Source organism: Drosophila innubila, assembly GCF_004354385.1.
Source record: "Drosophila innubila isolate TH190305 chromosome 2R unlocalized genomic scaffold, UK_Dinn_1.0 1_C_2R, whole genome shotgun sequence".
In the NCBI taxonomy this organism is placed as follows: domain Eukaryota; kingdom Metazoa; phylum Arthropoda; class Insecta; order Diptera; family Drosophilidae; genus Drosophila; species Drosophila innubila.
Genome location: NW_022995374.1, coordinates 7,869,353 through 7,977,699, shown reverse-complemented (window position 1 = coordinate 7,977,699; position 108,347 = coordinate 7,869,353). Strand labels below are relative to the sequence as shown.

General features: G+C 38.5%; 13 protein-coding genes and 3 non-coding genes across 17 annotated transcripts; 5 read left to right on the top strand and 11 right to left on the bottom strand.

Moving 5' to 3' along the window:
* Nucleotides 1-27,844: 27,844 nt before the first annotated feature.
* On the bottom strand, nt 27,845-30,204 carry LOC117782799 (lysyl oxidase homolog 2). Its single transcript, XM_034619840.1, has 4 exons — nt 30,024-30,204; nt 29,011-29,956; nt 28,793-28,950; nt 27,845-28,731 (listed from the first exon to the last, which is right to left on the bottom strand). Exons 1-4 carry the CDS (start codon nt 30,202-30,204, stop codon nt 28,514-28,516), a joined length of 1,503 nt encoding a protein of 500 aa, XP_034475731.1. The 3' UTR covers nt 27,845-28,513.
* Nucleotides 30,205-36,114: 5,910 nt separating this feature from the next.
* Nucleotides 36,115-36,593, top strand: LOC117784196. Its single transcript, XM_034621861.1, has 2 exons — nt 36,115-36,277; nt 36,338-36,593. The coding sequence occupies exons 1-2, from the start codon at nt 36,152-36,154 to the stop codon at nt 36,461-36,463; spliced, it is 252 nt and encodes an 83-aa protein (XP_034477752.1). The 5' UTR covers nt 36,115-36,151; the 3' UTR covers nt 36,464-36,593.
* Nucleotides 36,594-37,168: 575 nt separating this feature from the next.
* Nucleotides 37,169-42,910, bottom strand: LOC117784628 (protein cutoff-like). The gene is made up of 5 exons (XM_034622423.1): nt 42,854-42,910; nt 42,262-42,727; nt 38,071-38,203; nt 37,802-38,003; nt 37,169-37,744 (listed from the first exon to the last, which is right to left on the bottom strand). The coding sequence occupies exons 2-5, from the start codon at nt 42,719-42,721 to the stop codon at nt 37,523-37,525; spliced, it is 1,017 nt and encodes a 338-aa protein (XP_034478314.1). The 5' UTR covers nt 42,722-42,727; nt 42,854-42,910; the 3' UTR covers nt 37,169-37,522.
* An 812-nt stretch (nt 42,911-43,722) lies between these two features.
* On the bottom strand, nt 43,723-44,868 carry LOC117785219 (trypsin-1). The gene has a single exon (XM_034623136.1). It carries the CDS (start codon nt 44,851-44,853, stop codon nt 43,771-43,773), a length of 1,083 nt encoding a protein of 360 aa, XP_034479027.1. The 5' UTR covers nt 44,854-44,868; the 3' UTR covers nt 43,723-43,770.
* Nucleotides 44,869-45,246: 378 nt separating this feature from the next.
* LOC117782798 (trypsin) lies at nt 45,247-46,656 on the bottom strand. Its single transcript, XM_034619839.1, has 2 exons — nt 45,838-46,656; nt 45,247-45,775 (listed from the first exon to the last, which is right to left on the bottom strand). Exons 1-2 carry the CDS (start codon nt 46,654-46,656, stop codon nt 45,458-45,460), a joined length of 1,137 nt encoding a protein of 378 aa, XP_034475730.1. The 3' UTR covers nt 45,247-45,457.
* An 11,299-nt stretch (nt 46,657-57,955) lies between these two features.
* LOC117784672 (serine/threonine-protein phosphatase PP1-like) lies at nt 57,956-59,053 on the top strand. Its single transcript, XM_034622474.1, has one exon. The coding sequence runs from the start codon at nt 57,980-57,982 to the stop codon at nt 58,934-58,936; it is 957 nt and encodes a 318-aa protein (XP_034478365.1). The 5' UTR covers nt 57,956-57,979; the 3' UTR covers nt 58,937-59,053.
* A 461-nt stretch (nt 59,054-59,514) lies between these two features.
* Nucleotides 59,515-60,816, top strand: LOC117784739 (serine/threonine-protein phosphatase alpha-2 isoform-like). The gene has a single exon (XM_034622547.1). The coding sequence runs from the start codon at nt 59,666-59,668 to the stop codon at nt 60,632-60,634; it is 969 nt and encodes a 322-aa protein (XP_034478438.1). The 5' UTR covers nt 59,515-59,665; the 3' UTR covers nt 60,635-60,816.
* Nucleotides 60,817-60,975: 159 nt separating this feature from the next.
* Nucleotides 60,976-62,152, top strand: LOC117782794 (serine/threonine-protein phosphatase alpha-3 isoform-like). The gene has a single exon (XM_034619834.1). It carries the CDS (start codon nt 60,976-60,978, stop codon nt 62,146-62,148), a length of 1,173 nt encoding a protein of 390 aa, XP_034475725.1. The 3' UTR covers nt 62,149-62,152.
* Nucleotides 62,153-62,188: 36 nt separating this feature from the next.
* Nucleotides 62,189-63,532, top strand: LOC117783333 (serine/threonine-protein phosphatase alpha-2 isoform-like). Its single transcript, XM_034620708.1, has one exon. It carries the CDS (start codon nt 62,345-62,347, stop codon nt 63,305-63,307), a length of 963 nt encoding a protein of 320 aa, XP_034476599.1. The 5' UTR covers nt 62,189-62,344; the 3' UTR covers nt 63,308-63,532.
* Nucleotides 63,533-66,077: 2,545 nt separating this feature from the next.
* LOC117785539 lies at nt 66,078-78,084 on the bottom strand. The gene is made up of 7 exons (XM_034623616.1): nt 77,928-78,084; nt 75,420-76,420; nt 73,529-74,672; nt 71,894-73,156; nt 68,042-71,827; nt 67,848-67,963; nt 66,078-67,781 (listed from the first exon to the last, which is right to left on the bottom strand). Exons 1-7 carry the CDS (start codon nt 77,989-77,991, stop codon nt 66,222-66,224), a joined length of 8,934 nt encoding a protein of 2,977 aa, XP_034479507.1. The 5' UTR covers nt 77,992-78,084; the 3' UTR covers nt 66,078-66,221.
* A 1,069-nt stretch (nt 78,085-79,153) lies between these two features.
* LOC117785540 (uncharacterized protein DDB_G0271670) lies at nt 79,154-80,131 on the bottom strand. 2 transcript variants are annotated; one of them, XM_034623618.1, is made up of 3 exons: nt 79,759-80,131; nt 79,423-79,697; nt 79,154-79,392 (listed from the first exon to the last, which is right to left on the bottom strand). In XM_034623618.1, exons 1-3 carry the CDS (start codon nt 80,119-80,121, stop codon nt 79,191-79,193), a joined length of 840 nt encoding a protein of 279 aa, XP_034479509.1. In that variant the 5' UTR covers nt 80,122-80,131; the 3' UTR covers nt 79,154-79,190. The 2 variants fall into 2 exon arrangements, with proteins under 2 accessions (XP_034479509.1, XP_034479508.1); XM_034623617.1 differs by having other exon boundaries at nt 79,154-79,697.
* A 1,022-nt stretch (nt 80,132-81,153) lies between these two features.
* On the bottom strand, nt 81,154-81,979 carry LOC117783460. The gene is made up of 3 exons (XM_034620868.1): nt 81,781-81,979; nt 81,565-81,722; nt 81,154-81,502 (listed from the first exon to the last, which is right to left on the bottom strand). Exons 1-3 carry the CDS (start codon nt 81,959-81,961, stop codon nt 81,236-81,238), a joined length of 606 nt encoding a protein of 201 aa, XP_034476759.1. The 5' UTR covers nt 81,962-81,979; the 3' UTR covers nt 81,154-81,235.
* Nucleotides 81,980-82,835: 856 nt separating this feature from the next.
* LOC117783347 lies at nt 82,836-83,719 on the bottom strand. The gene is made up of 3 exons (XM_034620723.1): nt 83,485-83,719; nt 83,274-83,428; nt 82,836-83,212 (listed from the first exon to the last, which is right to left on the bottom strand). The coding sequence occupies exons 1-3, from the start codon at nt 83,690-83,692 to the stop codon at nt 82,901-82,903; spliced, it is 675 nt and encodes a 224-aa protein (XP_034476614.1). The 5' UTR covers nt 83,693-83,719; the 3' UTR covers nt 82,836-82,900.
* A 3,201-nt stretch (nt 83,720-86,920) lies between these two features.
* On the bottom strand, nt 86,921-86,992 carry Trnag-ucc. The gene has a single exon. It is a non-coding gene; the product is annotated as a tRNA-Gly (tRNA).
* A 2,792-nt stretch (nt 86,993-89,784) lies between these two features.
* Trnag-ucc lies at nt 89,785-89,856 on the bottom strand. The gene has a single exon. It is a non-coding gene; the product is annotated as a tRNA-Gly (tRNA).
* A 5,726-nt stretch (nt 89,857-95,582) lies between these two features.
* Nucleotides 95,583-95,654, bottom strand: Trnag-ucc. The gene has a single exon. It is a non-coding gene; the product is annotated as a tRNA-Gly (tRNA).
* Nucleotides 95,655-108,347: the final 12,693 nt, after the last annotated feature.

Genomic DNA, 108,347 nt, shown 5'->3' with positions numbered 1-108,347 from the left:
ATAGTCACAGCAACAACAACAACAACAACTCAGGCAAGTTACAATGTCACGCACACATATTTCCTGTCATTCTGGCGTTTATTTCCTCACTACGCTTTATTTTTCTTTTTATCGCATCCTTGTTAACACGTGCGTTACCATGTTGTTGTTGTTGTTGTTGTAATTACTAGTGTTGTTGTTGTTGTATGTTGCAGTGTGTCCATGTGACCATGTGCCCCGGGACATTCAAGTTTATCAAGCCAACGATCTCATTTATATGACCAAGGGGAGGCATATCGGGCCACTCGGGTTACCTATCAGAGCCCATTGGGTGGAAATGGAGAGACGAGTGTTAAACAAAAGAAATACAATAATAATATAATTATATGCTGCCATGACATGTTACGTGCGAATGTCGTTTTGAAGAATTTGACGTTCAAGTGCCTCTGGCAAATTGGATTCTTCTAGGCGGTGGAAGAGCAGCTGAAGGTGTATTAGTCGTAATATGAACAGGAAACGATAAATGTGGGTTTTAGTTCTTATTGGAATTATTAGCTATTTTTTGGAATAAACAGCAGCTTAGTTCTTTAGAAATTAAATAAAAAATCTGTAAAAACTGTCTATTATTCAAGTTGTTAATTAAATGAGCTTTCGAAATGTTCTCAGTAAATAAATTATTTTTAATTAAATTCAATTCAATTTGCGTATAAAACAAAACGGAATATAAATCGATTAGTTAAAGCAAAAACTCATATACGAAATGGATTAGCCATAAATTTCGACTTGCATAACAAAGGCAATAAATTTGTAGCCACAATTGCTGTGTTGGCTAAAACTAACCAGCATTTTGTTAGCCCATCCTTCGACGCACCACGCGATAAGTATCATATTCCTAGCACTCATCCCGAAAGCAATTTTACTCCCTATCCATGAAACTAATTTGATACCTTGTGATAGCTTTTTGGGAAAACTTTTGACTTTGAGGCCATTAATCAATTAATTAAGCATTTTATGAATATTTCAGCCACAAAGCGGGAAATTGGCATTATAATCGTTCCAGACTCAAGCTCACCAGTTCCAGGTCCACGAGGAGTTACCTTTCGCGGGCCACTTAGCAATGCACATGAATATTTTACGCAAATGGCGAATATCTAAAAGTTATGTGGCTTGGGGTTGGGTTTGCCTTTGGCCTGTGGGGAACTGAGCTTGGCAGGAGTTGTGGGAGGAGGAGGAGGAGGCTGTCCCTGCTTGGAGCCGGGTACTGGCATAATCGACCGTATGATGACGAGCTGCCGTTGACGCCGGATAATAAGCAGAAGCTGAGCACAGAAAGGGATAATGACTTGCTTCCAACTCCTTTCCCTACTCCTTCTCGCAGCATTTCGATGCTCAAGAACTTGATGAAATCGCCGGTCGCAGGCGAGCTACCAACTTTCTAAGGAAGAACAAAACTTTATGACTAATTAATTAAATGCGCTATAAAAATGTTTGCCGTTGCCTTCACTCCATGGCAAAGTTTATGCATTTTCGAACCAAGATAAAATTCTCTGCCACCCAGAAAAATAATTATTTAAATAAAGAGCAGGGAAAACAAGAGAAGAAAATTTACGGAGCGTAGAACGACAAACACGTTTGAGTTATGTGAAAAACAGGTTCAAAATGTTTGCCATCATCGCTGACAAAGTGTTGGCCAAATATGCAGGTGTGTGAACCGAGTGGAACTGTGTATGGCATTTCTCAGCTTCTTTTCTTTTACGTTTTACTTAATTTTTAGCTTGGAAAAAAGTTTTAATGAGTTTGCTAAATGCTGCGAAATGTGCAGTCAACTTGTTCGCAATTGGTTCAGAGTCTTTATGTTCGAGTTATGTCAATAATATTCTTCAAGAATGTGCAAATTTTATGCATCTAGAAAGACTTTGAATATTGCTAAATTCTTTAGTCGAAAATGTTTTAATAAATGTTCTTTTTATAAAAAGGTGAATTTAATTGTCGAACAGAGACAGCAGAATATCAATTCTCAAAAAAGAGTATTATAATATTTGGTGATGCTAAAATCCACCGAAAAATCGAAAACTTGATTATTGTTAAATTTTTAATTGACGATCAATCGAGTGTACAAAATCGACATTCATAATAGATCGACAACTCAACTCTATTTTGACTCATCATAAAAAATGGAAAATTAACTACATTTTCATCAGTGTAAATTTTGTCCATATTTTTGCCTTGACGCTTAAAAGTTCAAACAGACATAACTTTGTCAAATCTGAGCCGATTTTAATGAGGAATGTCAATTTATTAATTAATTGACATATATTTTGATTCTGCATCAAAATTGGAAAATTTAATTTTTTTCCATCACTGTCCATTTTTCATACTTTTTTCCCCTTGACACTTTAAAAAAAAATAGTGATTTCGTTAAACTAGATATTGGTAATTCGATGTATTATTTGCCGATTGATCCACATTTTGAAATTAAGCTTGATTTACAGCCATGGCTTACATCACTAGTAATATTCGCTAGATGTTCATCAATTATCATGTCCTTTGACCCATCAATTGATTCCAGCACCTGTCCTGTCACCGTCACTCACATGTCAACAACATTCACAAGCGCTGAAGCAGTAGGAAATTTATGGTATTCACGATATTATTCAATATATGTGAATAGTAGTCGTAACTGCCCATTGCTAAACTGATTTACACAAACACACACACACACGCACACACGGACAATCACACCCATTAATGGTCAATTTCATTTCGATTTGATTGTATGTGCGGTTCTCGTCTGGGACCTTCATCGTCTGGGCTGGACTCGCAATTACGACAGCCTCCTGTGGTGCACGTTAAGTGCGCGTCTGTTCAAGGGCCGCTCCATCAAGTAGAATTCGTGTTCACATATGTACACTGAAAAAAAAGGATTAAATAAAAGCAAAAATTCTTTTAAATTGAAAAAAGAATATCTTCATTGTAAGAACACTTATTTTTTTAAATTTTTTATATTTTTCTAACAGTGTGAAAGGCTAAAGTCGAGATCCAGACCATTACTTACTTATTTCTATATATATAAAAGTACTTTAAAGAAATTACTACCTAATAAAAGCTACTGCATACTTTTAGGCGAAATAATAGCTTAATTAATAACTTTGGTAAGCTATTACTCCAGTTCTACTTATCCGATCTTGCTGCGGTTAAGTGATAATATAGATAATATTAATAGAAAACGATAATTGTCATAAAAACTGTATTATCTTAAAAACTGTGGGTGTGGTGACTTCTCGCGATTTGCAGGGGCAAAATTGGTATCTCTATCTCTTGTAGTCTCTGAGATCTAGGCGCTCACACGGACGGACAGAAGGACTTTTTACTCATTTTTTAAGTAACAGGTATTAAAATATAATTAAGATTAATCTACATTTTTTTCAGTGCATGCATATGGTAGGGGTATTCGTGTTTGTTACTCCAAGGACCTCATGTGGGTTTGTCAAATTAGCGCATCGTTTGTTGTTCAGGGCCAAAGGCATCTCCTTAATGGCACGCATGGAAATTTGTTAATTTTTGAGTCAAGTTTCCGCTGGCCATTCCAACAAAGCTTAAGCTGACTCACATCAGTTCACGCAGTTCACCATGGGATGCCTCCCGGCCTCAAATTGAAATGAGTTTTGCACAGTTGCCCGGCTGCTAATCACAAATTCATTAATTTCTCAAACTGCGATGGTCATGCAAATTAAACAATTAACATCTTTGCATCTATATTTACATTGTACAACAAGAAAATACAATAGTCAAGTGCCTGAGGAGGAAATGTAAACTACCTATGATTACGAGTCTGTCTTAGGTATGAAAATAATCTTGCATTTTTATTAAGAAATCGGTAAATCGAATTATTGAGTGATTAATGTTAAGCTTCTGCACATTTTTCGGCTTGAGCTGTGTGTCCATAATATTCACGCCCGGAAACCGGAAGCCGGAAACGGATCGTCGCCAACAGTGCCAAACGATTGCACTTGTCGTTTGTCATTGCGTTTCTGGTCTATCGGCAAATCGAGTTTAGTGTGGAGTGTGGAGTCTATTTACAGACGATGCCCGAAACCAATGAGCCCTGCACTGGCTGTGCCCCATCCCAAATCCTCTCCAGCAACGCTCCGGTTCTGTTTCAGGCGGGGTAAACAAGTCAAAGTCGTAACCGCCGACATTTTGCCATTCGACAGGGCATATTCCAGAGTTGGCCACATCCATTCACAACCCACAATCCACAGTTGGGGACTCAACCACAGACGCGTCTTTTGTTTGCTCTAACTCATTGTCGTTGTTGTTGTTAATGTTGTTATGGTGTGTGTGTGTGTGTGTGTGTGTGTGTGTGTGTGTATTGAGTCTGGTTAGCTGTTTGCCATTGTGGCTGCAGATTTGCTCACTGAGGCACTAAACTTTTATTTCTTAAATCCAAAATCGTTTGTGCCCCTCGCACAAAGTCAATATGCGGGCACATTCCGAGAGTGAGTGAGTGAGTGAGTGAGTGACTGAAGGGGGGGCTGATTGAGTGGGTGGTTGAGGGGAGGGGACGCCTCATAAGGGTGTTGGGGTTGCATGTCTGTCAACGGCAATGTAGCTGCTGTTGCTTCCTGTTTCTGAAAATCGGTTTTTGTTGATTTGAGCGCGCCAGTTGTTTAGTTCCCGAAAACATGGAACAAACGACAAACGACATCCATATCCAACATTCAAACAACCAACCAAACAACCAATGTCCACCAACTGGCGACTGACGACTGCCGACTGACGACTGGCAACTGAAGTGGAGTTTTGTTTGTTGTCCGTTTGTCAATTACAAAGTTTTATTGCAATTTACTTTTGTTTCAGGCTCGCAGCAGTCATTCGCTTCCATGTGGACACACTTTGAGGTCGTTTCATTGTTGGGGCATGCAACCTAGCAGTGCCTCCTTTCCCCCGCCCCCGTAACCCGCTCTTTGTGTGTCTCCTGTGTCTGGTCCTGAGCCTGATCCGACTGCGCCTGACGCTGTCGGCCATTTGTGGCATGTCCGTGTTTTACGTTCAAGTATTTAATATTGTTTTCGATGAAGTAATATCCATTTGTTGTTTGATGAATTGTAACGGTTGCCTCTGCCATCAAATAACGATTGCCCTATTGGAATTCCATTGATGTTTGGGCAACTCAACATTTGGCAATGGTCATGGCTATCGCCATCATTTGGCCGTTGTTTGATTTGATTGCTCTTGTCCAAAAATTTCGGTTGTTTATGTTTTTGTTGTTGTTTTTGATGTTGATATTAACATGCAAAGCCTGTCGGACAACTCTCAGTGTGAAGTAGAAGTGTTGAATATTTATATTCGTTTTGGTCCTACATCAAGGCTAACTCATGTGACAGTTGTAAAGTCAATTTAATATTTATTGCTTTTCCATTGGGCAGTGAAAAGTGACTTGATAGTCTTTACAAGTCTATACACATATGGCAAATAATTATAGTTCCTATGGTAACCTGATTCTGTGAGCTAAAATCGCAATATTAATTTAAATACATTTTAAATTAATTTTATACATATGTTACTTACTGCTAAGAATGGCTTAAAATTTAATTAAGTTATATTTTAAATTATGTTCTGAAATAAAAAAAGGTACATATTAAGCTCGTTTGAAATTGGCACTCTTAACTTTTAATTTAAGAATATATGCAAGGAAAGCTCAGTTTTTTAAATAGAGTATTTTAGTAAATATACTTTCCTTTATTAAATATATTTATATTTATATAATTTTACCTTATATTTGTCACTTTTTTTCCATCTCTTAACAGCTATTCTTTTACTAGATCTCGTCCTTCTGAGCTTTTAGCACACTCGACCTAAGCTACTGCTATAAATATTTGAACTTTAACACTTCCACACAAGATGTTATGAAAATGCAATTTAAAACAATTTGTCAGCTACACTATAATCGGACACACACACACACACACACACACACAGACATAGCATATAGCAAGAGCAGAAGAAGGGGAAAATGTGAAAATGAAAATAATAATGAAAGCGAGTAAGAAAATGAATTATGAAGTATACGCTGCGAACTTGGGACTGAAACGGAAGTGACTTCCTCGATCTGTAAAGCGGCAACTGTGTACGTGAGGGGCAAGCAAATGGCATAAAAATGATTGTGTATATATATGTATATATGTTTGTGTCTGTGTATGTGTGTGTTAAGTTTGGCACGCGCCACGCCTACAATAAACCGCAAATGTGTCGCTTGTCTGGGCAGAAATGTATGCAACATATTTCACAGTTCGAGCCTGGGCCTTTGGCCAGAAAGGACAAAACAGACCCAAGGGACAGAGTTGCTGAGCAACTGAGCAACTGAGCAACTACAACGCCTACACTTAATGCGTGGCAGTAGCAACAACAACATGCCCCTTCCACTCGACATGTCACTGTGAAATTTTGACTTATGTGCGCTCAGGGCGTAAGTTATACTTTACTACAGGCCACAGAAGTTCGCGCTCTGGGCCATGTTTATTGCGATTTCATGTGCCATTAAACCAAGTCAACCAACTAAAAGAGAGAGTAAGAGAGAGAGAGAGAGAGAGAGAGAGCGCTATACATCTTATATGTTAAGGCATCATGTCTGGAACAGCCTGCTAATCTGTTGATAAATAAACAAAATGCACAACTTGATAGCTTCATTCAAAAAACGGCAAAAAAAAAAAATGAAAAAGTGCGGAAACACGGGAAAAACTGTGTAAGCGTCGTTGATAAATGCCAAACATTTTTACCTGTGGCAATGGTGACACTTTTTCAACATTTTCCACGCATTTCCTCTCCCCAAATATTTCTCTTACTTTTCTCTGTGTTTTTCTCGGTTCCGCATGCGACTCACGTCGCGGCACGCAAATGTGACCAGGAGCAAATGTTGTTATTGTTGTTGCTGTCATTCATCACGGCCATGAATTCCAGCGAGCACAGGATGTCGGCTATATGTAAATAAAGAATTGTCACTTTGACACGTTTGATGCGTGCCAAATGGTTGGCAATTTTTACATACTATATACTTCCATTCACTTGGAGAAAACGGAAAATCTATGGCACAATTCAACAAAGACTCTTACCTTTTCAACATTGAAGTGTGAAAGTAATGCAGCTTGAATTTCAAAACATTGAAAATTTGGATAAGGTATGCATTTTATAATCAGTAATTAAGTTTTAAAATCAGGGATCGTAACCGGTAATTTTTATTTAGAAAATGCCAAATAATAATGAATTTTTATTTTTTTTTTTTAATTAATCCGTATTTTAATTTTTTAAATCAGCAATTGTAGCTGTTACAAGTTTAAAAATAGAAAATGAAATTTTTATTTAGAAAATGCAAACAACAATTGAATTTTAATTTTTATTTAAATGTATTAACATTTATAAAAGATAAAGATAAAAATATTAAGAATAGTAGACACTGAATCAATGAATTAAATAATTAGTGTTAAAAATGGTTGAAAGAGTTGGCAAATGTCGGAAAAGAATCATTAAAATAAAATAATTATTATTAATTAATTACATTCTATTTGTCTATCATATTATTAGAAAATGCCAAATAATAATAAAATTTCAACTTTTATTTTTTTTTTTATATAATCCGTAATTTATTTTTTAAATCAGCAATCGTAACAGTTACAAGTTTAAAAATAGAAATTGAAATTTTTACTTAGAAAATGTAAAACAACAATTAAATTTTAATTTTTATTTTAATAAATTAACATTTATTTTTGATTTTTCCAATAAAGATAAATATTATGAGTATAGTAGATACTGAATCAATGAATTAAATAATTAATATTAAATATGGTTGAAATAGTTGGCAAATGTTGGAAAGAAATCATTTAAATAAAATAATTATTATTAAAAATAGAAAGTCTTACATTCTATTTGTCTAACATATATATCATTCTATTATTTCTACTACTTTTCTTTGCTCTTTGTGTGAATTTGTTCAATCAGAGCCGCGTGTCTAGCAATGCAAATTCGTTTATAATTTTATGTAAATTATTTTGTGATTATGCTGTCAGGTGCAGCAAGAGAAGTGTAACAACGTTTTATTATAATGTCATTCAGTTTATGTTGTTATTATGTTTAATCTTTTCAATTTTGAGAGCATGCAAATGAATTGTTTAATCAATTGCATGTTTATACAAATGGGAAGTGCAATAATAAGGGCTACTTTTGACATCATATATTTACGAATACGAGTAACTCGTATAATTTATCTTGATTTGCAATTAAACTCTTGCAGATATTAAAGTGCGGCAAGTTTTAAATGCATCGTAATTCAATTGCAATTTGGAAGTTAAATTAAAATCTCGGCATGGCCGTCATTATCATGCAATGGCAACTGGCAGGCAGGCAGGCTGGCAAGCCGCATCCGGCAAATACATGTACACAAATGCGGGCAACAAGCAATGGGTGAGGAAGGGAGGGGGGTGGGGGAGGCCAAAAATATCTAACACATTGCAGCTGGAAGACAATGCGAAGGCAGCCACCAAATCAACGCAGCCGGCAACGGAAGCCAAAATGTTTATGCGCATAATGAACAAGCGCCATGTGCGAGGGATTGGATGGATTTGAAACAGGGATTGCGGGTGCGAAGCGGAATCAAAGGAATGGAAGGCTGAATGCCTCACTGTGTGCTCCACTGCCCCCTAAAACGTTTTGCTGTACATGCAATGAAATCTGTTTGCTGCCAGGCACAGACTGTGGCTCCGGCTCAGGCTTTGGCTCCGGCTCCTGCTCCGACTCCGACACTGGCAAATGCAATTGCAATCAGAAATTCATCGGAATTATGCACGAGAATTATGTGTGTGAAAGCGAAAATTTCGGCAATTGCAAATGGCGAATGACATAAACACACACGCAAATGGATAAACAGTTGGCCAACATGGTGGCCCAGTGCATGAATAACACGTATACGCACTGTGTTGCCCGTGTGGCATATATAAATGACAATTGCGAACATCTATTTATTTGGCCAGCTTTCCATTGTGAGGGTTGTTGTTCTATACTATATGTACGATAAGTTTGCCAGACAATTAAATGAATAATTGATTTTCTTTTTTTTCATGTCATTTATTCCATTTCATTTCTCAAAGCGTACGCTTTCGTAAATATATTTACAAGGCGTGCTAACCCAATTTGGGAGTTGCATTAAAATATCATTCAGGATTTCATTTGTATGCATTTCCCTTGTGTGCATTTTCTCAATCATTTATCAAGTGAGTTTTCATAAAATGACACGCACTGCAAAAATGTTCCGCGTTGGCAGCTTATAAAAATGATGCTCCTACTTCTGCTTCTGCTCAGCTCATAAGTCAGTACGACAATGAAAAAAAAAAGAAAATTGCAACTCTGTAAGTCCTCTTTCTGATGTGTGTGTGTGTGTATGTGTGTGTGACATGACAAAATCCTAGTGCAAGGAAAAAAATGGTTTGCAATGACTAAGAGCATCAAACAAAAGGATTCTGCAGGCGATGTTGGCAACTTAAAGCTGATTTCGTCTAGTAACTCATATTTGACAATATTACTTTGTAGCGTAAGACAGCAGTTGCACACACACACACGCACACATATACACATATGTGAGTATGTGTGCCTTACAGCCAATAAGTTGACAGCAGCCGTTGCCATTGCAGTAAAATCTTGTCGCAGGACATTCATGTGCCTGTGTGCGTAAATTTTGTGTGTGTGTGTGTGTGTGTGAGTGTGTGTTTGTGTGAGTGTGTGTCTGTGTGCTTATGCACTTCAGTTACAACTTAAAGCTTTTAATAAAAATGTCAACTGCATTGAAGTGAAAAAGTTCAATTGTGAACATAACGAAAAGTGAGATAATAAAAGGTTTGTTTTTACTTAAAGCGATGATGTAGAGGGAAGTAGATGAAAAAGATCAATTTATTAAGTACATATATGAGCACATATGCTGCGAAAATGGGCTTAAGTTCAATCAATTATTAATTTCTTTAAATGTTGAGTATTCTTTAAGAAACTGAGCTTTTTTTATTTTTTACACAAAAATTATATGACAGTTGATAATTTTTTAAAGCAGCTAACTTAAGAATTTAATTGATTATTTTATGAATTTAAAATTGTGTTCTTAATTAATGGCGTTTGCAATCTTTATCCTTTCTCTTCACAGTTTGTGTATCGATAATTTACTGTTTATTAATTTTTTGTTCGAATATTTAACATTTCAACATATGCCAAGCCCTTGGATACATTTTCTAAAGACTATTGAACCATGGATCTATTACATAAGACCAGTTAGCTATAGCCTTTAGCATATGAGTATTAAAGCCGTTCTTCACTTTGATTTTTCACGTCAAATAAATGCCAGCCTGGTCCTCGTGATTTGTCGTTGCATTGGCATTTCCCCACATTTGTTTCACACGACTTGCGTTCACTGGCCACCATCAAAGTTACCCAGGAGGAGTCCTCCAATTGCACATTGTGGGTCAGAGACAAACGTCAAAGTCAGTCAGCTAGAAAAAGGTATGCAAACGTGTTTGCAAATTCTATATGCCACATGCCACCCCGTTGCACTGTTCAACTGCCTTGCAACTGTCCTGCAACTGCAACTTGGATGACAATTTTATTGACAGCTTGACATTTAGATTGATTGCAGTTGTTGAAACAGTTTTCTATTTTTTCCCTTTCTCCCCGATAACAATACGTTGTATATTTTAGTCTTTTTTTTGTTGTTGCTGTACTATTGAACAGATTCTTAATTAAAAGTTTTGCTAAAATTGCAGACTTTGGTCAAAGAACAGCACAGAATAAAAAAAAATATGTACGTGTCTGTCAGTGCATTTTTCAGCTTTACAAATTTCTTTTTCTTCAGTTTGCTAAACTATTTCAATTTTGGCAACACTTGTTCCTAATTTTTCTTATGCAAAAGGAGTTTTTGAAGTATTTTTGCCAAATTTAATGCTGATGCTGTATTGATCATAGTGGATCAGAAGATCTGCAATAAATATTTCAACTTGTTTATTCTCTCAATTAAGTTCAATGCAATAAATGCAATTAAGTCAAACTGTCAATATATGAGTAGACTGATTGCCGATTGCAAATCTATTGTCAAGTCTGGAATAAACTCATCAATAGTTAAACAATCTTTTCAGAGAGCCTGTACAACAGAATAAACAATATCAACTGTCAATCAAAACCGAGCTAAAAAGCAAACACAAAACACATAGAACACACACACACACACACACACTCGCACACACACACTTTGTTTTATATGTTTGAAAAGCCTGCTGACAATTGGAAATGGAAACTCTCCGCTCGTATCCAATCCCAGGGAAGCGTCGTAGTGTGTCCGTAAATTATGCATACAAATTAGAGAACGGTATTGTGTGTCGGAGATGACGTGAACATAGAAATGTGGAATAATAACATTAATGAAAACACGTTGATGACATGGAAAAGACGGATGGACAGTTGGAGAGAAGTGGCGAGAGGAAGACTCGAAGGAAGGGAGAGGGGAAAACAGCTGCAGGATACGGCGACAAGTAGAAAATTAAACAGAACAAAGCAAAAGCGAAGCAGATGGCGAGAGGATAAACACGCACACTCAGACATTCACACACACACACACACACTCACACACACACGCCATACACGGAAGCACAGCAGCTTTGACAACAATCACAGTGAGCGCCAAAACAAAACAACCAAATAACAACAACAACAATAACAACAATAACAACAACAACAACAGGAGTCAGAAACAATACACATATGCTGCCGGCATTATAAATTTGCTGCCGCTTAGCAACTTTACATCAAAAAGGACAAAATCCTGGTACCAGCTTTTGATATCCTTCTGTCTCTCTGTGGAGAAGCTGCTGCTAAGTAATATTTGCCTGACGGAGTAAAAAATAAATAACTGACAACCCACAGAAATCTTTATTTTTTCTGGCTCTTTTATCACATACAAAACAACAGTGATAGATGCTATTATATAGTATTCAAAGAGACGGTACCCTGTAACAAAAGTTAAGTTGAGATTAAGCAACTTAATTAGACATATCGTTTTAATACCTTTTTTTTAAATATTTTTTTTTGGATATTTGGAAACCTATCATTTTATTAGAAACTTGCTGATATCGAGAAAGTTTCTACTACACTACTTTAAATGCCTTTTTTTGTTTGCTTACATCTTTTACTCCCTATTAAAAGATGACTTGTATAGGGTATAAAAAGTAGCCAGCGTCAAATACAATGAAGAATTAAATCTACGTATTTTTGTTCTAAACGAGTGTTGTATTTTCATGTGTTATTTACCAGTGCAAAATCCAGAGATTGCTTTTATGCTACGCTTTTGTCAAAGATACTTTCGCAATATATTTTGTTTGCCATGCAAAGCGTATAATCTGTCAAGGTAACGTGTGAGTTTTTCCCATTGCAGAGTAAATTCGGTGAAATTAATAGAGAATCATACAAAGAGAGTACAAATAAAAAAAATAAAATAAGCAAGTTGGTTAAACAATGAAATATATAAGCGAGTAAAGCTTATAAACATGGCAAATGAAAATGGTATAAGCTTAGATTATAAAAGATGATTTTAGCACAAAGCATACTCAAATTAAAAGGTGTATAAAAAAAATACATAGTTCCAAATGTTTGAGATGGAAAAATGGAAAAATGTTAAGAGAGTCAACCAAAAGTATAACGATATTCTTAAGGATAAACTTAATCATAAAATGAGTTTAAATCCATGGGATACTCTTTTAGCCCCAATCAAAGTTGCCCTTGGGTCCCGTTTCAGGTGAAAACAAGTAAAACGAGAAAAAGATAAAACGCTTTCTCATTGCCACCGCAAATCTTTATATTTCTGTTTGACTTTGGCATGACTTTTACTTTGGTGTACACTGTACACCTCTACCGGAAAAACATGAAATGACCAAAAATGTTGAGCAATTTTGATATTAGGCTGGCGGTTCAGTCTGCTCTGGTGCGGTTCTATTAGGTGAGCTGGCATTTTGGTTGCAGCTTTGAAAAGTTTTTTAATTAATTAAGAAAAAGTCTTACTAAAAAGTTGCGACAATTAAATGAAAGTTAAAGTCGGAAATGCGAAAAGAAATTGCCCGAAGTTTTTTGGGTGTACGCACTGTGATCAGGGCCAAAAAGCCAACCACATCTAAAACAAATTTCATGAATTATGTTGCCGAGCAGAAAAATTTAATAAATCCCCGCAGAGCGAGTAGAATGGTGGGGAAAAACGCACTTTCATGACGCAGTCACGTGCCACTCAAGACTAATGCGTGCTGCGGCACATCCTTACGGAGATAACCACATTCCTCCTAAATACATATGATATGCGTATGTATATGTATTTATGTATATGTATTTAGAGTATTCTTACACTTGCTCTACAAATATGCGCCTAATAATGCGCAGCCTCTTCCCTCTGTCGCCTTGAAGGAGCGAGCTGTTGCCATAAAGGCTTAAAATATTTGCACGTAAAATGTTCGAGGGGAAATCTCAACGGAAATACAGACTGTCATACACATACGGTCACACATTGGCTTGGCAGGCCACAGCTGTTGCGCCTGTTCTGTTGTTCTGCTGTTACGCTGTTGTACGCGGCGTATGCGTAATATGCCTTCAAAACGCCATCAGCATGTGTCTTTAATGACATCATTTAGGGCGACTTTGCGCCATGAAAATGGCTGCAAAGTGTCAAAAGTTGATGTTTTTATTGTTTTATTATTGTATTTTAAAAATTAAAATGCAAATGAGAATTTCAAATAAAGAAAAATACATTAAAACGGTTTAATGTTAAACTTTAAGCTTTACACTTTTATACAACATTTCTTTCCTATTAAATAAATAATCATAAACAATTTTTTGTTAAATAAATTTCATGTTAAATTCCAACACATATTCGAATATTTTCTCTTTACTTTTAATCAACAGACTTAATTAAGTTAAAGTTAGTTGATTTGGCATGCCTAAGCAAACAGTCGGAGCAGCAAACTGAAAGATTGCCTCCTAAATGTATTCGACTTCCCTCGGCACATCTTTATGTTCATGTTCTTGTTCTTGTTCTTGTTCATTGGCGTCTTCAGCCTCACAATCCAGTGGCAAGTCGCAACGAGCGCTCTCATTAGTATGCAACATTGCGGCAGCTTACATTAATTGGGCGTTGCAACTGATTTGAATATCCAGCAACAACAAAAAATCAGGAATGTTTGCAAAAGCTCCCAAACGAAAGTGGCAGTTACTCGTAGATGGCATCGAATGCAGTCTGTCCAATAGCCAACTATGTCGAAGTTCGTTTGTCTGTTGTCCATGATGGACACTCGCTTTAATTGCTGAGCTCGTTGGCCGGATGGCTGTTGACTTATGGAAATTGCCGTCTATATCGGTTAATACCAAAGCACGCGGCTCGCATAATAACGAGAACTGTCTTGCCAAGCATAATTTGTGGTCCTCCCAAGGACATGTGACCAGTCAACCCGACAACTGCAATGGGCAACCTGGTAACTGGCAACGTATGTGTCTATTTATTTTAATTAAGCACAGGTAAACGTAGCTGCCTGTTTGCACTTGGGGCGTGTTTTGTTTGTCGGCATAATTAAAATGCGACACTTTGTTTTTCCGTTTTCCTTACCTATATATATATATATATATATTTTTTTTTTTTCGTTTTCCTTTTGTTTTTAAACGAAGCAGCGAAAGTTACGCTCAACAACAATAGCAACAATGAGAGCAAACAAACTGCCTGCACTAACGAATCACTAATTAATAAATAAGGTAAGTAAAGGTAAGGTAAGTCTGTGAGTCTGGTACTCATGTTGCCTTGCCAGCATAATTATGCTGATTAATTTAGTAAAGCTCTTAGCAGCATACACGCAAAGCAAATTTGCCCACTGTCCTTGTGGGCGGAAGCACAGGCCACATTTGTATTGTCAGCCAAGGAAGTTATTGTTGCTATTCATAGGGAGAGAAGCCTGTACGAGTCACTTGAGGCACACTCGGATTTATTATAATGCAGTTGCTTTGCTAATAAGACGTTGGTTCACTCTTAAAGCGAACTGGTAACTTAGATATTTAATGTAAAAAATATTTTCCACGCAATTTATATTTATTTTTATAGAAATTTTTATAATCAACTTTAGTCTAAAGTCATTGCCAATTAAGCTGTTCATTTGCAATTAAAGCTGAAGCATTTAAGTAATGACAGCATATATTGTTGTCACAAATGATAAAGTAATGTCATTAAATATTACGCATACGCCAGAGTGGCTGCCATAGTAGTAGCTCAATTTCAAAAACTTTTGACTCGCAGGCAAAAAGAAATAAAACTAAGAACTCACACACACACACACTGAGAGCATTGAAACAGATTTACACATACTAATGAAACTTTAAGATGGCGCCGCCGGAAACAACAGAGCAAACTTATCCCACCCACACACACATACATACATATGATGCATAAGTCTATGTAGCGCAAAGTAAGTTTTTCTGAATTGGATGGCAAAGGGATTATGCCATGTTAAGAAACATGGAAACATGTGAAGTTATTCAAGAGTGGGTGAACTTCAACCCATGACACGACACGAGGAACACGATACGACACGACACGACACGACAAACAAAAGATTAGTGAGGGTTGCAATCGCTTTCGAGTGTCTTACATTTGTCGAAATTAAACAATGTAAACTTTTGGTTTGCTCAACAAGCCAAAGAGAAGCAAACTTTGTCCCCATGTTTGGAAATGGCAACTTATGTGGGTGGACATATATACAGTAAATATATATAGACGCATTCGAGTACAACTGAGTATGTAACTCAATTAGTTTTTGGCCCCCAAAAACTTTATGTGTAATACATAGTTGTAGCATTCGGTTTGGCGCCAGTTCAGTTCACGTTCTTGGCCATTTCTCTTAAGCATTTCAATTATGGCTACGTTCGTTGTGAGTGGTTTGACTTGAAGCACGAATAGAAGCACTTCAGGGGCCCAGTCACATATAAATTTCAAGTAATTGCTTAGCAAGTCAAAGTCCTTTTGGTTGCTCCCCTTCAACAAAAAGTCAACGCAAAGTCGTCGACCAAGTCGGACAAGTCCTGTTAGTTGTTGTAAGTAATTGCCGTCTAATTGCTTATTGAAATTATTCCCTTTTTCTCTGTTTGACTGGCAATCGAAGCTCGTCCTTTTGGATTAATGCCTGTGGTTGTTGCGAGTGCAATCACAAGGAAAAATGAAAAGCGTTCATGGTACTTTGACATATCGAAACTGATTTGACTAATTAACTTTAAGAGGAAAGGGAAATCTATCTGATTACAGATATGTAATTGTACAATCTAATTATAGAATTCTTATATAAGAGAAAGCAGTCTTTATGTAAACCTTCTTTTTGTCTTTCAATAAATTAAAATAAATTTATCAACTCGTTTGCCCTTCTTAGCTTGACAAATGTTGCCCTTTTAATTTTATTAAAAAAGGGTAAAGGACAACAAACGACATTTGAAGCTGCCCCATTGAGCGTATATTCTTAAAGTTATTGATGAGTTGCCCGAGCAAGCCATAGATTGACTTTATTGATTTGCCAGGCTTAAAGTGAGTGAAGAATTTAAAGAAAAAGCCCTGCTAAAACCCTCATGAAACTCCGCCGAGTGGGGCAAGAAAGATTGATGGCTTCACTGGCGACACTTAATGCTCAGTTGTTGGCGCCAAAGGAGGATGCCAAAAAGCTTCTCCATTCAAGCGAAAATCACACAAAGATTTGTCCATATAAATGTCTACTAGACTTTGGTTCTCGCTTTATTATTTGTTGCTTTTGCTGCTGCTGTTGCTGACCACATTAACCGGAAGTGCCTGGAAGCAAACTTATGCAAACCAAGCGGTAGATAGCGGCAGAAAAGTTGGCCACAGAAAATGGCAACTAAGAGGCAAGATCCCAAGACAATGTCCAAGTTTTTATGCCAGCGGCAGGGCAAGAAAAAAAGGCGTTGAAAATGTGCAAAGCTCCCATCCTCAGGCGCCTTATTGTACAAAGTGTTGACTTTATATCCTTCATTTAGTGGACATAAAAAGGATATTATTAAAAGCTTAGGAAAGTAGCCATTTCCTTGGAAGTCAACGATGTTCTCAACGTCTCCTCTCACTTGCTTTTTGTCATTGCAGGCTCACAAAATACATAAAATATTAGATGCCTTCAAAAGGAATACAATACAAACTGATTTCACTCTATAGTCCCCCTATCTCCACCTCTTTCTGCCCTCTTCGGCCACGCCCACATCGCAATCAGCCAGTTGACCAAAGTCATGTAGACAATGAGAACTCGGTTACAGTTTTTTCTTATATTTTTTCAGAATTCTCCTCTTTTCTTATTTTTTTGCGGCTCATTTGTCTTTTATGATGTTGGCTCTTTTCTGTTATTAGAATAAAAAAATAAAAAATGTTGGCCTAAAAGCCACATTGAGGGCGTTTTTATGAAAGCACAGTGCAAAAAGTCCATGCCAAAATATTCGTAAAAAAAAATCCATTATAATTATAAATGAGTTGAGCACCCAAAATACATTTCATTCCAAATTTTTTTATACTTTGTGTTATTGTCAAATGCGACGAGGGATATCTCTATTGGGGAGTTTATTATGGTTCTTTGTCAAATTGACTGCCATATTTTAATGAGCAGTAAAAATTTGGAGCAGTCATGAAAACAGTAAGGCAGTCCACTGAGAATGTAGCTGGATCAGGTCATAATTTGACATAGAAATCAAAAATGTTATATTTTCTTTGAGTTTGACTTTTGTTTTTCCTGCCATTCATAGATAAATGACACAAAAGAAACTCGTTATAATTATTTGAAAGGATTTCCCTGTACATATTTATTGGGTAGCCTAATTTCTTTCAAATTCAAATAAAAGAAAATGAGATTGCTTTATCATTGCAATGATTTGTTTTCTTTTGTTTTCTCAGTTAATTCATTGGATTTGGGTTAACAAAAAAATACAATTAAATATGCAATGTATACATTTGTTTTATTTTATTTTTGGAAAACTAGAAAAAGGGATTCATGTTTATATTAACTAATATTCTTATTATATTAATTTGATTTTTGAACATGTTAACATTTGGTTTTTATGTCAAATGCTTCTATTTTTTTATTCTTCATTATAGAAATTGTATTTTGTGTATAGTCCTATGTCTATCGATTTTACACCATTCGTTTATCGAGCCGTTCCTCGTCGTGAGCTGAGCTCCCACAATATATTTTTTAGTTCCTCATGTTTTCACGGCTGTTGTGGGCGTATTGTCTGCCTGCTTCTCTCGGAGATGAGGCTGTGGCAGCAATGCGTATATAATTGCACAGACAATGAGCAATTGTTTTTCACATTTTCACATTTTTTATTTGTAAATTTTTCTTTTCACATTTTTGCCTTTATTTGGTGCGATGTGTTTGTTTGTGCGTCTGTTGATGATGTTCTTGTTGTTTTTTTTTCTTTTGGAGAACATTTTTCACATTGTTTGCATACATTGTGCAGTCAGTGTGTATTTGTTATGCAAAAAGGCCTCAAAGCGTTGTTTTCGATATGTGCGCCCTGTTCAAGCAAATTAGTTTACAAAGGACACATACCCTGTATTTTGTATTTTGGGCTCATAAATTGAAAATGCATTTTAAAGCAGCTGTCGGCGCAGAAATGGCCGCGGGCTAGAAATTATTTTATATACACATCGCATTGTGCTGCTGTGCCCCAGACATTGGCACATTGGGAGGGGTGGACCAACGGAAGTGGACAGGATATTGCACACATACGTGTGAGTACTCATATATGTATGTATGTAGTCCTTCTCCCAACTGTTTGGCCAGCCACAAAAGTTTGTTTGCCTTTTCATAATTAAGCGCGAAAATTGGGCTCGTGGCCTGCGGTTGAGTTTTGGATGAAGAGCAACAGCCGTAATATATATATATATACAAAAGTATCTCGCACTTCATTTCTCTGGCCACCCACAGACGATTGCAATTAGTTGGCTATGCATAAGGCTATAAGGCTATTAAAACAGCTTAAATATAAACTACAGTCGTCTGTATCTCAAATTAGTTGCAGTTTCTATAAACGCCCACGTAGCGTTCCAATCAAGCGCCATTTTATGACTCAATACGAGTGCGTCTTTATGAACTCCAGACATTCGAAATATCGGGACGGGACGGGGACAGGAAGCAACCGTTGAGTGGCCTACTACAATTCTGCACTAATTTTGTAGCTATAAAAATTCAGTTGCATGCCATTAATGTCGACGGCAGGCGACAAAGTCGTTGGCCAAGTTGCGTGTTTCATTAAATGAGCGAAATATGAGTGGCTCGTCAAATTCCCCAGTGCCCCCCTTACTCGTCCTGCAGTCTCTGTGTGTGTATTGTGACAAATTTGGTTTTATTTCTGTGCGGCAGACAGACACAATAAAACATACAAATGAGGCACAGTCGCAGTCGGAGTCTCAGTCTCAGATGTGGCAACGTTGCGAATATTCGTATCGTCTTGTGAAATGTTGAATGGGTGTGGCAAGTTTAATTATGTTTGCGTTTTGTATTCTACTGCACATTAATTCTTTTCCGTGTTTTGGCAGCACTTTGGCCAAGTGGCAGGGGCAAGGACTGAACACTGACTAAAATTATAATGTGCAACACGCTATGAACTGTATTTCTAATGCTTTAATAACGCAAACATTTTCGCTATACATTTTTTTAATTATGAAAAAATGTTGATAAAATATTTTTAATGCATATTATCAAGTATTTAATTTAAATAGTTTTCCTTTGAATAATCTGAATGCAAAGAATAATTTTTGTATGTTTGAAATACAAATTTAAGATTATCACTATATATAAAGTTGAATAATTTTTCCAATAAATTATTTAAAAATAGTTAATTTTGCCTTACAGTCAAAATAACCTCATTTAGAAATTTGTGTAATCATTTTTTATTTATTGTAATGCAATTATTATAAAATATTACCAAGGAAGGACCCTTTATTAAAAAAGCTGATATTTATTCAATACAAAAAAATTTTTATAGAACGTGAGTTTTAGGATCTGCAACTCTTACATGTTAGAATTAACTTTAAGTATTTTTTCAGTGCATTTTACCGTTGCATATGCATTTCTCAGTAAGATGCAACAAAGTCAACGTCATGCCCCATGCTGTGGCAAATCCCCGAGTCTTAGATGCTGCTCCTGCATCATCAACACCAAATTGTTTCTCATGTTGCTCCTTTCCACTGCAGTTCATGTCGTCGTTGTCGTCGTCATCATCTTCATCTTCTTCACGGGCGTATCAAATGTGACAGCCAGAAAAGAAGTCATTGCTATAGACTTTGAGACCTAGACATCTCGTACACACACTTTTGAAGACTTGAGCATACACAGGGAAGAGTCCAAATATTTCTAGCATTGAAGTTGCATTCACTTTGGATTCTGTCTGTGCCTCAGCATGTCAACCTGCCGTCTCGTTGCCCTTCTGCCTTCTGTCTTCTGTCTTTGGCCTGTCTTTGAGTCTGTTCAAAATGACGACAACTATATCCAGAGCGACTTTGCTTTTGTCTGACTAGATCCCTGGGTCTCTCGCCCTTTAGCCAGTCTCATATGCGGGCTGCAAGAGCAACAATTTGACTTGATGTTGATGTTTCTTTGTTAATTTCCATGCCGTGTCATTTTCTTTTTGTTTCTCTGTTGACTTTTTCTTTACTTTCCTATTTTTTTTGCTTGTTTTTGTATCTTGCGTAAATGTTTAGTACGTGTGACAAATGTTGAACTTGTACAATTGTCTCAGAGTAAAAGTTGCCATGGCACACGGGGGCTAAGATTTGTATTAACTTGGAAGGTATTGCATAAGGCTTAGAGAGAGAGAGAGAGAGTGCCTGAGGTGTGAGGTGTGAGGGGAAGCAAGCAGTTCAAGAAACGTTTATCTTTGAGTTACACGACATTTGCTGTCTGCAATTAATTTGAAAAGGCTTTACAACCAGTTGTTGTTTTCGGTTCTTAAAAGATGTGTTGTGCATTGACATAAAAGAAAAGTAGAAGAAGTTATAAGAAACTCATGTTACCTGTGGCATATTTGAAAACTCTTCAGCAACTTAAATAATATAATGTATAAGAAACAGAGTAAGCCAAATAAAAAAAAATATTAAAAACAAAAATGAAAATTCCTAATTACTATATTTTTAATAAATTAAATATTTGGCAAATCTTACGTAAATTGTGGTGTCATAAATATATGTTCTGTTTTGTCTTCATAATATGTATTAAACTTGAACTTATTCGCTTAAATAAAAGTACATTTATTTTAAATATGATTATACAACCAAGCCCAAAAAGAAAAGCCTTCAGTTTTAATTACATAATTTGAAAACTAAATGTATGAATGTGAGCACGTGCTAAGCTTCATTAAAGTTCACTTGTAGCAATTGCTACCATCAAGATATCAAGACTTTTATTGCTCTCTTCAAAAACTTTTACATAGTGTTATTTCAGAATCTTTGCATTAATTGGATGCTCTATTCCCTTAGGTTACTCATTTCGCATTATAACCTGCAGCGAATTTTGGTTTGAATATTTCAAAAACTCGTAACGTAAATTCTATGCTCAGCATTTCCCGCTGAAATGCCCCTGTTCCTTAGGGCACAGCACGCCCCTCACTTAATTACGATTAACATGGGCGTGGGGGGAAGGGAATGGGCAGGGCATAAAGAATAATACCTGACTTGGTGGGGGTCACATCTTTTTTCGATTAAAAAGTTTCACTGCCACTGAGAGAAACGAAAACTTGAAATGCAAAGTGCGAAATGAGAGCGGCGGCAATTGTCAGACTTGCACTTAACTTGACGGCGGGATTTCTAACGTAAATTTTACGACAGATTAACGAACGATTAACGGTGTAACGTGGCGCTGTCTCGGTACGTGCTCACGTGCCAAATCCCCTCCAGTTTCCCCATTCCCAGAACTGTTTCTGTGCGGCGAGCAGATGTCGTTTTTTGCTAGGAATTTATATTTTGTAGGTGATTTGTCGCATAAAATTCAAATAATTCATAAGGCGAGTGCCGAGAGCGAAATATAACGAGCAGCCCACAATACCCGCAGTGTTCTCGTTCCCGTTCCCCGCAACCGCCAACCGCCAACTGCCAAGCGCCAAAAAGTATGCTGCAAAGTGTGGTGATGGCAACGCGTCGTATGCGTGCTGAAAACTTTTTTGTCAGCTCAAAAGTTGCCGAGTTGGCTTAGAAGAGGACAATGGTTGCTGAAAGAACACACTCTGCTACTCCAACTCTCCCGATCTGATCCCTAGAAAGTTTGTCATTTTCAAACGTTTGCTCCGCCTACCTTAAAATCTAAATATTTTTCTCACATTTCGCCAGCATTTCTGTTGCCTCTAACAATGCGAAAACTGCTCCTTAGGAGGAATGTGGCAAGTTTCTTGTATCTGATGCTTTTGTAACTGTTTTTGCGGTTGCTCTACGACCCATTTCTAGTTCCTGGTTGTAAGATTTCCTAACACTGTTTAAGCTGTTGTGTGAAAAAGGTTTCCAATCGAGGACTTTAGCTGCAGGATTATATCAAATAAGAGTAAGGATACCTTTACAGTATATATATGTAAATAAATTCCCAGAATTTAACTTGATAGTATTTGTCAGTTCAGCTTAATTCCATGACATATGCAGATCGTTTATAAGGATATTTAGCAATCTATGCAAACGTTTTATTTTTTTTCTTATTTTCAGCAACATTTTTATCTCAATTTTCGTTTTGTTCCCTCACCGTTTTTTGTGAAACATTTTTCTGGCTTGTCGCTTGGCATTTTGACCCGCAATTAAGATTGTTCAGTCATACTCGGAAATCTCTGTCATGCGATATGCGAGTTGAATTTGTTGCGGTTGCCGCTGGCAGCGCTGCTGGCGGCATTGTTGCCCTTTCATTTGCATGCTTATCGTGGCGCCTCCTGCCACGTTAAATGTTGCATGTTGCCACCATGAAAGTTTTTCTCGCATGTATTTTTTTTTTTTTTTTTGCTATGATTTTAGAATTTTTTTTCTTGTGTTTATCTTTTGTCACATGTGCGAGGCAGCATCAGATGGTCGGAGGTTGCCATTTTTTTTATTCATTTCTTGTTTTGCAGTTGTTGATTTTTGATATATGGGTCCCAATGGTGTCGTTGTTGTTGTTGTTGTTGTTGTTGGATGTCTGTCTGTGACTGCGACTCATTGCTGGCTGTCGCGTTTCAATGCGTTTGACTTTTTTGCGCGGTTTGATAAGTGCGCTTAAGTGTGTCAAGTGGTGGCACAAAGTGGCAGCAAGGGGCGGGAATTTGTGAAGTTTGCTGTGCAATCAGCAGCGGGCAGGAAATGTGCGTAGCTATGCGAGTTTTGTTGCCACAGGCGAGTCAAAGCACAAAACAAATTGCTCTGCACGCTGAAGTGTTGACATTTGAAAAGTGTCGCAGAAATGCTTGTAAATGATATGATACGATAGAGTAATGATTGCAGCTTATTTCTGTATCCAAAGGCAACAGAGAAGACTTTAATTTTGCTGTGACACTCTCTATCTATATTATGAGTTGAATATTCATTTTATGTTTCCTGTTTAACGCCCAGCTGTGCAATTAACCCATTAGGATACCTACATATTCATACACTGACAATTAACCCACTTCCGCTGTAAGTTGCCACACAAAAATCTTTGAAGTGTTGTATGAAATTAATTGTAATTAAAAATTAAAATGAATTTAACATTTTTAATTACGCCATTTGCATTCATAATAATTAAAACAAATGTTTGGCTGAATGCCTGACAAACAACAAAGCCCAACACACACACACACCAATGAGCCAACATCCTTCTCTGTCTCTCTTACTGCCACACTCTTGCTCTCTCGCTCTGTTTACTGCCAACTCTTTTGGTATTTTCGCATGTCGCGTCAACCATGAAAATGATAACAAGCCAAACTGCCGTTTGGTGGGGACTTGCAGGGGTCTAGAGGGGAAGTGGGTCTCTTTCAATTTGGCAAAAGATGCCACCAAATGTTGCCCAATTTGTGCGGGCTTCGCTTGGGTGTGTTCAGTGTTCTGAGGGGAAGTTTGACAATTGGTGCCTGTGTCGTTGTCATCTAATGAGTTTATTCGCAATTAGCTGCGTTTTAAATGCAAATGCTTTGAATGTGTCTGACAACGGGAATAACGAAGCCCAAAACGAAACGACAACAATGACATGGCCGTGAGAAGCTTATCATATGAGCATTTGGCTATATAAACCAAAACCATGCTGGTTATCAAAAGCTTCTCATATTAGCAATTCTACTTAACATATTACTTTTTATGAAATACACTAACATACAGAGAACATAATAAATTAGATTATCATTAACCATAGGGTCAATAGATATCAGCATTTTGGTTGAGGGACTCTAATCATTATAAGTTTTATTAGAAAAATCTGAATATTATATTGATAATTTTTTATTTTTATTGATTAACTTACAATAAATTGACTAATTTTTGTTAATGATAAAATATAATAATAATTATTTATTTCTATTGATTAACTTACAATAAATTGACTAATTTTTGCTAACGATTATTTCTTGAGCTTACTTTTCCCTTCAAAAATAAATAAAAATTTTGATCAAAAATAAAAATAAAATTTACGAGTATTTTATTTTCATAATTATATTAATTTTTATTTAAGTTTTAAAGTTTGGCTGAAAATTACGCGTTATTTGGCTATCTACGCGTATTTCCTGACAGACTTTCAGTCGAGTTAGAATATTTAGTTACTTTTCAGCACCTTTTAAAAAGCCTACAAATAAAAATGACTATATAGATAATGTGTTGGAATTCATTACTTTGCTCAGTTATCCTCTAAGCGACAACAATGTAATCTGCAAGCTATCAGCAACTTTTACAACTGTAACAACTAGCACTACTATTACAGTTATAAAATATGACCAGCTTCAAGCTCAACATGCAACATGCAACTTGCAACTTGCATAACAATTGCAATTTGCATTTGTTGCCATAGCTGCCAGGCAATCTTTTAAGTGCCAGCAAATAAAATTTAAACCAAATTTAAACAGATAAAAACGCCTTTAAAAACTCTCATAAAAATGACAGCAAAACGCAATAACAAATAACAAACAAATTTCAAGAGATACCCTTGCTAAGTATTCCACAAAAATAAGATAAAGAGAGAGAAGTTAAGAATTGAATTAAATTTATAAATTAAAAAAGCACTAAGATTATTTTTGTATATTAGATTTTTCTTGTTCTGAATATGTTATACCCTTTTAAGATATTTTATTACAGGGCATCTAAGCAACAATAATAGAAATCTGGACAATGGCAATGCAATGAAGTGCAAGGCAAATGCATTGGCCATATGGAAAACTTTCAGATACACTACATGTAATGCTCTATATATGTATGTGTGTGTGTGTGTGTGTGTGTGTGTGTGTGTGTGTGTGTGTGTGTGTGTGTGTGTGTGTGTGTGTGTGTGTGTGTGTGTTTCTTAAACGCTGCACTTTGGTCAACAATTTCATTTGTCGACGCTGCAAGGACACTTCGATTGCATTTGTTGCCTTACAGTTGGCAGGACTTGAAAACTCATTCCCATTTCCATTCCCATTCCCAATCCAATTCCCGGCTGTCCATATGTGTGTCAATGTGTGTGTTCTTGTGTCGTTTTAGTGAAATTGCACAAAATTGTTTTCCGTTTCGTTTCATTTCGTTGTCGTTGTTGTTGACGTTGAAGTTGTTGCTTCTTCATTGGAAATGTGCATTTAAAATTTATTGCAGGCAAAGCACAAAATTAACTGCATACAGAATGTTGGGCGTATGGGCAGTGCCACGCCCCTAGATCCTCTGCAGTGCCTGCTGACAATTGAAATAACAATTTGGTGCCTTCCGCCTGCCTCTGAGCACTTTTGTTTAAGCTCTAACCCATTCGATTTGGCAAGTTGGCCAACGTTTTGTAAACATTACGTTACTGTAAATAGTTGCAACTAGGCCTTGGCTTGAATCGGTTGCATGTTAAAAGACCAGTGCTTTACATGCTTGGCATCTTAGAGTTAATAAAATGTTAAACAATTGCTCAGATATTTACAAATTGTAGACAGAGTTTCTCTTGCTGTGTTGTGGATTTTAAATTACTTTCTACATTCAGCTTAATCTTTCTCTATTTACACATTTATCTTGTTCAGCGTTTTTGTCATTTAAAAGTGATGACCTAGCTCATCAATATGCAGGAAACTACCCCACTAGGGAGGAGGTAAAATAAAGCAGTCTTAAGCCTTTCCAGCTAGCCCAAAATTAATGCCAAGGCACAAATTTAAATGGGTTTCTACTTAACACTTTGGCGAGAGGCAAAACAAAACATAAACAAACAAACAAGTCGAAGGATTCTAGCAATTGATTGATTGTGCCAAAAACACTCTTAACTTGAGCACAAAAAAAGGAGAAAACCCATTTGCCAAAATTTAATTAACATAAGCGGTTTATGGCTACACCAAATTGTGGCTAGAGCAAAGACAATGAATTTGTATTCTCTGGTGATAAATAAATTAGTTTGAGCATGCAAAGGTGTTGGAATGTAAGCAACAGTCAGATTGACAATGTTCTGACTTCTCCTCTCCTCTCCTTTCAGTTGAACGCGCTCAACTATCTGCAAATCTGTCAAAGTCTGATTCTGAGCTGCTTTCAGCTGTGCAATTTGCAGCTTGCTGCGTGTCCGGGAGCTAAAAAAATGATAACTGTGCGCAGTCAAGTGTTATCACCCGCCTCTCACCACCCACCACCCACCTCCCACTTTCATTCTCGTATCGCACGTGCACACATGAGCCAGGATGAGGAACACGCCTCTAAACCTTCGCTCTGCTCCACAAGCTGAGCAGACAAACAAGCATATAAATAATTGAAATGTTCAGCGAACCACCCACAACCACCCACAACCATCCGAACCACCCGAACCACCCCCACAGTGCTGGCACTTTGGCAGAATTGCAGCACTTTTGAAGTGGTTCCATGCGTCGACTGGTTGGCTCTTTGGTGGTGCTGTCCTCCCGCTGACCGGGCATTAAGCAATCAAACATTTGATTTTCATTTATCGTGTAATCAAGCGTAAAAATAGCTTCGTGACCAAAGTGACTCATCATCGTTGCCCTCAATCCTGTCACAGTTCCTACATTCTGCTCCTTTTCCCCATCCTGATTGTGTGTGTGTGTGTGTGTGTGTGTCCACTTATGGATGGTGTTGATGACATTACGGCCATTTGATTGCTTCATTTTTTTGCCACGTGCATCCATCAAGTTGTCGCTTCTGTCTTCTTCTTTCACTGTATAAAAAATGCTGTTGATTTCCTCTCAGGAATAAACTATGCGTCCGAATCTTTATTGAACCATTAATTGCATGGCTCAAAGCTGAAGTTGTTAGCGAAATTGATGCCTGGTGCTCTTAGCTGATTGAGTGCGTAGTTTGAGCATATTTCATGTCTTTGTTCTTATCATTGCGAACGCGAGTGTACCATTCTATTCGCAGTTGAATGATATAAAGTCAAAAAGAACTCTGCGAACTTAAGCAACTGTGCCAGAAATTACATGAATGATATCCACAACTTAGAAATTCAGAAAATAAAAGAACTGTTCCATAAGATTGTTACATAAGTAGAAATTAGAATCATTCCATTTGTGTTTCTCAATCTCATGAACTAAAAAAGGTTAATACTCCAAATTTATTATTTAATTATTATATTTAATATATATTTAATTAATGTCGACTCTTATGTTTAATTGGATAATTCTTTCTGTATAATAAATAACAAATTCGCGGTTTGATTTCATAGTTTATTTATCAAATTTTAACTAAACTTATTGCATTGATCTTTAGATTAAGTTGAACATCCACCATAAAAATACTATTAATATAATCAGCATATTATTATATTATTGTCAGTAATTACTTCAGTTTTTAACATCGTATTGTGTGTTCTTATCATTCGTTCTTAAGTTTAGTTCCAGTTCAAAAAACGCCTCTCAGTAATAATGATATTGAAACTTATTCTCAGACAAAATGTGATACCTTAAAGAATGCTTTTGATGTAAGTACTCGTATTTGCAGTGATTATTTCAGGTCTCACCATCATATTGTATACTTATGTCTTTGTCTACCCTTCAGTTCCAGTTCAACACCCACCTTTGAACAACAACAACAACAACAACAGCAATATCTGTGGAAGCTGCAGCTATTGACACTTGATAAATGCTTCGCTGGCGACAACAATGTCGTTGATGTCTCTGACAGGTTTACACTTGAGTGACTTTCAAGTTCATCGTTTAGTATAAGTATTTGGCAAACGACCTCGAATTGTGCAGTTTTATTTTAGGTACAAAAAATTGTATAAAATAAGATGTTTGTATCTTAAGGCTTTACGCTTTGGTGTTTCCTAATATTTGGCACTGTTCAACTGAATAGTTATTCAGAGATGCAGACAGAGCTGCTTTAAGGTCGCGTCAGACGACAATTGTCAACACGAGCATTATTTTCAGTGTAGAAAAGGTCACAGATGGCAGCATTGTTGTCGTAGCTCATTTCGGCCACCTTGAACTCTGGATTAATGGCAATTTTGAGAATGTAGGAGCCACGAGGCAGCTCGGTTATATCCACCCATTGGCAGTCCAGATTGTAGAGATACACGTCGGAGCAGTTGACGGAGATGCCTTATGAAGCGGTTTAAGAAATGGTTTAAAATATGTGGAGTTAAACTTAAATTGTTGTTACCTTGATCACCAAAGTTGGCGCAGTTGTATTTCCTGTGAACGCCGGGCAGACAGCTGCTGTCCTCCAGGCAGAAGGACGCCTTGTGACCTTGGGCGACCTTGCGACCCTGCAGATCGAATATGTCAAAGGTGGCAAACACTTCCATGCTGTGATAGTGCCTGCAGAGTATTGCAAGTGTAAGTTGAGTGTGAATATTGATTACTCACGAGTCCTCTTACATGTGACACATGTGCCACTCCCACTGGCTCTTCTCCTTGAAGGGCCTGAAGTCCGTGTTGCCCGCATTGATCGCCGCTGCGGTGAACTTGAGTAGACGTCGCGTCTGGTAACGCCAGTTGGGATCATCCCGTTGGATTTGATAGGCCTCGTTGGAGACACAGTTCTCCTCCATGGCGCACTGCATTAGCAGCATTGGACGATCCTCGAGATGAGCCGTCTGCTCGATTTCATAATAGTCCACTACCAAATCGGGGGATAGATGATCACAGATGACAGCAGCCACATGTTGCCTGCTGCCATGACACCGGACAATGCCATGAAGATGATCATGATGCAGGCAATCGGCGAGTTCAGTTTCATTGCCATAACACTCACTGCCGCTGAGCATGGGACGGGAGACATTGGCTCCCCCAAAGTAGTCCGTCTGGAAGGCGTCGCTGGCATAGCCCAAGCCCAGCTGACGACAGACCACATTCGCCTCCAACATGCCCCAACCATCTGCACAGATGCTGCCCCAGTGTTGACCATCAATGCGCACCTCGACACGTCCCTCGTTCCTGGAGCGACCGCCGCGTAGTCTCACATACAGCCGGGAACTTGGGTGTATGGGATACTTGGGCAATAGGCGATCATCTGGCAGAGCTATGGCTACAGGTATAACAGCATCTCTGGGCGGATAGCAAATGACACCAGCTGCCTCGCTGGGATCACAGTCATTGGTGCCCCAGTCCTCAAAGTGGCATTGGCTCAGCTCCGCTTCGTGTCCCTCGCAGAACAGATTGTCCATCCAAAAGCGACGTCGAGCGGGTCCAAAGTAGCCACTGTGCGTGTGGCGATGCAGCCCTGGAAAGCCCAATTGACGGCACACAATTTCACCCTCAGCTGCATCCCATTCGTCATCGCAAACTGCTCCCCATTTGTTGTTGTGCAGCACCTCAATGTTGCCTAGGAATTAGAAAGAAGAAAGTCTGAAGAAGGGTTTAAGATGAACTGCATCCCTGATCTGTACTACCTTCATACTCGGCATCGCCGCCAACTAGACGTATGGCACCCTCTTCCTTATTCAGAGTCTTGATGTAACGCTGCACAAGTTGTTGCTGCTCCTGTCGAGCATCCTGCAACGTTTGATGCAACACAGCTGCCACCAAGTGCAGCCCAATCACAATTAACCATAGTACGCGTAAGGAAAACATCTTTCAGAATATTTTAATATATTTAATTAATTTTTTTTTTTTAAGCTCCGTTTGCTGTTCACTGTTGTCCGCCTCGACGTCCGCTCGAGAACTAAAACTGAACCGTATAGTCAGCGAAGTTCAAACGAAAATTAAATGGCAAATGAAATCATTTAACTATGAACTTCAGGTAAGCTCAGTGCCCGCTCTGGTGGCATCAACTTAGATGTATCTACACCTCTACACATGTATCTGTTGCGGTTCAGAAGCTCGCTCAAAAATCTCTCAGTGTTCAGTTTTCAGTGCTCAGCTGACGTCAGTTGTTGGCTGGCCGACAAGGGCGGAGGTTGAGAGCGTCTATAGCCATATGAATCGCATGATTCCGAGACAGATTTGGTCATGTTAATGCATTGACAGCCCAGCTGAGTCCGACTGTGGAATGCATGTTGCTTAATGACTTTTCCAGCTAAGATTCTGATGAGATGCTGACAATCAAAGCTGTTGTCTCTGAACCAATTGTTAAATCTAGATCATTCCGAGGCGGATGTGTCTCTCAAGATGCCAAATTGCAATTTGCCTAGGCCACAATCAAAATGTGTTGATGCACTTAGAGAAACAAACAAGATCTTAAAAAAAAACACTCATTAAAATTGAATTAAACTTTGCTTAAAATCAGTCATAACAATTAACAAGAACTACTTATATCTAAGTACTGTATAGTTTCTCTCAGTGTATGTCGAAACTAGGCAAACAAATGTTGCTCCATAAACAATTTTGATGGAAGCAAACTGAAAATTGTTTATTATACTTATATCGTGCATGGAATAATAATAATCATCATCATTTTGGCATAACAACAATTATAAACTATTTCTGTCTCACACATTTCAAGAACCTTGTTGCATGCCCCTTGCTGCACGGCCTTCCCCTCCCCCACCACTTGACACTTGAACGAATTTCCTACGACATTGCAAAATCTGAAAACTAACAAAACTGAAATATGGAAAACTGAGCCATAATTCATTCACTGAACACAATACTCATGTCTATGAGTTGTAGTTTCAATGTTGCTCTTGTTGTTGTTGTTGTTGTTGCCACGATTATCTCTATCTGCATACATATGTATGTATTCAGCTTGCAAAGTTATTAAGGGAAACCCATTATATGAACATATATTTGGCATGCAGCCATTTGTAACGCCGCAAAAAGCAAACGAAACATGCAACATTGAGAGCTGAACTTGACACTGAAACAACTACGACTAACAGCAACAACAACAGCAACAGCAACAACAAACGGAAAACAAAAACATGCGGTAATGACGTTTGGAATTGTCTCGCTTGTCAGTTGCATGTGTGGGTTACTTTGTATAGGTGTGTGTGTGGGTGTTGGGTGTGTGTGTGTGTTGGGTGTGCTCATTAGCAAAAGTGCCAGCATAGTCGAAATTACAAATCTAACCAGATTAGGTCAGCGGAAGAGAGCAAGCAACGAGGCTAGAACAAGAGAGAGAGAGAACAACTATAGAGGCTGCTCGACTGGAAAATGCCCTCTATTTTTTTAACCTTTTTAATTTAAACAAATAAACCCAAGTGAGTTAGCAATTACTTAAATTAATGGTAATGTTATATTTTAGACCTCTTTGACGAACATAATTTTCCACATTTTACAAGCTCAATGAATATTGAAAAAAAAAAGTCGCTCATTCAGATGTTAAGTACCCTACTACTTAGTTTTATCTTGCTCAACAGCATGGAAAATGATTTTCTCAATATCTTTACAATTTAATGACGGGTTGTTATGAAATATTCAGCATTTCTAAGATGGTACGCTAGACATTCAAACATTTCCAGAATATAGGGTATAAAAAAATAGCAACAAGTTTCAAATTCATTGAAGCGTGCCCCATATTGGACGTTGGATACATTTTCAAGATCAATGCGACTTATCGGACGAGTAAATGAGTCGAATGTTAAGTATTCCATGATGCGATGATATGCGAAATAATAAACTACCTTGTTTGTATGATTGACAGTGATAGGCAATGGCAAATATACTTATGAACCACCCAGAAATTAATATTTAAGCTCTCCTTCCTCATTAAGAGAGTTTGTTTTATGACCTACAGCATTGACCGAAAAGCGATCTACTACTCGCATCCTAGCACGAACTGGCCATAAATATTACTGGTCAAAATTAATTGGATAAACGTTTTACGATATTGAATTATGATGTCCGAGGTCGGGGTCAGTGCAAGAAACTTTGCTCCGAAATTCCCACACAATTCAAACGGGCCAATTTTATGAGTGCGTACATTCCAATGGCAGCTGCCAAAGGCGTAAGGACAACGAAAGCACAATCCTTGCGCTTTCCTAGAAGGAGAAGGAGCAGCAAGACGGCAGCGGTAGAGGAAGCAACGTCATGCACAAAGGTAATAAAATTGGATATAAAATCGTGTAATAAAATCATTACTGGCCTTTGGTCTGTAGCAGGCACTAAAATCAAACTGGTCTGGCAACGCCAGCGGCGGGGCAGAAAAACGTGCAGGCGGCTCTGAATATGACCCAGTCTGAATCCCTGCACCAATCCCAGTCCGATACCCAAACCCAATCCCAATCCCAAGCCGTGTGCCAAGCTTAACACATAAAAATGGCAACGTGTGCCGGCGGCTAAGCGAAGCGACAAGTTAAAAGAGCAGCAACCAGAGCCGCAGTCATCTTAGTCCTCCTCTCAAGGCGGAGGAGCTGTAAAAAAATCAGATGAAACCAGCGCGAAAATAATTTGTGTGGGTTCCTCATTCATTCCCTTCCAAACGGCTCGAGGGCCTCGCGTAGGAAGTGCAATAATAGGAGCTAAAAAGGCAAAAACTGCTTAAAGGATATTGAAAAGCGATAAATTGCTTTATTACTTAAGTGAGCCAGATGATTAGGTCGGCGTTGTAGTCGCCCTGTGGCTCATTAAAGGGCTGTTAACTAAAACAAGCAGGGAAACTAAAAGTAAGTAAAGAAACCCGATTAGACAACAGTTTTTTACTGTACACAAAATAAATTATGACTTGAAATTGATGAACAACTATAATGTATAGGATTTAACGTTTTTATAATTTTTGCCAATTAACTAAAATTAACAATTAAAACACAACCTGTATGAGATAAATCGCTTGCATTACCATTTTTTTTTTTGATAGCTTTCATAGATTATTTACAACTTTTAATTGAGGCAGCTAAGGTGGTTTTAATAAATATTATATGTAAGCTGGCTAACAAGCAATAAACTAGCTCAAATTTCATGCTCTCGACAAGCATATAAAATCTTCTTAAAAATCTTTATATAGCTGCTTTAAGTTTGAGTATATAACTCTCAATTGGCACACACAAACACACACAGACAGAAGGAGGCCATAAGTTCATTTCGTACAAAGCCCCAAGTAACGACATTAAAAGCTGTGATATCTCTTTATAATGATATCATATATGGGCGCTCATTTGAACATTAATAAAATTGCATGCCGCTGACAGCATAAATGTCACCAAAATGCTATTAAAACTAAATTATAGCCGACATAACCATGATTCATTAGGACAAACCGAGAAGACGCTGAACAGAAATCATAAAAAAGAAAAAAGCAAAAATACAAAATGTAGCAATAACTCGCAATTTGTAGCTAGCTTAAATAGGAACGAAAAAAATTGTTTATTAATTCGAAAGAAGAAGAGTAGCAAAAAAAGCCCAAAAAAATGCGGCAAGGCGTGTTCGGCGTTGAAAAAATGCCAAAAAATAAAATATAAAAAAAAAAAACTCACAATCAGCGAGAGCTTCTGCTTTAATACCCTTTTTGTGCGAATTTCAATGGAAAATGGGGCTGGGACTGGGTCGGGTAGCGGAACGTGCTGAGTTACCAAATAAAATAATGAAATTAAAATGCGCCTTTTGCTTTGGTAAAGTCAGTCACTTGGACACACGAAAGTACAAAGCAATAAAAACAATAATGAAATCAAAAGAATGGAAACAAGAGAGAGACAAGCACAGAATGAAACTAAAGGGAAGGGCATTGAATTGGATCGGTTCTTGTTCGGAATTATAATGAGCTTTATTTTCGAATTTTATTTCTTCCATCTTATATTTCATAGTTTATTTCTGAAAATATATTTATGGGAATAATTTCTTTGTTCTCAACTCAAATTAAATTTCAAGTGAAACAAACTTGTAAAGTTTTGCAATATTTTTGTGTGAAAATGTTATAGCATGTTTTATAGTATTGTGATTTAGTAAAATTTTAATTTGTGCAATTTATTTATTGAAGCATTTCAATACGCTTGAATTTACGGACAAGCTGTCAATTTGTGATATGTCAGTTCCAAAGTCAATCCACCCTCATTGCATTCACATACATATTCATGACAATATTGAGGTATTGCATACAAATAACAGGTGGCATTTCCGGGCTTGTGCATCATTGGCCACACAATATCAATGTTGCAATGCAGATGTTATTTTTATTACAATAAATACAAAATTCTCGAACAATAAGAGGTAAATATTTCACATAGTAAATTTCTGTTTAAGCTCAAACATTGCAAATAAACTTGGATTTTTTTATAGACTCAGCATATTATGAATTCCCTTACTGCAGGGGTCTATTGAATATCTTCAGCAATTGACTGTTAAATGTCGTTCTATCATTTTAAATATATTTTAAAAATCTATAAAAAATTTGATTTATCTTCAATGCTTTAAAATCAACCCAAATTGTAAGAAAAGTAATTTAAGTAGTTCAACTTGTCAATTACAAAGGGATGCTGTGGTAAAAATTACAGAGTATCTTTATGGCTATCACTCCTTGGAACGAGCATTTTTGCTGGTTTTAATTTTGTTGTGCCCTTTTCTGTCTATCGAATGCCTGCGGCTGATCCGTCTAAGGGATTTGCGACAAAACTTTCCGCTTATTTTGCTGTCTGTCTCCAGACGAAGATGACGACGACGACGACAACGACAACGTGGTTTGAACTTATGTGTGCAAATATTTATTTTAGGATTCTTATAAAGTTGGCGAAAAAAAAGAAATCAGAAGCAGAAACCGGAAAATCGCCGTGTTGCGTCTTTGTTAATAAAACTCAACTTAGGCAAAGAATCAGACTGTTTGCCATCAGAGTCAAAAGCCGTGGAGTGCCTTTTAAATGCTTTTTAAATTAGTTGAAAAAAAAATATATATTTAAACAGAAAGTGAATATAAAAATCAATTAAATTGCTTGTTTGTTTTTTCCTCTTTTACTGCCAGTATGCAGCTAATTGAATTTTTCATAATATAAATAAGCTATGCTGTGCATTAAAGCTCTAAAAAAAACATACTCATACACAACTCTATTGTTGTGGCGCTTGAATTGAGTGTGGTACACACAAACAAACAGGCTATCAGGGAAATTGTCCCTGGTGCGGAGTACATAAATGAATTATGTAACATGTCTAGCCATTTAGTGCCATAATTCAGAACAATCTATGCCAACAGACACATCAAACGAGCCTAGTTTGTGGCCTCATCGGGACGATGCGAGGGGGCCTAAATTGCTCGGCAGCGAGACAAATTGCATTTGCATAGGATAATTGGAATTGCATATTGAAAAAAGTTGGAGCATTGCAATGGAATGGCGAAAACAAAAATAGCGAATTTACAAAAAAGAGCTATTGCAAACTATAATTTGTTGGCGGTTTTGTGGCCTCACTGTGGCAATCAGCTTTGGCTTATTTATCTACTTCTTATATGCAAATACAAAATGGATTTTAACAAGTTATGTAAAGAGAGAGATATCCTTTATTAGTATCTACATATTTTAAGCCAAAATCATTTTAAATGTGCTAAATTAACAACATACATATCTAGTTTTAACCTGTCAGTCTATATATACTAATTTTGATCCTCGTTAAAATTCTCTGTAAATTTAAAAATACCCAACAAATAGTTAATGCATTGAGGATGCCTGTTGCCGTTCGTTTGGTGGAAGCCTTGGCCTTAGTCACACTGATGGCTCTCATAACTTGTGTCTCCCTTGGAGTTGTCATTGCACAGCGGACGTTAAGTCTTACCATAACATTCATTGAGGTGGCTTTGAACATATCTCCTGTGCTATTTCGATGCTTTAAAGTCTATCCATTTCCTTAGCCGGCAGCAAACATTCTCGATGTGGTGCTGATCATGGCCGAGAAAATGCTTGTGGGTGCACTTGTATGCACCGTCACATTAATCAACACTGTGAGCAGTGCCTTGCATATGATTGGAATCTCCTGACGAGTCAGCCGAATGTGTAAGACTCTTAGCTGATCTGTTTGTACCTATAATAAATGGGTTGCATGTCGAGATGTTGCATGTTGAGTTGCTCAATGTGATAAACAAATAAATATCTTAACATTTTGTGGATAACTTTACAAAGTCTTTTCTATTTATTAATATGTTTTAATTATAGCAGACAATTCTGAGCTATTGCACTTTATTTACTATTTTATTTTTTAGTTTATTTTTTAAAAATTAATTTACAGTTTATCGAGAAAACAGTTGACAGATCTGGTAAATGTTAATATTCAGCTATTTAACCTTAATTTGTGCCAAAGAAAAACCAAGGCATCCTTTCCTTTTGTTAATTTTACTAAGCTTCACTTTAAAGCCTCAACTTGCAGTTGCAGTTTAAATGTCGGCTTTGGTCTTTTAACAAGCCAACGAAAGAGAAAGCCAAAAACGAATTTATAAAGGCACCGCACTAATATTCAATCAAACAATTTTACGCCCCAATAAATATTTCTAACCCGCAGGCAGCCAAACAACAAAATGCGCTCAATTGCAGCAAATTTGCGCCTTGCCTGCAAAAAAGATGCTGAAAAATAAATATTTTTTGCCACAATATAAAAACTTTGCTCGAGGATGGGCATAATTTCAGTACCTCTCTCGTTCTTTACCATCCGTCTCGCTCTGTGGAGGAGCATTAAATATATTTCTCACTTTAAGCCGACTTTAATTTTTGTTACACCTTTTGTGCAGTTTATTCTATTATTTAGTTATTTATCAATGTTACCAGGATCGTTGTCCCAATGGGAAATACAAGTATCTACACAGTGTGTAGGAGTTGTTGGACTCGTTGCTGCTGTGGTTGGTGTAATTCATGTTTTGATTTAGTGGCAATTTCGAGCACAAAAATTGAGCAACGCCTTGGGGGAAAAACTTGAAAACAAGCAGATTACAGGCGGAAATTGAAGCGACTTGAGATGCCAGTTAACAAGACAGAAAACAAAAACAATTCAGCCACCTGGGGGTCAGATCGAGTCCAACACCTTTGTAAGCAGGATTGCTGCAGACTCATTGTTGAGTTATTCTCTCTTTCAAGATTCGGCGATACCAATCTGAAATAAATGTGTTCTCACTGCGCTCATAACAGGCTTTGAATACAAGATTACTTGAGTCGGAGTCGTAGTCGAATTGATAGACCGCATCAGGACAGTTCACTGTCATCGCATTGCATATCTGTCGCAAAATATAGATCATGCAGTTGTTGCACTCCTCTTCCGACCACTTTTCGGACTGCAAGTGAATTAAGTACATCATCAGTTAATCTTTTAGTTTACATTAATTACTTACATTATTTGTCACAAGTGACGCTGAGCGAATCGTCTCAATGGCATCGACATGGCCAGATGCTGTTGGACGTGCTACGCGAATCTCTTCAACACCATTTAGAGAGCATTCCGACCACCACGATAATTCCAAATCTGATTGTGAGATTCCGCTTGCTTCATGGGTTGAATACCGTGGAGGAATCACCTTGCAATCCGTAAATGAGCTGAAGTGAGAGGGATACAGATAAAGATAGATAGTGATAGAGACTGAGACAGATAAACATGACTAACTTTTCTTCTCGATAGCATCTGGCACCCATTGGAGATTCATAGACCACGGTTAATTCGTCCATTTTTAATTGAAACACCCTATAAAAGTGCCCGCCGTCAAGCTTGGAACTCAAATATTGCTTCTTGGGAGTATCTGCAAGTAAAATAATTTCACATTACAAAATTAATATCTATAAAGATTCGGTCTCTTAAAGCTTGATTCTTGAAAATTGAACAAAAATTTTGACTTGTAAAGTTACTAGATCCAATGTCTGACCAACTTTAATACGTTATAACTTTGTCAAAACTAATCCGATTTTCAAGCGGAATGTCATTTTGATCATGGTTTGGCCTATAAATTCATTTTGCATTTAAACTTTATTAATTTTTAAAAAAAATTATTTTGGCTAGAATTCGATTTTATGGCATAAGTCCCCTTTAAAATTTTGAAAATTCAAAATTTTAAATCTTAAGATTTTACTTTAATCAACTCCTTATATCACAATTAGTATAAAACAACACTTAAAACTTGATTCTGAGACGGTTTATTTTCTTGTCAAAAATCATGGGAAATTGAACAAAAATTTTGACTTGTAAAGTCACTAGATCCAATGTCTGACCAACTTTAATACGTTATAACTTTGTCAAAACTAATCCGATTTTCAAGCGGAATGTCATTTTGATCATGGTTTGGCCTATAAATTCATTTTGCATTTAAACTTTATTAACTTTTTAAAAAAAATTATTTTGGCTAGAATTCGATTTTATATATATCCTCCCTTTAAAATTTTGAAAATTCAAAATTTTAAATCTTAAGTTTTACTTTTAATCAACTCCTTATATCACAATTAGTATAAAACAACACTTAAAACTTGATTCTGAGACGGTTTATTTTCTTGTCAAAAATCATGGAAATTTAACAAAATTTTGACTTGTAAAGTTTGATCCAATGTCTGACCAACTTTAATACGTTATAACTTTGTCAAAACTAATCCGATTTTCAAGCGGAATGTCATTTTGATCATGGTTTGGCCTATAAATTCATTTTGCATTTAAACTTTATTAACTTTTAAAAAAAATTATTTTGGCTAGAATTCGATTTTATGGCATAGGGTCCTAAAATTTTGAAAATTCAAAATTTAAATCTTAAGTTTTTACTTTTAATCAACTCCTTATATCACAATTAGTATAAAACAACACTTAAAACTTGATTCTGAGACGGTTTATTTTCTTGTCAAAAATCATGGGAAATTGAACAAAAATTTTGACTTGTAAGTCACTAGATCCAATGTCGACCAACTTAATACGTTATAACTTTGTCAAAACTAATCCGATTTTCAAGCGGAATGTCATTTTGATCATGGTTTGGCCTATAAATTCATTTTGCATTTAAACTTTATTAACTTTTTAAAAAAAATTATTTTTGGCTAGAATTCGATTTTATGGCATAGGGTCCCCCCTTTAAAATTTTGAAAATTCAAAATTTTAAATCTTAAGTTTTTACTTTTAATCAACTCCTTATATCACAATTAGTATAAAACAACACTTAAAACTTGATTCTGAGACGGTTTTATTTTCTTGTCAAAATCATGGAAATTTAACAAAAATTTTGACTTGTAAAGTCACTTGATCCAATGTCTGACCAACTTTAATACGTTATAACTTTGTCAAAACTAATCCGATTTTCAAGCGGAATGTCATTTTGATCATGGTTTGGCCTATAAATTCATTTTGCATTTAAACTTTATTAACTTTTAAAAAAATTATTTTGGCTAGGAATTCGATTTTATGTATATAGGGTCCCCTTTAAAATTTTGAAAATTCAAAATTTTAAATCTTAAGTTTTACTTTAATCAACTCCTTATATCACAATTAGTATAAAACAACACTTAAAACTTGATTCTGAGACGGTTTATTTTCTTGTCAAAATCATGGAAATTGAACAAAAATTTTGACTTGTAAAGTCACTAGATCCAATGTCTGACCAACTTTAATACGTTATACCTTTGTCAAAACTAATCCGATTTTCAAGCGGAATGTCATTTTGATCATGGTTTGGCCTATAAATTCATTTTGCATTTAAACTTTATTAACTTTTTAAAAAAAATTATTTTTGGCTAGAATTCGATTTTATGGCATAGGGTCCCCCCTTTAAAATTTTGAAAATTCAAAATTTTAAATCTTAAGTTTTTACTTTTAATCAACTCCTTATATCACAATTAGTATAAAACAACACTTAAAACTTGATTCTGAGACGGTTTATTTTCTTGTCAAAAATCATGGGAAATTGAACAAAAATTTTGACTTGTAAAGTCACTAGATCCAATGTCTGACCAACTTTAATACGTTATAACTTTGTCAAAACTAATCCGATTTTCAAGCGGAATGTCATTTTGATCATGGTTTGGCCTATAAATTCATTTTGCATTTAAACTTTATTAACTTTTTAAAAAAAATTATTTTTGGCTAGAATTGATTTTATGGCATAGGTTCCCTTTAAAATTTGAAAATTAAAATTTTAAATCTTAAGTTTTTACTTTAATCAACCTTATATCACAATTAGTATAAAACAACACTTAAAACTTGATTCTGAGACGGTTTATTTTCTTGTCAAAATCATGGAAATTGAACAAAAATTTTGACTTGTAAAGTCACTAGATCCAATGTCTGACCAACTTTAATACGTTATAACTTTGTCAAAACTAACTGATTTTCAAGGAATGTCATTTTGATCATGGTTTGGCCTATAAATTCATTTTGCATTTAAACTTTATTAACTTTTTTAAAAAAAATTATTTTTGGCTAGAATTCGATTTTATGGCATATTCCTTTAAAATTTTGAAAATTCAAAATTTTAAATCTTAAGTTTTACTTTTAATCAACTCCTTATATCACAATTAGTATAAAACAACACTTAAAACTTGATTCTGAGACGGTTTATTTTCTTGTCAAAAATCATGGGAAATTGAACAAAAATTTTGACTTGTAAAGTCACTAGATCCAATGTCTGACCAACTTTAATACGTTATAACTTTGTCAAAACTAATCCGATTTTCAAGCGGAATGTCATTTTGATCATGGTTTGGCCTATAAATTCATTTTGCATTTAAACTTTATTAACTTTTTAAAAAAATTATTTTTGGCTAGAATTCGATTTTATGGCATAGGTCCCCTTTAAAATTTTGAAAATTCAAAATTTTAATCTAAGTTTTACTTTTAATCAACTCTTATATCACAATTAGTATAAAACAACACTTAAAACTTGATTCTGAGACGGTTTATTTTCTTGTCAAAAAAATGGGAAATTGAACAAAATTTTGACTTGTAAAGTCACTAGATCCAATGTCTGACCAACTTTAATACGTTATAACTTTGTCAAAACTAACTGATTTTCAAGCGGAATGTCATTTGATCATGGTTTGGCCTATAAATTCATTTTGCATTTAAACTTTATTAACTTTTAAAAAAAATTATTTTTTGGCTAGAAGAATCGATTTTATGGCATAGGTTCCCCTTTAAAATTTTGAAAATTCAAAATTTTAAATCTAAGTTTTTACTTTTAATCAACTCTTATATCACAATTAGTATAAAACAACACTTAAAACTTGATTCTGAGACGGTTTATTTTCTTGTCAAAAATCATGGGAAATTGAACAAAATTTTGACTTGTAAAGTCACTAGATCCAATGTCTGACCAACTTTAATACGTTATACCTTTGTCAAAACTAATCCGATTTTCAAGGAATGTCATTTTGATCATGGTTTCCTATAAATTCATTTTGCATTTAAACTTTATTAACTTTTTAAAAAAAATTATTTTTGGCTAGAATTCGATTTTATGGCATAGGGTCCCCCCTTTAAAATTTTGAAAATTCAAAATTTTAAATCTTAAGTTTTTACTTTTAATCAACTCCTTATATCACAATTAGTATAAAACAACACTTAAAACTTGATTCTGAGACGGTTTATTTTCTTGTCAAAAATCATGGGAAATTGAACAAAAATTTTGACTTGTAAAGTCACTAGATCCAATGTCTGACCAACTTTAATACGTTATACCTTTGTCAAAACTAATCCGATTTTCAAATTATATTGTTCTGGATCTCGATATTTATGTCGATTTCATAATTTTTATATAACAACTAATACCGAAGTCGAAGGAAATAGTTGTTTCGATGCCGGTTTGATTCATTGATTACGATGCACGTTTACCTGAATATAAAAATAGCTTTAGTTTTGTCTCCAAAATCTGACAAATTTTTTGCATCTGCGACGTCTCATGGGTTGGTTCCGCGAGACATAAGTAATTAGTATTTAGGAACTTGGTACCAAGAATTCTCCAATTGCGTTTCGTATAGATGGTGCATTTTAGAGCTTGCAGCACGTCGCTATTTGTGATAATATCACACTTAGCTTTAATTGTACGTTTTGAAGTCCTCGCAAGCATTAACTCTTTGTTATCCCTTATGAAGTATAGCATATTGTCCAAATATTGAGGAGAGATGTCAGCTTCCTTAAGCTTTACGTATTGCTTTTTGAGATCCAATGGAAAGCTATCTGGCATTAAAAGGAACTTTAATTCACTTTTGTCGCGTCTATAGATGCGCTCCCTGCTGAGACTAAAGTGTCCAATTGCCATGGGCCTTGAGAGCTGGTACTTTTTGTTAGTCATCTCTGCCTGGTGTTCAACAAGATTAAATAAGATTTTAGAATTAGAAATCATTTTTTCACACAAATTCAATCTTTGCTGCGACAACTTCGTGAATTAAATGACAGCTTCTGTCATAGTTTTGGCAATGCTTACTTGTCATACAAATTCCACAGGAGTAAAAGAAAAACTATCGATGGGCGCAAGGCGAATTTAATGTAGGTGGCGCTGCCACCACATCTGGTCTCTATCGAGGTCCCCTAAGTTTGACAGTTTGCAGGAAATCGTCGTTTGCTATCTCATGTTAGTGCTTGTCGAAAGAGCGAGATGGCAATAGTTCGGCGGACCGCAGCATGTCGTTGACATCGGAGGAAGTTACCTATATATATATTTACCTTGCTGTGGACAGACGCACATTTACACTAGAGCTGGGAGTTTCGAAATATTTTTGGAATCGATTCAAACCGATTTTTAATCACTTTAAATCGACTAAAAATCGATTTTTAAAGAAAATTTGCACTAGTTAAATTTGTTCATAATTTAAATTACATTTCATTTAACATTTTCTTTTCTTCACATTTTTTATAATATTTTATTAAAACTTTCAATTTTGTTGCATACATATGATTAATTTCTGTACATATATTTAATTCATTTCAAAATAATAAATGGCAACTCAAAATATAACTTAATAAAAAAACCAACAATTCAGCTCAGACTTGAAAAATTAAAAAATTCCTTCTACCACTAAGCAAATAAATAATAGATTATAATAGATTATCAAATAAATAATAGATTATTTGCTTAGTGCTACGACTCTGCGTGTTCAAACTAGTTCAAGCCAAATCGATTTTTTTAAACCAAATTGATATACACAAAAAATATTTTGAATTGCTTAATCGATTACAAATCGAATCGATTTACAGCTCTAATTTACAACAACTTATAAAAAGAAGAAGAAAACCAAAACTAAACTAATTTCGAATTTTTATTTTATTAAAAAAGAAAATAATTTTCAAATGGTGTAGAGTGAATGTTTTATGGCATTGCCTTTATTTGAACTGATTTATCATCTAGATTAAAAGATCAGTAACCGGATCTGCCTCCGTCGATTCGCCAGATGATCCCGTCTCCTCCGTGGGCAACTCGGGCTGCTCCGTTGTGGTGCTGATAGCTTCAGGAGCTGGCGGCTCAGCTGCCTCTGGCTGACTGCAGGCACAGGAATCGCGAGTGTTTGCGGTGATCCACTCGTTGAAGTTGCTGACACGTGTGTAAACGCCGGGTGATCCTGGCTTGGCACAGCCCTCGCCCCAAGACACAATGCCCGCCAGCTGATAGGTTTGTCCGGCGCCAATGACATGCATGGGTCCACCGCTGTCACCCTGGCAAGAGTCCTTGCCGCCCTCCTCCACGTAGCCGGCACAGATCATGTTGTCCGTAATCTTGGAGATACCATAGTTGCTGTCACGGCACTCCTGCTGCGAGAGTATCGGCACCTCCACCTCCTGCAGTGTGTCGGACACGGGTCCGCCCTCACTCAAAGCACCCCAGCCCGTGACCACAGCCGTCTGGCCAGCGTAGGATTCGGTTGGCGTGGGCAGGCACACGGGATGCATGTCGATGCCCAGACGCACTGGCTCATTGAACCGGATGAGGGCGATGTCGCTGTCGAAGTTGCGTGTGCTGTAGTTGGGATGCACCAGGACACGAACAACGCGTCTGTCCACAATCTTCACATTCGAGTCCTGACGATTGTGCTCGAGTAGGCGAACGGTAATCAGACGATGGTAGAAGCCATTGACGCAGTGCGCCGCAGTCAGCGCGTATTGATCGTTGACCAGAGAAGCACCACAATAGAAGCTACCGAACCACATCAGCATGGCCATCCATGGATACTCGTGCACCTCCGTCTCCTGGCCGCCCACAATGCGATGCCGTGTATTGATGTTGCCACAACCACAAGCCGCACACTCCCGCTTGGCCGGCACACTTGTGTCCGTATAGTCCGGCCCCAATATGGAGACGATCCAGTCGAGGAAGCTATTCTGACGCAAATTGCTCAGCGACTCCAGAATCTTGGCTGGCTCAGAGGCGCCACGTAGACTGGGCGTGGCCAGGCAGAGGCCCAGCAATGAAAGCAGGCAAATGTATCTCATTTCTGTAACGAACTTTTCCGGCCAACTGGCAATTGGCAACTGAGCTGGCTAGGATGCGCCATTGGCAGCAAGAATCCAAAACGAGAACCCTGAAATAGAACTTCGAACCTGAACTGAGAACTGGATAGACCAGCCTGTAAACCGGACCCAACAAAGGTTGTTGCCATCGGATTGCACCGATTGGAATGCAGAACCTTTAAGCAAACTACACTATCCAACTTGGCAGTAGTTTTTTATTTTCATCAATAAATAAACGAATCAAGACTATTAACGAATCCTTAATACACTTTGCAGACTTGAAATTTGATCAATAATATAATAATATAATAAATAATCATGTTAACAAAACTATAGAAAATAATCATGTTTTTTATATGCAATAAAAACTGAATTTTCCATCGATTTTGTGTATTTTTTTAATCTTTCGAACGATGTTCAACGAAACAAAAAGTTTTCGCTAGCAAAAACTGTAATTTCGTTCAATCGTTGCTATAGATTATATAGATATGTTGGTTGAAGTATTGATCAAATGGGTGCAATGAGTTCTTAGAGTATATTTCTGCCTGTGTGTGCCTTACAATTAGAAAGTTGAGTTCAGTGCGAGCTACTTGATCTTCTTGGTCTCTTGATGGCACAGACAAGCCTGCTTGGTGAGATTCTTGATCCAGGTGCCGTAGCGATTGACTCGGGCATAGACGCCTGGATAACCGGCCTTGGCACAGCCCTCGCCCCAGGAGACAACGCCGGCTATTTGATACTCCCGCGTGCCATTGGGCACAATGTGCAGGGGACCGCCGCTGTCGCCCTGGCAGGAATCCTTGCCGCCCTCATCGTAGCCACCGCAGAGCATGTTGTCCGTGATCTTGTTGCCGTAGCGACTCTTGCGGCATTCGTCCTGTGATAGAATGGGCACCTGCACCTCCTGGAAGAGTTCGAAAAGAGTGCTGGGAGTTACTTTACAACAATGCCATGCTGGTCACTTACCTGCAGGGTATCAGAGGTGGGGCCACCTACTTTAAGGGCACCCCAGCCGGTGACAATGGCCGTCTCGCCCTTGAAACTGCGTCCAGGTGTGGGCATGCACACGGGATGCAGTACCTCATTGAACTCCACTGGCTCATCCAGCTTGATGATGGCAATGTCGTTGTCATAGTTGCGTGCATTGTACTTTGGATGCGTGATGACCTCCGCGACCTTGCGATCAATCTTCTGCAGATGCGACATCTTGCGATCGTGCTCCAGCAAACGCACCGAAATACGCTCCTTGCGGAAGCCATAGACACAGTGCGAGGCCGTCAGCAGAAACTGATCGTTGAGCAGGGAGCCGGCACAGTAGAAGCGTCCGCCGTACAGCAGCATGGCAACCCAGGGATACTGATGCACCTCGGTCTCCTGACCACCAACAATGCGCTTCTGAATGTTGGCCACTCCGCAGACACAATCACTGCAATTCCGCGGTGGATTCAAGGTTGGCGGTGCGGGTGTTGTAGCCCTGCGAGTGGTGCTGGTACTCACAGAGGGTGCTGCGGTGGTGCTTGTGGTGGAGGATGCAATCGCTGGCTTCTCAGTGGCTGCTGTGGCCGAGCTGCTCAGTGTGGCCAACGTGGCGGTTTCTGTGGCAGCTCCCGGTCGCTGTGGCAACAACGACAGAACCCATTGCACGAACGTATTCTGCGACTGTTTCAGCAGCTGCGATGCTGGCGTTGTGCCCGTCGTGGACTGCTCCGATGCAGATGCAGATGCAGCTGATCCGAGTAGCAGCAGCCATAGCAGCAGGCAGATCGTATGGCAGCTCCAAGACATTTCCAGATAGTGTATTTTGTATTGAGTGTAGGCTTTCTCTACGCTTAGGCGACACCACACACAGGTTGTGTGGCTCGTTGCAAACTGAAAAGCCAGCCATGAATTTGAAAGCCAGCGACAAACATTTCACCCAAATTCACAGACGGACCGACGGACAGACGCACCGACGGACAGACGGACCGATCAACCAACCGGGCAGAAATAAAAGCTGTTCTTGCCTGTGGCACGTCCACTTTGCCAATCTACTCATAAGAGTGTGTAAGTGTGTGTGTGTGTGAGTGTGTACGTGTGTGTGTCTTGTCTTTTGTATTTGTATTCTGCGCATGCGTGGGCTACGCCGGCTTGACCATGATAATGATGCTTCACACAAAACAACATTCAAGCTGAACGAGTTCAATTCAACGGCTATTGATACACTACTAAATGGATCAGTTTCTTGTATTGAATGGCAATCCAAGAAAAGTATTTCAGATATCAGACAAAACAGTTTATGAAAATACAAATCATAAAAATACAAATATTTAAAAAATTTAATTGAAAAATTATAGGAAATAACATCAAATTCATTATGCTTTTCAAATGGCATACATATTAATTAAATAAAATATTTTGTATTTGTAATTATAGTTATATTTTATATTTGCACTACTTATGAATACAAAGTATCTCAGATGTAAAACAAAAATTTGTTGAAAATAAGTGTATTTTATAAATATACATTCATTCTGAATTAGTTATATATAAATATATTTATGAAGGAAATAACACAAATTATATTTCACATTTATAGCTGCTAATAATTTTTAAGAGCATTCGGTCTTCGTTGTGCTGTAGTTAATAATTTTCGCTTTTACATTAATTAATGTTTTTGCCACTGAAGTAGCGAAAGTTTTTTTCTCGCTTGTGATTTTATTGAAATCAATTTTTGTTTGTTTGTACATTGTTTATATGTATGTACGGATGTGTGCGAGTATATCTTTGCAGTTTGATCGCTCGACGCGTCGTAATTTTACTTTCTTTTGATTTATTTTATTGGATGACTCTTTTTATGTGTTCGCTTAACACACTATCAAATGAGTGTGTGTGTGTGTGTGTGTGTGTGTGTGTGTGCGTGTGTTTCGGTGTTTCTAGGCTTTATTCAAAGTTTATTATGTCGCGTTTTTAGTATTGGTCAAAAAGCGATGCGGCATGTTAATAAAAATATGAATCTATCGATACTATCGATAGTGCTATTGATGTTTTGTAACCTCTAGCGATGACACTGTAAACTGTAATCGTAAACTTAACGGCTCTTGTTAATACAGGGTGTTTGAGTAAGTTCATATATAACATGGTCAACTTTAGATACTCATTTGTAAGTCATTATTTTAAGTATCTGTAGATCCTCCCAAGTTTATGCTCGTAAAACTTTAAGTGCTCTTAAGAAGTTAAAACCTCTTTGGGCCAGTGTAACGCCCCATTAACGTCAACCTGTTAAGACTTCTCTCCAGGTCTGTAGACGACAATTGTCAGGCAGGATTAATGGTGACTCGCTAACTATGCGTCATATGTATGTATAGATATATATACATATAGCTGGGAATGTTGCCCTGGACATTGCATGAGGTTGGGAGGGAGAGGAAGAGAGAGATCTGCTGCGCCTGCGCCGTTTTGTCGGGCAGTTGAACAATTATTGATAGATGACCACAGTTGACAGATGAGTCCGGCATAAGTCAAATGCAGATGCAGTTGTAGTTGCAGATGTGGAGGCCACAGCAAAAAGTCATTAGTATGCGCACACATAACACTTGGCATATTAATTGTGCGCGTAATGTGGCCAAGGGAACAATGAGAGAGAGAAACAGAGAGAGAGAGTGAAGGGACTGATAGAAATGTTGATGACAAACTAATGTCGGACTCAGCCTCAGTCTCAGCTTCAGCCATCAGGGCAACAGGCCAACCGCAGTGCGTTGTTAAAACAAAGTGCCATTTGCATAATAGCCATGCTAGACAAAAAGCCAAACAACACATACATATATGTACATATGTACATATATTTTAAAAATGGGTGTGTGTCTGTGTGTGTGTGTTTGTTTGGGTCTATGTTGGTTGGATTATTTATGTGATGAGGCAGTAGAACTGCAGACCTGCACTTGGCGGCGCAATTATGCAAGGCTGTCTCGTTGCGGGCTTCGAAACGTGACCACCAACAAAGTCAGACTCTGGCTGATTGGTGGCCAGAGCATCGTCAGGGTTTTTGTTGTTAAACACGTTGGCAAATATGTTAATAGGTTTTGTAATATGCACATTAGATGCTACTACAACTACAGCCATTAAATTCGCTGCGGGCCAGCAATTAGAGTTAGTAACTATGGCGAATATTTACTTGACTCTACATTGAAGTATTATGATAAGATTTAGACAGAAAAGGGAATTTAGTAATCAAGAAATAATAGCCCAGAAAATAAATTGTTACAAGCTTTGAAGTGCTGTAGTTTGTAATATAAACTTAGCTCAAGTATCTTTCAAGAAAATTGATTGTTTTTTTAATGAAATATATTCAATTCTTAATATTTTAGAAATTGCTTGCTATGCATGGTTATATTGAAGATCCGACTTTGTATGTACCAGAGTTATTTGTAACTGCTAAAAAAAAGTAGCCACAGGCTACAGACTGAAATTTAAATTACTCACTTTGAATATTGCCCGAAAAAACCTCAAAAAACAATTAAAAACGTGTTGCTGTGACCCTTCAGCTCGGTCCTTTTTGGAAAGTGGCAAGCTCAAAAGTTTGGGAAATGAAACTGGAGTTGGTGCTGAACATGCCGCTCTACATGTAAATGAAATTTTCACAGACAGTTTGGCTGGCGAGTGTAAAAATTTCACTTTTGATTTATGCAAGCGGTGGGTGAGGAAAGGTATAGGTATAGGTATATAAAAGGATATGGGGGTGGCTCTATTAAAGCCAACAACAATTGAGTGGCAACAAAGATATTGCAACGTATTTGCATAGACAACCTTTATGGGCAACAATTACAACGCATAGATAATGTTTAGCAATGCGCACTGTGAGTTAGCATAAAATTTTATAAGCCAAGTTAATTAAACTGGCAGTTGGCAGTTTGCAGTTGGTAGCTGGCATTGGTAGTTAACAGTTAACTGCCAGAACCGTCTGAATGCTGGCAAAGGAGAACAGCTCAGTTTGTGGTATTACCGGCAACTTTGTTCATTTGCAGTCGAAAATTTAATTAGTTATTCCATTTGCGCTTTCAGTCTTTTATATATTTATATTTTCCTTTTTTTTCATTTGAGCCGCATTCATACAAATTAAACCAACGTGCTTTTTGGTATTTCGGTGAAAGGTGTGCGGTTGCCCAAAGAATTCTGGGCGTGGTAGGTTCGTTTGAGCTTTAAATGAAATGTGCATGCTGATTTTAATACTGCAGTAGGAGATCTGAATAGAGCAGCGACTGCTGCTAAAGGTGATATTTAGCTGAGGCAACTGAAAGACACAATAGCTGTTAAAGGAATTTCCACACCTGAATCGAAAATTGCAATACATCAAAGGGCACGCAAGTCGCTCCGAGCTTATGTAGCCACTTCAACAAGCTGCCTAATGATGGTGGTGCCGCCTTTTTAAGTGGGGAGGAGTGTGGCAGACTGCCATGAAGGTCAAAAAACAGACTGCAACTTTGCTTGGCATGCAACGTTAGCACCAACTTGCCACCGAGTCCAGAAGGCAGCCAAAAAGTTTCGAGTTTCGAGTTGCAGCAAAAACTTGTAGCGCTTGTAAGTTGAGTTGTAGCACGCGATATTTGTCGATTATGACTTGTAGTACTTGCAGCTGGAGGATACAATTTTGGGACATGCTCAGCTTGCAATAATGTGCATGCAACCACTCTGTTGTAAAAGTGGCATGCTTTGAAAGTGCCTCACGCAATCCATATAATAGATTAATTACGGTATAATGCAAAACTGAAGCCGGCAAAAGAAAAGATATGCGAAAAAGTGTTAGACGGAATCCAGAACAATCGATAGTTGCACTTCCCATTCGCAAAATGCTCCCACAGATCACACAACTACAATAACTCTAATCAAAAATGTACAAAAAAAAATAAGTAATCACTGAATTTATTAAATCTCAGATAAAATTTATATTTTCCATCAGTTGTTAATGTATTTTTAAACATGATGCCAAATCAATGAATTAATATTCTATTTTCTTAAACATAAAGCAATTTCTTTACGGATTTTCGTACGTTACTCAGTTCGGAAAATTGTGTCATTAAACTGCAAAAACGAAATTTAAATTGCGAATTGCTGTTAAAGTCTTTGACGATGTTACACACTATTTAAAGTGGACTGTGATAAGTTTGTGATTTTTTTTTCTGCAGGGATGACAAATTTTATTCCATGGTCGTCATCGGCTATAATTTCATTTGCGCTATTTTTGTTGCTGCCACTTCCGCCGGCAATAAAATTAACTGCGGATTTAATTAATTGCGGTTTGCACTTTTCGCCTTTTAACCGTTTGCACTGCAGTTACATTATATTTCTCAATGGTTTGATTTTTTGATTCTGCTTTTTATACCCTATTTCCATTGCCAGTACGCAGAAAGGAGTATAGCAGGCATAAAAAGATAATTGACAGTCGACAAGTATATACATAAGTTCTTTATAAATTTTGCTAAGCTAAAACTCAGAATATATTTCCCTTAATTAACATTATTTGAAGATGGTTTTCAAGAGTTTCCGTAGGGTAACCACATTTTAATTTGCACATCTGTTAGTCATGGGTATTTTAACGTCTAGCAGTCCAGATTAAAATAGTCTTACTTATTTATTTTTGCCTTGTCGACTTTTGCTGATTGCATTTTCATAGGAAATCAGTTTTTAATGAAATTTTCATGGACCACAGCGAAAAGCAAAAAATAAATTATTGAATAAACTGTACAAACCAACAATAGGCGCATTAAAAAATAGCACACGAGTGCCAGATAAAAAAAATAGTATTTAATTGATTTTCTAAAAAAAATTATCGAAATCGAAGTAAAAATAAATTCAATATCACTCCATTACAAATCAGTTACGTATTTCGTTTTTACACCAAACTATTTATTTTAAGGTAACTGAATTGAATCTAAATTTTAGATAAAATTAGAATAATATAACAATAACTTAACAGCAATCTGCAAAATCGACAAACCAAATTTTATACTCATCCCAGCGTGTTTATTTATCGATTATGAATCAATTATCGACAGGCAGCATTTTATGGCACTTTTTATTGTCTAATAACAGGTCAGTTTGTTGTTTTTGATATCGACACCATGTCCATAGATTTAATGAGTCTTTATGGGATATAAAATGCCCCATTGATGGGAACAAGGGAACGGCTTGACAAACAAATAGCAAAGAAATTCCAATCACCTGTCGACAATATTGAATTCGTTTCGATTTTTATGCTCTGTTTTCGCCTTCTATTCGTGACAATCGATGGGCAGCGACGAGTGCAAAAAACTGAAACGAAGCGAAGAAATATTCAACCTTATGTGGTCCATAATTTTTCTGCTCACCTTCTTCTCTCTTTCCCTGTCTCTCAAGCTCTCACTCTCTCTTTCTATATTTATAACGCTTCTCAAGCGTTCTGCTTTTTTGTTCAAATTGTTTGGTCTTTTTTTACCGGGGATTTCGATTTTTATGGCTGTCAACAAGCGCTTAAAGTGGCTTAGCGTGTAACAGTGCCTCGAATTCTCTGGTCTTCAAATCGACTGTCAACCGGCTCTAAAGTCGCGTGGCTAATTGGAACAGCATTTGATTGGACTGAACGAGCTTTGAGGCGCCGTTCTTTTCTTTCTATTTTTTATTTGACAGTTCCGAGTATTGGCAAAGTTACATTCTCAGTCAGATAGAGCAGTTAAAGTAATTAAATAGACATAAAATTAGTGCTAAAATATGTATATTTCACAATCAGAAGATTGTTTTACGTATTTTGGCATGTTTCCTAACAAAATATGTACACAGAGTAATCTTGAATTCGAAGAGCTAAGGAATAGTTTTATTTAAACTGTGTAAATATAGTATAGAGTTAACTAGTAAGCTACTATGCTCAATTAATAGTTAATAGTCTAATTAAAAACAAATTTATTTTAAAAATATTCTGCAACTAAGACTGTAGCATCTTTACTTATTTTCTATACTTCCTCTTAAAGATAACTTAATAAATGTTAGACATAATTAAATGATTAAATACCTATCAATTTTCTTATGCAAATTTGAAACTGACCTAATTTAATGGAAATTATTGCTTTCATGTTTAAATAAAACATATTAAATTGGCTGCTTAATGAGGGCAATTATATAAATGAATGCTACTTATAAATTATGTCTTTGCAGTTGACAAATCAAGTTATTGGCCAGCTGAAATAGTCGAATTGTTTGGCCAAGACCAGAAATGGTATTCGAAATTGATTATGTTATTTCTCTTGAGGCGTCAATTTGCATTTGCAATTTTCTAGTTAACTCGAATTAAACTAGTTAAAATATAATCATGTGGAATATTTTGATAATGGAAAATGCATTACAGCTGCTCAGTTGACTAGTTAGTGGCAAATGGACAAACTGTCTGCAAACAAATTCGAGTTGAGACTAATGACATTTGACGCAAATAATGCAAAATGCAGCCAGGCAGATGTTGTTGTTGTTGCTGTTGTTGTTGTTGCGGTTGCATGCTGACTGTTGCATGTACATTTTCTTCATCAATGATTAATTGTTTTGACAATTTCGGTCTGGCAGACATCACTTTCAAATTCCTAGCCATGTCTGACAGTGCCCAAAACGAGTGCGTTGAAAATTTCGCGGCAATATGCAAACTGCAAAACCAAAAACTGTGCAACTATGCAACTATGCAACTGCCGTGCAGCATTCATGCTCACATCAGTTGCGGCATTTGTTATCGTTGCAACTGGACACAATTTTTGGGGGAAAGAGTCTGACTTCCTCTCCTCATCCATGTCTCCCTTTGGGGCATGATATTTCTGTTGCCTCGCTGACGAATGTAGCAAAATTTATGTATGATTTTGGCAGTGGCAAAGCTGCCACATCGTGGCAACAGTAGCGAAGTGACACACACACACACACACAACATGCCGACACTGTCAGATAGTTGAAGATTTATAATATGGTTTTTATCTGTGCACAGATTGAAATGAATTTTCGCTTAAATGCTGCCAAATTTAAGTTAGATTTTAGTATGCAATACAAATTGAGAATTTTATAAATATTTCTCTGCTTTGGTTATTATAAATTTAAAGACAAGACCACAATACTTTACTGGCAACCCAGCTTAGCCATTATCCAATACAAAATAAAAACATTTATTTCTCCATCCATTCTAGTCCCAAATCGAAGCTGTCAGTGGCAGTACAAGGAGCCACAACTTTCACCAGGTGAGAAACTTTCACTAGATAAATCTCTGGCTGCCTTTTATCAGCGTTAGTTTCCTCTTTCCTCCTGCTCTTCCAATCCACCTAAACCAATTTCCTTTTAGCAGGCAAACGAATTAAACTTAAAATAAACAACAGCAACAACAAATACAAATACAAACAACACATTAAATAGCTTTAGTTTAAATGCAGCTGAGAGCTCGTAAAACTTTCGCTTGACCCTTGTCAGAGTACTCCACCCACTTGGCAGCAACACCACCACCAGGCAACAAAGGGTGGCAAGTGCAGACAACGACAACGTTGTCGTGTAATCAACAGAAAATTGGCACCAGTCGATGTCCAAGTGCTGTCTGTGTCAGCATCGTTTACTCTTAACTTGTCCAATGGGGATGGCTCTCCCACCAGCTGACCAGCTGACCAACTGACCGACTGACTTAAGGGTTGTTTGTACTTTGAAACAGACCGTTATTTACTCATACTTAACCCAATAAATCGTCGTCTTAGTCGCTTAGTTGTTGTCTAGCTTTAGGCATTTACACTAATTTTCGTTGACCATTATCACCGAAATGTGGGGAACATTACGTTAGATGGACTCATGTAATCGCAGCTCCATTTACTTTATCATTTTGGGCCATAAATTATGGGCTTAGGTCTCGGTGCCTTTTTGGAGATGCCAACTGCATTTTACTGACCGAAACGTGCGTGTTTTGCATTTAATTAATTTACTATGTATGCACTGCACTTTAATGCTAATTACCTGGGCCAGTTTCAATTCCAGTTTTCGACCCTAACAGGCGTCACATGCCAAATATTTGCACCGCCAGCTGGTCAAGTGCTACGTGCGGGATAATTAAGCGGCCATCTGAATTCATTCCATGCAGAAGTGAATGAAGGCAGTTAAGGTACCAGGTTAATATTCACATTTAAATAGTTATGTCTCCTTTACGTGCAGCAGTTAGCAGGTGACACTTACAGCTACTCTGTTGCAAGCTGTCTGCAGACTGGAATGCAACCTGAAGCTGGATACACACTTTACGTGACTCAACTGCGGAGCAGCTCATTATGAATGTGATTGGAAATGGGAAAATCTTTGAAGGGCTTATGAATTCAAATTAGGAGCAACTCCTCATTTCCCCTCAACTCCTGTTCGATGTTTCTCCCCCTTCTTGATATCCGATTAATGCTGCCCCAAGTCAGCTGTCAGCATTTGACCAAGAACAACTCTTTAAAGCGACTGCTAACACATATTTCGACCTTCTAACACTTGGCCATTATTTATATTTCTTGACTGTGTTATATTTCTGCTGACCATTGAAACACTTTTTCCGGGCAACATGCACAATTTTCGCCAACGTTGCACAATTTTCTTCTTTTACTCTTTTTGCAGTCATGTATTTCACTTCCTATTTACATTTATTTGCCGTAGCGCCATTTCTATTTATTTGTGCAACACGCTAAAGTCACGAGTGAATTTAATGGTAAATATGAAGCGCCAGGGTTGTTGCCCCATAGGCGTCACATAGACGGCAACCCTGGCGCCAACAAAACTCGATCCGCATTGCGTTGACCGTTTTTATATGATTTTTAATTTATTTGTATATCTACTAGTATTTCCTTTTTTTATGATTCTTCTTTGTTTGGCTGACCAAATGGTGCCAACTAGACGCTGCGCCAAATTTGTTAACGGTTTGCCAAGTAAATGTAAATTGCATACAAGGCACGACAGTGCGTATGCGTGATATTCGTCGGATATGCAGTTAAATGCATAAAAATGTTAAATCTAAGGAAACGACTGAATAATCGCATTGCTGTTGGATAAAAATATGTTGTAACTGTTATTAGAGCATGTATTTTTGGCAACTTTGCAACTCTTTTAAATCACAAAATTATTTAATATATTTTGAACTTAGCCGCAGATTATAATTATAATAATAAAGTTAGGAGTTTGTTTTATTTTTTGACAAAAGTATTACAACTTTGAATTTTCGTTAACAAAAAAATTAAGAACAGGAAAATGAACCTGATATTTGTGTCGGTTTGCCTTTGTGATCCTAAAAAACGTACATCTTTTAAAAGATTTGAGAATAGCTGAACGATTTGAAAATGCCGAGAAATATACAATGCGCTTATCCATAAATCATTCAACGCAAATCCCAGTTACAAATTTTATGCATGCAAATCAATTGCTCAATTGTTTCTATTGAAGCGCAGCGAATACAATAAAATATACCCTTATACCTTTCAAATCCCAGAGACCCGCGACATAGTTCCCATGCAGAACGCAGCAGGCACAACAAACAAGTTGTTGGCCATAAATAAATATCGTATAAGCCCAGTGAAGCTTACAGTAAAAAAGTGCCCGAAGACTAAAAAAATAAAAAGTGAAACAATAATCGCACATAGAATATAAATTTCTGTGTGCTGTAACACAATAAATTTAATTTGCAAATTCAATTTAAATAATACCACACACTGAGCAATGCTGAAAAAATAGATATTCTTCTGCACATACGTGTGAGTATGTATGTCATTCATATATGTGTGTAGACTATATTGTTTTTGTATCGCAAATTTGCAGTTGGTCGTCTGAACAGCGAACATCACCGCAGCAAATTCAATTGTCCGGATTTAGTTTTGTACCAGCTGGCTTTTTTATATGCTTGCTCGAAGGATTAAATTTGTTTAACTGGCCAAAATTGATTGGATTGGATTTGAGTTCTATTGGCTATGATATACTTTCAAACGGAATAGGTGAAAATGTAAATATACGAATACAACAGTTACATAATGGCCGGGAAATATTAATTCACTCATTGCATATTCATGCACCATTTCTGCATTTTCTTTATTCAATGCATGACTCTGAATAATTAAATAGTCAAATCATTTGATTGCAATTCGCTTGACGAAGATGTGAACAATTGAATTGATAAATATGACGCTAGTAATATATTATTTTTAAAAATAATCGGGTTGAGTTCTTTATTTTGATTGCAGTTAAAATAACTTCATTTATCCTTAGTCACAGAATATTTATTTAACTGTTTTTAGATCAGAGGACAAATTTTCACTTTAAAAATCTTATATTCGGATCGTTGGACTAAATGTAATTTACTTAAAATGGATTATGCTTGTAAGTAATATGAGTTTTTAATATAAATAACTTTTCGTTTCTCACATGAAGTCAACTTTTTGCAGCTGCGAAAAAGAAATTGAATTTAATGCTTGAATTATTTTAATTTCCTTTGGAGACCAACCGTGTCCAACACAAACTAATAAACGACAAAGGCACGTACGCACCTCTGACGATAAACTGACATGGCTTCGGCCACGGCTGCTCCGGTTTTACCGATGACAACGACGCCACGAAGGAGAAGCGGGAGGAGGATGTTGTTGCACTGACTGCCATGATGCCGACACATGTGTTGGGATCTTTGCACAAATTGAAGTGACAGTCGGTCGCGTTGGTTGTACGGATCCAAACGGACATTACAGTGTCTCAAATTAAATGAAAACCACCTCGAAAACTTTGAACTCAAAAGGTGTCAATGCTGGCCCGTGGCTTAGCCGACCTATCACTGGGTTCGAACCCTGGCATGTTAAAAATCTGTAACTTACCTGTTCTGTTAGTTCTTGAAATTGCACTAAAAATGCTTTAAGTAGCATGCTCATAATATTAATAAAACGTAAAAAAAAGAGTGTTTTTAGCACTATAAGTAGAAGTCTTGTAAAATGAGTATACAGGGTATATCCAGCATGTAGATTTCAAACATATCCTATTGGTATTGTACAGATGGCATTCACAGTCTATATTACTTACTTGTCATTTAGTGCTTATTTAAAAGCATGTCTGCTTATAAACTATTTTATTTTCTTTTGTTTTTTATTTTGGAAATCAAATGCTGCCAAAACATCTGGATGATCTAATCGCGTCGCTACTTAAATGGAAGACAGACAAGCGTATTCATCTACCCGAGATGGATATCGTAAAGCTTCTGCAATCGGCACGTGGTGTTTTGATAGACGAACCCATGCTACTAAGGATACATGCGCCGATGAATGTCCTGGGCGACATACATGGTCAGTTCTCGGATATGCTGCGATACTTCGAGTCTGCGGGCTATCCGCCGAAGACCAACTATCTCTTTCTGGGCGATTACGTCGATCGTGGAAAGTATTCCGTTGAAACGCTGACACTATTGCTAGCCTTCAAAGTCAAGTTCCCCTATTCGGTATTCCTGCTACGCGGCAATCACGAGTCGTCCAGCATTAATCAGGTATATGGCTTCTACGATGAGTGCAAGCGACGCTTCACTGTGCGTCTGTGGAGATGCTTTGTGGATACCTACAATTGTATGCCTGTTGCTGCGATCATTTCCGATCGGATCTTTTGTTGTCACGGCGGTCTGAGTCCGTTGCTGCATGAAATGGACGACATACTCAACCTGCCGCGACCATGTGAGGTCAAGACAAATGGATTACTCTGTGATCTGCTCTGGTCTGATCCCGATCCAGTTATCGCGGGCTGGGCCAAGAACTCGCGAGGTGTCAGCTTCACCTTTGGGGCGGACATCGTTCTACAGTTCCTGGCCCGCTTCAATTTCGATTTGGTCTGTCGGGCTCATCAGGTAGTCGAGGATGGTTACGAATTCTTTGCCAAGCGCCAGCTCATCACCATCTTCTCGGCGGTCAACTACTGTGGCGAATATGACAATGCCGGTGGTATGATGTGCGTTGATGAACATCTAAATATCACAATGGTTGTGATAAAGCCAAAAAAACGCGAAGCAGACAACGTCAAATTCGCAGCTCTTATCGAGAAAGCACCAGAGATCCTAAACAGAGCTCAGCACTAGATTTGTAAAAGTTTAGCTAATTAAGCATTTCAGTTTGATAAGCATGTACCGATTTTATTGTTATAATGCATGTAAGATCTTCAATAAGAGACAAATGAAATCGGTACTTTAATTTGACATTGCTTATTTATTTCTAAACTTGTACTTCGCTTACAGCGTTATAGGTTACAGGTTATATGCAACAAACAACAGAAGAACTCTCCAAACCTATAATATATGTTAAGTTTGTGCATCTGGGTCTCATTTAGCAACGAGTAACGAACAATGAGAGATAAAAACGTCACATTTGCTAATAAGTTGCTAGAATCTGTATATATAAAGCAGTTTGTTCAACTGACTAAGCATTGTACAGGCCAAACGGCTTAAGCTACGACCTTGAAACTTGTGCTCAATATACTTAAGATAATTTCATAGTGGGATAAGAAGGCGTTTTGCAAAATTTGGCCTGCAAGTGCTTCAAAATCGAGGTCAGCGTTTGGTCAGCCAGCGGGCTTATCGAAGCGGGCTAATTGCGTTTTTCGATTGTAAAAGAATTCTACCTATCGCTGATTCTATCAGTTTATTTCATCACAGGAGCTGGTTATCTTCTTGTCGGATTAATCAAAGTACTTGAAAAATTCGACAGGCTCTTCTAAAAAATAAAAATTATAAAAAATAAAAAAAAAAACATATATAAATAAACAAAAAACAAATCGGATTGGGGCATAACACTGTTAAGATATATCGCACATGTACGAAGCAAATGTTGATGAGCTTATACGATTACTCGAGACTGGAGGTCGGCAAACCAATGGCATTATCCCCATGGAAAAAAGGGACATTCAGGCGATTTGCCGTAATGCTCGTCAAGTGTTTCTGGATGAGAACATGTGCCTAGCGGTCAGTGCTCCCGTTTGCGTGGTCGGAGATGTGCACGGACAGTTTGAGGATCTGTTGCGCATCTTCAAAATTAAGGGATTCCCGCCAGAGCAACGTTATCTATTTCTGGGCGATTACGTGGATCGTGGCAAGCACTCGCTTGAGACTCTTACTCTGTTGTTCTGCTACAAGATTAGGTATCCCGACTGTGTGTTTCTGTTGCGTGGCAATCACGAGAGTCCGTGTCTTAACCAGATCTACGGCTTCTACGATGAATGCAAGCGCCGCTACTCGTCCAAGCTCTGGAAGACCTTCGTGGACTGTTACAGTTGCATGCCTGTGGCGGCCGTTGTCTCCAATCGGGTATTTTGCTGTCACGGCGGATTGAGTCCGAGCCTGACCAGCATCGAAGACATAAACAATCTGCCTCGACCCACTGATATACCAATTTCCGGGCTGCTTTGTGATCTGCTGTGGTCTGATCCCGATCGCAGCTTTGGCTGGAATAAGAGTACTCGTGGCGTCTCCTGGGTATTTGGTAGCGATATCGTTGAGCGTTTTCTAATTCGTCATGACTTTGACTTGATCTGTCGTGGCCATCAGGTCGTTGAGGATGGCTATGAGTTATTTGCCAAACGGCAGCTGATCACCATCTTCTCGGCTCCAAACTATTGTGGGGTCTTTGACAATGCCGGGGCCACAATGTACATTGATGACAATCTGATGATTACGTTTGACATCTACAAATCCAGGGCTATTACCAATACTAATACTGCTAACACGAGTGTTAAACGCGTTACTGAGACTCTTCAGCAGACTGTTTTTGGTAAAAGCATTTAGACTTTAATTATAATTACTGCAAATATGGATACAGATATATTTAAATAATTGTTAAAAACAGATGTAGGGTAAAAATTTCTGATTGTCTACTGATATGTCAATATTACAATGTGTCTCAGTAAAGCATTCGTTGTCTTAATGTGATTAAAGTGAATAAATTGTATGAATTCCAGCTGTGTAAACATAAGTGTCCTTTCTTTCAATTTAAAATGTGTTTTAATCTTGAGACTTTGGAATTGTTCTTAATTGGTAATTGAGATTTCATTTTTCTTGTTTGAACACCATTGTAAAACTTGTTATTTTCATGTTAATATATATATATATATACAAAAAATTAGATTATGTTTATTTATAAAGAAACATGCAAAACAATACAATCTGCGGTTGAGCTAGACATTGGACAGAAAAATGAGTTTATTATCGGCACACACCAAAGGAATCAAACACCCGCCGAAACACCACAACAAGTGATCGAAAGTTCCGATGCCGCTAACCAAGAAAATGGACCTGGTGTGGTGAACTCCCCGAGGACCTCCAATCTATCGGATTCGGGACTAAATTTGACCGAATTAATCGGCAAGCTGAAGGCATTCCGAGGCAGCAAAGTGCAGCGTATTCAACTTTATGAGCCTGACATCCTCCATTTATGCTTCCAGGCGAGGGAGATCTTCATGCAGGAATCTATGCTGCTCGAGTTGTCAGCCCCTTTGAGAGTTGTGGGAGACATTCATGGGCAGTTCAATGATTTGCTGAGGATAATGGAGCATGCCGGGTATCCGCCCAATGTGAACTATTTATTCCTGGGCGACTATGTGGATCGGGGCAAGAACTCAGTGGAGACGATAACACTTCTACTGGCGCTTAAGGTAAAATATCCGCAGCATGTGTATCTACTACGTGGCAACCATGAGTCGCAGTCGATAAATCGCGTCTACGGCTTCTTCGATGAATGCAAGCGACGTTACACGATCAAGCTGTGGAAGACATTTGTCGACTGTTATAATTGCATGCCGGTAGCAGCTACTGTGGCCAAACGAATCTTCTGCTGTCACGGCGGTCTGAGCCAGAAGCTGAAGGATTTGAATGACATCAGGATATTGCCTCGACCCACCGATGTGCCCGATGAGGGGCTGCTGTGCGATCTATTGTGGAGTGATCCCGATCGATTTGGCTTCGGCTTTTCGCCGAGTGATCGTGGCGTTAGTTTTCTATATGGTCGAGATGTGCTTGAGAGGTTCCTGCGTAAGTATGACTTTGATTTGCTGTGTCGGGCCCATCAGGTGGTTGAGGATGGCTACGAGTTCTTTGCCAAACGCCAGCTGGTCACAATCTTCTCCGCACCCAATTACTGTGGCCTCTATGACAACGCGGGTGCCTCCATGGCCATTGACAAGGATTTGGTGATTACGTTCGATGTGCTACGTCCATCAGACACTCGAAAGGTTCGAATGCGCACCAGTCACTCCAAATCGAGTTCAAATTCAAACGCGAACATAAATCCAAATTCGAATTGAGACTGAGCCTGGCACCAATTGTCAACACATATCACAACATCAACAAGTCTGTCAACCTTATCTATTTACATAGATGCTGCTGATTTTATATGATTCAACTATTCAATTTTGTGCTTCCTGCTGAAATTCACTTTTGCATGCCGCACGTGCCGCTCGATTCTCGATTCTCGCATCGGATCTATCGACGCAATCCAAAATGTCTAGAATGTCCAGAGCATCACAGCCACGACTATCGAATGTGAACGAGACGGCAAACATCGATCAGATCATCCTAAGTATCATCGATGTGCGGAAGATCAAGACTCTTCATCTCACCGAGACGGACATCAGAACACTCTGCGTGCGTTGTCGGGAGGTCCTGCTGACGCAGCCGATGCTCCTGGAGATATCGGCACCCGTCAAGATCCTCGGCGACCTACATGGTCAATTTACAGACTTGCTACGAATGTTTGACTACGGCGGTTATCCGCCCGCCTCGAACTATCTCTTCCTGGGCGACTATGTGGATCGCGGCAAGCAATCCATTGAGACACTTTGTCTACTGCTGGCCTACAAGATCAAGTTTCCCCAGAATTTCTTTGTCCTGCGCGGCAATCACGAGAGTTCGGGCATCAATCGGATCTACGGCTTCTACGACGAGTGCAAGCGACGCTACACGATCAAGCTCTGGCGGACCTTTGTCGACTGTTACAACTGTATGCCCGTGGCGGCCATTGTGGATGAAAAGATATTCTGTTGTCATGGTGGACTCAGTCCTGATCTGAACAATATGGGACAGATTCAGAAGCTACCGCGACCCTGTGAAGTGCCCGATAAGGGACTATTATGTGACCTGCTCTGGGCCGATCCAGATCCCAAAATCATGGGATGGAGCGACAATGATCGCGGAGTGAGCGTTACCTTCGGTGCGGATACTGTGGGAAAGTTCATTCATCGTTTCAAATTCGATCTGGTCTGTCGAGCTCATCAGGTAGTCGAGGATGGCTACGAGTTCTTTGCCAAGCGACAGCTTATCACCATCTTCTCAGCACCCAACTATTGTGGAGAATTTGATAACGCAGGGGCCATGATGTCTGTCGATGAGACATTGATGTGCTCGTTCTTTGTCCTGAAGCCCTCGAAGAAGGCGGGTTTGCGCAAGGTGCAGACCAGGGCCTAGCATTCCCTTAGTTGATGTGATCAAATGTGATCGATCCAGAGGTGTTACTGTGTGAGCTGCAATTCGTATAAATTAGATCTACCTCACCTTAATCCAACTATCAATACAAATATAAGTCTTTTAATGTTTACAATATATTTTATGTTAACAGGATCGCAATAGAAAAACTATAAAGATGTAATCAATATTTGAAAAATGAACAAAATTAAAAATATAATTAATATTTTATACGACAATTTATAAAATTGTGCTCACATTATAAAAAAAATATATAGATATGAAGAGTTGAATATCTTGAAATCTTGAAAATGATCCAAATCTCGTATCTTTGTTATTAAGTTATGTATATATAACCACAGATTGGCAAATAAACATGAGTGTGCTACAATAAATATTACAAATTTAAGTCGAGATATTTGTAAATGTTAAAATTTTAAAAGTGTATTACCTGATTGAAGTATACACACTAACTATTGTCAAGTTCCACCGTTATTTAATTACCAAGTCCAAGTTGTCATTGATTCATTGAAACAATTGTGTCACCATGTTGCATGCAACAGATTGGACCGCCCTGTGGCCTGTCAACGGACAGCATCATTGCAATTCATTTGCCATCGCTTCCGACGGTCGACACTTAAACATTTTAATCAAATGACAGAACTGAAAATAATTTATTTGTTGCACATAATTTACAGCACACGAATTCTCTGTCTCGTTGTCTCTGTTGCACTTTTGGCTGCCGGGGATGAGATCCAGTTTTAACTTTATTAAATTTGTTTGCTTTCTGGCGTGGACATGAACTGAAAACAGAAACAAAAACAGAAACAGGCTCTGCAGTTCGATTCGCCAAGTTGCCAGTATCCCATTTGGTTATTTGGCAATTGCAGTTGCAGTTGGTGGACTAATAGATTTAAAATGTGGCTGTCGCTGTCAGCAACTCTACGATGGGTGGTGGGCGGTGGACTGGAACGTAGCTAAATAAATTGGCCAACAGCAGCTGGGCTAACGGGCTGTGTGTTGTGACAGCCTGCATGGAGATATCAACAAGAGAAGCAGCTTAACCAAGTGGTTATCATATAAAGTGCAGTAATCGGTCAGAGCATCTTCCGTAGGTTAAAGCATTCCTACACTTCTGGCTCATCAAATGGTTACAGATATCGTTTAAACATTTTCTTAAGCATTTCTACTCCAGCTGACTTCTTACGTCTGAAGTCTTTTCTGTCACTATAATCTGACAGAATTTCTGATTATTTTTTTGATCCAATAAATACATCTTGTATCTTTCATTGTAACACATATTAAGAGTATGTACTCTTTACAAGACAAGTATGAACAAAGTTGCTGTTCTTCTCAACATTTTCTTATTAGTTTTACTTACACGTTGGCTCTACACATTCTTTTACTCTTCAAAGTCCACGAAATTCAGCACAATTTCCTTTAGACATGCTAGATACTTCACTTTAACATCGACGCTCTTGCAATTCTCAAATGCGCTTTCCAGAGCCGAGGAATCAGATTCTGTCTTCCTGTCTTGTGTCTGCCATGTCAATTTTGCGCTCGGATAAAGTTGAAAAGTGAAACTTGCCAACGGCAAAATGCCTTCTACCATCTTATACACCCCGCTGTCTATCAAAGAGTTTGTAGAAATTGCAAAACGCAACCATTGGAAGTAAAATGCAAATAATCGGAGAAGATTTAATTCAACATGCATCGAACAATGCGCAAATTGAAATTCAGGTATATAAGTTCTAAATTGCAGAATAATAGAGAACTTTGGAAGGAAAACAGAAACATAAGACTGTTTTGGCTCAATTTGTCACTGACTTCAGCCATCAAGATTAGCTTCAGTTGACAATTTGTGTGGTAGGTCAATCGACAGCAATTTCTCGAGTCCACTGAAAAAATCCCCTTAACAAAGGAACTTGTCGCCTTGTCCTTTGATTTGCTTTTAATTGTCTGCCAGGGCTATAAAAATGTTCCTTTTATTTATGTTGGCCAATTAAAGGGACAGCTATTCCATGCCAAATTACTAAGATAAAATCCAAGTTGTAGGCAAGGGGATAAATTAGAAACTAAGAAAAACATTTTTTGGGTATGAGTAATATGGGATTTTTACTTTTTGAGAACTTGAAATGGCCTGTGATTTTTGACTTGATTTTTGTCATATAATTACATGACGTTAACGATGTATATGTTACTTAAGTTCTTTCAATTACTTTTACATACATTTAAATACTTACAAATCTTATTCAGATTAAAATTAAATGCATGAACTTCTCAAATTTTTAAAAAAAATATTTTTACAAAACAGGACAATGTCCGACCGATGTAATTGCGATTATAATACCCTTTTTTTTGTCAAATATTTTTTTTTATTTCTGTACGTTGTATAATTTCAAGAAAGACAATCGTATGCTTTTATCTTTTGTAGTTAATCGAAAGAATTTTTTTAACTGGCACATTTTTAGTATAATTTGCGAGAGAATTGTTAAGGAAATATATTTTAAAGAAACTTGTTAAGGAAAGAACTAATGGAAGAGAGTGAGGGAAAGAGATGCAGAGAGAGAAAGAAAAAAAAGAAAATTTTAATAAAGACAATCGTATGTTTTTATCTTTTGTAGTTAATCGAAAGTATTTTTATTACTTGCACATTTTAAGTATAATTTTCGAGAGAATTGTTAAGGAAATATATTTTAAAGAAAGGAAAGAACTAATGGAAGAAAGCAAGTGAGGGAAAGAGATGCAGACAGAGAAAGAAAGAAAAGGCTGGAGATAGTTTTAAAATATATTTTCGTTTTAATTTAGGTTTTGTCGTTTAGAAGATATAATAGGTATGTTTGTATGTATGTACATCTATGTGTTTAACTACGAACTATGGCGAGTCAGTAATAAGTGATAGGGATCAGTTGCCACATTACCAGCGCATGCCGCTGATCGCAAGGGACACAATGAGGGTAAGGGCCAGGCCAATGCCGCTTAGTGTGGCAGAACCGTTGAACTTGGCTGTGTTGCAACCATCCGAGTTGCACACCTGGCAGTGGTCCTTGTCGTCGATTTCACACTGGATCTGGCTGCCACAACCGCGTTGCAAGAGTTTATCCGAGCCGAAGGCGGAGACACAAGTGTCGTCGGCAACGTAGATGGGACAGATGGCCAAGTGGTTGGGCTCATTGGCACAGTCGGAATTGGCAACCGAGTTGCAGATGTGGCACTTGCGGCGATCAGCAGGGAACACTTCGGAGTTGCACTTGTTGCCGGCGCAGGAGGCACAGGTGCCGTTGGCGACACAGGCGTTGCCATCGACGCTGCTCAAGCTGCTCAAACAGCCGCGAATGGTGTGTCCATTCTCCAGCCTGGTAACGCAATCGGACAACGGAGCATGGCAAGTGACTGTGGTGTCCACATCGCTGGGAGATTGCGCACAGTTCGGTGTCTTGCTGGAATCGCATTCAATGCAGACGCCACTCTCGGGCAGACGAGTCAAATCGTTGCAGTCATCGTTGCGGCATTCATAGAGCACATTGGACAGACGCCATTGCTCCAGATCGGTGTCATTCTGGCTTGTAGCACAGCCCATGAGCTCCACAGCTCCATCCTTGTACTTGGCAAAGCAGAAATCATTGTCATCGTAGGCACGACAAGGCGCCGCATGGCTGGAGCTGCAGCCGGAACCAGAGCAGACGTGGCAGCTCAAGCGATCCGAGGGGAAGGAGAAGGTGTTGCACTTGCCATTCTCGCAAGTGGCACAGTTCTTGCCACTCGCATCGCTGCTGCAGGCAGCACGATCCAATGCCTCCTTGTCATCCAGACAACTGCGCACCAGCTGCTTGTTCTCCAGCAATGCCACCAGGCACTTGCCCTTGCACTGGCGAGTGGCAACATCCGTGCTCTGTGGATAGGTGACACATTGTCCCTCCGTCTCGGAGTTGCAGTATAGACAGCTGTTGTAATCCTCCAGCTTCCAGGCATCATTGCACTCGTTTGACTTGCAAGTGAAGCACAGCTCGGGATGCTTGCGACAGTACAGATCCTCATAGTCATCCACATCATCAGCACATCCACGTCGTCGCACTGTCTCGCCATCCAGCTCAAAGACCGTCTTGCAATCCTGTTCCTCATTCAACGTACACTTTGCAGCTGGTCCCAAGGAACTGTGGCAATGTTCTCCCTCACAGGTGTGACACTTTAGTGGCAGTTTCTGGAACAGACCGTGTTGGCCATCATCCTTGCGATTGGCCAAATCAATCGAATTGCAGCCGGTTCCCACGCAGTTGCGACAGTTGCGATAATCGTTGGGGTCGCATTGAACGGAGCTGCTGCATCCTCGGCTGGTCACATTGTTCTTAAGCTGGGTCTGGCATTTCTCCGTATCGCTGACCCAGGCACAGACCGAACTCTGGCTGGGATCCGACTCACAATTGCTGTCGTCCTCCGAGCTACAGCTGTAACACCTCTGACGATCAGCGGGGAATATCTAGGAAGAGAAATTATTGATTAGATGATTAAACAGTCAGGTCAGCCAAGTGTAAGTTAAGCTTACCTCGCGATTGCAACCAGCCTCCTTGCACACCTGGCAGTTGGGATCGTTGCCCAACAGGCAGGCAGCATAGTCGGCCTGTGGCACGTCAAAGAGACAGCCACGTATAGTTGCACCTTCTGCAATAAAGAGAGATGGTTTAAGATGGTTTTTTTTTTGTTTTTTTTTTTTTTTTTTTAATTTTGGAATCGACTTACCCTTGTCCAGCTGGGTGACACAATGCGTGTGCGGCAATTGACTGCAAATCTCGAAATTATCCACAGCCAGGGGCGTTGTGGCACATGTGGCATTCACACGGGAGTCGCAGACGGCGCACTTGACAGGCGCTTGCAGTTGTGGCGTGTTGCAATTGTTGCCTTGGCAGACGGATATGCGTTTAGTCTTGATCACACTCTCCACATCCTGGTTGCGGAAGGAGCTCAGACAGCCCAGCTGCCAAATGCTGTTCTGGTTATTGATCCAAAGGAAGCAACTGTCGTTGGGCTTGTAGACATCGCAGAGCTTCGCTGTCGGCGACTCACAATCTCCGTTCTCGCAGTGATAGCAGCTGGTGCGTTCTGCGGGAAGAGTCTGCACGTTGCAGGCATCTCCTTCGCATGCCACACAGCTGGAGTCGCTGCCAGCAAGACAACGCAACTGATCTGCCGGCTCCTTGTCATCCAGACAGGTGCGCGTAAGATCGAAGCCGGATTCTTCGGCGCCGTGGAGAGCCGTCATACAACTGCCTTGACATTGACGACGCTTGTGTTTGTTGCTCGTCGGTTCCCAGAGGCAGGACAGATCCTTGTGGGAGTCACAGTAGATGCAACTCTTGTACTGTGCAATTTCAGTGGCATTGTTGCAGTTGTTCGACTTGCAAACGGGGCATTTGGCGGCATTGGTGCCACAGTAGGTGGCGACCTCCTGATCCTGCTCAATCTCATCCTCACAGCCACGACGGATCACAACTCCCTTGTCATTGAATACGGTCACACAGTCCTGTTCGTTGTTGTCCGCACAGCGTTCACTGCTGATGTTCTCCTGCTGACAGGTGGCATCCTTGCAACTGAGACAGGTCAAGGGCAGATCCTGCCACTTGCCGTGGTTGTCATCCGCAAATCCTGACAGATCGACAACATTGCAGCCGTCGCCTTCGCAGTAGACGCAGCTCTTGCTGTTGGGCTCACAGGTGAGGGAGCTGGCGCAGCTTCTGTAGGTGATGCCACTGCGTAGACTCGTCACACAGGAGTCTCCAGCCGCATAGATGGGGCAGACGGAGAGACTGTTGGGAGAAGATTCGCAATTGCCGTCGCTTTCCGAGTTGCAAATGTGGCATGAGGTGCGATCTGTGGGATAAACCAGCTTGTTGCAAGATTCGCCCAGGCAGGAGGAACATCCTGTGGCGGTGCCGTTATAGCAACTCAGGAACTGGTCATCCTCCAGGCTGGACAGACAACCACGTTCCGTGGAGCCATCCTCAAGGACTCGTGAATAGCACTCCGGGAATCCCAGCAATTGACAGGTTGCGGAGCTTGTGACACCGCCAGGATTTACCGCACAATTGCGATCCGTGCGTGAACTACAAAGTAGACAGCTCTGAGGATCCGGCACCGACTCCATCGTATTGCAATCCTTGTCCTTGCAGGTCAACAGTCGCTGGGAGCGCTGCAGCAAGTAGATATCCGCGTGACTGAACTCACTGAGACATCCGTGGGCCACCACGGATCGGGATTCATCGTACTGAATGTAGCACTGATCCTCCTGCCGGTAGGTGGCGCAACTGGCGGGCTGAGGATCTTGGCACTCGTCGCCGCGACAGCTGAGGCAGCTGAGTCGACTGGTCACCACGTCATTCGTGTTGCACTTGGCCTCGTTGCAAGGTGAGCACAGCTTCTTGGCCTCGCAGGTTGCACTGTCCTCGGCCTCCAAGTCGTCCTGGCAATTGCGGACCAGGGCATAGCTGGGATCGGACGTTTCATTGAACAGAGGCCGCAAGGCGGTTATGCAACCCTTGTAGCATTGACGTGTCTTGGTGATCTTCGTGACATCGCCAACACAATTCGAGTTGACGCTCGAATCGCAGACGTGACACTCCATGTAGGACTTGAGAGAGTCGGCCAAATTGCAGCCATTGGAATTGCAGCGAGGACAATTCTCGGGCTGCTCATCACAGTAGCTGGTGGCAGTTGCATCCAATGATCCGAAGCAGCTGCGTGAGCTAACCGCATCGGACTTATCGAAGACTGTCACGCAATTGTCCTTGCCCACGCATTCCGTCAAGCTGCCACCACCGTCGTTGCATTCCTGGGCGTTGGCACAGGTCAAACACTTGATGGGTGTCTCCTGCCAAGTGCCAGGTGTTCCATGTATATTCAGGCGTTCCAGATCGACGGTGTTGCATGAATCCTTGTCGCTACAAACACGACAAGTGCTCGTATCGGAGGCATCCTCGCAGCTCAAACTGGAGCTGCATCCTCGATGGGTGACATCCTGAATCAGAGTGGTCACACAGCTATCCTCCGCATCATAAACAGGACAGACGGAGCTGCTGCTGGGGGAAGTGGCACAGGCGGGAGTGCTCTTGGAGTCACACTGATGGCAACGGCGACGATTCGCTGGGAAAACGCTCAGACCGTTGCAGTTGGTGCCGGTGCAGATCTCGCAGAGACTGGAGCTACCCGCCAGGCAGCCAGTGAACTCGGCGGCATCCAAGTTGGAGAGGCAACCACGTGTCGTGACTCCTGCTGCATCAATGTGGGTCACACACTGAGTGTACGGCAGCTGGGAGCAGATATCCGTGGAGAGGAGCTGGTTGGGACTGGTGGCACACCGTGTGTCGTTGAGGGAACTGCACTGCAGACAGGTGTTGGCATTGGGAACCTCGATGTCGGGATTATTGCAGTTCTGGCCGTCGCAGAGAAGGAGACGCTTCTGGGCAACCAACTCATCGATGACCTGCGTCTCAAAATCACTGGCACAGCCCATGTGGACAATGCTGTTGCTCTCGAAGGCCGTGTAGCATTGATGCTTCTCCTTGTAGGCCACACACTTGGTCGGACTCATGTCTTCACAAGCTTCATCGTCACATCGATAACACTCTTGAGGAGTTTCAATTATGTCGCCCCCATTGCAGAGGTTTCCCGTGCAGGCGATGCACTTATCAAGCTCTCCAGCAGCGCAGAGTTCTCGGTCAGCTGCCTCTAGATCATCCAGGCAGCCGCGTGTTGGCAGCAAGGCCGAGTCCAGCGAGGAGCTGCGAGGATACATGCCTGTCATGCACAGTCCCTGGCATTGACGCGTGTGCTTGGGCGTCTCCCAGGCACAGCTGGAGTCCTCGTCGGCATCGCAGTGATAGCATTCGACATAGGTGTCCAGGCTGTTGGCATTGTTGCAACCATTCGACTTGCACTGCTGACAGCTTGCGTCATTGGCATCACAATAAGTGGCATGCTCCGACAGAATGGAGTCACTGCATCCTCGAGCTGACACCTTGCCATTCTCATCGAATACTGTGCTGCACAGCTGCTTGTTGTTGCCCTCGCAGGTGTTGGGTGTGCCCAGAGTGGCACAACTTGCCACATCCGAGCAGACGTGGCAACTGAGTGGCAAGTCTTGCCACTTGCCCGGCTCACCAACATAGTTGGGCGCCAAGTTGATCGTGTTGCAGTCCTTGCCCTCGCAGTAACGACAACTTCCCGGCTGACTGGCATCACAGTAGAGCTCCGACTTGCAGCCACGACGAGTGCGTCCCTTTTCCAGGCTCGTGACGCAAGAGTCGCCTGCCTCGTAGATGGGACAGTATTTGGAGTAGCTAGTTGGCTTCTTTTCGCAGTCGGCATCCTTGTTGGAGTCGCAGCGTAAGCAGGTCAGCCAGTCTGACGGATACACCTCTTTATTGCAGTATTCCGAGTCGCAAACTTCGCAGATGGAACTATTTTCGCTCGTACATTCATCAAAGAGTTCGTCTACTGTGTCCATTAGGCAGCCACGATCTATTATGCCATCTGTTGTCAGGAAGAGGAAACTTGTCTTAAACCCAACTACGATTCATTTTCCCACCTGAAACTTACCTTTTGTGATGTGTGTGTAGCACTCGGGAGTTAAATAATGCTGACATTTGACAAATTTGGCAGAAATGCCAGAAACGCAGCCAGGTTCTTCCTGGGAGTTGCAAATGTAGCACGAATAAGGTTCCAAATTGAGCACATCTTTGGTGTTGCAATTGTTGCCGCTGCAGAGATGCAAGTCGCGTCGAATCGCTTGAAGGAAGCTTCTCTCCAAATCGCTGGCACAGCCCATGCTCTCGATCTTGAGGTCGCCCACATGAATATAGCACTGATCATTGTCGCGATATGAGGTGCAAGTCAGTGGATTAATCTCCTTGCACTCTGCATCAACGCAATGGTTGCAGCTAAGACGATCCTTTGGCACATCTTCCTTGTTGCAGGAAGCGCCAGTGCAGGCGACACAATTGTCCAACTTGCCATTGGAGCAAGCCTCTCGATCATCATACTCCAAATCGTCGAGGCATCCGCGAGCCAGCTGCAGAGGAGCGTCTTCTTCCACTTTCGAGCGTGGATAGAGGCCAGTGAAGCAGCTACCATGACAGGAGACCTTACGTGTAATGTCAGCCACGCTGCGGACACAGGAAGCTTGATCGGAGCCATCGCACAGAAGACAGTCCACAAAAGAGTCCAGAGTCTTGGCATTGTTGCAACCCGTCGACTTGCAGAACTTGCAACTGCCAGCAGTCTCATCACAGTACTGCGTCAGCTCCGTATCATTGTAGAGCTTATCGGTGCAGCCCCTCATGACAACGGATCCATTAGTGGCAAAGACTGTGGCACAGTTCTGTTGCTCATTGTTGGCACACTTCTGCAGGAGACCCAGACTGGAGCCCTGGCAATCAGCTCCCGCACAGGTGTAACAATTTACAGGCGGAGTCGACCACTTGCCAGGATATCCAATGTTCAACGCGTTGAGATCGACCATATTGCAATTGTCTTTGCCAACACACTGACGGCAATATTGCTTGTCCGAATCATCGCACTTGAACTCTGTTTGGCAGCCTCGATAGATGGCGCCACTCACTAGCTTGGCACTGCAGCCCTGGGATTCATCATAGCGTGCACATACGCCAATGGCATTGGGAGTGGACTCACAGGTTGGATCATCCCTGGAGTTACAACGATGACAGCGACGACGATCAGCCGGATATATGTCCATGTTGCACATTTCCCCCTCGCACACCTCGCACTTGCCCTCGCCCTTGAGGCAGGCTCTCAGCGGAGTGGTGGCCAAGCTGCTCACACAGCCACGTTGAGTGGAACCATCTGAAATTAAGGAGAAACATATGATCAAAAAGGTTCTGGTTAATTGAGAAGATATGAGTCCAAAGAGCTATACATGTAAATTTCAGAAGACTTTTTAATGAAAACTTATACTAAGATTTTTGCAAATTAATAATTATTTTCGTTATTTAGTTTGAAAAAGAAAGAAAATTAAATATTATGAAAAGATTAATTATAAGTTAACATAAGGTTATTATTTTTCAAGAAGGATTTTCAATTAAAAATTAAATTTTTAACCAACCTTAGTGGACAGTTTTTAGTCAAATTTAATCATGATGTATGTTCTTTAGTGCGTTTCACTTTTCGTGACAAAACTATGATATTCCCTGTAAGAATATTCAAAAGTTTGCTCACCTGAAAGTACCCGGGTCATGCAGCCAGTGTTGGGCAGGACATTGCAGGATTCGTATTGGGTGATCTTGCTTGGATCGACAGCACAGTTCTCATCATCCAAGGAAGAGCAGACCTTGCATTTATTTGGCTGGGGCACGTTTTGGTAGGAGTTGCAACTCTTTCCATCGCAGAATTGCAAAAATTCAATATTGTTATCGATGAACTTCTCGTCAAGAGAGGAGCGACAGCCCTTGGCCACTACAGATGCCGTATCATCGTACAAGCTATAACAACGATCAGTTGGACTATAATTTACGCATGCAGCTTCGTGAGCTACTTCGCAATCTTCGAATCCACTGCAGGCATAACAAGTTAACCTGTCAACCTTGATCTCATCCACATTACAGGCATCGCCCTCGCAGGCCACACAATGCTTGTCGGAGCCTGCAACACAGAGCTGCTGATCCTGCGGATCCTTGTCGTCCAGACAACCCCTGACCAAGTCGTAAGCTTCGGTACCATTGATGGGTCTTAGAGCCGTCATACATTTGCCATTGCATTGACGCCTTTTGGAGACATCCTTGGCATCGGAGTAGCAATTACTATTTTCACTTGCCTCGCAGTAGATGCAACTCGTGTAGCTTTCGATGGAAACGGCATTGTTGCAGCCATTCGAGTTGCAGTTATGGCATTTCTCAAGATTAGCATCACAGTAGGAGCTGAAGGATGCCTCCACAGCTTGGCTGCAACCACGAGTCTCCACTTTACCCGTTGCATCGAAGACAGTCATGCAGTACTCATCGTTGTTGGAGCAGACAACATCTGTTGAGGTGCTGGATGCACAGGATGCGGTATCATTGCAGCTGCGACAACTCAGGGGCAACTCTTGACCCCACAGACCAGGCTGACCATCATTGCGACGCTTCAGATTGACCGTATTGCAGTTCTTGCCCAGACAACTCTGGCAGCTACTGCTATCGTTCGAGTCACAGCTCACGGTGTCGCCACAACCACGCACCGTGTTGCCCGACAGATCAATGCTGGTCACACACATCTGACCCGGTCGATGCACCACACAGAGACCTTCGGCATCTGGTGACACATCGCAGTTCTCATCCTCTTCTGAATTGCATACGTGGCAGGTGAGACGTTCCTCAGGTTGCACCTGGAGAGAAACATTCGCATGTTAAAGATAAAATATAAATTAGTATCTCATATTTGTTATAGAATAAACTTCATTTAATCAATATATTAAAAGTTTTATTTTATTTTTAAAATAACAATTAAGAAAAGAATTTAATAATTTGAGAATAAAAATGTATTTATTTCCAAGAGAAACATTCGCATGTTAAAGATAAAATATAAATTAGTATCTCATATTTGTTATAGTATAAACTTCATTTAATCAATATATTAAAAGTTTTATTTTATTTTTAAAACAACAATTTAGATAAGAATTTAATAATATGAGAATAAAAATGTATTTATTTCCAAGAGAAACATTCGCATGTTAAAGAGATAAATTAGTATCTCATATTTTTTATAGAATGAACTTCATTTAATCAATATATTAAAAGTTACATTTGAATTTTAAAATAACAATTAAGAAAAGAATCTAATAATTTGAGAATAAAAATGTATTTGTTTCCAAGAGTAACATTTGCATGTTAAAGAGATAAATTAGTATCTAATATTTTGTATAGAATAAACTTCATTTAATCAATATATTAAAAGTTTTATTTTATTTTTAAAATAACAATTAAGAAAAGAATTTAATAACTTGAAATAAAAATGTATTTATTTCCAAGAGAGCCTATGCTAAAAAATAGAGTATACCTCGGACTTTCTCTAAAATTTCTTCAACTCCTATTTGTGATCCCTAACTGAAAATACCCACAGACTCTCCACTTACCTTAATATTGCAGTTTTCGCCTTTGCAGGTGACGCATTTGGTGGCATTGTTGCCGCCGAGACATGCCGCATAATCCTCAGCATCCAGTGTGGCTAGGCAGCCACGTTCCGTGTGTCCATCATCGCGGAGTAAGGTATAACAATCGGTGTTTAAGATATGAGAACATTCCGTTTCGGAGTGAGACTCAGTTGGTGCAATGGCGCAGTCTGGATCAGTTCGGGAAGTGCAAAGCTTACAGCTTTGAGCAGAGGGCAGAGCGGAAATCACATTGCAATTCTCGCCGGAGCAGAACCAGAGGCGCTTGTTGCTGTGCAGGACATCGATATCGCTGACATTGTATTGACTGAGGCAGCCCAACTCGCCGATCTTACCCGCCTCGTCCAGCTGAATGAAGCATTGTTCCTTCTCACCCTTGGCTGCCACGGCACGGCACGTTTTGGACTGCGGATTGTCGCACTTGCCGTCAGTGCAAAAGTTGCAACTGCCTCGAACGCCCATCTCAACATTGTTGCACTTGGAAGTGCTACATGCGGCACAATTCTCCAGAGTGCCATCGGCACAGGCTTCGCGATCATCATAGTCGAGATCATCAAGACAAGTACGCACAAGCTCCAAGGGTGCACCCACATCCTTAGTGCGAGGATAAAGCGCTGTGATGCACTGTTCATTGCATTGACGAGTCTCCGTGATCAGCTCTGGGTCAAAGACACAGTTCTCATTGAGCTGCGCATCACACACCAAACAGTCGATCAGCTTCGAGGTATCCTTCAGATTGTTGCAACCATGCGAGCGGCACTCGTAGCAAGTTCGATCCTTGCAAGTCAGATTGTCACTGCATCCTCGTCTGATCACAGTTCCAGTCTCGTCAATAAGGGCCACACAGCTTTGGGCATCGTTGTTCTCGCACTTCTTCAGCGTCCCCGCACTTGCGGCACACTCCTCAGTGCTGGAGCAGTTATAGCAATTGATTGGACCCGTGTGAAAGCTATGTGTCCAAGCATCTGTTAAAATTGTTAGATATTTTTATTAAGTTACTACATTTCTCAATTATATCGCTTGTTTTATTTTATTAATTATTCACATTGAAATAATCTACAATATATTTATTTTTTGTATATCAAGGTCAGTTTATTTAATTTTTTTTTTTTTTTTTTTTTTTTATAATTGAAGCCATCCTCATAGTCAGAGAATAGAAATGTTGGCAATTGACAATTAAATCTGTCTTATTATTTATTTTGCCCTTTTTTGTACCCTGTAACAAGGGTATAACGAAGTGCAATATGTGAAATGCAAAAAAATATTCGATTAATTTCTTGAGGAGTCGACTTTATAAAACATACCCAGGATAAACCTACTTATCTATATACATATACTATATACTCGTATTATGTTGAGTAGAACTCTAACTACGCATGAATTTTGCGATATTTTGAACAAGATTACAGAATATCTGCTAGTATAGCACTAAAAGTATTCTGGGTTGTTAAGTGCTAATCTTTCGGCTAGTTTTATCGCCGCAACAATTGCCTTGCTATTTATGGCCGACAATCGAATCGCGTTATCGTTTTACAACGTCTCATATACATCATAATAATAAAGGTAATACACATAAATTAATTGCTCGGCCTGGTAGATATAAACGGTTATATAACCACGATTTTATATGTATTAAAATCAAAAACTTAACATTTGTTCAAATAATTATGACTCATTGATTTCAAAATATTTTCTAAAAGCATTTGAAATAACTTTTATTACTTAAGCCAATGAATCAGATTGTTTATGAAAAGTTTTTAGGCACTTGAGGTTAGTAAAAATGATTACATAATCACGATTTTATATTTATAAATTCAAAAATGTTCAACAAGTAAAATATAATCTCTTTAAAGCTAATCAATTGCTATAAATCTATAATCCAAATATAAACGACCATCTGCAATCTGGAATGCCTATTAGTGAGGCAAAGTACAAAGTAGTTTCATATAAATCCACTTGAATAGTTTTTGTTAATAAAATTATGTTGTTTTTTGATTTAAAAATATTTTTTGTTAAGGCACTTTAAATTAGTTGGTTCCCATTATTTTTTTTAACTGTTAAATCAGATATTTTTTGTATCAGTTTATTGGGTAGTTCAGGTTAGTAAAAAGTTCATTTTGACACATGAAATCGCTTTTCAACTGACAGTCCAACGAGCAGATAAGCAACATCAAAAATCCATAATGAGTCATAAGCGATATCTAGCTTAACATGCAACTAATTATCATATTTGTTTTTATATCCACAGATTTTGATTGAGTTCACAATTAAATAGATTTCAGACACTTTAATTTTAGCTATAATTTATTTATATATATTTATCCACAAATTTGTTTTATTTTATTTTACATTTTTCCAATTGTCTTTAAAATATTGAATGCCTTCTTTTTTGGTCACATTGTCATATTATTATAAAGAGCACTTCACTTCAACTTTACATTGTCCTTATGAATCACACTAGATTTAACCTACCACTTGGATTATTGGCATAAAATACCAGAAGTAGCAAGGCTACTCCTGCTGTGGTCAGTCTCATGATCGATGGGTTTTACCCGACGCGTATTACCAACAAAATTGGAATCGGGCAACTAATTTTGCGGCCAGGCAAACAGCGGCTTTTATAGACTTCTCGATATTCGTATCACCCTTCCAACCGAACCAAAATTATTGCCTTATAATAACAACTATGATTATATGACACCGTTGCCGAACGTCCGATAAAGCGTATTTCTATTCGCCGTTATTTATAACAGCAACGACACCGACGGTATCGACTACTCTGAACTTTGGGAATTAACATAAAAAGCAAAAACAATTCCGAAAGATAAGCCAAAAGGCGTCGTATAATCACAGAATTTAGCCCAAAACACGTTTATATTCGTGTAGTTCAGTTTTCGTCATTTTAGCGAAATGATGAGATAAGGCGACGATAACCCAATAATTAACCGATTGCTGGTCCGAATTAAGTACACAGCCAAGTTGACAAATATGGTTTTTATGAGTATTATGCAGGCCACAGGCCAAACAAGCGTTTAGGATCTAGTTTATTGTTATACTGATTCATGGTACAGTCAGGAACTGCATTTCGAGGCGCAGTATTTCATCGACAATGTTATTGCACTTGAATTTTATCACTCGATAAGCTGACATGTGGAACCGATCGATAGAAAGATTGTCAGGTTGTTGAAAAATGTGAGACATTTTTGATTACGAAATTGGATAAGGCTTTCAATATATTAGAATTCCCCTATGATCAGTTTTTGGTGTTACTAAGCGACCAATATCGATGCGATTTTCATATAATTTCACAAGAGTTTTTAATCTATCTTAATCTTTTTAAAGATTACTAGTATAATCACGTTAATGTTTTTTCGGAGAAGTGTGGACTATGGATTCCAGTGACCTAAGTTAAGTTTACTTTTAGTATTCTTAGAATAAGAAACATTGAATAATGCTGCCTTTTATTTTTCATTATGATAAGATTATTGGTGCAATTGCCTACTTTTATTTTAAGACCATTGACATATTATTTTTTGTTCAAACTATGTAGACCCTGTTGTACACCTCGTAACTTCGAGTTATGTGTCCTTCTATCGAAAGTATTGTTATTTATGAACATGACCAATTGTTTAGCAATTATTAGATTAACTGCTGTATGATTGTTATGATAGTTGGAAGTTTGTGAGAACTCGAAGCCATAGAATTTAACACAGCGTAATTTCCCGGCGTTATTTATTACAGGTATATAATAATAAAAACCAGCTGAGAAACAGCCAGAAAAGCAAAAGCGTTTTCAACACCAAAGCTTGAAGCGCCATTAGGTTTGGCCGTAGGGGGGTTGGTGGGTACTTCTGTGGTTGTTGAGGTCGTCGAAGAAGTACTGGTACTGCTGCTGGTGCTGGTGCTGCTGCTGGTGCTGGTGCTGCTGCTGGTGCTGCTGGTGCTGCTGCTGCTGGTGCTGCTGCTGGTGCTGCTGCTAGTGCTGCTGCTAGTTGACGTCGGTGGCTCTGTTGTCACAATAGTTTCTACGATGAGCTGATTATTGCAATTTGGGATTTCTGAAGGATCGCACAGCTGACAATTGACATCGGCTAGACAAGAGCGCTGCTCAGACATGGTGAGAGAGCAACCTCGTTGGATTCGTTGATCCTTGATGCTGGCATAGCAAAGATTGCGTCCACTGTGAGATATTGCACAGGTTTGTGGCGTAAGCTGCTCGGGTGCAGTGCTACAACGTTCATCCTTTAAAACGGAATACATACGATTTTAATTTTCAGATTGATCTACGTTGGTTCTTACTTACCTCAGTGTCCAGGCACTGCAAACATGAAAGCCGACTGGAAGCCGCATTATTGCATTTGTCGGTCACACAAATCTCACATTGTGCATTATTTTTCTGTTGGTTTTCACAATGTTGCCTCCAGCTGTCTTCTAGCATTTCCAGACAGCCCTGAGCCTGAATCATGCCGCCCTGGAAGACACTTATACACGCGTCCAGCTGATTCACGCATTGTTCTGTGGCTTGGTAGCTGCTTCTCTGGCAGTTAATACCGCGACAATATAGACAGGACTCTGATGCCAGGACCAAAGCTGTCTGCAGCAAAGGCCATAAAACGAGGACACTTGCGCACTTCATAATCGACATTGGAACTGATTCATTTGGCATTTGGTTAGGCTTTGATTCGCACATCACTTTATATAAACTGTGCTGTACTCGAGCGTTTACTTGATAAAGTCCTCAGTTGGAGTGAAGTGTACAAACAACTCGTTGGTCCTGATTAGTCGGCTGCCTAAAGTCTTTCGGTCAAGTAGTACAAGTATCTGCAACAACGTCAAAGTCAAGCTCTTTGATAACCGAATAATGCACATTAATCTTGTCATTTGTCATATTTGTTTGTTTACCCTCTAGAATTGTGCAATCAATTCACCATTTGGCTTCTATTGCAAATGCTTTAGACGCACTTAAATAATTGTTTTACTAAGTCTTCCTCAGTCATAAGCAAATAAACATGTTAACAACGATAATGAAACTTTTTTATGGTAGTAAATGGTTTGGGGCCTTATTGATTTCATTTTTTTTATTTATTTATTTGCTATTCAGAAAGACATAGCAAAAAAAATGTCTGTGAATAAGTGTGCTCCACACTTAAAAAATTGAACGTAGGCAGGCTATTAAAATATTTTCTTTGGCTGGATAGGATTTTTTATTAACAATTATATTTACTACGGCTGCATATTAATGATTGCATTTTAATTATTGTTTGTTTATGAATTTGACTAAATTAAAAATATGTAAAATAAATAGTTGCAATTTCTTCTACGAAGTCAATATTTTAATGGTCATAACTTTGTGTCGTAGTATTCAGACAGCAATTTTGCTTTTACGGTGTAAAAAAAAATTGTAACATTTGTATTAAGTTATTTGAATTATCTTAAATTAATTTAAAAAAATATGTAGTACTAATTTAATATTATTATACGAATATACAAATATTTTATTATAATGCTGTTGCTTATTTACTTATCTACTATATATCGGTAACACAACACATTCTATCTGCCAATTGTTAACTGAAAGATTTTTAACAATTTTTTTATTTGTATTAAATGCCATTTTAAGAGGTACTATCTATGCTTGATGATCTAGTATAAGTACACATTACGCATACGCCATGTTGTCAGAATTTAATTAACGTGCTTGATGGGGCTTTAATGTTCTTTAATTTTCGTATTCTTTATAATAAACATGGTACATATAAGAACATATTAGAATCTTAAAACTATCGTAAAAAGCGAATGAAGCGATTGCCAACATTCGAATCACTTGCAATATTCACACTATTGCAGCCCCGAATGTCTCCAGGTGAACATAATAGGCAGTTGGCATCCTCCAGACAGTTCTTCTGATCCGTCATAGTTGTGGCACAACCCCGGATAATGCTGCTGCTCGTTCCCGAGGATTTAACATAGCAATACGAATTGGGTGCAGTTGGAGCTACACAAACGGTTGGATTTAAAGTAACTGCGTTGTCAGCACAATTCGAGTCCTGATGATAGTAATAGTGTTGAATATCACGGATACTTCAGCAATAAGTATTATGTATCATACCTTACTGGAGTCGCACTGCACGCAGGAGAAGTGAGCGGATCCCACATTGTTGCATCGATCCGAGTTGCACTTGAAGCAGGAGCCATTGGGTCGTGACTCACAGCGCTGACGCAGCTGGACGGGAATCTCCAGGGAACAGCCCTTGTAGACAACCTTAGCTGCTCAAAATGTAATGTATTTTAATAAAAAATAAATGCATCTATATAGTCAACCTACATTCATCGTAGATGGTCACACAGTAATCCAGAGAGTCCGAACACTTCTGCTCCTGGTTCAGCGAAGTCCTCTGGCAGTTGATGCCATAGCAACTGTAGCAGCTGGTGATTGAGTTCGCCTTGACGAGTCCTGTCGAGCAGCAGACCAACAGCAACGCACTGAGAATTACTTTAACCTTCATCGTCGTAATATAGCTTATACTGTGAACCAAATAACCAATAAGTTCACCTTTTATACGGTCGTCGGCATCTGAAGTGTACTCAATGCCAGTTATATACTCAAAAACACTTGAGAGATGAAAATGTTGTAGCACCCAGCTTAGGTAGTGCTGTTTTACTGATAACTAAGAGATAATTTAGTAAGTATTCGTAGTTCCTTTATACAATTTTTAAGAACTGGTTTTTTAATTTATCGTCAGACTTTAAGAAGTTCGTAATTCTTTGTATAATGCACAAGGTAAAAAGTCACATGCTTGGGCCCATTAAATGTTTATATTCAACATGAATTCATTTTCCTCATTTTACTATATTTACCGATTCAGTTGAATTTTATCAAGTTGATACCTCTATTTTTGAATATATATGCCTGTATTTTTCGAGCATTCGGATAATAAGTATTAATATGATCTACAATTTATTTCAAGCTAAGTCACCAACGCATTTAAAGTTTTATTCTATTATGAAATGTTTTAATTCAATGACACTGAAGCATAATATTCAATCAATTGTGGTGTGTATGGGAAATATACACGTAAGTAAAGAGTACAAAGAAAGCTCAACATTCTTCACAAGTAATTTAAAGTTAACTATGAAATTTATGGTATTTTCTTTTGCCTATATTTATTGTTACTGTCTGTTTTAATATAAAATTGTTTTACAAATTAGCCAAAACTCTTTTTGAATAAATAAATAACTTTAAAAGCCCTTTCAACTGAATTTCAGAAAAATGGCTTGTTTAATTGTGAGTTTTGCTTTAGTTACTTTTGTTTTTGCCAAGCAATCACATGTTTGCCAAATATCTCTTCCTGGTGATAAGCAGAAATCGTAAATGTTCAATTAATGATTTACTTGTGTTGTGATTTATTTATTTATTTGTGATTAATAAAGAGCATAAGCGTAAATTATTGCAATGCTCGAAGAGCCATCAGAGTGAGGACTCCAAGCAACGGGCCAAAGAGTTGTTGACCCTTGACCGCTCCAGACTTGAAGTTGATGTTGTAGTTGTTGCACGCTCTTGAGTCGCGTGTATTTTCCGGCAGACAGAGGCTACAGTCGCTGTCAGAGAGGCAACTTAGTTGCTCTCTTACACTCAAGGCACAGCCCCTTTGTAGGTTCTGTCCCACCACCTTCACATAGCAATAGGAATTACTCGAAGTGGGCGCTGCACACTGTGAGGAGCTTAAAATGTCGCCTTCCTCGTTGCACTTGGAGTTCTGTGTGAAATTGAGCGTGAAATAGTGGAAAATATTTTATTGGAATTATTGCTGTGCTTACCTCTGAGCCAGTGCACTGGATGCACTGAAAATCAATGCGTCCCAGATTGTTGCACAGTTCTCCGCTGCATTTCTGACACTGCTTGTCCTTGGCCTCGCACTTCTCCTTCGCCGCCTGGGAGAGCTCTAAAAGACAGCCCATTTCGCTGACCATAACTGTAAGGCGCACATTAGTATTACTGATGATGAGTATTATATACTTTTCAACTCACATCCTTCGTAGACAGTTACACAAATGTCCAGCAGGTCGTTGCATGCCACAGTCGCATTTTGCCGCGTTGTACGCTGGCAATTGATGCCCTCGCAGCTGTAGCATCGCCGTGGAGTGTTGCCACTTACAATTGAATCCCTTAACTCAGCTGCAGTTAGGGAAAGACATAGCAAAAGGATAACTCCAGTCGGTGACAACATATTCCTCATACCTTTCACTTTGGCTAACAAATTAGAACTGAAACATGACGATTAAATGACCGCTGCAACTAAAGTCAATTAGCGCCACTTGAGAATATTCCTTACAATATTTTCCATTACAAGTCTCTGATAACAGCTCAAACGTAATACTCTGCTTATAGTACCATATAATCCAAAATATTCAAGGGTTTCTTTAAACGCTATCAAGGCAAGGAAGTAGATCTAAAGTCGAGTTAAAAGTGTCAGTTGGCATATAGAACTTACACATTGTTTCTTTTTTTACCAATCTTAAATATCTCAACTCAACTATGCATTTTTAAAATCATTGATTCATTTTTTATAATTATTTGTAGGGTATCATTACAGTCATTTATGGCAAACTTAATTTCTGTCCATTCTTCCTGATAACTTACCTATGGCTTAAGTGACAAACATTCTGTTTACATGCCTCTTGAGCTGCCTAATATAATAAGTGGCTTTTTTATGTCTTATCTACCCTATAAACTACTTATTCGGCGTATATATAAGTTCAAAGTTGCTGTGATTATTTTGCTATAATGAATCACAGTTCAGATGAATTACTTGTAATACAAAAAAATAATGAATTTCGACTAGTCAGATAATTTTTCAATTTCAATTTATAGGCTATTTCTTAGAATAATTTTATTGTTGTGTTACACAGTGTCAAATAGAAATTTTTTTATTGCTGCCACCAATTTTTTCCAGTGAATCATTTAACATTGGCCATAGCTGGCCAATTGTTTTATATTAGCCCAGTTATCTACTGGTTATCAAATTCATCAATACACTTATCAGCAATTGCTAGCAATTTATACACAATGCTTAACTTTATGACGTTTGAAAATAGAGTCAGAACTGAAGTCTTTTTTCCATAATTTTTGGCAACCAAGTGGTCTTAAATACTCAACATATCTTGGCCAAATCAGATGTGTAGACATGTGTTTCAACCCGGCCAAGAGATACACAGAAATAAATGCATGTTATAAAGGTGCTACAAAATAATTATCTTAAAAGCCAAAGTTTTTTTACTGATTACTTTTATAGCTTATCTATTAATAAGAAATGTTGTTTTTGTTTTCCTTGTGAACTTGGGAATGATACTCATAGATTGTGCTACAACTTATATTATTATTAGAATAATTAATGCACCAGAGAAAATTCTTATGTATTATTAAATATTCTAAGAAATTGCACATAATTCTCTTTATAAGAAATACATTCAAAATAAGGTTTAAATAGACAAGAGCACTTGTTTAGGTTATTTTTAAAGTCGAGTTTCTTCAATAAAACTCCTGTGTCCTAGTCTAGAATTTTTACTTATGTATAAGGATTTCAGTTACACATTTACATTGGTTATTTGCCTTCGTACCATCACTTCTTGTTAACTTTTTCCAAGTTTTCGCCAACTTTAATGCGAAGGTCACACTCAAAAGTTCAGTTTTTTAAATTAAAGCACAAACTGTAGTTATTTGCATACATTTCCAGCAGATTTTCTTTACAACTCGAGCGGACGGATAGAAAGTATGCAGAGATTACGTTACACAATCGCAAGGAGAGAAAAGCTGCGAGAGAAAAATGAAAATAATACAAACATAACAAAGAAATATGCAAAACAGATGAATTGGGGATAAAGGAGCGTACGGAAACAATGAGAAAACACAAGAAAATAAAAAATGGGGAAATGAAAACGAAATACAAAAAACTGAAATCGTTATAAAAATTTTAACTTTATTTTACCGCCGGGACAAGTTTGGGATGTGGCCTGGAAATGGAGGGCGGTAAATGTTAAAGACGATGACATAATGAAAATGAAAGTTGTAAGGGGGTTGTAACAACAACAACTACAAAGTAAATCCACTTATAAACGTATCAAAACAAAGCCGGAAGTGGCCTTTCAGAAAAGTATATCATCTGGAAATAGGTTCAAGTTTAAAGTCTTCATTTAAATGAGCAAGGACAACATACCACAGAGTAGGTCTTACTCTGAATGTATATACACTATGCAAGTAATTTCCACTTGTAATAAAAATAAATAACTAGTATGTATAATATTGCATTGAAATTCAGAATTCAAATCTCAGCATCTGTCGATGTCACTCAGTTGTCAGTTGCACCTCGTCGATAGATTTGCATCTCTGAGATACGAGGGCGAATATTTGGTTTATTGTCTGGTTATTGTATCTGTGACAATCAATTTGCAAGTATTTATATTATTTATGCAACACAAATATTTTTGTCACTCAAACAGATACAAATGCGAGTTATTTGCCATTTGTTATGCATAGACTGTGTGAATTTCTTGTATACAATTTTTGCGACCTGTCAGTGACTGTCACAGGCGCACACATGAGAATTCGTATCTGTATCTGTATCTCTAGTTTTGATTAGTTTTTCGGTGGAAATAATTTACTGCCTATTGCCGGTTTTTGGAATCCCCAGCGGTCCACTTATCGAAAATACTGTTTTCTTGAATCATTTTGGCAATATGAATGCGTATTGTGTGATTGATTGATTGATTGATTGCTTGATGGAATGCGCGTGGTGTTTCGCTGGCAATTCGCATTCACATTGCGAATACGCCTCGTTGTTTCCCTACATTTTGCGTGGCTTTCATTTCCTTTGCCACGTTTCACGGCCTGCGGTTACACACATCACAGTGTGGCTATTTCTATAGCTACCACACACCTGTATCCCTCTCACTCTTACTCTCTTCCTATCTCCCTCTCATTCTGACGCACAGACCCGTTTGTAATTGCGTTTATTGTGCGTTTGAGATTTGAATTCGATGGCTTAACTACATATGTATGTGTCTGTGCTTGTGTGTGTGATTCAGCCCTGACGCCACGGCGCCGTGTTGATTGAAAATGGCTTAAGTAATCGACAGTTGATTGGCTGATTTGATTGTTAGTGTTGCAGTCGCCTTAACTGTTTGTACTGTTGTTGTGACGTGTGTTGAATGGCGCGGATTAGTTTGCCAACTGCGCCCCTGGGTTTTTTACAGTGGGTTTTACTTCAGCATACTTATAGACCAATAAATCGTTTTTTGACATTCTGTTTATGTGGGCGATATGAAAAAAAACTGACCATGGGTGCTTAATATGGAAAATACCTTAGAATTTCGCTTAGAAATCAATTAAAATTTAAGAACATAATTAAAAATGAATTCAAATAAAGAAATAAATTTTCAACAGTAAAATTAAGTAAAAAATTGACTTGTGCGTCGGCCGGGAATCGAACCCGGATCAACTGCTTGGAAGGCAACTATGCTGACCATTACACCACCGACGCGCCTTGATTAACAAAGACTATAAACTTTAACTAAATTAAAGCTTTCATTATTATGAGAGATGAACCTTTTTATCGTAGGATGAAATCGCATTTTTGCATAGTAAAATTAACATACAAAAATTTAGTTTGTTGAGGAGCCTTGATTTTAGTGCTACAGAACTCAAAGTATTGGATTATTAAGTAATAAAAAATAAACTTAAGCCGCATAAAGTTGGCCATTTAAGGAATTGAAAAATTAGCCACTTTCGAATGGATTTCGCTTTGCCAACTCACTTACAAACACTCATACACACTCAAACACACACATTTCTTGTACATTTCTTTGACATTTCTATGTCAGCTCAGAGTTTCTTTGCGTCTGCCGCTGAACCCTGACCCAAATGCCTAGCCCACCCGTCTCGAGGACTTGACGGAGGGGTGAAGAAGGGGTGAAGAAGGGGTAGCCTCCTGGTGCTACCTGACGGCGGCTACAAACATTTTTGCGGATGGAAGCCGCCACGAGCACCACTTTGTGTAGAGTGGCTTGAGCGGGGGTGTACAGCTGAGAAGGGGGAGAGAGAAGCGGGAAAACGAGTTGAGTTTTGTGTGAAGCAAAACGTAAATAAAAGCCAAGCTGGCAAACGGCCACGAAAGAAACGTAAAATGCCGCAAAATGGCGCAAAAGAAAATCCACTTTAACGGTAAAAGTTCTCAGTGGTATCGTTGTTGCTGCTCCCGTTATTGTTGTTGCTGTTGTTGTTGTTGTTGTTGTTGTTGGCTGTTACCTTTACCAAAATGCAGCCATTAGCTGACCTGAAAAGTCTTGGCCCAGCTCTGAAGTGGCGCTCTCTTTTAGTGGCTTCATATGCACTTCAATATTTAACATAAACAAATATAAACAAACTACATCAAGTGTATAACAATTTGCTTCTGCGTGTGTGTGTGTGTTTCTGAGGCGTGTGTGTATGTGTGTGTGACAAGTGCATAAATATGTGAGTGTTTACAATTCTTTACTGTCAAGATTACAGCTTGACTAAAGCAGCTGTCAGCTTCTGTATTTTGTGTTAGTAAATAACAAAAGTTAAAGTTGCATTCTTTGTTAAAGATGTTAAGAGTTTTATGTTAAAGTCTGCAAAAATAAATACAAATTAAAAATATTTGGATGCTGTGTGGTCCCGTGGCTCAGTTGTTAGAGTCGTTGACCTGTCACATGCATAGAACCTCAGTTTGAAATAAATCCTGGTTCGAACCCTGCGTTGTCATAATTATAACAATAACAAACGTATGAATAAAAAAAAAAAAAAGAAAAGAAAATGTTGGGATGCAACATAACTTTTTATTCAATTTTAAAAAGATAAGTGCTTATATTCGAGATTAAAAATTCTATTTAGAAATGCCACAGCTTAAGTGAACTGTACTTGGGTTACTTAATTAATTTTTAAAATCTTTAGTTATGACTGGTTCTGTAACAGAACTTGTCTGATTGCTTGAGATCATAATTTACAGCTTTCCAACGTCCACTTCGACTTCTGTGTAGAGTCGATCTAGAATTCTGCTACTGGTAATGGACAACCTGTCGCAACCTGATAACCAGATCTAGTTTTGGTGCCAGAACCCTTGGGTGGCCAGTTTTGAGCAGTGCCCGACGTAGCACAATCAAAACTGCCAAGATGAATGTCAACACAAATGACATAAAGCATGGCCATGGCCATGGACTAAGGCTTGTCAGTTCCCCGCAGAAAGCAACCGGAAAAACTCGATGGCAGCCAGTGAAGATGCAATTATTGATGGATTATTTACTGTCAGCACTGTCTGATATGACACTGAGATATGACCACAGGGCGAACAGACTAGCGGTTTGGTCTGCGAGCGTGTCTGGAAAATGTCTGCCCGGAATGACAACGGCTAGACGAGGAGATCAAGCGCCTACTCTGGTGAGTGTCCTCCTATTCGCCTATTCTCCAATTCTCCTATTCCCACAGAGAGCAAAGTCATTGCATTTTCTGAAGCATTCCGCTGACTTTGCAATTTACGAGTGCAATTATATTGTGTAGTCGTGTAGCTGTGGATGCCACACCGTGTGGCAGGCGTCATTAGTATTCAATATTCAATAACTAGCATTGATGCATTAATTGCGCGTAATCACCCGCCATATAAATAACCAACAAATGATGGAACACACACCGCCCCAAGTCCAGGAAGCGCTGAGTCGTTGCCACGTCTCATTTGCATAGGCATCGCATATTTGTGTAATTATGCGTGGAAATTACAATGCGACCAGTTGCAGGACCACAAAAGAGGGTGGCCGGGGGAAACCTTCGCATGGCAGTGGCATCACTTTCGGGAGGCCCATCGTCAGACATGACATAGCTTCTTGTCGTGCCGTGAGACTTTTGCCGCCAGTCGCAGACATTTGCCGTTAATTATGTTGACAGCGTTGACATAAAACATAGAGAGACAGAGAGAGAGAGAGGGAAAGAGGACAGGAAGACCACCAACAATGTCAATCGATAAGCATTTAATCGCCCTAAATGATAATGCCTAGACTGAGGCCAATTCTAATCGACAATTTGTGTTTGGGCCAACTTTTTGATTTGACCGACCAATTAACAATTTAATATGCAAAGCGGCAAATCAGAATGCGCCGTTAGCTAAGGGAAATAAGGTAATTTCGAATCAATCATTTAATAATCCAAAATAAAATATGAATAAATATGACAAATTATTTAAAATTTAATGTCCATAAATAATAAAATGCAGACAAAAAGCATACACAAATTTCAAAAAATTAAATGTATAAAAAAATTGACTTGTGCGTCGGCCGGGAATCGAACCCGGATCAACTGCTTGGAAGGCAACTATGCTGACCATTACACCACCGACGCGCCTTGATAATAGTGGGCTATAAACAAAATCTGAATCTAATCCTTTGCTTTTCTTATCTTGTTTTCAGTTGTGTTTGAACTTTGAATCATTTTCATATTCAATTACTATTGCTCTAAATTAAATTAACATTCGGTTAGCTTAAGTTAAATTAAATTTGTTTGATTTTCCTTTCTTGCAACGCAAGTTTCGCATTTAAAATGTTTACACAAGACGTTAATTATGTTTGTCAGCATGTTGCAAATTTTACACTTTAACTCTGTTAACTCATCCATGCATTTTGTTTAGATAAACACAAAAATTCGCTTAAAATTTATGACTGGCCACAGGCAAACTACGAAATGAAATGCAATTTATGTTGATTGCTTATTTGCTTTGAGAGTAATTTGTTAAATTCGTTTGCCCACCTTGTGGTAAACTCTTGTAGGTGTTTCGTGTAGGTGTTAAAGGTCAACCGCATGCATTTAATGTTGTCTTTGTTGTTGTACTGATATTGCAGCTGCAACTCTACGAATATGGTTGTGGTTGAAGTTGCCTAATGCCAAATGCCAACCTCCGATGCTTGGATCTTTATTATGTGTTGCCTGACAGCTCGCCAAGTTGTTCCTCTCTATCTCTATCCATCTCTCTCTCTCTGTCTCTTTTTGTACGTGTGTGTGTGGCACATTTGCCAGACTTTTTGACAAACTTATTAAAAAAGTTTCCCCGGCTGGAAAATAGTATCATCATTAACAGCCTCGCAATTCTGATGTGCTCGTCATTGCCAGACATTTGCTTTGAAAGTTTTCCAGTTTTTCTTTAATTATAAAGTAATACGCGTTCTATGTGCCACTAGTTTGAAATGCAAATAGTTGGAACTTTTTTTTTGCCATTCGCAAAATCGAGAATTTCCCTTCATTTTATATTTTATTTTTAATTTGTTGTTCCATTGTCTTTTATTGTTTTTATTAACAATTTTAATTAAAAATTTTCCGCAAAAATTATGTGGTCAACAGACTCACTCACATACGCATTAAATAAACCCGTAAAATTCTGTAGCAAGCGTAAAGCAAAATAATTGCTTCTGTTTTTCAGTAGATTTGGAAGAGGGAGTATTGGCTATAAAAAATTATTAATGTTAGAAAATACACTATTTTATATTAATATGTTAAACACAAACTATTAAAATGTTGTAGATTGTAAGTACTTATATAATACTTATACAGGGTACTTACAAGTCATGTCAATAGGTTTATCTGTTGGTTATTTATTTATATGCGCGTAAGCTAAACTTTTAAAGCGTTTCTTTGCGGGGAACCCAAAGGGGTCCGAGATATGCAAATATTTTGATACTAGCTGCTTGCAGTTTCCCAACTCCCTCCGCTACTTCCCTTCACTCTTCACAACAGCTGAGCGGAAATTAGAGGCATGAAGTTAAATGTCCCGGCGACAATGTCCTCATCCACTCATAATTGCCTTGCGGTGCTTTGGCTAATAGAATTAGAATGCGCTCCATGGCCAATTTTCAGCAAATTTGTTGTTCAGTTTGACGCTGTCACAGCTGTTGTTGTTGTTGTTGCTATTGTTGTTGCTATTGTTGTTGTTCTCGCGTTGCAGCTGCACATGCCTTGGCTGTCTGTGGCATGGACAACAACTGCTTCTCGTGCCGCTTAATTAATTGGCAAGGCGAGTTAAGAGATAGAAAGAGAAAAAAAAAACTGCAAGCTATGCGGCAGCGGCTGGGCCTGAGGATGAGGATACAACTAAGGATGCCGTCGACAGTGTCACCAAAGGTTGATTGGGATCAAGGTGGGAACAAAGTTGTCTCTTGTTTGTTGTTCGTGTGCCGCCGCCAATGCCAACTAGCCGTGAATTGCCCACTTTATGGGCTGTCCGAGTGGGTGACTGGTTTCTGCCTCATGTTGCTTACTTCACTCCTACCAAGATGTTTTCCGTTGGCTCTTGTTGCTGTATGTTGCGCAATGCGATTAACATGTACATTGTTGAAAGATTGGATAAAGTGAAGCATTGCCAAAGCTAAGCAGAACATTATAGAACAGTTCAGTTTAAATTTTCAACAGTTTTCATTTCATTGTATGTATTAAGCAAGATTTAGTTCGTAGTACTATTTTTGCTGAGAATACATTTATCTTAAACATTGCACTACAACATGGTACTAATTATTATTAACAACACTATCTAATCCATACAAAGATTTCTATTATGATCAGACATAGGACTTATTCCTATCACGTCATATTCTCCACTTTCCTCAAAATAAATAAGTTATTTAAATAAACATTTACTAAGTTTAATTGAAGTTTTCTTATACAACACTCTTTTTCTCTATTTTCTCTATTTTTCTTTCTTTTTCTTGATTACATAACCTATCGCAATAATCCAAGAAAGCAAACCGAAAGAAATCCATTTCCAATTGTCTTATCACATATTAAAAAGTACATTTGATTTTTTCTTCATTAAAGTTGGCCTAAAATAACAGTTATCTTCAATGAACCAGCTAAAAGCATCATCGACTAACGGTTAAGCTATAGAATTACACTCTACAACAAAATGCAATTAACATTGACACCGCTTTGTCCCACATCCTCTCAAAGAGCATGGCAATTAATTGGCGCTGTGAAAATTTTAACCTAAAGAAAATAACGAAATGGCGTAAAAAGTTTTGCGCATGACAACGAAAATTAAATTGCATGAAATTGGAAAATTATTATCACGCACGCCAGCACATAAATACACACACGCACACACACACACACACACATACAGACACATTTGCATAGTGTTGTTATAGCCTTGCAATTTGGTGAGGCATTTAAGCCAAATTAAGGCCCCGTTGCAAGCGTTCGACTTGGTCTTCTCCTCGTGCGTGTCGCGCTGTGGTCACATCCAATCAAGGCTGCAATTTTCTTAACCAGTTTCCTTTGTGCCTATTAGCCAGTTGACAGTTCGTGTGCGTAACGCGGCGTCTCTCCCTCTCCCTCTATCTCCTATTTCCCCTTTCCTTGGCCAGCAATTTTTCTAATGATGACACGACCAACAGACGACGTCCACATCGAAGACTGGAAGCGACTTGTTCTTTTTTTATATTCTGTATATATTCTTGAGTGCATCCGAGTTTGGTTTTGGTTTTGACATTGGCATGCATTGGCAATCAGTTGGCAGTTTGTTTGGCTTAATCGTCTGCGTAATTGATATGCGTATGTGGAACGAGGCAACGTCTAGCGATCTGTTCTGGCCAGTTGAGAAACCTTTCCATTTTAATTAAAACCAAAGACTATCTGGCTGTTAGTTGGCAATTCAACAGAGACATTATTACGCCTGATTGAGGCTGTAGTAGAGTGAAGTTAAACTGCTAAATGTAAGTGGAAATGGCATGTGGAAGTTTGCAATTGATTTTGAGATTGATATGCGTGTGGTCTCGATTCAGTCCATGAAAATAGAGTATGAAAAGCGATTGTAATCAATACAACTCAGAGAAATTTTTAGAGAAAACTGAAAATATCTCAGATAATCTCAGATAAGTCTAGCGATATCAATTTATTCTGTAGTATTTCCTGGCAGTTATTCAACTTATATTTCATTAACTTGGCCATCGTAGGTTTGGCTCAGAAATTACAATTAAAAATATGCAGTTTGCTTATTGAAAGGGTCAGTTGGTGAAAAAGGCACCCATCAATTGAAATGGGTTGCCACAAGGAAAACGGGCTACAACGGCAATAAAGACAAATATTGAGCCGCAATCAGTCAGCTGTGAAGATGCCGCAGAACAAACATAAACAGGAACAACAACAAAAGCAACAAAAGCCCCAATAGTGAGCAGCAAAAGTAAAGCAACAGCAGCATAATAAATAATCAAACAGAGAGATAGAGACGGAAGCATATGATGTACCTTATCTGTTATAAATATTCAACCCCAACCACAACCCCAACTCCGACCCCAAACAGGAACTGACCACTTGCTACCAGCAAACAAATAAACAAACGTGCCGGTTACCATCTGGGCAAAGAGTGACAGAGATAGAGAAAGAGAGGGAAAGAGAGGGGAGCGTAGCACGCATTGAAATGCCAAAAACGTAAAACGCAGTGTTTCAATTTTGCTCTTTTGAGGCGTGGAAGCCAGAGCAAATATTGGTTTAAAGTGCCAGAGGGTTCGGGCCGGGTCGAGTCGAGTCGATTCGTATCTGGTCCGGTCGGACCAGTCGCTCACTTAATTTTAGCATTTTGTTTTTTGGGTTTTATGCTCAAAGACTTGAATTAAATTAAATAGTCGAGCTGGCTGGCAGGCGCATAAATAACTTAACTAGATCCGAACTCCAAAAACACTGTCCGTTGGTTAACCGCACGAGCTGTTGCTGCTTGACCCACCGCCCACCTCCCACCCCCATCAAGCCTGGTTTAAGATACAAATGTATCTACAAGTAATGTGCTGTTGATGTTGGCAGCTTGTAATTTACTTAATGATGCTCAAAGTGATTACAAATGCATCCAAGCATGCTTTACATATTGCACTTGGTCATGTCCATGTCACACTCACACTTGTCTGCACAACAACACCACCAACTATAACAATAACAACAACAACAACAACAATAACAACTCGATGGCAACTTGAGCTTCCGACAGAGTGTGCGTGACTTGACCCCAAGGACCTGCAAAGGAGACACATAAATCGCCAGCAAATCAATTATGTTGACTGTCTGGAAGTTCTTATCTGTACTCGGGAATATCTCTGCATACACATAGTACATATGAGTTCCATAATCCAAGGTCAGTGCGAGTTTATAAATACAATGCGGTGCGTGAAAAAATCGTAAATATTTCACGCACGTTTTATGCATTAATTGATATTTGCAGTAATACGCATAAGTCAAGACGTGGCAGCAACGAAATGAATTGCAAATGAGGTCAGCAGGAGAGCAGCCACCGTCAAGGAGCAATCGGGCACAGCCTGAGGAAAATGTTAGTACAAAGTTGCCTACAAGAATAAATATATAAACATAATAATATAATATAAATATACAATTCCATGCTCTTTCAATTCAAATCTTATATTCGTTAGCGTTTCTGTTTGTATTAACATTTTGTGCAGGGTGTAGCCGGCCAACTAGCTGACCAAATCTTAGTTGGGCCTGGCCTAAGGAAATTAGTGCAAACAAAGCGTTTGCCATATGCAAACGGCATACTAATTAGTCAGTCATCCTGCCAGTGAGTCCTGAACTTGTCTCCCCTGAAATGTCATCGACCTTGGAACTGGCAAGTTCAACTTCATCTCAAATGCCCAACAATATTATTGGCTTAAATATTTACTTGGACAGCCCGCTTGGGCAGCATAATTTAATTTTGAATGCAAATATTTGATGACAAGCAAAAATGTCTCTCCGAAATTCCAAAGGCTCAATAATTAGATATGTATGAACTTTACACATCGCAGACTTGATGTGGTCAAATGTTTAGTAATTGAAAATTAATTGAATCACATTATACCCACATGTATTTATTTCGAAACAGTCGACAACAGATGTTGCTGCCTCTGATTTTGTCAGTGTTGAATTCAGCAATTTGTGCAACACTAAATTAATTACAAAGCAATTTGGTCACAGCTGCCAAAATTTATATAAATCTGCAAATGATTTAGACATCAATGCTAGTTAATATTATTGAAATAAAATGTGAATTAATAAATGTTTCAAAATACAAAAAAAAATAAAATGTGCAAAAAATTGACTTGTGCGTCGGCCGGGAATCGAACCCGGATCAACTGCTTGGAAGGCAACTATGCTGACCATTACACCACCGACGCCCGTTGAGCAACATTTAAATTTTACTCAATTTGTACAGCTTGATACTTAACATTAAATGACGCATTCTAAATATAGAATTCATATCAGTCCCGCTTAAGAAAACAGCAGAACTAATTTCGTCTTATCTAAATAGGTCAACTAGCTGCGACTACGAAATCGTTTTATTTTTGCTCAGAATGTGGTTGAAAGAGTTTATGGGTTAATTATTCTTGATGAAATAAAAATTTAAAGTATATTTGAAGCTTATATAGCTGCGATTTCTAATTTTAGTATCAGTAAAATAGTTAGCTCTATCTATTTATTAATACATTTTAAAGAGAAACTGGAAAAGAATGAATAAAATATTATGTTATATAAATAAAAAAAAACCTAAAATCCAGCAACATTGACATATTTATAAAAAAAATTAGATTATTAACTATAAATATCGAAAATATTTAAACAATATTACTTTAATTTATGATCTGCGTTATTTTAATTTAATTGATAGAACTAATAAATTTAAACACAAAACATCAAATTTTTTACTTTATGGGAGAGTTGCTTGAACTACTGCATACTCTATCTATTTGACTGCATATCTATTCTCACTTACTCCCATGATACAAATGTATCTTATTACAGACACTCTGACCACAAGAAGGCCCCTTATCCACATGCGGTCCACGAACTATTTTTTTTTATATTGGCACAGCATCAGCAGCTGCCCCCCCTTGGTAAATGAACCGTAAAAACAGCAGTAGAATAACCTTTGGCAATCAAATTGTGTTTTGGTTCGTTCCGCAGTCGATCTTCTTTAGTCTTTAGCCTTTGTGAGTGGGTCCACTCTTGGCTTTTATGAATCGCTTGGTTCATGTAGGCATTTAATTAATTTGTACGATCCGCGCACAGCATGTAGGTAATTTCCCGTATCGAAAGCGTTCGCCGGACTAACAAATTGCGGCAATACATCAAAATAGAAGCACCATAAAAAAGACAAACAGAATTTTCTGAATTGACTGATACTTTTGTTTTTTCTTTGTTTTATTTAAACTTGTTCAGCATTTTACAAGGGAGTTGTAGCTACCTTTTAGCCATTTCGCTGTCTCATAATTGATTGGGTCTGTGAAGCTTTTAGCCTGTTGTTGTTTCTCCAATCTTTCCCTCTCCTTCTCTTTCTGTGGCCTGTGACCTTTTTTGGGTCAGCATTGGAGTAGAGAAAAAGTTGACAGTGATGCCAAATGATGTCATTGCACATTTTGCGGTTGGATTTTGTATTTCTCCTGTTCAATTCTTTACTTCTTTCTTGTTTTGTTGCTTTGTTTCCCATTATTATTGAAATTCGAGGCGTTTGAAACTTGTTGCTTGAAAAAGCGTTTCAGGTTATTTATCTCCACTCATTTTTCTTCTAAGCGTCGTTTTTTTTTTTTTTGTCCGTCTGGCAGCATGACTTTCAAGCCTATTGAGTTGTCTACTTTGTTTAATTGAGTCTATTATTTGAACTTAATCACATAACAAAGCCGTCGCCGAATAATGCCTAAGGCTTTCTGTTTTTATTGGGTCTAAAATAAAAGTTTATGTGGAGTTTTTTTTTTTTAAGGAAATAAATTCAAATTTTGGTAAGAGAGATCGATAAGATTTGAATTTAAATGTATTTTAATTTACACATTCAATATCTATTGAAGTATATTTTATTTAAATATATTTAAATCGCTTTCCTTAAGTAAATCCTGAATAATCTGTGTACTTGTAGAGCAACTTTTTGATGTTATTTAATTCTTCATTATGTGTCATCAATATTTGAATGCCAATTAAATTGCCTGATACCATATGCTCTTAAACATCCAAAAGACATGTATTTATTTGCCAGCTGAGAGCTTATCAACGGGTCGCTTCACATATTAAATTGAACACGTTCTGGCTGTGCAACAAAGTCCTTGAGATGCGTATGTGGCCAATGAAAAAATTACATATGCAAAAAAGAAAACGAAACGAACGGAAACTGCATAATCAAAAATCACAGCAAGCGGTAATCAACGAACCATATATTTTCAGCTTCTGCCGCCTTCCCCTCTTCGAGCAACTGTCCTGGCCTGGTCTACCCTGGAGTGGCCCACACACCGGTGAACAGGCAGCGATCAAAACAAGTCCCACAGCCATGCGAAAGATGCTGGCCAGGCCAAGAGGCAGCTTTGGCAAACATTTGGCCAGAATGCCACATGTGGCGCTGGAAGCTGCTGCTGGGACTCAGTATGGATGAAATGGAGTCTGGCTAAGTCGCTGCTGAAAGCAAGTTGTCTAAGCTTGAAGCAGCAGACATTGAACTTGCGGCATGGCATATGAATTTTTAATTGCATGCGGCATGCGAATCTTGGCCAGGCCAATTAATTACCCATCGATTTGTGACTGGGCAAGTTGCGAGTCTGGAGCATGTGCATCATTTGCATTTGACGGCAGGGGGCCAAACTCGAATTAATGAAAAATCATTCCAAAGGCCCAGCTCCAAAACTCCATCTTAATTGTTCACCCTGACTTGGCAAGTTTCGTATTGGCCAAACTGCCTACCAACTGGCCAGAATCATTAGTTCTGTTTGACCAGCTCTACACATGAAGTCATCATGGATTGCTGTAATTGTTGTTGTTGTTAGTAGTTTCTTCTTTTTTCTTTTATTTGGCATCTGCCATTGTTCCATCGAGTTCTCAGTTTCAAGCTAAAGCTCATTCATCAATAATTTCCAGGAAATCAGTGCTTCATGGCAAAATGCATGTGAGTGATTGACATGCGTGCTCTGACCTGATTTTGGCATGCGTTTTTCTCCCTCTTCCCTCTTCTTTCCACTGCTCATCTGATCCTTTCTTGCTAACGGTGTTGACTCTTCAGTATTTTGCATGCTCATGAATCATGACTGCTAACAGGTTCGGAGTCCACTCACCTGTCAGTTGTCAGAACTACACCCAACTACTTACTTGCCTTTGCCTTCAATGAACGATGGCCTGTGGCTAAATTGCTGGTAAATAATTTTCAATAATAACGAGAACATGGGCAATACGTGGACAACACTCTGCCTAGGTGGCCCTCTCTCTAGCCAGGGCTACACTTGTCTTCTTGTGTCTATGATTATGATTAACCCTACGACAAGACTGCAGCATCATCAATGAATCAGGAAATGGTTCAGAAATTACTAAACCCAAAAACCTGATTGAATCAGAATTTTTTTTAAAATTTTTTCAATTATTTGAATTACTATAATTATATTAAAATTGACAACTTTTTAAAGAAATTAAGACCATAAAATATAAGAAACTGAGTTCTTTGTTAAAACAAATAATGATTTTCTTTTACATTACTGTAAAGATTATATTTGAAACAAATACTAAAGTAATTCTCGGCAAATTGATTGAAAGTTTTTTTTAAATGCAGACTTCAATTTTGCCTACGAAATTGCCTGCGAGTTTGAACCCAAGATGCAGATTATCCGTTGAAATTAAAAAAATATATATTTGTGGAATTATTTTTTATTTAGTTACTTATTGTCAGGCTTTAAGCAGCCGATACTGAACTAAATTTTAGAAATAAATTAAATTATTACTGTGTAATGTAAATGTAAATATAAATATTCTGGGGGTATTTATAATGAAATATTAAGAATTTATAAGTTTTTAATTGAATTTCACTTTATAAGTATTCTCAGCTTGGTCTCAATCATAATCCTATCCCAATCCGGACAAGAAGTGAGACGGGAATGTATGATATATGAAGAGATGCCTCGATATGTGCTTCATAATGCAATATGCACAAAAAGAATTACAAATTACACACGGCACTGAGTGCTGAAAAGGAGCACATAACAGAGAGTGAGAGAGAGGAGGTAAAAAAAAAGAAGGAGAAGCTTCGCTTGATGATTAATGTAAGTCGCGTACGAGTACAAAGTCAAAGACGGCGTTGACGAAGAGGTGGACGAAGATGACTGCATTTCCTGGAACTGCCAGGCACAATGGACATTTGGCAATGGGCAATGGGCAATGTCATTGCCTGACTGACAGTAAATAATCTATCAATAATTGAAGTCGCCTGCTCATAGCTCGGCTCGTGCTTGTTCTCGTGCCCATGGACCACACTTGGCGTTGGTTAAAGGATTTCTTTTTTTTATGGTACCGTCACCGGTCTAGCCAGCCAATAACTACGATGATGATGACGATGATAGCCGCATAGGAGGCAGCACTCTTGTATACCCTCCAACCTCTTCCCTCTTCCCTTTGCATCGCTTTTATGCTCGACTTGCTTTGCGCTCGATTCGATTATTTATGTCATTTGCTTTGACATTTATCATTCCTCGATTCACGTTTTTGCCTTTGTCAAGGCCAGCTTCGTCCCATCCCATTCCATCCCATCCTGTCCATCCAATCTCTGCTGTTGTCGTCATCCATGTCCATTCCATTCGATAGCATCCCATCCTATTTGGCCCTTGGCTATTTATGGCCGCGCTACTTAACATAAATTTTATTGCTTTTGCTGTTGCTGTTGCTGTTGCTCATTTGGAGCTGCTTTAGTTTAGTCAGCCCAAACTGTTGACCATCCATCCCACGACCGAGCTGTCTATGAATTGATGAGCGTTCATTTATTGCGTGATTAGTTCGCGTGGTTCTCTTTTATGGCCTTTTAAAGGAGCAGCCAACACAATTTGTATCGGTCGCATTAGCACTCGTTGATATATCATATGAATATACCCGTGAGTAGTTCCTAAGTTACCTACCTTCAAGTGACAGATAGGAAATGTCATTAAGGTCTTGGGTAAGCCCAAGAAAACTGAATTTCAAACGAGTTGAGTATGAGTATTCAAGGTCAAGTTGGGCAGCTAAAGGAATCGATGATAAATAGTCAGTATAGATATAATAAGAATATTATCGGATATTTTTACTCCAAATATTTATAGAAATATTTAAGATAGAATTAAAAATAATATTAGAAATTATTTGATGAGAGATAAATGTAAAAAATGTGGTAATAAAGAGAACTGTAAACTAAATCCCATAATTCCTATATGATAGCAACTCGAGAAACTTCCATTTCATAGTCATTTTTGGGTGCACTCTCAAGGTGTTTGTGCACACCTTTATGGCTCATTAACGGACATGTTGCGGCCCGAAGAAAGACAACTTTTGGCTCCGTCGAATGAGTTAAGAGCAAGGGCGAAATGTAAGGGGAAGATGGAGGAAGAGGAGCTGAGATGTCGGGCTGTAAAACCGAATGCCGACAAAACGAGCTCAATAAAAACTGTCGGTTAAACAATAAAACAAAATGGCAATTTACGATTTTATTTACGAGCTACAAGCAGGATAGACCCGAGAATTTAGCTGCGACTCCAATTGGAGCAGCCAGATGAAGTTGAATGGGGCAAGATGAGATGAGTGGCTGAGTGGGGAGTTTTGGCAAAAAACGTTGTCGACTTCAAAGCAACGCCTAGAAATTCGTCATGCCCATTGCGTGTGCAACAAACAAATAAAGGGTAAACTTTGAGGCAACTCGAATTGAAAGTGGAACTGAAACTCGAACTGGAACTGAAACTGGAACTGGAACTGCATAAATTATGCGCCCACAAAGCGAAGCTGTCAACACCAACGACACCCCCTCCAGGAGGGATACCTTCGACTCATTTCATCTCATTGTGAACTGGAGCAAATTGAATTTTCATTTGTGCGCATCTCCCGAAGTGATTTCGTTGCATGCCACATGCCGCACCTTGCCACACTTTTATGGGTGTTGCACACACACACACACACAAACACAAGCACTCTCCCTCTTTTTCCCAGTGTATTTGTGTATTTTTTGGCTGCATTAATTGAAAGTTTATTAGTCGCATTGGATGAGGCGTCGGCGTGGCCATAATTTAATTTACTTGTAATGTGGCATGCTCCGAAGAGTGCAACATTGAATGTGGCTGCCACAAATGGCAGCAAATATCAAGCTGACTGCGAAAAGGGGAAAGGAAAGTGACTGCACCTTTTGTTACTCCTAATAGCATCCATAAATACTTCGACTTGAGCCATATTGAGAAATCCAAGTTCCGCACGCGGTTTCAATTAAGCCATGGGCGTGACAAGTCAAACGGGGGTGTCAACTGCGAGAAGGGGGTGTGCCAGCTGTCAGTGTGTTGTGAGTGTTTTGTGGGTGGTCAGAGGCGTTATAATTATGTTGGTTTTGTTTGGAGCTTATTTTGAAAACCACTCATACTTTAAATACTCACATTATATAGATCCTAATTCAAGGGATACATATTTTGCTTTATAAATATTTTAAAAAGCTACTCTAATTTATCGAAAACTTTAAATTAATTAATTATACAAAAATCATTCAATAAATTTGATTTAATACTAATAAATTCAATTGTTTGATTTCAATTTTTATTTCAAAATCATTCAATAACTCTTTTATCAACATTTAAAATCAAAATTTTAAATAAGTAACATTCTTCAATTCATTTTTATTTTTTCGTGTCTGATTTTTATACATTCATAACTTTTATTTTCCAATACCTGAGTGGAAGATCCTACTTTGATCTTAATTACTATTTAGTTTGTTTGTATATCACTTTAAATATCTTGCATAATCTGTCGCTTCTGTTGACTTCTCTTTGCTTCTCGTTTTGCACTTAATTCCCCAAAGGGGGGGTTCACCATAAAAACTATCTAACATTTTACTTCATATCATAAAAAGTTTCCAAATCTGTTTTTCATTACGCGACTAGAAAAACTCAAAGCCTCGACGACAGCGAGCCAACCAGAGGCTCCTCCAGCTCCTCATCCAGCTCTTGCAGCTTCTCCGCCCAGCAGCATCTTCATATCCAATGCCAACGCCGCGTAATGCATCATAAATTCACATTAACACTTTGCAGACATGTGCGTTATGCGGGGCCCTTTGGGGCACACACACACACACATCCACACATACATTTACAGATTCACTCCCACTGTCGTCTGCCTTCTGCCGCCTGTCCGCCCCTCGTGTAGTCGAGTCTGGTCTGCTTTCTGAGTGTCTCTGTTCACATTTATGGTACTCATTTTGCGTTCTAAAAGATACATTCTGTGCGTCATTTGTGTCATGTGTAAAACTGCATCTGTTTTGTTAGATTTCTGTTGCTTATCTTGAGATACTCTTTCAAAGAGTATTACGACTAGGCAGAAATATTATGATCATTTTTCAAATATGGTTGCCTTTAGGGAATGACACTGGAACCTTTAACCAAAACTAACCGTTTTATTTTTAGTACCTGAACTGAAACCGTAACCGAATGAAAATTCTCTGTCAAGAACCGAATACCGAAACGTTTGTACCGGTACGGCTGTGGTAAAGTTTCTAGGTCAAAGAGTGGTCCAACTTCCAACTGTCATAACTTGATCAAAACTGAACCGATTTTGAAGCGGATTGCCATTTTAATCATTATTTGGCATTTTCATTTATTCTGCATTTAAATTTTATTAAATTCGTAAAAAAAAATATTTTTCTCTAGATTCTACTAGATATTGATTTCGATGCTAAGGGTCCCCCCTTTGATATTTCGAAAATTCAAAATTTTAAATCTCAAGTTTTCACTTTTAATCAACTCCTTATATCATAATTAGTATAAAACAACACTATAAACTTGATTCTGAGACCTTTCATTTTTTTGTAAAAAACCATGAGAAATTGAACAAAAATTTTGACTTGTAAAGTGGTTAAATCCGAAGTCTGACCAGCTTCAAACTGTCATAACTTTATTAAAACTGAACCGATTTTGAAGCGGAATGTCATTTTAATCATTATTTGGCATTTTTATTTATTCTGCATTTAAATTTTATTAAATACGTAAAAAAAAAATTTTCCTCTAGATTCTACTAGATATTGATTTCGATGCTAAGGGTCCCCCCTTTGATATTTCGAAAATTCAAAATTTTAAATCTCAAGTTTTCACTTTTAATCAACTCCTTATATCGTAATTAGTATAAAACAACACTTGAAACTTGATTCTGAGGCCTTTAATTTTTTTGTAAAAAATCATGAGAAATTGAACAAAAATTTTGACTTGTAAAGTGGCTAAACCCGCAGTCTGACCAACTTCAAACTGTCATAACTTGATCAAAACTGAACCGATTTTAAAGCGAATTGCCATTTTGATCATGATTTGGCCGCCAAATTCATTCTGCATTCAAATTTTGTTCATTTAAAAAATTTAATTATTTTCGACCAAGTTTCGATTTCAATGCTAAGGGTCCCCCCTTTGAAATTTCGAAAATTCAAAATTTTAAATCTCAAGTTTTCACTTTTAATCAACTCCTTATATCGTAATTAGTATAAAACAACACTTTAAACTTGATTCTGAGACCTTTCATTTTTTTGTAAAAAATCATGTGAAATTGAACAAAAATTTGGACTTGTAAAGTGGCTAAATCCGCAGTCTGACCAACTTCAAACTGTCATAACTTTGGCTTTTAATTTATGAATAATTAATTATTTTTCAAACAATAAGATAATAACTATTTAAAAATTATATATACAAAAATTAAAGAATTTTTATGCATATATCGATTCTTATAAAAATGATAAAAAAAGAAAAATATAATATTTTTAATAGAGCATTCTATGTTCGGTATAATGAATTACGCCACATATTTTTTTTTTCCTGCGCTTCTTGAATATGCAGTAAAGATTTTTGTGGCCTCTCGTTGGCCTTGTGTGTGAGTGTGTTATGTATATACAAAGCAATTTTTATGATTCTTTTTGTTTTTTAATTTTTTATTGCCCATTTTGAGGAAGCATTTGTACATTTGTCAAAATTTTTAGGATTTACGATCGACATCATCATCATCAACAGATGCAACAAGAAAGGCACTAACGGGAGCAGCGGCAGCTTCCAGTTTCAGTTCCAGCTTCAGTTCCATTTCCCCCAAACAGTTGCGTCGACAGACTGGCAAGATTTATGTTAATTTGTTGTGATTTATTGAATGGTTTTTATTGGGCTTTTGGGCGGATTTTATGGCGGCGCCTTAAGTGGACTGTCAGCTGGCCCAAATGCAGCATTCAAATACACAACACACTCACATAGCAAATATTCAAACATTGAAAATGTCATTCGACTAGCTGGCATGTTTTGGTTAATTGAAAATGCGTTGCAAGTTGGCACAGTTGGATATCCTGAGAGTCTGCGAGTTGTCAGACAGACAGACAGACAGACAGACAGACAGACGGACAGACAGACAATCAGACAATCCCGACATTCAGTTGGCCGGCATAACATACTCTTGCCATGATCAATGTGCGACTGTCATGCAAATTTAAATTTGTCCAAGCCAACGAAAAAAAACCGGCACAACAAACCAAAGAGTCGGTGGCAAGAAGAGAGGTTGGTGATGGCAAGGGGAATGGTACTGAGTCCAGGCTTGGGATCGTGCCACGCAGACGCAGTTGCAGGCTAGACAAGCGGCAAGTTAATTTATGCAACACAACAACAACAACAACACAAAGCCCCAATAAAGGCTCAACAGCAACAGCAACAGCAAGAGCAACAACAATTGGAAATTGTTTATGCGTCTGCGGCGTTTCGAGTCTGTGGCGCGTTTAGTGTTAAACGCTTGATTAAAATTCTTGTAACTGCAACACTTTTGTGGCATGTGTGTTGTGGCATTGTTGCTGCAGCTCTTGTTGTTGTTGCCGTAGCTGTAGCTGTTGCTGTTGTCAGGAACAACGGCTCTACGCGGGATCTTTATGGTGCGCATGCTTTTGTTGCTCAGACTCTTGCAACATGCATCATGTTGTTGCTGCAGCCTCTTGTACCTTGCGGCTATGCGGCATTGAGGCATGCGTCTTGGCATTGCTGTTGTTGCATGTTGCTCTTGTTGTTTTAATTGAATTGATTTGCATTTTTCACGCAGGCGTTGCTCATTCAGTTCGTTGTTTGCATTGTCTTCCCACTTTAGGGGGGCATTTAGGGGTGTCGGGGGTAGCTTGAAGACTGGCGAAAGCAGGAAATGCTTTGATTGAAGCTGAGAATTTATGTTTTGCTCAAAGTTACTTGATGGATGGTAACTAGATGAAGTGAACCGGATACTCCGACTTTCTTCATACTCTCTTCGGCCTCAGAAGAATATCCAACTAATGTTTCTTTTCAGCTCAATTAAATCTCTGCACAATCAACTATATCATTAAGGTTTATCGATATTCCATCGCCTTTCACTTGGTTTCTCAATAAACTGAATATATTTCATTTGTGTTGGCAATCAAAATTTTAATTACAACTTTTATTAAACACGCATTAACACCCCGAAAAATTGTTATTAATTAATATGTAATTGTAATGGGCTCGCGACATGACAGGCCCACATTACTTGCCTCTATCGAACCGTTGGGAGAGGGGTAAGGGGAGGGAAGTAGGGGGTGGAACCCACAAAACTGCCGCAGACCACATAAATCAATTTCAGAAAAATGCTAAACAATCATAAATAATAATTAAATGTTCACTATAAAATATATCGCCCTTTCCCTTATTCTCCCACCCAATGTAATTATAAACTGCTCATAATTATTGAAATTTGTGGTGGACATTGGTCAAACAAATAGCAGATAAATTACGGAAATTACGAAAAATTTAATTCAATTAAAGAGAGCAAAAGCGCAACTTTAATAACAAGCCCCTGTTCCCTATAATCCCCTCTCCAAAATGCACTTTGAATCACACTGTTTTCATACTAATAGTTGACAGAGAGAGAGAGAGAGATGAAAGAAAGGGAAAGAGGTAAGTGCCGTTTGTATGGCTCGTTAGCTCCTTGTATCACTTCCTGTTCTATCATTTAAGTCTCTCTTTCTCCATTTCTTTCACTCTCCCACTCCTTGCTGCCATTTGTAACGGTTTATTGCGCAAAGGGTAGCAAACGGATGTCAGCTCATATCTACCCATTTGTATGGGGGTCGGGGGACGAATGTCAAGTGAAGTTCCACCTTCCACACATTCCACAATCTACACTCCACTTCCATTTCTAATTGCACATTTGTATGCCTAATCGATCTGTCCGATTCTATTTGTTTCAGTATCTATCATGAAATTTGTGTGCCGTGTTGATATTTTCTTTTATTTTTTCCATTTGCTTTGTTCCCTTTACTTCTTTGTCTCTGTAATTCATTCTGTTGACAGTTCTTTTCACTTGGCTTAAACCAGGTGTCCGTTTGAACGGGTTACACAAATGAAGCGTGACATTTTTCACATTTCCCCTTCTTTTGTGGAGTGAGATTTTTTTATGCTAAATGGGTAATAGTTGAAATAAGTAATAAAGGTGCCTTAAAAAAATATTTGGAATTTGCGTTTTGATTTTTGCTGTGACTAAGGTAATTTTAGGTTGAATATCAAATAAAATAGTGTCAAAAATTACCGGTTTCTTCAAACTTAATTATAAAATTAATATTTTATATTTAAAATTAGATGAATTTTAGAGTAAAATACAAAAGTAAATTGTTTTAAGATCAAGATGTTTTCTCTATTTTTCTGAATATTTAAAAAATAAAGATTTAGGAGATACGATTTTCTTTGGTTAATATCCTTATTTAATACTCCTATTTTTAAGGCTCAGCTCATATGATTAACTTTATTTTAGGGCTTGTCAATTAGTATATGCTTAAAGTGTACTTTCACAATCAACCCGTCAAATATTTTGCAAACTAATCCGGCAGATAAACGCAAAAGCAGTTTCTCCATGCAGTCGAACCCAAAGCCCACATCATGTTTGATTTAAGCCTATGAGAAACTGTCATAAACGGCAATCAGGCGGGCAAATACCAGAAAACCTAAGCAGCTTACATTATCACTAACTAGTAACTAGTAAGAGTAACTAGCTCAGAAGTGGGAATGGTTATGCAAATGGTAAAAGTTGCTTTTGACTTTGGGCGACGATTGCGTGTGAAACGAGGTTGTAACAGTCGCTGGTTATGTTGTTCCTAAGTTGAACATTCATGTGTATTCATGTGTATTCATGAATAGCACTCGTATTCGTTTATGCAGAGCTGCCCACATGCAATTGCATTTTGTGGCACGCAATTAAAATCTTCATTAGCCGCGTTTAATTTCCACTTTTGATTAAAAATAATAAAAACTGAAGGAAAACAAGAAAATGAGAAAGAAATAAAAGGAACAGAAAAATAATATACTACATATATAAATACAACTTGTGACATGTGTCGTGGCCTTATCGCCATCTCCGCAGCAGCCCAAGCAGACCACAGCAGCAAGTGCCGAGGCAGGACACTGATCTGGACTTGGAGTTGGACACCTCAGACAGGGGAAGGGGGAAGGGTAGACGGGGGGAATGGGAACTGGGAACTGGGGACACTCTGCCTGATTAGCGTTGGCCGTTCGATTCGCTGCATTCGGGACGATAAGCAGCTATCAATGCGGGCCTAAGTGACAGTTGACTTGTTTATCAATTGACAGCTTTTGCTGCGGCTAAATGGCAGGCAAACACACACACACACACACATACATTTGGACACACACAGATACAGATACAGATACAGATACAGACTGCAGTCAGAGATTTACGCAGCAAAAAGTAACTGTTAATAAGCTTGTTGCTGTGGCCTGTGAAAATGTTGCTTTTAATTAAAAGTTGTTGCCGCTTTTGCAATTGCGTCTGTTATCCCTGTCCCCCCACCCTACCCCCCATAGCCTCCTCCTTGCTCAGTGGGAGAACTG

Excerpts from the sequence above, each read along its gene's own strand:
- LOC117782799 (XM_034619840.1), bottom strand. The coding sequence starts at position 30,204 with ATGTTTTCCTTACGCGTACTATGGTTAATTGTGATTGGGCTGCACTTG. Across the intron at positions 28,951-29,010 it reads GAGTGGCACATGTGTCACAT|GCACTATCACAGCATGGAAG; the intron begins GTAAGAGGACTC and ends AATACTCTGCAG. Across the intron at positions 28,732-28,792 it reads CGCCAACTTTGGTGATCAAG|GCATCTCCGTCAACTGCTCC; the intron begins GTAACAACAATT and ends CCGCTTCATAAG.
- LOC117784196 (XM_034621861.1), top strand. The coding sequence starts at position 36,152 with ATGCCTGTTGCCGTTCGTTTGGTGGAAGCCTTGGCCTTAGTCACACTG. Across the intron at positions 36,278-36,337 it reads TTACCATAACATTCATTGAG|CCGGCAGCAAACATTCTCGA; the intron begins GTGGCTTTGAAC and ends CCATTTCCTTAG.
- LOC117784628 (XM_034622423.1), bottom strand. The coding sequence starts at position 42,721 with ATGACTAACAAAAAGTACCAGCTCTCAAGGCCCATGGCAATTGGACAC. Across the intron at positions 38,204-42,261 it reads AAAGCTATTTTTATATTCAG|ATACTCCCAAGAAGCAATAT; the intron begins GTAAACGTGCAT and ends TTTTACTTGCAG. Across the intron at positions 38,004-38,070 it reads AGATGCTATCGAGAAGAAAA|CTCATTTACGGATTGCAAGG; the intron begins GTTAGTCATGTT and ends CTCTCACTTCAG.
- LOC117785219 (XM_034623136.1), bottom strand. The coding sequence starts at position 44,853 with ATGAGATACATTTGCCTGCTTTCATTGCTGGGCCTCTGCCTGGCCACG.
- LOC117782798 (XM_034619839.1), bottom strand. The coding sequence starts at position 46,656 with ATGTCTTGGAGCTGCCATACGATCTGCCTGCTGCTATGGCTGCTGCTA. Across the intron at positions 45,776-45,837 it reads CCACCTCTGATACCCTGCAG|GAGGTGCAGGTGCCCATTCT; the intron begins GTAAGTGACCAG and ends GAACTCTTCCAG.
- LOC117784672 (XM_034622474.1), top strand. The coding sequence starts at position 57,980 with ATGCTGCCAAAACATCTGGATGATCTAATCGCGTCGCTACTTAAATGG.
- LOC117784739 (XM_034622547.1), top strand. The coding sequence starts at position 59,666 with ATGTACGAAGCAAATGTTGATGAGCTTATACGATTACTCGAGACTGGA.
- LOC117782794 (XM_034619834.1), top strand. The coding sequence starts at position 60,976 with ATGTTTATTTATAAAGAAACATGCAAAACAATACAATCTGCGGTTGAG.
- LOC117783333 (XM_034620708.1), top strand. The coding sequence starts at position 62,345 with ATGTCTAGAATGTCCAGAGCATCACAGCCACGACTATCGAATGTGAAC.
- LOC117785539 (XM_034623616.1), bottom strand. The coding sequence starts at position 77,991 with ATGAGACTGACCACAGCAGGAGTAGCCTTGCTACTTCTGGTATTTTAT. Across the intron at positions 76,421-77,927 it reads TTATGCCAATAATCCAAGTG|ATGCTTGGACACATAGCTTT; the intron begins GTAGGTTAAATC and ends CAATTTTAACAG. Across the intron at positions 71,828-71,893 it reads CTACACACACATCACAAAAG|ATGGCATAATAGATCGTGGC; the intron begins GTAAGTTTCAGG and ends TCCTGACAACAG.
- LOC117785540 (XM_034623617.1), bottom strand. The coding sequence starts at position 80,121 with ATGCCAAATGAATCAGTTCCAATGTCGATTATGAAGTGCGCAAGTGTC. Across the intron at positions 79,698-79,758 it reads TGCAGTGCCTGGACACTGAG|GATGAACGTTGTAGCACTGC; the intron begins GTAAGTAAGAAC and ends TCCGTTTTAAAG.
- LOC117783460 (XM_034620868.1), bottom strand. The coding sequence starts at position 81,961 with ATGAAGGTTAAAGTAATTCTCAGTGCGTTGCTGTTGGTCTGCTGCTCG. Across the intron at positions 81,723-81,780 it reads TGTGACCATCTACGATGAAT|CTAAGGTTGTCTACAAGGGC; the intron begins GTAGGTTGACTA and ends CATTTTGAGCAG. Across the intron at positions 81,503-81,564 it reads TGCAGTGCGACTCCAGTAAG|GACTCGAATTGTGCTGACAA; the intron begins GTATGATACATA and ends TACTATCATCAG.
- LOC117783347 (XM_034620723.1), bottom strand. The coding sequence starts at position 83,692 with ATGAGGAATATGTTGTCACCGACTGGAGTTATCCTTTTGCTATGTCTT. Across the intron at positions 83,429-83,484 it reads TGTAACTGTCTACGAAGGAT|TTATGGTCAGCGAAATGGGC; the intron begins GTGAGTTGAAAA and ends TGCGCCTTACAG. Across the intron at positions 83,213-83,273 it reads TCCAGTGCACTGGCTCAGAG|AACTCCAAGTGCAACGAGGA; the intron begins GTAAGCACAGCA and ends AATTTCACACAG.